Genomic DNA, 144,179 nt, shown 5'->3' on the forward strand with positions numbered 1-144,179 from the left:
TATATATACATGTATATATATAGCCCTCAAGTATGGCATGCACACAATCAACTAATATCACTTAATTTATGGTGTAAAATAATAATATAACTTAATTGCTTTCCCATCCATTACATCCATCACAACATCACCCACTTGTGAAATCAAATGAGGCACTGCCAAGTAGTGTCCCTACTGGTGAGATGAAGTATCTCATGTACCATTGCATATATGAGATTACTCATCCAAGAGAGTGAAACAAGCTCCAACATGAGCTCTATACAAGACCCTATAAAGGAGGTTATGAGCAAAAATTATCCACAATTATCACACTATGTTTCATTTATGAATTTCAAATGCATCCCATGCCCATCCACATACTTCTTCACAAGGTACTGGCCTCCATTGTGTTTTCTTTTGCTAGCGTCTGCCATTGTATTCAATTCAAAAGATGGATGCATAGCTCTATTGCAGAAAAAAATCTTGCAAAGAACAATCACAACCTCTAAGTTTGTAACACACACCATCCCTCCACGCCCCCGCCACCCCCTCCAAGCTTCTTTTCTCTCATCTCAGCCCTATGTGCTGTTGTGAAATTAACTCATGTCAGCCTTATATTGATGGTTCATGAAGCTGTTGTAGATTTAACTCAATGCCCATTGATGCAAGGAACTATTTGATCCAAGTACTAATGTAGCTTCTAATAAATGATCCAGATACTTTGCAAACAATTCACTGACAGCCTTTCGTGCTTGAGCACACGATGATATATGACGTGCGATGCAGCTTGGAAGATGCTTATCCATACTGCACATAAATGTGATAGCCAACAATTAGCCAGTCACACTCTGTTTTTGAACTAATACTCACCCTTTGCAAGCTGCAAAATGATTTGATTATATTATAGCCAAATGCCATGAGATGTCACAAAAGATGGTCAAAATCTTGAACTTGTAGTATGTGAGACATTTGGCAAAACTTACTCAGGCAACTGTAAAAGGATATACATGGTATGTTGGAACTCTTTAACACCACCTTTGTTTAACTAATGGCAGTTTGCATACATTTCCTGCAATAGAACCAAGCTTCCAATGACATACTGCTGTATGCCAACACTCTTTGACAGGGCAGGAGCTAGCATGAAATGATGCAAAGTCTTCCCAAGCTCAAAAGCAGGTAGCACAAGTCTCATGAGCAGAAAATGCAAGCTGCACAATTGGCCCAAATGGCTTTTATCAGTGGCGGCGCCTCAACATCACACACTACAAAAAACCTGCTCGCATGTTCCGGGGAGGGTGGCAATCACAAGGTTTTCATGCAAAAAAGCATCCCCTTGGAACATTCATGCAATGAGATACCATAAAAGATGGTTAAAGAGTAGAACGATCATCCACAAGCATATAAGGCTGGATGGGAGGGTATGCAAGCCTTGGAAAAAATGTTAGGCTTTGCGGTACGTGTTTCATATTTCCCTATTTAAAAGACATAGGGGTCTAACAGTGCAATGTGATGAACTGACGGCATGGTTGGGCGGTGCAGGACCAAAACAGGTGTTTTTTAGAGCCCTCATCCCAGTAGAGTCGTCTAGCCCGATACCACTTCCAAGTGATGCTACTGATATGCTTTCACCACTCCCAAACTCGGGGAATTCCATCATATCCAAAACTCATTGGTTCAGATTCAGACACTGAAGAGTTGATGCTTCTGTCTCATGTTCCAAACTGCATTCAAAGCTGCAGAATTGCGAATCTCAGCAGTTTCAGCCTGACTTTGCAAGCCCTCCACCTTGGGGGGGAGCTCTCCAAGTCATCCCCTGATGGTTCCCAAGACCATCCATGCTTGAGCTGCTACTAATGTTACCAAGGACCAAAGACGGCCTGAACTCGCTTTCTTCCTTTACACTACCATGTCCCCATAGATTCATCACTGATCCAACATTCCTATGGGACCCAGAGCCTAACCCTCCATCGCAGTACGCCCCAAGTCTGAAACCCATCTCTTCAACTGTCAGTAATTCTGTTCTACATACATTATGGAATTCATGCTCCGAAATGTTCCTGCTGATGCCACTCTGACCAGAGAAATGCTCACTCTTGCTAATGTTGCTTTGAATGGGAAGATCCATGCCTCCCTGCCCTTCATTCACTCGCTCGAAGAAATCCAAATCTCCTACACTGCAATCTATCAACCTAATTCCGACTTGCCCAGTTTTCTCCCTGGTATGGATCACCCCTTCCTTGCACACATCAAAGCTTACATCTCTCACTCTGGCTCTCTGCCCACTCTCATGGTCTGCAATGCCCAGTTCAGGCCTATGATACCTGCACTCATTTTTGCCACTGATATTTACAACATCCTTGACAATGGTAGAGGCCTGCACTCCATAGCTGGCCCCTATTGCATCACTACTGTCACACCTACCCATCTCTCCTATACTTCTATTCTCACCACTTTGCCCAGTAAATCCATGACCACTTAAAGCGACAAGGTTAGCACTTGGATTACTCCTTGACGCATGGCTAGCATGTGGGGTACTCTGTACTTTCTTGAGGCCCTGGATGCTTTTTATCTGTCGGAAGGGTATAGGAGGTGCAGGAGCTTCACACAACATGCCATGCATTTCTCGCCGCATCCATTGAAGCATGCAGGTGCATGCATCCTTCAATTCCCCCACCAAAGCCTCCCTGCAACTGCTCAGAGAGCTTAAAGTGGGCTCTGGAGCTACTTTCCCTTTCTTCTCATCATCCTCAACACTCTTTTTTCCATGGCTTGGATGCATGAAATCGCCGCCATCTTTGAGGATGCTGCCCACAGTGGCGCAAGGCTTGCCGCCGTCTATGCCTACACCATCTGTTGCGGCACTGCCCAAGATTGGACGGAATTGCAAATTGTCACTATCCCCGACCTCCTCACTACCTCTAATTCTGCCATCATACTGCAGCATCTTTTTCTTGGCCTTTGGGGGAGCGTCTGGTCTGAATACCCAATCTGAATCTACACTATCACTAGACTCTCCACTCTTTCTTTTCCTACCATAGCCAAGCTCCTCCATTGCAGACACTGATGAGGTTAATCTGAGACTCTTGGAAAGCAAGAGGCTGCGCCTATCATAGTGGTACTTGGGCTGCAAAAAAACAAAGAGCAGAAAACTAAGACCTTCTTGCCAATGAGCTAGCAAGAGGCAGTAGCAACAGGCAGGTGAAACAGTCCCAAGAAAGCCAGAGTGAAGCTGATAGAGAGATTAGGGGTAAGCTAGAACACGGACCAGGGCTGAGACAAAATACAGAAATGTTCCAAGAAGCGCAAGAAATAGCGAATTTCAAGAAGCACTTGTGTGTGTATGTGTGTGTGTGTGTGTGTGTGAGAGAGAGAGAGAGAGAGAGAGAGAGAGAGAGTACCCCGAATCCCTATGCACAGGGCGCAAAAGCCTGTCGTGGGCTGGAAACGTGTGAATTGGTTCATTGGGTTGCTATGACTTGAAGGCGCCGAAAGAGAGACGGCAGGGTGCGATAGCCAATGGGTATTGAAGCTTTTCTACCAAATGAATCTATGCAAGAAGGCAGCCATGGCCATGGAAAACTTTGAAGCTCTGCTCAACTGGGTCTGTGAAAGAAAGAAGCCTTGAACACAGCCATGGATTGAAGCTCCGTTCAGATGGGTCTATGAAAGAAAGAAGCTCAAGCCCAGAAAAGCCATAGCACAGCCACAAAAATCTTGAAGCTCTGTTAAAACGGGCAATTGGGTCTATGAAAGAAAGAAGCCATAGCCACGAAAGTTCCGTGGGTCGGAAGAAGGGAGAAAAAGCAATTGAAAGCTCATCAGATAGGGCCTGGGAGAGACTCCATAGCTATGAGACGCTCATCAGATAGGGCCGGAGAGAGACTCCATGGCTCTGAGAAGCTCATCAGATAGGGCCTGAGGAAGACGCCATAGCTATGAGATGATCATCAAATGAGCATGGAGCCTCTTTTGATCAATGTGTCTGTCTGTGTATGCCATGACAACCTTTCATCCAATCAGTTGTAATCACTCCACTCATTAATTGATCACTTGGAGCTGGCATCTTGCTACAAGTGGGATTCCTTCTAAAATAGTTTGTGCCATGTGCTCTTGAGTCTGATCATACACACACATGCCCTCCTTACATGCACCTTCAACCCCACCACCACCCAAGGATCTTTTATGTGCATTTACAATCCTTATCTTTCCTACATGGAATCAAGAACAAAGCATTTAATCTCCTCCACCCCCTTAAGGGTTTTAACTTTGTACTCATAGGAATGGTTTCCACACCATTCTAAATTGCCAAAAGAAGTCGCAACTTTGGGGATATTTAAATGCAAGAAGACAAAGTTCTCCGAGCTCGTCTGTGGTTGTGAAGTGGATAGACTGGATTTTGAAAGGTTGAACCCACAACTGGTTGTTGCCAGTTTCTCATAGCATGGAAGTCAGCCCAGTGAGTCATTTGCAATTTTGCATGCCACCTTGATGCTCCCTCCTTCAAATCTCCAAAGCCCACTAATGGTGGGCATGATGAGATACGGTATGTTTTTGGAACTGGCATTCCCAATTGAATGGAGGCAAAGCATATTCCATGTTTCAAGAGTGCTAGCCCAAAGGGCATTTCCTTTCATTGCACTGTTGACATTTGTAAAGGCATTTACACATCAAGCCTAGAACCGTAGATTACACTGAAAGGGTCATGAAATCCCAATTTTTGAGGAGTTCTCCCCTGGCCAAGCTTGTGGGGATAGAGAGTCTCCCCCTTCCACCTCCCTATCCACTTTAAAATGTCGTTGAGAGCTCGTGTTTTACCAGAGAAATGTGTAAAGGCCCTAAAATTGAACAATTCTTGAAGAGTTTTGCCTATCAATCATGTTCTCTTGTATAAAACATGCTTGATAGGGATTTTGAGGCCTTTTTTAAGAGCCACACATGTTGGGTTTTTAAGGATGAATTAAGAATGAACAAGCATGGGGGCACACGCATGTAGACACCATGTAGGCACTCATTCACCCATGCATGGATTTGCTTCTTAACATAACACAAATTTATCATTTGACTACTATTCTCCATCTCCTCCCTTACTACGATCTTGAGAAATTGAACTACAAGACCATCCAATAAGCTTAGGAACATATCCTCAAGCCAACATGATACTAATTTTGATAGTATCTTTTTTTAATTAGCCAATCTAGTTCTCTAAGGACTTTAATGAGTTCTATCATAAATCACTATTCTCATGGCACATAGAGCCCCCATTAAAACCAAATTTAAAGCACTTACACAAAGAGAAGTCGTACCACAACATACTTACATCCAGCATTAAAATCAAGTTTAAAGCACTTGCACAAAGAGAAGTCACTACCACAACATACTTACATCTAGCATTAAAATCAAATTTAAAGCACTTGCAAAAAGAGAAGTCACTACCACGCCTAGGTATGCCAAACATGACTACTTGCCATGCATAGGCGCGAGTATACCCTAGCTCAAAAGATAAACTTTTTGGCTAGAAGTGGCCACCGAGGAGCACCTATTATCAACACACATCTAGGAAGGTTTTCACTAATCCAAGTCTTAGATATTACAAAGAGCTTAACATTATTTGTATTGCTAATCAAAATCACATGCAACACACTTAATTAATCAACACACGTCTAGGAACGTTTTCACTTTGTTAACCTATTAACACACATCTAGGAAGGTTTTCACTATTCCAAGTCTTAAATTTTACAAAGAGCTTGACATTATTTGTGTTGCTAAATCAAAATCATGTGTAACTTACTCAATTTATGTGTATATGACCTCCACATAGAAGATGCTCCAATTTCTTTTCTTTGTACATGTCCTTTTAATCTTCAAGTCCTTCCATCTTTATACCTCTTCAAGATAGAAGCATAAATGCCTTCCAAGTTGAAGCATGTAAAGCTTTTAAAATGCCAACACATCATTAGTCAATTTAATAGCAGTAACTTTAGGGTTCCAAGGATGTTCTAAAAAAGTTTTTATCGATCCATTGTGTTCAAGTCTTCTACTTTACAAGGAGCTTGACATTTTAATCAAAATCATGTGCAACACAATATATGTCAATGTATATAACCTCTCCACAAAAGATGCTCCATTTTCTTATATTTGTGCATGTCCTTTTAGTCTTCAAGTCCTATCATCTTTACACCTCCTCAAGCTAGAATCATGATTACCTTTGAGATTCAAGCATGTAGAGCTTTCAAGTCACCAACATCATTAGTTAATTTAATGGCATTTATGTGTGAGATACATCATTAGTTAATTTAATGACATTTATGTGTGCGATTCCAAGCTGTTTGAAGAAATTATCCTCTCTCTTCTCTCTCTCTCTCTCTCTAACATGACTCATAAACACATGCATGCTATACATGATATGCAAGACAAAGTATAATTTCACCTTAAGTAAACACATGCATGCTATACATGACATGCAAGACAAAGTATAATTTCACCTTAAGTAAATGCTTTTGTTAAGCACATCATAACTTCTCCAAGTATCTTCTTCCATTAAATGATCTTTGCATATGTCTTCATAATATTCTTAATTTTGTGGATTAATTTCATGTTTTGATCATGCATTATGACTAAGAAGTTGTTAAAATGAATCATGAGTCTATAGAGAAAGCTTGTGGAAATTTCAATGACGTAATATTGAAAGACATTTTAGATATGCTATATTCAAAGAACATCATTTTGACCATATGGATGAGCATCCTATGCTTTACTAATGATAAGTTAGAATAGTAAAAAAGACAATACTATACTTAAATGAAACTTTCACAGCAAGCCTTATTATCACAAACATAAATAGGTGTGAATATACTTATTATGAGAGGTAATAAATTCCAAGCCTTTTTATCACAAAGATAAATAGGTGTGAATATATTTATTGTGAGAACTGATAAAATCCATAAAACTTATTTATCTTTGTTATCACAAAGATAAATAGCTGTGAATATATTTATTGTGAGAGTTGATAAATTCCATAAAACCTTAAGAGTGTGATTTAAATTAACCGTCGAACTAACATGAACGTTGGACCAACATGTGGCTTCTTTTTGGTTCAACATGGATGTTGAGCCAACATTCTTCTTCTTCTTCTTCTTCTTTTAAAAAGGTAAATATTGCATAGATGTTTAGAGATGAAGTTTTGGATATCATTGAGGAGCACTTAAATTACTTTGAGTCTACCTCACATAAATCAACAAAAATCATGAAATGATGAAAAGCAAGTGGCTCTTTAAAACTTGTACTAAGACTTTTGACACATGATACCTTATGTTAAAAAGTTTATATGAGAAGGTGGTATTGAAGCTTGCATTTAAAACTTGTAGTAAAACATTTGACACACTATACCTTATGTTTACAAATTTACATGAAAAGGTTATGTTGAAGAAATATGAGGTTTTTGATATTGTGGCTTTAGGAGTATGATTAAGTAGAGAAAATGTGGGCAACGATGCCATGAAGGTCACCTGGTAAACCTTCATAAACTCAAAAATTCTATTTTAGAAGCATATTTTTTAGTTACACACTCTTGATGCCTATTGCTTTATCATAATAGCTCTTAAACTTGATGTTAAACTAGGTTATCGTCCAATAGCTTCACATGGAGGATGTAACAGTCTAGTATCTTACTTTTAAAAAGTGATATCAAGAGGCCAAACACATGTATGTGTGGCTAGCATATTTAGAAAACTAGAGATATCAGTTAAGAAACAAAATAAAGATTAAAAATTTTAGCTTTATATTGTGCCATAAAAAAACTTATAATGGACATAAACATGAAGATTAGCCAAATCAAGGAGCCCTTTTGGGAGAAGAAAGAGAGCCATTAAGTGTGCAATACTTTGTACTTCAGTTCTGGGTCAGATTTTCGTTTCGGGCGCATTTTGTGGACCGTTCGCACGGTTTTTGGTTTTTTGTAGACAACTTCAGGGACCGGATTTGCATTGTTCTTCATCATATTTTGGAGTAGTTTTGTCAGATCTACTACAAATGGGTGTGCACATACACAAGAAAGCATCAATAGACTCTCACCACGTTGGATCTGGTCTTTAGCTACACTTTAGTGACATTGATCCTCTCCACATCTTACGAGTAAAATTTTTACTCACTTTACTCTAGATACACCTTGCAGGTCTACATTGTCAACAACCTTATTATTAGCAGCCACCTTGGTTACATCAAAGGAGCACTCAGCACTTTGCAAGTTACGTGATTACTTGCTTGGGTATTATGAAAAATGGCAAGACAGTGATGTATTTCGGATGTTATCTGCTGAGCATAAGCTTGCTACCCATTATAGTCCTATATGATGTGGCATGTATTGGTAGCCCAAAGGGCTATGGAATGTTATGGTTGGTATTGAGAAATGTCTTAGTTCCTCTCATGAACATGATACAGAAGGCACATCTGCAGACATGGACTTAGTTTCACATGGTGCATTACCACAACATAGCATACCTCCTACACAAGAACATACATAGTGGGATGGAAGAGATGCGCAAGCACATGCGTTGCTTGCTTTGTCAGTTAAGAGGAGTATCATTCCTCACATTTAGTCATGTAGGACTACTAACATGCTTGGGATGTACTTGCGTCATTGTACCAAGTACGTAATAAAGCATGTGTTGCCTATATACACAAGCAATTAGAGTCAAAGCATATGGATGAGGGAGACTCCATGGATAATTTCCTTACAAAAATCAAGGATTTTAAGGAGTAGTTGGCCAATGTTGATGAAATATATCCTGATAATTAATTGGTGCCTCTCCTGTCTTGAATCCATTACTAGACTCGTATATTAAGGTTTTGCTTCTACCATCAGACTCATGATGAAAGGCAATCCAAATGCCTTGACGTTGGAGGAGTTGGTTTTTGTGCTCTTGCAAGAAGAGCGATCCAGGCAAAATAGATCTGTTATGCATACAGGAGATCAGGCTTTTGCTACCAGCCAACAGAGGTAAAGGTAAATCCTTTCCTCACGGTAGTTACAAGCCAAAATTACCATCATCGGGCAAGCCTGTAGACAAGGAAGGTGATAAGCCAAAGAAAAAGGGCAAATGCAACTATTGCTGGAAACCTGGTCACACTACATTAATGAGTTTAGGAAATGGCTAGAGAAGGAGAAAAAGAAAGACTCAAGTATGGTTGTACCTGATACATTAGCATCCAATGCAAAAAATAAAAAATATGCAAACTATACAAATGATGATTGGGCTTTCATTGTGCAATGTAGTTATGACCCTTTGCATAAGGATTTATGCATGGTTTGTCAGATGTACATGTCTAGTATTTTGAGAGTGGTGCTAGTAAGCACATTACTTCTCATCGGAGTTTGTTCTCATCACTCACTTGAATCTACTCCACAGGGAAATAATGTAACATGTGCAAACAACTCCTCATATCTTGTAAAAAGAGTTGGTAAAATTTTTCTCATTGGTGCAAATGGTGGAACAATCATGCTTTTAGATGTATTATATGTACCAAGGATCAAGAAGAACTTGTTATCTATCTTTGCCACATCACTAAGACTGGCTTAGTGGTTTAGTTTGAGGATGACAGATGTATTGTTCATTATCGTAGTGATGCAAGACAATTGTTGCTTCTGATACTTTGTATCATGGCCTTTACAGACTAGATGCATATGAAAAACAAAGGCATGCTGTATGTACAGTTTTTGCCACAAAGGCAATGGGTGATGCTAAGCTGTGGTATGCATGCTTTGGTCACTTGAACTTTGGCAGTTTGTTGCGTTTGCATAAACATGACATTGTTTCTGAGTTGCCACATCTTGAAGCCCCTATCAAACATGTTTATGAGGGTTGTATTCTTGGAAAAATGCAACAGGCATCATTTCCCAAAGATGGGTAAGTTAGAGCTTTCCAAAAATTACAGCTTATACATAATGATATATGTGGTCCTATAAGGACACCATCTATTGGGGGCTACCTCTATTTTGTCACATTCATTAATGATTATTCTAGACATACCTAGGTATATACATTGAAATAAAAAAAAGAGGTTTTTATGTGCTTTAGACACTTTGTTGTTATGGTTTAAAATGCTTATGCATGTAAGATTGGTACCCTGTGTACTGATCGAAGGGGAGAGTATATGTCTAAGGAGTTTCATGCATACATGGTTGATCATGGGATAAAAAACCAATTTACTGTGCCCTATAAACCTCAACAAAACAATGTAGCTGAATGTAAAAATAGGTCTCTCGTGGAGATGGCACGTTATATGGTCAAAAATCAAGAGTTACCTCATGGTCATCAAGAGTTACCTCATGGTTTCTGGCTAGAAGTAGCCATGTGTGCAACATATGTTTTGAATAGGTGTCCTACAAAGGCTTTGCATACAATTATGCCTTTTGAAGCTTGGAATGGCAGAAATCCCTCTATGGCTCATTCACGCATTTTTTGATTGTCTTGCTTATGCACTTGTGCCTAAGCAACTTCGCAACAAGCTTGATGGATAAGGCTGTTAAATGTATTTTTGTGGGGTACAGCTCGAAAAGTAAGGGTCACCGTCTCTATCATCCTGCTACCAAGTGGATTCTTGTGAGTAGAGATGTTAATTCGTGGAAGATGCAATTCATCCCTTGCTTTCATGTAACAAATAGAAAAATGTATGTTCGCAAGACATATTCGACACTCTCCTTCCATTGTTCAATGCATGACACATTGATGTAGAGCATTTGGGTAATCAAAGAAATGCTAAAAATTAGCCGACACACAGGTTACAAATCAGCATATTTTTCACTCCACAAATCACCCTATTGATGAGGCAAATGTGGATAATGCAATTGATGAGGAAAGAAGGGAAATTGAGGAGTCTAAAAGTATGCCAAAATGGCTAGTGAAAACACTATATGATAGAAAATTGGTCACTCCTTTGCCTAGTAGAACACGTGCAGGCTCTCATCATGTATCTCTTGTTGATGCAGGCTATGCTCTTATTGTTAGTTTATGTTATATGAAGAGAAACCTGTCTCATTTGATGAAGAAAAGGAATTGAATGAGTGCTATTTAATCTGAGTATGATTCAATACTAAAAAATGATACATGGGATTTGGAAGACTTGCCTCTTTAGCAAGAAGGCGATTGGTACAAAATAGGTTTACAAGCCCAAATGTAGAGTTGATGGCAATGTTATACAAATCTAGGCTTGCAAAGGGTCATGCACAAGAGAAAGGCATTGACTATGGTGAAACCTTTGCACCCACATGTCTTATGACTACCATGCAAACTATCATTGCATTTGCAACACATAAAGGTTGGAATGTATGCCACTTGGATATCAAAGCTGCTTTCTTGAATGGAGATTTACATGAGGAGGTTATATGTATCTCAGCCTTGTGGTTTTGTTCAGAATAGTTAGGAATCAAAAGTATGCAGATTGAAGAAAGCTTTATATGGTCTTAAGAAGTAGGCTCCTAGAGCACGGTACAAAAACTGATTGTACCCTTTATATTAAGGGGACTAAGGATGTTTTATTGGTCATCGTGTTATACGTTGATGACATGTTGCTCACAGGCCCTAATAATGATCATATTTTAGCTTTATAGAGCTAAAATATGATGGTGTTATACTTTGATGACATGTTGCTCATGCACAGGCCCTAATAATGATCATATTTAAGCTTTATAGAGCTAATTTAGAGAAGTCTTTTTTGAGATGTCAGATCTTGGACCATTGCACTATTATTTGGGCATTAAGTTTTAGCAGTGTAATGATGGCATTGTTATGGTGGAGAGGAAATACATAGATGCATTGTTAAAGAGGTTCAATTTTGAAGACTATAAACTTGTGGCTATACTTATGGAGCCAGGTTTACAACTAAGTCTTGAAGATGCAGGTGACTCTTTCGATGTGCTGGCTTGTATCAAGAAGCTCTTGGATGCCTTATCTTTTTGTGTAACACCAGGCTTGACATTCAATATATGTGGTCTCAATATTGAGTAGATTTATGCATAGCCCAGGCATAAAGCATTGTCAATCTATCAAACGGGTGTTTTGTTACCTAAAGGACACTAAGCACTTTGGGTTATTTTATCCCAAGGTGGGTAAATCACAACAACTGCATGAATTTACAGACTCAAACTAGGCTCGATGTTATGACACACGAGTGTCCCCAAGAGTGATGGTGATTCATGTATATCATGGCTTAGCAAGAAGCAACCCACTATGGTCACTGCTAGCTATGAAGCTGAGTACAAGGCAACATTTACAGCTATAGTTGAGTGTGTTTGGCTCAAGCGCCTTAGGTAGATTTGGGTCTCATTTGGGTATTGGCGAGTCCTCAACCACTACCATCTTCATTGACAGTTAAAGCGCTATGGCAGTTGTGAGGAATCTAGTTTTCATGCTCACACAAAGAACATTGAGGTGCAGTATCATTATGTCAGGGAGAGATGCTCTGCAAGGGAAATCATCTTGGCTTATGTGCCAACACATGACAACTTGACATATTTGTTCACGAAGTCTCTTCACTCACGAGAGAAGTTTGAAGCTTTTCGCAAAGCTTTAAACTTACTTCCCTTTGGGGACTAATCTGGGCTCCCTATCACAATCCAAAGAGCTTGGCACATCTCTATACTTCTAATTCCAGCTCACCCCTTGCTCACATCATCACCCCGAGGGGGGATTTGTAGCCATATTTGGTAGTGATGTGTGTGAACACAGTAGGACTAGCCAGGACACTTTTTCCCTCTTTTTATAGGAGGTTTTTTTTCCCTGTGCTAGTATACACCCATCTTGGGGTATACTTATCTTATTTTTACAACACATTCATTATCTATCTATCATCTCATTGTGTGCTCTCTTGATCTTCTCCACTATGTATGTGTGTGTGTGCATGTGCGTGAGCGCATTCCTGCAACCATATTTCCAACAAACTAAACCATTATTTTATTTACAACATAAATATCTTTTGTAATATAGAAAGTAACCTTAATTTTTGCTTCATAATAAATATAGGGAAGTTTGTGACTTTGTTGTAGTTCAAGAGAGTGACCAGACTAATGGCCAAGGACTATTTTTAAAAGCCTTGGCTAGGAAAGTATATAAGTCAATTTTGCATTGTGAATCAAGTATAATGAGCTTTGCTAGATTTTATTCAGTGCTTGTTGATGATGTTGTGAGATGCCCAAATTAGAAAACAAAGTTTGCAGCTGAAGAAGACATTGTACAGGGACTGAAACAGGCCCCAAGGGCGGTGACTCATAATCATCAACCTACATTAATGAAACCACTTCATTATCATGCAACTTCCTTATTCTATCTTGGTGACTCACAATCATTAGCCTACATTAATTCCAAGGAAACACTTCATTATTATAAAACTTTACAACTAATAACCTTTCACCATTATTGGCAGATGATTACGTTTCTAGCAGTGCATGACTTCCCATTTATTCTATTAATTCTTTATTGGAAGAAGTCCAAAAACAATAAGTTGTGAGTCTACGGACATAATCTCGTGAGTCTACGGACATAATCTCATGAGTCTATGTTGTGAAGGACTCCTCACAACAATCTTCCTTGAAAAATTTGTACCTGTGAGTGTTTTAATGCCTATACTAACCCTTTTTACCTATGAATCAAAACTAAAACAACATACACAGCCAAATTTTAAATTTTGTGTGTTTTTTTGCTCTAAAGGAAGATCAACAAAAAAACTTAACCATTATAATGTATCAAATAGTCTCTATCTTGAAGATTTTCAACCATTCTAATGCATCAACTAGTCTCCATCTTTATGATTTTTAGGCTTAAAAAACATATATTTTAACCAAAACTTAAAAAAGCATCAACTAGTCTCCATCTTGATGATTTTTAGCCTTAAAAAGCATATATTTTAACCAAAACTTAAAAAAATAAAGTTAGGCTATAAACTACAATAGAAGATAAATAACCACATAAATTCAAGAAGGACATAAATTAACACTTCCAAACCATAATAAAACTATAATAGGACATATAAATAACCACATAAACTCAATAAGGACATAAATGAACATGTTCAACCCATAAGAAAACTTCAAAATCCATATGTTTTTAGAGGTGTGACCCTTTGATTAACATTGGGAGGATTTTGGGTATGTGCAATAGAAAGAAATGGACACAAACTTCAAAATCCATATGCTTTTTAAGGTGTGACCCTCCTTTGATTAATCTTGGGAAGATTTTGGGTATGCGCAATAGAAAGAAATGGACATAAATAAAATTAAGCCCTAGGAATTATCCTCAATAGTGGTTCCCAAAGATGTTTGGTTGATGAATGCTTACCTTACCAATACGTATGTCATAAGGCACCCGTTCACCCATGACCACCAATGCACATAATTTGTTTAAATATAGCAATTACAATTCATGACATTCTGGCCTCTATCTTGATTATTTTCAAGCTTATAAAGTATACACATACATTTCACACTTGTCAAAGTTTTTCTTGACCTAATTGACCATTATTTTAACCAAAACTTTAAAAAATAAAGTTAGGCTATAAACTATAATATACCATAAATAACCACATAAACTCAAGACGAACATAATTTAACAATTCCAACCCATAACCAAGCTTCAAAATCTGTATGTTTTTAAGGTGTGACCCTTGATTAAAATTGGGTAAATTTTGGATGTGTAATGGAAAGAAATGGACACATAAATAAAATTAAGTCCCAAGAGTTATCCCCAATAATGGTTCCAAAGATGTTTGATCGATGAATGCTTACCTTACTAATAAGTATGTCATAAGGCGTGTGTGTTCATCCATGACCACCAATACATAGAAATTGTATTCAAAATAGGCCTCCTCACTCTCATCTCACCATAATCATCATTCACATAAATAAACTTAAGCCCTAAGAATTATTCCCAATAGTGGTTCCAAAGAAGTTAGGTCGATGAATGCTTACCTTACCACCTTACCTTACCACCTTACCAATACGTATGTCATAAGAAACCCGTTCACCCATGACCACCGTTACACATAAATTATATTCAATGGGGCCTTCTCAGTATCATCACCATAATCATCATCCACATAATTTGAAATTATAAGAAAATCACGTCTTATCACAAATTATCCCCAATAGAAGTTAGGTCGATGAATGCTTACCTTACCACCTTACCAATACATATGTCATAAGAAGCCCGTTCACCCATGACCACCGTTACACATAAATTATATTCAATGGGGCCTTCTCAGTCTCATCACCATAATCATCATCCACATAATTTGAAATTGTAAGAAAATCACGTCTTATCACAAATTTCATAAAAAATAAATATTGTAGAAATTACACCATTTATCAACAATTGCACCTTGAATCCTTAATAGCTCCAAAGATTGCGAAATCACACCATATAGCAAAAATTACATCAAATCCTCGATAGCTCTAAAATTTAAGAAACCACACTCCATGTGGCAGAGCTTAAACCTCTTGACCACACTGAGCTTTCTCACTCTCATTCGCCCTTGCACTAGTCTCCTCTCCTCAGAGGTTTGACCCCAATTATAATAGCATGAAAATGAAAAGTAAAAGCACGGCCTCTAAATATGCAAAAGTACTCTAAATACAACCTGTTATCACCTAAATTTATAATGTCAGTTCAGGAGCTGTATTTTAATACATCTATTTATGCGAAACCTTACAAACTCTAATTCTGTTCTTCTAAACAAAATTGTGTCTTTCGTCTCATGTTTATGCAACCCATTTAAGAAATATATTGAAAAATAAGCCTCACATCTAAGAGTTTCCTTACTTCCACATGTGCATGCGTGCTAGCTATGTTCGATGTCATCTTACTATCTCACTAAGAAGCTTTTAAGCTATTAGGGAGGAAAGAGACTAATCTTTTACCTAGATGGAGGTAAGAGAAGGTCATCTCTCCTATGGTTATCTAGGTGCTCGAACAAGAAAAGAGAATGCCTCTTAGCATTAGAGGATAGACTCAACTCACTCTCCTACATGATGCAAGCCTAGTGGCTAAGCTACATATACCACCTCCTTGAGATGGCCATTCAAAAATGTTGATTTGACATCCATGTGAAAGACTGGCCACTTTTTGTGAGCAGCCAAGGCAAGTAACACCTTGATAATTGTCATACAAGCTGCGGTAGTCACACCACTTACACACCCAATATGAAATTACCTGTTTCACAGATTCAGTTGTTTTTAAAATAATCTTTTAATGAAACCATAGAATCACTGATCATAATCCTCCAAAATATTGGGTTGAATTCCAATTTCCATTCATTCCTTCATCGGTGTACCTATGGCACATTAGCAACCAGAACACTCACCACCTGTCCACTCAGGGGCCTTTTCAATAGTTCCTAGCTCATAGTACTCGGAAATATATTCACTTATAAAAATCCAGATGGACTCTCTATTGACGATCAGCAAGATCAACCAACAGATCCATATAAAAGATCCATGGACTCATCCGTTGAGGACCAGCAAGGTCAATCAACCAGATCCATGCCCGAATTCAGAAAACAACTCTTACTCCTTGTTCCAATATCTTCCTTGATGCACGCATGGGTATCTTCGGTGACCCAGAGCCCGAGCACCATATGGTCAGCACCCTCTAGGATCCTTTGCAGGTCACCTAGCACTTCACTCATAGGCCGCTTCCTTGGTCTCTCATCCATCGTACCGGAAGCTCACCATTTAAATCGAACCGAGGCTGGTCAAGACCTTGGCCGACCGTGCTATGCGAGACGTCCTCCGTTGACTCTCCGTCAGCTGTTGCAACTTTATCACTTAGGTCTCCACGACCTCATTCACAAGATGGTCAAAATGCTTCCCCAGCATTCTTGACATAAAACAATAATTTAAAAACAAGTCATAAATACGGTTTCTATGACGAACTCTCATCTTTCCACATTGTTCCACATCAATCCACATTACTTAATCCAAGTCCAATCATATGTATTCCCATCGTCCTTCATCTATTCTCATACAATCACATCATTTTCCATCTCATCACATCTTTCCACCTTTATACTCATCATATCTCATCCACTCGTCTACCCATATCCACATCTCATCACATCACATTCATTCACATCTCATCCATTCATATCTACCTCGATCCACATCACATCACATCTATTTCACCTCACATCTCATTCATTCACATCTATCCCGATTCACATCCCATTCACATCTCATCTCATCTCATCTCATCCCATTCACATCTCATCCCATTCACATCTCATCTCATCCATTCACATCTCATCCCATCACATCTCATCCATCCACATCCCATCACATCTCATCCATTCACATCACATCTCATTCATTCACATCTATCCCGATGCACATCACATCACATCACATCCATTCACATCATATATCATCCATTCACATCTATCCCAATTTACATCATATCACATCACATCCATTTCACATCACATCTCACCCATTCACACTTATCCCATCTCACATCACATCACATTCATTCACATTTATCACATTCATTGTATCCCCATTCCATCACATACATTCTATCCACATTACATCACGTCCACATCATATCTCATTCATTCCATCCACTTTACATCACATCCACATCATATCTCATTCATACACATCCCATCTCACATCCATCCAATCTTTCACATGCATAACTATCCACATCTATCCATTCATTCAAATCTATCACTTCACATCCACATATATTCACATCACATCACATTTCATCCACATCTCTTTACATCACATCACATCTCATCCACATCCACATCACATTCACATCCACATCTCTTTACATTTACATCACATCTCATCCACATCCACATCACTTTTCAGCACAGCACATCTCATCCACATCCACATCACTTTCACATCCACATCCATTTACATCACATTCTTTCACATACACATCCACATCCATTTACATCACATTCTTTCATATACACATACACATCCACATCCATTTACTTCCCATCTCACCCTTTCACATATCCTCTCATCTCATTCTCATCTCATCATTCACATCCACATCCATTTACTTCACATCTCATCCACATTCATTTTCATCACACCACATCCTGTCACATCCCATTCACATCCTATCACATCCATTCACATCCTATCTCATCCCATTTACATCTTATCACATCTATTCACATCCTATCACATCCCATTTACATCTTGTCACATCTATTCACATCCTATCACATCCCATTCACATATTATCGCATCCCATTTACATCTTATCACATCTATTCACATCCTATCACATCCCATTTACATCTTATCACATCCATTCACATCCTATCGCATCCCATCTTATTCCCATTTAGTATTTTTTCCTACTACCGATAATGGGACTTTTTCTAAATTTGTGCCAATTGTTTGGCTTAGATAAAGGTTCTTTTTCTCGCCGACTATTTCCATATTCTTTCTCAATTTCTCAAATGAATTATATTCAATATTCCTCTTTTGAATAAAAGAATTCATGGGATTTACAAAAATCAATTCTACCCATATTTTCATTTTTGATAAATATTCATAAATTGAATTATACTAAAAATTTCTCTTTTTTCCATTTAGTTTCTTGGATCTCAATTATCATGGGAATTCCTCTTTTTACATTTAATTGCTTGAATTCTAAATGTCATGGGAATTCCTCTTTTATCATCAAATAAATTTATCTAAAATTCCTCTTTTCTTTAATAAAAATATCCATTAATTCAATATGCCAAGATTTTCACTTTTACTATTTAAATGATTGAATTGCAAATGTCATGGGAATTCCTCTTTTATCATTTAAATATTTCTCATAAAATAAAATTTTCTAAAATAAAATATCCATTAACTCCAATATGCTAAGAATTTCACTTTTACTATTTAAATGATTGAATTCCAAATGTCATGGGAATTCCTCTTTTATCATTTAAATATTTCTCATGCATAAAATAAATTTATTTAAAATTTCTCTTTGAATTTAAATAAAATATCCATTAATTCCAATATGCTAAGAATTCCACTCTTCCTATTTAAATGATTGAATTCCAAATGTCATGGGAATTTCTCTTTTATCATTTAAATAAAATTACCATAATTTTCTCTTTTCTTAAGTATTTAATTATACATAAATCTTAAAAAATTAGTTTTCCATTGAATGTGATGAAAACCATTCTTTTAGCCTATGATATTCAATCCTAGAATATGGTAGGAAGTCCTCTTTTCACGTTATGCATAAGAATGAATTATGTATCAATTTCTTAAAAATTTTACTATAGCTCCACTGTTATTACTGATAATTTTTAATATTTTTAAAAAGAATAAGACTTAGTAATATAATTATGATAGTATAACTATCTTTTAACCTAAAATCCAATTTATGGATTTAACTCATAAGATTATCATAATTTACTAGCATATAAGTATAAAAAACCATTTTCTTAACCTCTAGCTTCACAAGCCTAGAGTTTGATTTGTGAATTTGAGAATTTCTCCATGAGAAGCATCAATTGAATAGAGAATTGGTCATAGGAATGACCATTCTTTGGGGGAGAGAGAGAGATAAACATAAAAAGCATCCTAATTAAGCATAAATGTAAACTTTTCTTAATTATTCATTACAACTCTAAGAAAAACTTGATTTGCATTATAAACACTTAATTTAGAAACTTCTCAAGCTTGAGAGGGGTTGAGAATTGAAAACATTGAGAATAATAGAGAAAAACCATAAAATTACACTTTACCTCTTGTTTTTGCTTGCTTCTCTATCTTAGAACCAATCAATTGGTTAGTGTGTTGAAAGGAAAGCTCCAAAGATGGTTGAAGAGAGAGAGAGAGACTCCACTCTCTCCAAAAGTAGAGGATTTTTAAGGGATAATAAAAAATATCATTATTTTAATGTAATACTAGCATGGTATAGTTCACAGATTTTTTTACAAAAGATTAAGGATCTATTTATAGGTGAGGAAGGCCTCTAACCCAGTCCAACTAGGTTCTAAAATTTTTGAGGTTTAGTTTGGCTAAATTTGGACAAGATTTGGACCTAGTTTGCCTCCCTTTTGATTTGGTTTGATCCAGGAGAGATAAAAATATCACAAATTTTTTAACTTAAAAACTCCACCACATGTGTGAAATAGGTGCCTCCTTGAAGTCTCCCCCCCTCCTTTTACCAAGGTGTCAAAAATGTATCATTATACCAAAGTATCTCATTTTTTTTGCAATATCTCATAGTTTTCAACTAATAAACCTTATACTGAGTCAACTCTTCATCTTATGTGGGCATTTACTCATTTTTGGGTATTTTCTTTTATTAATTGGATTTATCTCCTCCCCACACTTGGATTGATCCTATTGGCCCCCATAGGAACCTTAATTGGACCATAATCCAAAATTTTATGAAAATCTAGACCCTTAGGCTAAGGTCCTTTATACACATTTTTAATTAATTCCAATTGCACATTGGAAAGTTCTTTTTGAATTTTTGTTTCAGAGGAAACCATTTTAGACACTAGGAGGATTTTTATATCAAAAAATATCTCAATTTTGGATTACCTCTCTCTAGACATTTTCTCTCTCCAGACCAAAATAGGGTAAAACAAGATCTTTCTTCTATTTCAGAGAGGGGAATAATTACAAGATCAGAAGGGGAGGTTCTTACACCTGTACACCTCAAAAGCTAGAGGGAGGAATCTAACACATTAGGACTCAATATGATCGATGAAGATGAAGAAGAAGAATACCATGATGACTACTCAGACTCTTGAGGTAACATATTTATTGCATTTGATTATTTAACACTTTTTGGTAAACTCAAGGAGAGTTTTTATGCATCAAAAGTAGAACTCTTAAAGAAACTGGCCCTTCCATCTTGAATTATACTTTATGAATTTTTCACTATGTATTAGTCTTGTGGTATGGGACACGAGATTAATCCTGTGTGAAGGATTCCGATGCATACTTATGTCTACATCTGTGTGAGGGATAATTTGTAGTGGTATGGGATACTAGAATTTATAACACACAGAAGTCCTTGATATAATGTATTTTGTTAGGGAACATACTTGAATTTATATAGTATATGACAATTGATCTCCTTTTCTCGCATAAGCAAACAATCATTTGAGTTTAGTTGCTTATCCAAGCAGGAGGGATGTTACATAATTTCCACCCTTTAGTTGTACGAGGATGCCCGAATGCTAGTGTGCCATCCTAGTGAATTGGTATCGTGGGTGACTCCACATTCAATACTGATTACCTAGTGGTATTAACATAGCTTGAGACCATGCTTGACAGGCGTATGCTGTTAAAGTGTAAGTAGTGTCATGCTTGACAATTGTACTATGGTCAAGTGAAACAAGTGGACTATGCTTGAAAACTACACACGATCGAAGTGAAATAAGTGGTTTATGCAACTGATGTGCCATGCTCATTGGAGTGTAACAAGGTGCAACTTACACCATGCTAGATGATGTGTACATAATGATACTCTCATCATAGTGAAACACGTGGTTAATATATGCTGTGTTTGTGCCTATCAATGTATCATATTGGGATTAATTGTACACTAGGCAATTAATTGGGATATGTTTACAGAAATAGGTAGAAATATGTGTGTGTCTTATCTATATCATATTATTTTTTATTTGTGATTTGATGATGGTGCGAGGATCACCAATTTAGGTGTCGCATGAGATTTTTGTTGTTGTAGCATTTTCTTTTACATAACTAAGGACAATTGCTTCCTCAAATGGGACTATTATACATGTATATATTTTATCGTATTTTTGATGAATTAATAATCGAAGAAAAATATGCTTGATTTAATGTGTGCAGGAATCGGCTTAATGGAATGTGCAAATGTGCACAAAGTTATTTTATCTCCTTAAAAAACAAATAGTTCAACGTGCAATACAAAACAAACGTAGCAAATTTAACATTTGGTTTGAAACTAGTTTGTAGCTATAGATTCCTAGGTGTATGTAGCTGGTTCTCCAACTGGTATCTTATTGGTTTAACACCAGTATCATATTGTTTCAAAACTGGTGTTGTCTTAAGAAAAGATGATCTTTATCTTATATCTAGTGCATGTTGCATAGAACTAATGTTCCAAATGGTATCATATCAGTACAAAACACTGGTATCATATGGCCACCCTAAGTTCTCCTTCTTGTCTTTACCCGGTATCATACCAGTGTTCAACTGGTATGATACCGGTTATAAAATTTGCTAAATATAGAGTACATTAGAGGAGACCATGCTCTTAAGCCAGTATGATAGCAGTGTTTAACTGGCAGTTGGTCTTTTCCCTATTAGTAGTGTTAGTTGTATACATCTATCGTTACACAACCGGTATCATATTGGTTTGGGAGTAGTATGATACTGGTGAAAAGACAGTTAAGCTTGTTTTTGCTATAGCCTAAGTGTATATAGCTTGTTTTCGATCAGGTATCTTACTAGTTTAATACTAATCTCTTACTGGTTTTACACCGATATTCTTGGTTTTGTTTATTGTTGCTCCAAGTTGAAAACCTTTTAGAATGATGCCCTGCCTTGTGAGGGAGGATGGTTTCTTTTTATTTTCTAGATTTTATAGTCCTAAACTTTCCCAAGTAGTCTAAGAGCTATAGGTTGACTAACCAAAAATATGAGAGTAAGCATAATATACATAGACACATGATAAAAGAAGGAAATAACGCACATACAAGGATGATTTATATGTACAAACCATAGGGATTTTGATATGGTTATAAATATGTAAAATAATACCCCAAAAGTGGGAAAAGCAAGCCTAATTTGTACGCTCATCTATTCTTAGCTCCTTGGGCTATTTTTATGAATAAAATTCTCTAAATACTCAAGTCATGGAAGTGGAGCTACACACTTGAGGGAGGAGATTGCATCCAATCTAGTTTATTATGTGGTATTCTCTATCCTTTACTTTTGATGGTAATGTTATTATAATTCTTTTCCCTTGTGTTATGCTAAGTTATTTAAGTATCAATTTCAATTCAAGTCTTTGTTTCAATTATGATGTAATTTGTGAGATTTTTAATTAATTCTTCAAGAAGTACAAAAGGGTCTCGTGACAAACTACATGAATCAAACTCACAAATTTATAGAGCTATGTTATGAGAATAAGAATACTCTATCAAGGAAAAGCATGCATGCAAGTTCTTGGGTCTTGTAATTTTTAGATAGAAGTGTGCCAACTCTCTACTCAGATGAAAGCGTGGACATATTATATATATCTATATCTATATATATATATATATATATATATATATATATATATATATATATACTTATATATTTATACATATACATACATATATCAATTGTGTGGTTACAACAAAGTGAGTATAAATATATATATTTATACACATATATATCAGTTATGTGGAACAACAAAGTGAGTATGCACTTTTCTTGTCCGTGAATGGAATTCATATTACAAAGCTCTAAAGTTAATTTGTTGAAATTAAATTACAAAAATTGCACATTACAAAATCATAGATTAAACACCACTGATGAAGTCAATTCGTTGATTTTCATATACTCAGCGTATACTCTGGTTCCCAGCCAAGAAAGAAGAATCTTGCATCATTATTTTTTTAAATCAGCGTTCTTTGTAGCATTTCTAGAAGAACATTTGAAGTGAGCAGCATATGATTATTTACCATTGCTAGGCAACCTTAGATCATGGATCTCGCCCTTGAGTTTCCCTACTAGAGTGTTTTGTTGCTGGTGGTTGTGTTCTTTTGATGCTTTTCTCTTATTGATTGTAGAGTATAAAGATTCAAATTTCACTTTTCACACTACAACAAAATTGAGGTAAATCAATAAGTACATAGATTCAAATTTCACTTTTCACACTACAAAAAAATGGTGGTATAGCCATGCTAGTAGTTGAGCAACTTAGTATTAATTTTCATAGGCTCCAAAAATTACCGCTCAAATAGGGGGCTCCTTTTGCTTTGCACTATAGAAACTGTAGTTCATGCAAGGGGAGCCCGTATTTTTTTGCTTGTGTATATGCAAGTGTGCAAGTAAAGGTGAAGCTAACAAAGTGACGTACATTGCACAAAGTAAAGTGCACTGCACATGCAAGGGGACCCCCTGTTTTCTAACTTGTGTATATGCAAGTGAAGGGAAAGATAACAAATTTGCACAAGATTGAGGCTAAAGCATATAAAAATTAAACATAACTATTTTGCATAAGGTTGAGAACAAAATATATATTTTATTACTTAGCACATCTCGGATCCTCTTCCATCTCTACTTGAGGACCCTCCCCTACCTCTACTATACCTAGATTGATGTGAATCATAATGTGTAGGGGTTAGGGGTTTGAAAAGGAGTAGTGTAGCTGCTAGGGGACAATGGAGGAAAGAGGAGTGGGTGTTTGGGGCAATGATGGTGTTGCTCCAAAAATGATGGTGTTTGGGGCAATGATGGTGTTGCTCCCCTCCAAAAATGACCAGCAACATTTGGGCTATATTGGTTAGACAATCTTTGGCCCACTTTGTTGAACGTGGCCCTTGTATCAAAAGAACCAGTCTCCTCCACGAACAGACGCAACGTTTTAATAATATAGCCTTTCACATCTGCTTCGTGGGCGGGTGCCATCTTGGAGGAGCTGTTTACACACCATAAATAATAAATAGAGAATCCAAAATCCTTCCATGAGTAATAAATACGGGTACACAACTAGTAGAAAATGGTTATGTGCTAGATTAGTTGATTCTCGAACTGGGGGAGGGGGGATGGGGGGTCACTCACAAATATATAAGCATAGTATGTGGGCTCAACATAAGGGGTTTTTAAAATCCCTTTTTTACATATTTTTTTACATACAGAAGGTTATCATTTAAAGGGAGTATTTACAGATTGAATAGAAAAAGAGAGTGTTTTATTCATGAAAAATTTACAGATATAGAGAGTTTGCATATAGTGAACCCCGAGGTTGTTTTTGGTAACCTTTAAAATTAAGGTTTTTTAAAACCTTAATCAAGGTAATTGAAATGTCGTTATTCATGTGTGTACATGTGTTCGTTTTGTATGTAAAAATGGTAGAAAGTTATGACACGCCTGCCTCCCCTCCTACGCTCAGTGCATGCGTAACCTTCCTCTCTCTCTCTCGGATATAAGCACTACCAAAATTGTGTTCATACAAGTCCTACTATATGCTTTTTTAACGATACCTCAATTGAACTCGATGCTGATACAAAAGTGTTGATAGGTTATATGCACTTTTAAAAACACATGTCAATGCTTATATTAGTGCTAGGCTAAAAATATGCTTCTATGTGACGTGAATTAAGCCTATGTGACATGCTTTTTGCAAAAGAGAACAAAAGGGTAAAATGTATGAGCTACTCTACTCTTTGATCTCCTAAACTCCACTCTCCTTACTAATGTAAAGAATCATCCTATCAAGAAAGGTGTAACGATCTTTTGGTGAATCTTTGTTTATATGTTGATTCATTATGATGCTTGATTCCAAGCCAAAAATATTAATATTGCTCTATATCTCAAGACCAAATCTACCAATAAGGATCTTTGGATCCACTACAATAGGACGGAAGCATAACAAGGGTGGTTAGCGGGCTAGCAAATCCAGGTAGCTAGAAAGAAATTTGGAGCAAAACATAAAGCCTTACAATAACCCTTACAAAAAGAAAAGCTTCTTGTGCCATGGTACCTTGTTTTATCCTCGCAAATTAACCTTGTAATAAGCCTCACAATTCTTAGAATTTAATAATGAGGAATTTTCAAAGTTAATTTCTCGGCTAGAGAGATCATGTGTAGCTCAGACGCACATCCATCTTTTCAGACTTCACTTCTTATTGAGGTGGGAGGATATGCATGCATCCCCTATCTTTTCAAACTTTTTCTTCCTATTCTCCTCATTCTCGTGCTATGAGGTGGTATTTTCAATTTGAGAGAGCGGGATGATTAATAGAAGCCACATTTAGCAGTGCTAGAAAAGAACTCAGTTATAATCTAGTCAAGCACCTTTAAAAATTAAAAAATACCTTCAAATTTTGAGTCTACAAGTTTTTAAAAAATAGTCAATTTGAATAGGTACTAGAAATAAAACCTATAAATTTGTAAAAAAAAATAAAAAATACCTTCAAGTTTTGAGTTTGCAGGTTTTAAAAATTAGTCATTTTGAAGAGGTACTAGCAATAAAACTTATAAATTTGTAAAATAGACAAGTTCTACCTCGAGCAAAATGACATGGAGATTTTTTCACATACAATGAAAAGTTTTTTCTCAGCACTAGGCTTTATGTTTGCAAAAAACAAAATTCAATTAGTCTAGTTGATTGAATGAGGTTCCATGCAATGCCCTATTTTACTTCTCTAACTTAATAATTGAGGTTAATGGCTTATCTCCAACCACTAGTATTACCCACATGATGTAATTGCAACAAGAAGATAGATGTAGTTTGCATGAGTGTGCTCTCCCCACATCTCACTCATTACTACCTAAGGGTATTATTGCACCTAAATATGATAGTTGTATTACATATTTGAATGTTAGTGTTAGGCGGCCTACCCCTCTCACATTTGAGGAGTTCATATTATTACTTCAAGGTGAGAAAATAAGGATGTAGAGCCATAATGGTAGTAACCACGATTTCTCCATTGTTATGCTGTAGAAATAGAGTTGTTTATTGTCATTGAAGACGTATATGGCAAGATAGCTAATGTTACATCACATATTGATTCTAGGAGCATCGGAGAAGGCTGTCTTCAAGCAGACCCGAGAGATAATAGGTGGTTGTTTGTCATCCAAATTGATCCATGCAGTAAACAAATATTTGAAGATCTGGAAATTTGAGATGACGTAGAGGTTGAGGAAATCCACTTCGGAAGCATAAGAAGCAGATATTGATCCAATTAAAAAACTAGAAGAAGGATCAAATGAAGTTATAGTAATTGAATAACTAGAACTTGAACCAAAACCAAACACAATGGCTAATCCAAAATTCAAAGAAGAAATAATTTCAACACAACCACCTCTAATTCCAGAAATAGAAGAGAATGATACGGATGTACTACCTTTTTTCCTACAACAAATGAGGCTCCACCCATTAACGAAGATGTAGATGGATAGGTCTTTCTAGAAATAAATGTATTTGGAGCCATGGATCTAGCTGAGGATAAGAGAGTTGATGATGAGACATAACATCATATTTATTTTTTATTCGATAAGCAATATACGTTTTTGTCACAGTTTTCTTGTTTGGGACCATTAATGCAAGCTTTGATAGACAATTGTTATAATTTCTTGTAAATATTGCTACGTATGTCCTTGTATTTGGGACCATTAGTGCAAGATTTGGTAGACAAATATTGTCATATTAATTTCTTATAAATATTGCTACATGTATCTTTGTATTTGTTTGAAAAGTAACTAAAAACTAGGTTGATTAGGACTATGAAAACTAAAAACTTTTTTCAAAAACCACACAAAAAAAAACAAAAAGAATTTTCATTTTCAACGCTTTTATCAACCTTTATATAGACGTTGACATCGACGCTTATTCGATGCACTTTTTGACAACAATATGGAATGCTATTTGGGAAGTTATTGTGATGACGTGAGTTACCGTTGAAGGCTAGAGATCTTGTAGTAGTGAAGTAACCACCTTGCGAAGTTCTACTCACTATTCCAATAGCTCTCAACTCTTAAGTGTGATGAGGAAAAAGTCGCAATCCTCACAGACAGTATGCTGGATGTTACTATCCAAATTTAGCCATTCCTTAAAGTCATGCATATAGTGCATCAACATCATTTAAAGACATGGTAGCTTTACTAATTGAAAAGGACCAAAATGTGTAACATTGGCATTGGAGTTGTAGGTCATCACCTATGGTTAGTCTTTGCATTTGGTGCTTTTCGTGGCTGTTGAATTTAGGGTTGCAGGAAAGCACACAAAGCTTGGAGAAGAAGAAGCAAGAATGCACAACACAAAGTATATTAGATTGTGTCAATGTACAAAGATAAGTTAGCCCTAGAATGATGGGCGTATATACAAGCCGGGAGAAAAAACCTCCTAAAGAGGAAAAAAGTGCCCCGGCGGTCCTAAGTGTGTTCACACACATCACTGCCTATGTATATGGCAACAAATCTCCCCTGGGAGTGATGGTGTGAACGAGAGCTGGCACTCATGTATAGGGGAGTGCCATGCCCGAAGTAGATCAATCCACAAAGGGGAGTAAGCCCAAAGCTTTGCGGAAAGCTTCAAACTTCTCACGAGGAAGCGTCTTTGAGAAAAGATCGGCGAGGTTGTCCTGTGTTGGCACATAGGCCAAGCTGATCTCTCTTACTGAGAGTCTCTTCCTGACATAGTGATAATGCACCTCAATGTGCTTTGTGTGAGCATGAAAAACTCGGTTTCTCGCAATTGCCAATGCACTCTGACTGTCAGTGAAGATAGAGGTGGCAGACTCCTGTCCAACACCCAAGTGATAAGCCGTCTGAGCCACACACACTCAACCGTAGCTGTGAAAGCTGCCCTGTACTCAACTTCACAACTAGAAGTGGCCACAGTAGGTTGCTTCTTGTTCAACCAAGATATGCATGAGCTACCGAGCATGAAACAAAAACCACTTGTTGTGGACACTCTTGTGTCATAGCAACTAGCCCAATCTGAGTCCGAAAAAGCATGTAAATCTGGCGACAACGATCCCCCCTTGGGATAAAATAACCCAAGATGTATGGTGCCACTTAAGTAGCGAAAGATGCGTTTAACTGCCTTCTAATGCTGAGACCCTGGGCTATGCATAAACCTGCTCACCTGTGAGACTGCAAACTGAATGGCCGGCCTTGTAATGCATACATAAATGAGGCAACCAACAGCTGTCTGATAGAGTGTGACATCAAAGTGATCTCCAGCATCATGAAGACTCAACTTCAAACCTGTCTCCATTGGAGTAGCAATAGGCTTGCAGTCTTCAAGGCCAAATCTCCGCAACAATGTCTCAATATACTTTGTCTGACACAAAGCAATACCTCCATCACACTGCTTAAATTGTATCCCCAAATAATGATGCAAATGCCCCAAATCTGACATCTCAAAAGAGGCATTCAAATCAGCCTTAAAATCAGCAATATGATTCTCATTTGGTCCTGTGAGCAGCATGTCATCGACATAGAGAGCAATGATTAGATGTACATCATCCACATGTTTAACATACAAAGTGCTTTCTGTTGGACTATTCTGAAAACCATGTGCAGTCAAATATGCATGTATCTTTTCATACCAAGCTCGTGGAGCTTGCTTTAAACCATATAAAGCCTTTTTCAACTTGCACACTTTGTTTTCCTGCCCTCTTTGAACAAAACCACGAGGCTGCGATACATACACCTCCTCATGCAAATCTCCATTCAAGAACGCAGTCTTTATGTCCAACTAATGTACATTCCAACCATTATGAGCTGCCAATGCACAAATGCTACGAATGGTAGTCATACGGCAAGTGGGAGCAAAGGTCTCATCAAAATCAATGCCCTTTTCTTGAGCATAACCCTTTGCAACAAGTCTAGCCTTATAGCGATCAACACTGCCATCTGGCTTGCGTTTAAATTTAAAAACCCACTTACATCCAATGGCCTTTTTACCAATAGGCAAATCACACAAAGACCATGTACCATTCTTCATTATAGCATCATATTCACTTTGCATTGCAACCAACCAATTTTTTGAATTTTGTGCCTCATCAAATGAAAGAGGTTCTTCCTCTTCACACATACTAGACACAGCCAAAGCATAACAATCTGATGTATAAGAGGCATGCTGAAAACCTGAACGAGTACGACTAGTCATAGGTGCATCAATCTTACTATCACGCAAGGTTTGCACCAACCATTTAGGCATACCTCTAGCCTGCTCATTTTCAGCCCTATCCTCATGAATTACATCCTGTAAATCTGCATCAGAAATAGGCTGTTCTATGATGTCGTTTGAAATCTGCATGGGCTGAATATTTGCCTCATTAGGACTTACATTTGAATTCCCACCTGTAAAGAGAGGCAACAACGTATCAAATACATCCCGTGAGCTCACACCTGTCTCTTTGGTACATGATAACAAGGACTGCACAGCATCTTCCACAAAAACAACATCTCGACTAATCAAGATACGCTTTGACTGCGGATGATACAATCTGTAACCCTTGCTTTCAGCATTGTAACCAACAAAAATGCATTTGACAGCCTTATCATCCAATTTTCTGCGTTGTTGCACAGGCACTAAAGCATAGGCCAAGCAACCAAAGACACGCAAGTGACCAATAGAAGGTTTCCTGCCATGCCAAGCTTCATATGGAGTAATAGACTGCAAGGCCTTAGTGGGACACCTGTTGAGTACATATGCAGCACACATGACAGCCTCAAGCCAAAACGCATGTGGCAAAGCTTGGCTCTTGACCATACATCGTGCCATCTCCATAAGTGACCTGTTTTTTCTCTCAGCAACACCATTTTGCTGAGGGATATACGGCACTGTACATTGGTGTTTTATCCCACAACTAGCCAGAAATGCATCAAACTCTTTAGACATGTACTCCCCCCCTCGATCAGAACGGAGGGTGCCCACATTACAATTGGATACATTTTCAACCATAAGCAAAAACTGTTTGAAGCACAAAAACACTTCGGACTTTGCCTTTAGTGGATATACCCATGCATGCCTTGAGTAATCATCAATGAAAGTCACGAAGTACAAGTGTTTACCAAATGACGGAGTTTGCATAGGCCCACATACATCACTATGTACAAGTTGCAATTTGCAAGTGGCCCGCACAGAACCATCCTTTGGAAACACAGAACACTGAATTTTGCCCAAAATACAGCCTTCACAAACATGTTTTAATGGTGCCTCAATAGGGGGCAATGAAGCAACCATATCAAATTTCTGCAAACGCAGCAAACTAGCAAAGTTCAGATGACCAAAACAAGCATGCCATAGTTTTGCATCTGAAATTGCCTTTTCATCAGAAACTGCATTTGCTGAATCTTCCACACACTTGTCATAAGAATTGAGCCTATATAGCCCACGAAACAAGGTGCCAGATACAATAATCGTATCACCAGAAGTCAAATCATGAACAATACATCTGTCATCCATAAATTTGACTACAAGTCCAAGTCTAGCAAGCGCAGAGACAGACAATAGATTCTTCTTTATCCCTGGCACATACAAAGCATCTGAAAGTGTGAAAGCGCTGCCATTTGTAGCAGTAAGCATAATTTTACCAATGCCCTTCACTGGGTAAGAAGCATTATTGGCACATGTGACACTATTTCCATTAGGGACAGCCTCAAGAGAAGTGAACATTAGGGACAGCCTCAAGAGAAGTGAACATATCACGATGCGAGGTAATGTGCTTTGTAGCACCACTGTCAAAATACCAAACATGAGAGTCAACAGAAACTGCCAAACATGCATCATGTACAGATGGGTCATACTGGCAATACACGCTAAACGCCCATTCTATATCCTGCACAACATTTGCAGAATCTGCATTTGTAGAAGCATCCGCTATTGTGGCTACATTTGACTCTTTTCTTCTTTGACTCTTTAGCCTTTAGCTTAGGGCAATTCTTAATGACATGATCATTTGCCTTACTATGTCATGCAAAGTAAAGTTCCACCTTGGTAACCCACTACACCAACATCAATAAAATCTCAAGCAAGGTGGCTGTATATGCACTACCCTAGTTGCTCTTTGTATATACTTGTACACTGCATAAAAACATACAATGCCACCTCAGATAATCCACACTAATAGATACAAAGAGGAGGAAATAGAGACACCCTATGTAGTGTATAACTCACACCCTAAAATCCTAATTTAATGAATTATAAGCTCATTTTCATGCAATTGTAACCATGTGATTAGTAAAGAAGATTTGGACCATATGATTACAGAGGTGTGTGTGTGTGTGTGTGTGTGTGTGAGAGAGAGAGAGAGAGAGAGAGAGAGAGAGAGAGAGAGAGAATCAATTTGTATGTGAAACATGGTTTCATCCATCTACTCCCTATTGTTTGTAAGGCTCTTTGCCATCTTACCTATAAGCCTTGAAAGCTCAATTCTTATAAGATGGCAATGGAGTTTATAGTGGCCTTTCCTGAGATTAATATTTGCATATGTAATGAAAGCCTTAAAAGCTCAATTCTTATAAGACGACAATGGAGTTTATAAATTGCACTTACCTTGAGATTAATGCCAAATGGAGAATTGATAAACTTCATGTACATAGTTTCTTAGGACTAGAATCAATGCTAATGGAATTTTAAAGCTTTGTTTGGCCTTGTGTGAAATCTAGCCATTTGTATATAAGTCAATTTTGATATTAAGAAATACACATTCATTCCCTTTCAATATAATACTCATGAGCACCCTCTTGTTACTCTCCCTTGCCAGCTCTCACCCCCTCTGTCTCAACCCCTCGTTACTCTCCCTTGCTAGCCAACCCCCTCTCCACCCTCTGTCACACTCCCTTGCTAGCCAACCCCCTCTCCACCAACACCCTCACCACCCTCTCTCACACCCCCTTTCCAGCCAACCCTTTCACTACCCTCTATGCCACTCCCTTGCCAACCAAACCCCTCACCCTCTCCTTGACCCATACTCCATTAACCCCTTTAATTCCCTCGCTATCTCCCCAACCACCTCACTCATCCTCTCATTAACCTACACACTCCCACCCTTCTCTATCACTCCTAAGTCTTACCAAACACTGAGCAACATTTTCCAAACGAAGTAAAAATTAAAGCAAAACTTGGCAACAAACCCCAAAAATTTGGAATTAACTTGACAAACTTTTGAAACAAATCACGTCAATCACTAGATTTGCACATCATCAAAACACAATATTCACATGTTAACCATAGAAATTTAAAATACTACACGAACTACATTTTTGCAATTGCACGAAATATGACCCACTCTCAATGGGTTCCAAAAAATATAGAGCTCAATAATATCTGCATTAAATAAGACCGAAACAAAATCGCCAATCATGGCTTGCAAGCAAACACGAAAACCATGGCTTACTTAGTCATTAAAGTGAATGCTATGGCCTACTTAGCATAAGACCGAATTGCTAACAACTTGAAAAGTGTATTTTCCTCTAGTTCGGATTCTCTCTCTCTCTCTCTTCCTCCCTCCCTCCATGCCAAAATGTGCAAGTATTTTGATCTTGCCCTACAAGTATTTTAAGCCTCTAAATTAATATTGGGTCGCCTTTGGTGTAGCATTTGCCTGGTGAAACTCAAGCACATGGTTGGTGTAGCACTTGGATCTTAAGTGTGTATACAAAAAAATTATTTTTTTTAAAAAGGGCTAAGGAGGCCGTGCCGGCATGGCCTCCTTAGGAAATATTTTTTTAAAGGTTTCACGCACATTGTTGGTGTAGCACTTGGATCTTTAGTGTGAATACAAATTTTTTTTAAATATGGCCTAAGGAGGCCGCACATCGACGCGGCCTCCTCAGGCCATATTTCTTAAATATATATATATATATATATTGTATACACACTCCCCTTGCATGTTGCCTATGCACAACGATGGCTGTTGTCCATGCCTTGCTTGCTTCTGAAGGCCTTTTTCCCCAACGAGATAGAGGCAGGGAAGTGCACCCCCTTGCTATATATAGCCGTAATATGCCGCTTTTATTCTGAGGATGGAGAGTGTGTTCGATTTGGTGCCATAATTGTTTTTAGTGGTATACAAAAAAATTTATAGCCTTAGGAGGCCGCGTCGGTGTGGCCTCTCACGCTATAATTTTTTTTGTATAAACCCTCTCTCTTAGAGTGCACTAGGACCAAAAGTCCCTGACAGTGGAGAAGGTGTAGACAAGGCAGAGGGAGCTGTCCCATGTCTTCTTCTTGGATTTGGTGTTGTAGTTGTCGTACTAGAAGTTCCAAGAGCACTCCAGCCAGTGCTTTGGGGCTCTCGGAATCTCCCCTTCCTCAATCTCCACCTCGTTTGTGTTCGCCATAGCCTTGGATAGAAAGATCTGAGAGAGAGAAACTTTCGACACAACTAGCACAACATCGCTTGTAGTAGCCCTTATAGTAAAAGGGCGGCGCTGTCGAAGCATGCATGTAGCTCACGCCTTGTTGCTACAAGCCCATTTACACTACCAGCTTTTGGTTGATGAAAAACCTTTCCCCAAGAAGAGAGATGTTGGCTGGTGGCTTTCTATAAGGGAAAAACTCTCTCTTCCAACTACATCCACCCGCTGCACTATATTTGTAATAAAAGAGAACAGCATGCTGCAAGATCTACAAAAAGGTGCAAGCTGAGCACTAATCAGGGAAAGAGCTATACACACCATATTGCAAAGCCATTACTAATCCAATTCAAGCATTTATAGCAGTTGGAGCTATGTGTAGGAGGCTCTCTACAATAGTTATGTATTGGCAGTTCACCTCCAATTAATTCATTACCCTTCTTTCCACATGGCCTTTGACTTTATCGAAGAAATACATTTGATATTTTTCACGTGTTAAGTTCAATTTTCCTCCCCGTGGGTTTTGGGGCGAAGTGCAATTTACAAATACAATAAAATATTGATATATTTGTTCCGTATATTGGTTGGGTGGATCAGTACTTCCGTATATAAGATCTAGAGATATGGCAGCAGATTGTTGTCATACATCACTCTCCCTAGGGTTACTATGAGAGGGGGGCTTTCAGATAGATGTGGTGTTACCACTGTTGATTGGTTCTCTATGTCGAATGCAAACTTGCAACATTTTCTTAGATTTGATCATTTTTGGGCTTATATACTAGCAAGGTAAGAAGATAAGGGGTTGCATACATCAGTATAGTCTTCTTTGTTTGGACACATAGGAAGCCGGAGAGCCGTGGGGGCCTGCCAGATGCCTTATTGTAGGTGACACCTTGCAGCTCACAACAATCTTCCCATGTATTGAATTGTGTATTTCTCCTTCTTACGTGTTGTGCCACAACTCTCTTTAGATCTAGAACAACTTCTCTATCTTGCAGACTAAATGTATACCACTCTGCATCATATCTTATCAATAGACCCAATATTAATTTAGAGGCTTAAATACTTAAAGGGCAAGATCAAAATACTTGCACATTTTGGCATGGAGGGAGGGAGGAAGAGAGAGAGAGAATCAGAACTAGAGGAAAATATACTTTTCAAGTTGTTAGCAATTCTAAGTAGGCCATAGCATTCACTTTAATGACTAAGTAAGCCATGGTTTTCGTGTTTGCTTGCAAGCCATGATTGGCGATTTTGTTTCGGTCTTATTTAATGCAGATATTATTGAGCTCTACATTTTTTGGAGCCCATTGAGAGTGGGTCATATTCCGTGCAGTTGCAAAAATGTAGTTGGTGTAGTATTTCAAATTTCTATGGTTAACATGTGAATATTGTGTTTTGATGATGTGCAAATCTAGTGATTGACGTGATTTGTTTCAAAAGTTTGTCAAGTTAATTCCAAATTTTTGGGGTTTGTTGCCAAGTTTTGCTTTAATTTTTACTTCGTTTGGAAAATGTTGCTCAGTGTTTGGTAAGACTTGGGAGTGATAGAGAAGGGTGGGAGTGTGTAGGTTAATGAGAGGATGAGTGAGGTGGTTGGGGAGATAGCGAGGGAATGAAAGGGGTTAATGGAGTATGGGTCAAGGAGAGGGTGAGGGGTTTGGTTGGCAAGGGAGTGGCATAGAGGGTAGTGAAAGGGTTGGCTGGAAAGGGGGTGTGAGAGAGGGTGGTGAGGGTGTTGGTGGAGAGGGGGTTGGCTAGCAAGGGAGTGTGACAGAGGGTGGAGAGGGGGTTGGCTAGCAAGGGAGAGTAACGAGGGGTTGAGACAGAGGGGGTGAGAGCTGGCAAGGGAGAGTAACAAGGGGGTGCTCATGAGTATTATATTGAAAGGGAATGAATTTGTATTTCTTAATATCAAAATTGACTTATATACAAATGGCTAGATTTCACACAAGGCCATTTGTATATAATGTCAAAATTGACTTATATACAAATGGCTAGATTTCACACAAGGCCAAACAAAGTTTTAAAATTCCATTAGCATTGATTCTAGTCCGAAGAAATTATGTACGTGAAGTTTATCAATTCTCCATTTGGCATTAATCTCAAGGTAAGTGCAATTTATAAACTCCATTGTCGTCTTATAAGAATTGAGCTTTTTAAGGCTTTCATTACATATGTAAATATTAATCTCAGGGAAGGCCACTATAAACTCCATTGCCATCTTATAAGAATTGAGCTTTCAAGGCTTATAGGTGCAGCAGTAGGTGTCATTCATTTCCACCACCACCGTCGAAAATCAACCCAGATCTAAACCATTGAGCTTCATGACCATCATTGATTAGCTATGAGAGCCAAACCCAATCCCCACAGTTATAGGGTTGTTACAGAGAAAACAAAGGTGGGTATCATGTTACGCCAGAGAGGAGCAGAAAGATAACTCCAAAAAAGACGAGTTTACACCATTAAGTATTTTCACACTCAATAGACCAAAGCCCCAATATGAAAGCATTAAAAATTATTGTTTTTAGTCATAAGCCATCAGGAGAGGTAGTAAATTAAAAAATTTCTCTATCATTTTGAGAAAATAACAAGTGTGTGTGTGTGTGTGTGCCCACCCTTACCCAGGCACCATACTCTAGCTGAGGCAATAGGCCCCAAGAGTATGGGCCTACAGCCTCAAGAGAGAAATGAGAGTTGCCGAGCTGAATCTGAGCCCTGGCCAATCATTCAAAGCTACATATCCAAGGGGTAAATATCTTTCAAAAGATGGTCAAATTCAACACAGTTTACTCCCAAAATATCATCCATATATCTAAAAGGATGCTTAAGCTTTTCCAGTATATGCTTATGTTGCATAGAAGCATGCTTAACAAAAAAGTTATACTCAAAAAAGGCAAAATATAAATTGCGCATTACTGGAGAGCAGGAGAATCCCATGGGGATACCTTTCATTTGTCTGAAAGCTTGGTCTCCTAGATGAACAATGTTATAGTTAAACAACCAGGCACAAGACATCTTGAAACTCATAATTATCCATAGATTGAGGAAAAGATAAAATAGATTTTTTCACCCATTTTGCATTTCTAGACAGTGATTTTTGAAAAACCAAGGTTTTTTCTTCTTTCAAACACTAAATCACATACTCTATTTAAAATATTAACCAATCCTGAATCACCAGTTAGTGGTATATTTTCATAGCATTGAGTGATATATGCCGTGTATATTGAATAGATAGTTTGGCAAATTAAGCAATACCTCAGTTAAGTTTTGAACCACCCAGAAGGTATTGGTGTGTTGATCCCAAGGAAAGTAAACAGATCCTTTTGTTTCTGTGCACAAATCAGGTTATGGAAATCTAGCATGATGAGATTTAGTATCTGAGTGATAGTGGCAGTGATGTTAGTGAATACACAAGAAGATGCATTTGAAATCCATCTAAATTTATTTTTATGTATTTTGAAAGTAGGAAAGAGTACAGGCAGCTTGGAGTTAGGATAACTAAAACCCTTCTCTGTCAATTTCTCCTGGAGGAGTATAGAAGTATCATAAGGATTTTGGGAGAGAGTATAAAACTCTACTCCCTCTAGTCTTTTTTTAGCCGCTAAAAAGGAAAACTATTTACAGATAAAAGAAACATTATTTGGGGCTTTATCCAGCCCAATTATCATAAACTTGTCAACAATCAAGTAAAAATCTTCTAAATACTTGAAGTTATCCATGATTTATCATTAGATAACCATTTTTTAGGGATTTTATCAATGAAGCCCATGAAAATACCAAGAATAGAAGATGAGATTGCAAGTTGAATCTCTGGCTCCGGTTGGAGCTTGTCGGCAATGTTAGCCGCACAGTCCAGTAGGGCAAGTCCAGTAGGGCAGCAATGGCCAAATGTGGGTTCAAAGGCTCAGAAGGTATATGATTGAGCCCTTGTTTTAACAATTTCCTAAAATCAATATTTTCAACAAGGTTCAAGTCTGTAGTACATACATGCATACCAAAATCCTTAAAAGGAGTAGTAAATTTTGAAAATTCTTTACAAAAACAAGGAGGGACTTTACCCATAGAAGGAAGTCCGTTATGCAAAATAAACGCTTAAGCGGAGTAGTGTATTTCCAACCAATTCTAATCCTCTCCAAGCAGTCATGGTCCCCTAGAATCATATCAAAGGCACATGAAAAAATCTTCATTGGAGAGACAAATTCAAGGAGTTTATTAGCAAAAAGGCAATGCACAAAACATGAATCAGTTGGATTATCTTCAAGAGTACAGAGAGTCCATCTTCCAGTGGGTCCCTTATGGACCTGAAATAAACAAATATAAAATAGAGGATTACAGATCTTGAAGATTACGGATAGGGAATCCACGTCCCCTTCCTTTAAAAGTATATGATTTAGATTTTCCTCTAGAAGAGCTATTAGTGATAGCAGGAGATAAGAAAGAAGTAAAAGCACTAGGGGTGCTACTAGAAATAGCAGAAATCCTCTCCAAGCAATCATGGTTCCCTAGAATCATATCAAAGGCACATGAAAAAATCTTCATTGGAGAGACAAATTTAAGGAGTTTATTAGCAAAAAGGCAATGCACAAAACATGAATCAGTTGGATTATCTTCAGGAGTACAGAGAGTCCATCTTCCAGTGGGTCCCTTTTACGGACCTGAAATAAACAAATATAAAATAGAGGATTACAGATCTTGAAGATTACGGACAGGGAATCCACGTCCCCTTCCTTTAAAAGTATATGATTTAGATTTTCCTCTAGAAGAGCTATTAGTGATAGCAGGAGATAAGAAAGAAGTAAAAGCACTAGGGGTGCTACTAGAAATAGCAAAAATCTTTTTGGGAGGGGAAGTAGAGGAGGAATTAGTGTCAATGAATGGGGAAAGTAACCCATGGATCAAACTGACCCCTTTAAACTGGCCATAGTTAGTAAGTAAGTTGCCAGGTTTTGAACTGTGCAATTCCTTAAGAATCTCCAGCATTGCATCACGGAAGCGAATGAAGGCAATCTGTGCAATCACAAGATTCTTTGCCTGCCCTCCAAGCCAAGAATAGAGAAGAGATAGGTGAAAAACAACATCTTTGTCACTCAAGAAATAAGTCTTCTAGATGGTTGAGTACGAACCAAATTGCATGATCAAACCATATGATACTGGATTCACAAGGGGCTTGTGGATCCAAAAATTTACAGGCACACTTGAGATAGGGCCTGTGTACATTCCAGACAGTCTCTGAGTAGTAATCTACACCTTTTTTTGTGAAGTTCATAGGTCCCTTGTCCTCCCATAGATCATAGGTCCCTTGTCCTCCCATAGATCCCCATCGGAGAGGAGCACTTGAGGGATCCAGGAAGTGCATGGAGAAGGGAGATTTTATGAGTTCTCCCCGATCCAAAAATTGCTTACCCTTAAGAGCTTGATTTTTGCAGTCCTCCAGAGTGGATGCAGGTAGATTAGCCAAAAACATCCAAGTTTCAGCTTTGATAGGGGCCAGAAAACCTTTGTTAGTGAGTGTCCATAAGCGATATGCAACACCAGTAGACTCTACCTCAATCTGCCTAGGTGGTAGAAAGGGATAGACTTTAGAGACTTTTGGTACTAGTTCCAAAAGCCGACATGATAATATCATGTGCTTCTTCGGTCTTGATGCATTCCAAAACATGCTAGCAAGCCTTTGACGGTGAATGGTCAAAGGGGTAAAATCTATGAGACATAAAACAGAGTATTAGTCAAACGAAAGGTACTATTGAAGCTAGACTTCCTAAAACCAGCTAACCTAAGGGCACCACAGTTGTGAGCCAAGCTCCAACCGCAATTAGAATATATAATTCAATCTTTAAGACTATCGGCTAAAAGCACAATGATAGCGAGAATTGTATACGGCTGAGGAATAAAGAGTTTGCATGCCCATCTACTCAGTACTAGTAGGTAAGCTATGATACTATTGTTAGGAATATCTACCAAGGGTGTAAATAGGAACTAGCATCCAGCAAACTTGTATAGAATTTAAGGGATGCCAGAACCAAAACAATATAGAGGTGAAAGCTGTCCATCTGTAACATGCCAAAAATTAGCCAACATATTTTCCATACATGTACAGGAGTATTAAGAGTAACTGAATCAAAAGGAAACTAAGAGAGAGCTCCAAGAGGTCTAGACAAATCTCTATCAAAGTACAGGCCATCATGAGATGCCAAGTAAAGGTAGGAAAACATACCTCTAACTTATTTATACATAATACCTGACTTGTCCAAAGAGAAACAGAATCAACTCAACATCTATTGGTTGAAGAGCACCAATTCCAACACACAAGCTAGTGTAATCATTATAAAGAGATATTGCAATCTCTAAAAAACTCAACCTGTATGAGCAAGGAAGAGCAAAAAACAGAATAGGAAATTAGTTGGCATAAGAATTTTCCAATTATACCAACCCAAAGAGAAATATTGTACCACTCTAAGATATATGAAGGGTACTCATTATAAAACCTCATATGGCCTATCTGTGTGAGCAAAGAAATTCAGGAAAATATCAGAAACAATGACTAGTTAAAAAACCTCCAGGCTTTATGCCATACAGAAAGCCTGCATATACCAAAATGAAATGCAGAGCCTGAGATGTACCAGTAAAAAGAGCAATCATCATTATGTGGAGGTTGGTGAGTGTAGTACTCTCAGTCTCTTAAAAGAAGAAACCACATGCAGATAAGCATGCTAAGACAAGCAGCGAATCCAAAGTTAGAGTACCCTTGTACTATGTGATGTTAGTTGCAATATTGCCTCATACTAGAGATTGCCATTACCCAGACCAATTAGTGAGCTTGATATTAGGCAAAATCATGTGCCCAGCAAAGTATGAGCATGTGAATACTCTGCCAAGTATCTCCATGTCCCAGAACAGTAATTGTATGCCATAAGAAGCAAACAGTATTACCAGCCCACAGCAGAAGCAAAAAGCATGTGAGTTTAGAAATATTGGTTGTAAGGTATACCAGATACCCCCAAAAAAATCTTTAAGCAATTAAAGCTCATTGAACAAGCAGTATTTTCAGCCAAAAGCAAATATGTATCAACATTAAGATCATTGTATAATTTAAAAAAAAACATCAGATATAGTGGGGAGCTAGACCTAAAATTAGATTAAGATTTTGAGGTAGAAAAAAAACATCAGATATAGTAGTAGAGAAATATGGAGGAACTGTCCCCATCCCTATCTCAGTAGACCAAGGATCCACAACAGTAAGGCTATTAGATCAGATTCAAGTGATGCTAGAGAATGTCAGAGAATGTTCCAAAAGATTAGTAGAAGAACTCCTGGAGCCTTCCAAACCAATTCACTTCAAACCCCCAAAAGTAATTAGATGCCACTCAGAAAATAATTCTCCAGAGTAATATTTTTATATTATGTTTTAGAATGAGACATATGAAGCAGAATGCATTGTCAAGCATTATTTACTGCTTCCAAAAGGTTAACAAATTAGAGTGTTCATAAACTAACACAGAAGGTCAAGTGAATCCTTCATGAGGGTAGGTCACATGTGGAGACGCATGAGAGACATCATAAACCCAGACATATATGAGCCTAGGATAGATATAAAAAACCATTGCAAAGCTTACAGTACAAGACACCTGAATATGTCCCAGGTTAATCATCTCATAAGGGCAAACTCTATATCTAGGTCCTAATGTAACCTCAATGGTAGTCAGGACTAAGCCAGTGCATGCTAACCACATCCAAGGATGCCCAATGTAATAGTCAAATCAATGCATATCTGAGTATCAAATATACCTCATACCTTAATGGAATAATATATCATATGTAGCTACGGCTATTGAAAGCTTATCAAATAGTAAAGGCTACAGTGTACTTTTGTTTGATTAAATGCATCATCTGTAGAAATCAATAAATTCCCCTTCCAATAGTGGACTCTAGAAATAATCTATGCATGATATGTCAATAAAAGATGAGTGCAATCTAAAATTTGCATATAGCAGAATAAGGCATAATATACTCAAAGCATCAATATGTCCAAGGCTATATAGCAAATGGACGAACTCTGTATTCAAGAACATCAGTACCTACATCCACCAAGGCATATAGTAGCCAGGTATATAAAAAGAAGATTCCAGCATTTGTTTAGCAGAAGGCAATACCATAACAAGTCCATCAATCATTTCAGATTAAGTATTCCTAAAGAAGGGCAGATTGTATTTCATGAGAATGGGATTTTAATGAAATCATTCATTCAGTTCTTATTGCAGAAAGTAACTTTAGCCAAAGAATTGGAAAAAAACGTGGTTTGAAGGTCTCCCTTCACATGGCAGGCAAGAAACACACAAACTAAGTGAGTGAGGTTTATCACTCACTAGGAGTTGAGGTGGTTGAGAGGTTCATCCCACATAGTAGAGCAGTAGTAGGTGCCATTCATTTCCACCGCCACCGTCGAAAATCAACCCAGATCTAAACCACTGAGCTTCATTACGATCATTGATTATGAGCCAACCCCAATCCCCACAATTATAGGGTTGTTAAAGAGAAAACAAAGGCGGGTATCATGTTACGCCAGAAAGAGAAGAGCAAAAAGATAACTCCAAAAAAGACCAGTTTACACCATAAAGTATTTTCACACTCAATAGACCAAAGCCCCAATATGAAAGCATTAAGAATTGTTGTTTTTAGTCATAAGCCATCAGGAGAGGTAGTAAATTAAAAAATTTCTCTATTATTTTGAGAAAATAACAAGTGTGTGTGTGCACACACACACGCATGTGTGTGTATATATGCATGTGTGTATGCGTGTGTGTATATATGCATGTGTGTATGTATACATACAATGCAGATGATTACAAGAGGTACTTGAATTGAATTGAATATTGTGTGAGAAAAAACACTCGGACAATTTTGAAGTCTTGCATTGCTCTTTGTTTATCTTCCACAATTAGCTTCTCAGCATCAACTTTCTCAATAGATAGGCTTGCATCAATGTCCATCTTGCCCATTTGATCGACTTCAATTTCAGCAATATCTGCAAAACAGCTTGGCTCTTGTGGCTTTGAGGGCTACATTGAAAAGCATCTCTAGTCCAAGCACTGGATCACTCTGCTTGTGCTAAAAAAACACACATTCCTATTTATCCAAATACCCCACAAGATTGCAGCTCTGGATGAATTCCAAAGCCCTGTTGAGTAGCCTTTAGCCTCTCCTAGAAGGATTTCCTTCCATTGTAAGCTTGTAGGATGCACTGATACTTGGGTATGTTATGAAAAGGTGGGGGATAGATTCCACATCAGACTTGCACAAAGGACACAAACCATCTATGCCTTTTTTAAAGACCTCTCATTGGTCCAAAGGGGCTTATGAAGTATCAGCCAGAGGAGATAAGACATTTTTTTTTGGGGGGGGGGGGGGGGGGGGATTTCTTTTGTAGGTGTATCTCCTTTACCAACACCACTTCTTGAGAAATAACTCAACATGCATATTTTCAATTGTTTCTTCCCTTACCCGAGTTTATATTTGGTTTGGCTAAAGAGGTGTTGCATCTTTATGTCCCCCTCATTCAATTCTATCAGCAAGTTTAATTTTTCTTTCCTTCTTTTGGATCTGTACTGATCAATCTTGGCTTTAACTTGTTTCAAATTCTTTGGGCTTCCTTTACAACCTTGGTTTAAACATGTGCTGGAGAGGAGTTGTCAAACTCTCTTTGAAAGATACCCTCCAATTCTGATCCGACTATAGGCAGCTTGAAGAGGTTGGGATCTGCATGGAACCAACCAGCTCTGACTTGGTACCAGCAAGGCTGTCCCAAACACCCGAAAACAGGGTATTCAACAGAAGTATTTCCAGACGTTTCTTGGCCCTGCATGGCCAATAGAGTGCCATGCCTACCATGCTCCAATGAGACCCGAAGATGCGTTTGTAGGGCGGTGGCGAAACAAGGGGGCACATGCCCTCCGTGAGCAAACAAAGACGGCATCCCCTATCATGGATAGGTCTTCAACCTTGCACCAGATTAGCGAGGCCGACTATACTTGGTTATGGAGAGGCCTTCGACCCTTGCGCTCGATTAGCGAGGTCAACTGATGCCGCAAGAGGGGGAGCGCCTTAGAGCCTCTCCCAATGGAAACCTCGGCCAACTGATGCAGCAAGAGGGGGAGCGCCTTATAACCTCCCCCCCAATGGAAACCTCAATCGACCTTAACGAACAAGGGTGCATGGCTCGCTCACCGTTGGGGTTTTCTCCATCTCCCGTCTTCTCCAATACCCACTTTCCAGCCATGGACTGATCCACTACATTCTAGAGTTAGTGGAAATGCAAGCCAATGTTTAGTTAAGAAGGGTTCATGGTTTTCTACGTCATGTCTCATGTTTAAAGTTAAGTTTCTTGACAAAAGTTTTTTGAAATTACTGTCCTACTTTTAATACAATTTTTACAATCTTCTTTTTTTTTAAATCCTTGCATTGCTGTGATTTGACTTTATTTACAAGAGGATGCTTGCACAATAATGCAAGGCAACCAACCCTATCAAGTATGATATTTTTGGCAAAACAAGGAAAAAGTACTTCATGAACAAGCTCTGTATTCAAAGAGACACATTCCACAATGGTGTCAAAGGACGAAGCTTTTTGAGACATCCAACCCTATGAACTGCAGCTGCCACTTTCGCCAACTCCACAAGGGTTATATTTCCATTCAGGAGAGTGATATAAAAATCTTATCATTAGTCTTAACCAAGTCCCATTGCTGACCAATCATCCGAAGATGATCTTTGTTAGAGCACATAAATGAAGACATTCATCAGAGGTTTAAACTTTCACGAAGAAAACTGTTGTGTTTGCCATTTGTCCTTAGGATGTGCTCTACAAGTAAAATCAGCATGAGATCGAATAACATTTACTTAGATAGGTGGCATCAAATCATTTCATAGGCAATACTCATATTTGAGACCTATGAAGATCTAGTAGCCGTGTTTTGATCACCGTACGCTTTTTTCACACAGCATATGAACAGAAAAAAATTAGGCATTCTTGTAGTATGTTCAAAAATGCAATCTAACGTAAGCCAGGTCTCAAATTCGCTCGTACCACAAGCGATGCACAAATTTGCATTGATATTGATGGACACAACTCCTTGTGGAAGCTTGGAAACAACATGAGGAGTGTATCACAATGCCTCAGGTCCATCCTACTTTGCAACACACACAATAGACCTAGCACTTATAACATTGCAGAAAGACACCTTTATAATTTTGTATATAGAATCATTGTCACAAATATGTCACAAAAAAATGTACTAGAAGTTTGCCACTGACTGTCAACAAGCATGTTTACACAAACATCACGCATGTGTCGACGGACTGCTTTACCATCAAAAACTTGGGCATCAATGAAGTGGTTTCAGACCCTGCATTTTTTTCAGCACCCCAAAAAAAAAACGTCAAAATGCTGGAATATTTTAACAATACTTAAGCACACAAAAAATGATTTCTGAGCTTTTGGCCTGCCTTTCTGAAAGCACGCATGCATGCATGCAACCATCCATCCATATGTGCACATGCAAAAATGTGTACATGCATGCCCACCACCCTACCTACCCACCTACCACCATATATATGTAAGTGCATGGATTGTCATGTGCACCAGGTAATGGAGTGCCACATGGATACGGATTCAGCATAAGAAGGCTAGGGGCAACTCTCAGGGCCGGATTGGAATGCCCAAGAAGCCACACAGCACCCAAGTGTGGAGCCAATCAGAGATACCCTTATGGAGATTTGTGACATACTTTTATTGGGATAAGTGCTGCCCCACACCCCTAGATTGGGCAACCAGCAGTTACGCATCTAAATTAAGGATGGGCTAGAGTTAGTCTCAAGCATTCAGTGTCAGATTTGCTAAATGCAGACAGTCAGCAGCAATGAGCAGCAAAGGGCGTGCCTGGCACAACCCCAATGTGCAGTTCACTGTCGCACAAAGCCTTGCAACAGCAGTACAACCTATTGGTCATGAATTGTAGCTCAAGATACAATGACTATGAGTCCGGATCTCAGGCCAGATCTGAATGAACAATCAAATACATGGTAGATTTGGTGAATATATCCTCTTCACAGTATTGTATTCAATTTATGCAATCGGCTCTCTCTTGCAACAACTTGGTGCATTAAATGCACATCTCGATGAGGATGAGGACACTCGAAGTGAAGAAAGCGTTTCCTTGTACTTCTTGGTTTCTTCCAAGCTGGAGAACAGCACAGCTTTCTTGCGCGAAATGCCATACGAAAGTATGGAAGCTATCCTCATCGACGAAGACAAGAGACTTCAGGAAGAAGTGGTTGTGCTTGATTTACAGAAATCTTACCTCTCTAAAACCGCTCTTCTAAATAGCAAGATCAAAGGCAAGGCCATAAAATGCACATTTTGCAAAAAGCTTGGTCACACGGACGACAAATGTTTTAAGAAGAGGGCACAGCAGCAAGAAAAGGGCCATGCCAACCTGGTTGCAAAGCAATATGAAGATCCTGAAGACGTTCAAGAAGCTTCCACACCCGCAACACAAAATGCTTTAGTTGCTACAATCAAAGGACTCAACCATGATAATGAGGATGAGTATGCCTTGTAATTTCCCCTTCATCTATGTTTTTCTATTCAGGTCAACGATGGGTCCTCTGCCCTGGTAGTCCACCCAAAATGTGTATTTCTTTGTTAGCCTGTGTGTGTTTCCATTAAGATGTCAAACTACTCTGTATAGAATGAGGAGGGGCTAGTTCTGGGAGCTGAGGGATTTCATGTGTGGTCAAGCTCCTATCAGGCCTGACATGAAAGTATAGGTATTGGCGCATTGTGATTTTTTGTATCACATGTACAGTTGTGGACCCAAATCGCTATGACTATGAAGGCTACTCACATAACACCCTACCGAGTCCGAGGGGAGTTTGTTAGATATTCGTAGTCTACTGTGTGTGAACCCTTCTTAAATAAAGCCTCGTATAGCTCTACTCTTATGAGTAAGCGTATACATGTGGGAACCTTCTCTTAACTCTAGACTCTCCACTTAGCTAAGCTGTGATGTCATTCATCTTTTAGGTAGATCTGATTCCCCTTTTCTAGGATCTGACTCCCTTTGATTTAGCCAAAGACAAGGGGAACATGTACTTTCACTTGTGAATCAATCAAGGAAGCACATTTCCCAATTCACGTGTACTTTCACTTTTTTTCTCAACCTCTCACACACACTCACACATAATGTCTATGCACCTTCACCCACCATAGCCATAGCTCACTGAGCTGCTCTCTCATCCATCATTTATTACATATATATGCACCTTCACCCACCATAACCATAGCTCACTGAGCTGCTCTCTCATCCATCATTTATTACGACCATTGCTAATTCCCAATGGCCTTTTCCAGGATATCTCTATGGATTTTGCAAAAAAAATTGCCTCCCAGTCCAAGTAACTGTAACGCAGTGTTTGACAGTTGTTCATTGTTTTAGCAAGTTCGTTATGCTTACAAGGCTAATGTTATTGCCTAAGATGTTACCAAACTGTTTATCCGGCACTAGTACCCAATTGGTGGCAAACCTATGACCATTGTATTAGACCACGATGCCAGTCATTTTTGGAGGGCGTTGTTTGATAATTTTGGTAATGAGTTAAATTTTTTCAAAGCATTACACCCACACACGGACGGCCAGACAAAGATTTACAATCAATTGGCGTACGACGTACTAAAGTGTTATGTCCATGACCAACAAGGTAAGTGGGAACAACTTCTGCCTTTGGTTCAAGCTATTTTGAATGACTCTTTTTCTTCGGCTATTGTCACCAATTGGCCGACCATTTGGTCCATTCCTAGTTTTTGCGTCTCGTTCACTTGAGGCCAGGCCGGTGTCTCATGTGAAGAGGCCAGTATTTTGCTGACATGGACGGGAGCCAGACTGGTGCCACCCGTGTGTTAGCAGGATGGTGTCGTATGGACGGGAGCCAGATCAGTGCCACCCGTGTATGACCTGGACTGTGTTCGATCCATGGGACTGTCACGCCATGGAAGAGCCAGTATTCGTGCCGTGTTTTACCTATGGGACTGTCACACCTAGGGAAACTCGTGCCTGGAACTGTGTCTTACCTATGGGACTGTCACTCCATAGGAAGACCAGGATTTTTATGTTTTTATGTCGTGCCAGTTTTGTGCCGACAGATATTTTGTACATGTTCCATGAACGGGAGATATGTCCATGTTACTTTTTGCACATGCACACATATTTTGCATGTTTGAAACTGTTTTCGCATGACATGTATTTGTGTGTTTGCCTGCCTGACGTGTTACTTACTGAGCGGGGACGCCTGCCAGTGAGTCGTGAAGTCTGCTCTGTATTCTGACGAGTTTCAGTGCATGTGAACAGGTGGTAAGTATATGGTACATGTTGTTAAATGTTATTTAATTCTAACCCCTTTGTTTTATAAGGTTAGGGGTTCACAATCATTTAAAAGTGGGCACCCCCTTTGGGCACCCACTTAGGGGCCAAGGTGGGGAGCCTCACTTTTAAGTGAGTGTGGGGGTGGGCATGGTCACCTACCCCCACTAATCCCCCACATGCAAGCGTGGACAACACTAAGGTTATCTTCACTTTCAATTTTATTAAAAAGGTTTACCCCTTCAAGCGTGGAAATCAATCGCTTCCTTCTGGCGTTGATTTTTCACCAACCTGCGCTTCCTTTCTTGCAAGCGATTGTGGCCCCTGCACTACTGGCTGCAACCAAACCTACTCCCAGGCGGCTGCTGCTGAATCTATATGTGCCCCTGCTCCTACAGCAACCAGGCTGCGGGCTGTCACTGAATTTTGCTGTTGGCGCTGCCATCTTCCCCTTGTACTCTGGCGCATGCTCTTTATGGAGGCGACCCTCTGCTGCTGGTGGTCGAGTGCTGTTGCAAGTGGCTGTTAACTCCACGCATGCTGCTGCTCTTCACAGACGGCTGACTACCTTAAGGCGACTGCACTTCTATATCCCCTGCTGCTGGCGGTTATAAACTATATTGGTGGCTGCGCTGCATATCCTGTGGGCTGCTCACTACACCACAAGTGGATACTCCTACAGCCAGGTGTTGCACCTAATCAGCAGGTGATTACTACTACGAGCTGTGCTGCTGTCTACAAGGGCGGCGTATACCAGTACTAGCAGGCTGCGCTGCCACCTGCAGGCACCTGTGTACTTTCCTATCTATCAAGCGGTTGGTACCTTTACTAGCAGACGACGCTGCCCCTTGCAGGCGCTTGTGGTGTTTATCTACAGCCGGGTGACTACATCCCTGATATCCTCCACTGGTAGCTACACACAGACAGATACCTCGGGTATACCATCTACAAGTAAGTGATTTTCAGATTTGAGTAAAGTATTATATGTTTAAATCTGGTAAAAGATTCGTCCCGCTCGGCCTACACCCGTTCGGTGCCGGGTTGTCCAAGCTATATGGGCGAACCTCGGTCCAAAGGTGCTGAGATCGGGAGAGCCAGGCGTTAGTACGAGAGCGCCTGTCTGTGCGTGGTCTCGGAACACCAGTGTGGCGCTCTCCGCGGAGTCCAGTGAAAGCACAGGACCGTAGTGATTGGACCACACTAGTGGTCGTTCTGCTCCGAGTATTCTTCATCGAAATCCGAGCCTATTTGTTTGGTACTGTTTTCATATGTACATGGACATTGTCTGGTTCTCAGAACCCATGGAGCATTGTATTCATTAAATACTCCCAATAAATATATCATATATTGAGGGGGGGGGTCGGCCCGTTCCGGCCCCAGTGCTGGTGTCCATCTTTCCATTTCTGTTCATTTAAAGTTCAAGTTATTTTAAGTTGTCCATTTCATATTTGTGGTTTTAAAGTTGTGCTATCAAGCGTGTGGGTGTCCAACTGAGTCTTTCCCACTTGACGGGATCGGTTTCATTGGTATCAGAGCACGGTTGTTTCCCTCTTCCTAGTGGGGAAACGAACCTGTGTACTGGACATCCCGCTTTTAGCAAACTTTGAACACAATGGACAGCCAAGGCAACCCTTTGGAAGTGCCAAATTCGAGGGGTCCCTCTAGTGCTTCTCGTGGGTCTGATGCCCTGCGAGGTAGACACAAGCCCCTTGAAAGGGTTATGGATAGTGAATCCAAAGGTCAACTGTCTCCAGGAAAGACAGTTATGCTTGAACAAGACCTTGATGCTATGAGGGCTGAAATGGAACATATGAGAAAACTTTTGCAGGCTCAAGAGCAAGAAGTGAAGTTTTTGCATGAAGATCCACATCTGCAAAGTGCTATTGAAGCCAGGAAGGCTGATGCTATGGTTGATGTAACCTTTGAATCAATGGCTCGTGAAGTGGGCAAGAAACCAAGGGAGTTGGCACTTGCCTATCTCCTTCGCAAAGGTGATATCAAAGAGGGGGATGACGGAGAGCTAAAATTCAGAAATCCACCTCGTTTAAAGCATGGAGATCCCGCATCCCAGAGGCTGAAATCTTATATGCAAAAGGAAGAGGTGACTGTCACCTCTCGTCATGCATCCTCTCCCCAAGGCACTAAGCCTGATAGATTTATGTATGCCAGTGCTCATGGAGGGCACGAAAGTCACATGCATGCAAGATATGTATCTCATGGTGACAGGTCTGCTTCCAGAAAAATTTTGCCTTCTGAGTTGTCTCATGGAGAGACTATGCCATATGCAGGTAAGTCACATGCATCTGAGCTTCGAGTTCGTGGAGCACATGCCACCGTGCCCCATGAAGCTTCTATGACGGCCCATGGAGCCCATGCAGACAGGGCTACCCCGTTGGATAAGGGGAAAAGAAAAAGAGAGGACCATGAGCCTCATGCCAGGAAGCTCAAGGAGTTCAAAGCAGGTGATAAATCTGTCAAATTTGATGTCTTTCATGGTGAACATGATGCCTCTAAGGTGTTAGCGTTTGTGGCACAGTTCGACATTGCTTTTAGCGATGAGGACTTTACAGAAAAGTCGAAGGTGCGCCATGCTAGCATGTTTCTGAAAGGCACTGCTGCCCATTGGTGGATCACCGAAAAGATCACCAAGGATCCCATCTCTACTTGGAAGGAATTCAAAGATAGATTTTATGCTCAGTTCTTGCCACCCAATGCAGAGCAAACTCTCACTCAAAAGTGGGATAGGTTGGAGCAAAAAGATAATGAGAGTGTGCAACAGTATGTTAACAAATTTTGGAAAGTGTTGCTGGAAGTGACTCCCTTCATGCTAATCTCAGAAGATGAAAGAAAGAGGAAGTTTCGTTCTGGATTGCAACCAGCATATAGATCGGGTATTGAATTGCACCCAAAACATACGTTGCAACAACTCACAGCTTCTGCCCTTGCTACAGAGCAATTGGTGCTCAAGATCAAGCAGGATCAAGGAGGTTCCAAGGGGAAGGACAAGGCTGTCCCAAATCAGCAAAAGGGTGGACAGCCACCTAAAAAGAACTTCCGGGAGCCCTACAAGGGTGGTAAAGCTGAAAATAACTCATCCAAAGAACAGGGCCCAAGAAAGAACAAATTTGGATTAACCCCGGAGCAAAGAGAGCAATATGCTAAGGATGGAAAATGCTTTTCTTGTGGTAGCAAAGACCACATGTTTCGGCAATGCCCAGATCGCAAACCAAAGCAAATGTTCATGCAGTTCCTGATGTGCAAGGTAATACAGGTCATGATGCAAAAGAGCGTATGGTTTGCAAGGCTTGGGGGCAAATCAAGGATCAGCCCGCACTCTTTATGTTTGATGACTGTGCAACTGACAATTTCATCTCTATGCAAATGGCAGCTGCATTGGGTATTGAGGTTGAAAACATGGGACCTCAGATTGAAGCTGAAGCTGCATTTATTGGCAAAGAGGTGCAGGTTACCCCTTTGATTGGGAAGTTGCGTATCCATATCCAGGGCTACCTTGACAATGAGCATTTCTTAGTTGCTCCACTGAATGGATGTGATGTATTGTTGGGCAAGCCGTGGCACCATAGGCTTGAGCCCCGCAAAGACTACAAATCCAATATGATTTCTTTTATGCATAAAGGACGCATGCATTTTATTGATGCTGGCAAAGAAGGGGATTCTATCCCAGTTGTATCACACATCCAAATTAATAAAGCAATGAAAAAGAGTCTTTCAGCGTACTTGGTTTTTGTGCGTGATAGTCTTGTGCCAAATCATCAAAATGTGGATGCTATGTCTAATGATAGGCTGAATTTTCTTAATGCATTCGACGATTGTTTTGCTGACTCATTGCCAGGTGAATTACCTCCCCAAAGGCCCGAAGATCACCGCATAGATCTTGTGCCAGGTAGTTCTCCTCCTAACAAACCCGCATACCGAGTGAGTGCTGCACAACAAGAAGAAATTATGAAGCAGGTAAACGAGCTTTTAGAGAAAGGTTTGGTTCAGCCCAGTTCCTCACCTTACTGCTCTCCTGTGCTTCTTGTTCAAAAGAAGGACGCATCATTCCGTATGTGTGTAGACTATAGAGCTTTGAACAAGCTCACCATCAAGAACAGATTTCCTATTCCACGTATTGATGATATCCTGGATAAGCTTGATGGTTCAGCTTGCTTTAGCAGACTAGATTTGAAGAGTGGTTATCACCAGATCCGAGTGGTGCCACAAGATGTCCATAAGACTGCATTCAGGACAGCATTCGGATTATATGAATTCTTGGTAATGCCTTTTGGTCTCACCAATGCTCCTGCTACTTTTAATCGTATGATGGATAGGATATTCCGATCCCATCGCAAGCTTACAGGAGTCTTCTTTGATGATATCTTGGTTTTCTCCAAGAATGAGCAGGAACACAGAACTCATTTGGTCACAGTGTTCGAAGAGTTGCGGAAGCATAAACTTTTCGTCAATGCCAAGAAAAGTGAGTTTTTCCTTTCAGAGATTCATTATCTGGGACATATTGTATCCAAGGATGGAGTTACAATGGATCCTGCAAAGATAGAGACTATTCGGAATTGGCCCGAATTGCAAAACGTACATCAAGTACGTAGTTTTCTGGGATTATGTTCGTACTACAGGCGTTTCATAAGGCATTTTGCTATGATTGCCACTCCTCTACATGATCTCACGAAGAAGAAAACTGTTTTCAAATGGACTTCAAAGGAACAGGATGCTTTCTTGCAGCTCAAGCATGCGATCATATGTGGTCCAGTATTGATTGTTCCTGACTTGCACAAGTCATTCGTGGTTGAATGTGATGCTTGTGGTGATTGCATAGGAGCTGTCCTAAATCAAGAAGGGCATGCAGTTGCATACGAGAGCCGTCGTTTGCATGATGCTGAGCTTCATATGGATATCTATGAGAAAGAGCTCTTGGCTGTAATTCACGCCTTAAAGATTTGGAAACATTACCTTCTTGGGGCTGAATTTGTGGTCAAGACAGATCATCAAAGCTTGAGATACTTTCTATCTCAAACCAAGCTTTCAGAGAAGCAAATGAGAATGGCGAATTTTCTTTCTATGTTTCATTTTCAGATTGTGCATACTCCAGGAAAGAAAAATGTAGTGGCCGATGCACTATCTAGGAGGCCTTATATTGCTGAAGTCTCAGTGGCCTCTCATGGAGATCTATCTGCTATGAGAGATTTGTATCATTTGGATGCTGATTTTTGCCATATATGGACTGATTTGATGGCTGGTCATTCACATGCCTCTTATGTTATCAATGAGGGTTATCTCATGAAGGATAATTGCCTATGTGTGGTGAAGGATTTGCGTCCAAAGATTATGGACGAATGTCACGCTCCACCTTATGCTGGTCATAGAGGTATTATGCCTACTACTCGCATGATTCAGAGGTATTTCTTTTGGCCAAGCATGCGTAAAGACATTGAGGCTTATGTGCGTGCATGTATTACTTGCCAAAAGGTGAAATTTGACAGGCAAAAGCCTCCAGGTTTGCTTCAGCCATTGCCTATTCCCTCGCAACCTTGGGAAAGTATCACGATGGATTTTATTATGGATTTGCCTAGATCCCAGCATGGGAATGATGCTATTTGGACTATTGTGGACAGGTTTAGCAAGCAAGCTTACTTCTTGCCCGTCAAGAAAACCATCAAAGCTGATCATATGGTAAAGCTTTTTCTTGCTAATATTTTCAAGCATCATGGTATGCCTAAATCCATTGTTGGGGATAGAGATCCCAGGACTACAAGCCTATTTTGGAGGGCTTTGTTTGATAATATGGGTACTAAGCTTGAGTTTTCATCAGCTTATCATCCCCAAACGGATGGCCAAAGTGAAGCTGCAAATTCAGCTGTGTTGGATTTATTGAAGTGTTATGTGGCAGATCAAAAGAGTGCATGGAAGAAGTATCTTCCACTTGTTGAGTTTGCCTACAACAATACAATCCATGCTTCCACAGGAAAGGCTCCGTTTGAGATTATTTATGGCAGAGTGGTCTTGCCAACCATCCTTCGAACAAAGGATGAGATTTTTGCAGCTGATGAATATGTTCGTGACTTGGATGTTGCCTTTGGTCAGGTGCGGACAGCCATTGCAAGATCTCAGGATAAGCATAAAATGGCTGCTGACAAGCATAGAAGGGACATGGAAGTCAAAGAAGGTGATTGGGTATTGCTGAAATTTGAGAAGGCTAGGCTTCGGAAGAGGCCAGGACGAGAAGGATCATATCCTAAGCTTTCTCCTCGCTATTATGGACCTTTCAAGGTGATTCACAAAATCCATGAAGTGTCCTACAGGCTTGCTTTACCTAGTCATTGGAAGATTCACAATGCTTTTCATGTGAGTCTATTTCGGAAATATGTGGGGCTAGATCCTGATGAGCCTGTCACAGAAGATCCGCCAGAAATTGAAGAGCTTGAGGAGATCCTCCAGCCAGAACAGATTGTTTTTCACAAGGAGAGAAAGCTACCTGCAGGAAAGCTTTCCAGGAGATACCTTGTGAAGTTTAAGAATTATTTGCCTATTGATGCCAAATGGGTAAATGAGGATTATTTTGCAGATTATCCGCAGTTGTTGCAGGCATATCTTGAGGCTTTTAAGTTGAGGTCAACTCTTTAGAAGCCCGGGGGGATGTCACCAATTGGCCGACCATTTGGTCCATTCCTAGTTTTTGCGTCTCGTTCACTTGAGGCCAGGCCGGTGTCTCATGTGAAGAGGCCAGTATTTTGCTGACATGGACGGGAGCCAGACTGGTGCCACCCGTGTGTTAGCAGGATAGTGTCGTATGGACGGGAGCCAGATCAGTGCCACCCGTGTATGACCTGGACTGTGTTCGATCCATGGGACTGTCACGCCATGGAAGAGCCAGTATTCGTGCCGTGTTTTACCTATGGGACTGTCACACCTAGGGAAACTCGTGCCTGGAACTGTGTCTTACCTATGGGACTGTCACTCCATAGGAAGACCAGGATTTTTATGTTTTTATGTCGTGCCAGTTTTGTGCCGACAGATATTTTGTACATGTTCCATGAACGGGAGATATGTCCATGTTACTTTTTGCACATGCACACATATTTTGCATGTTTGAAACTGTTTTCGCATGACATGTATTTGTGTGTTTGCCTGCCTGACGTGTTACTTACTGAGCGGGGACGCCTGCCAGTGAGTCGTGAAGTCTGCTCTGTATTCTGACGAGTTTCAGTGCATGTGAACAGGTGGTAAGTATATGGTACATGTTGTTAAATGTTATTTAATTCTAACCCCTTTGTTTTATAAGGTTAGGGGTTCACACTCATTTAAAAGTGGGCACCCCCTTTGGGCACCCACTTAGGGGCCAAGGTGGGGAGCCTCACTTTTAAGTGAGTGTGGGGGTGGGCATGGTCACCTACCCCCACTAATCCCCCACATGCAAGCGTGGACAACACTAAGGTTATCTTCACTTTCAATTTTATTAAAAAGGTTTACCCCTTCAAGCGTGGAAATCAATCGCTTCCTTCTGGCATTGATTTTTCACCAACCTGCGCTTCCTTTCTTGCAAGCGATTGTGGCCCCTGCACTACTGGCTGCAACCAAACCTACTCCCAGGCGGCTGCTGCTGAATCTATATGTGCCCCTGCTCCTACAGCAACCACGCTGCGGGCTGTCACTGAATTTTGCTGCTGCTGGCGCTGCCATCTTCCCCTTGTACTCTGGCGCATGCTCTTTATGGAGGCGACCCTCTGCTGCTGGTGGTCGAGTGCTGTTGCAAGTGGCTGTTAACTCCACGCATGCTGCTGCTCTTCACAGACGGCTGACTACCTTAAGGCGACTGCACTTCTATATCCCCTGCTGCTGGCGGTTATAAACTATATTGGTGGCTGCGCTGCATATCCTGTGGGCTGCTCACTACACCACAGGTGGATACTCCTACAGCCAGGTGTTGCACCTAATCAGCAGGTGATTACTACTACGAGCTGTGCTGCTGTCTACAAGGGCGGCGTATACCAGTACTAGCAGGCTGCGCTGCCACCTGCAGGCACCTGTGTACTTTCCTATCTATCAGGCGGTTGGTACCTTTACTAGCAGACGACGCTGCCCCTTGCAGGCACTTGTAGTGTTTATCTACAGCCGGGTGACTACATCCCTGATATCCTCCACTGGTAGCTACACACAGACAGATACCTCGGGTATACCATCTACAAGTAAGTGATTTTCAGATTTGAGTAAAGTATTATATGTTTAAATCTGGTAAAAGATTCGTCCCGCTCGGCCTACACCCGTTCGGTGCCGGGTTGTCCAAGCTATATGGGCGAACCTCGGTCCAAAGGTGCTGAGATCGGGAGAGCCAAGCGTTAGTACGAGAGCGCCTGTCTGTGCGTGGTCTCGGAACACCAGTGTGGCGCTCTCCGCGGAGTCCAGTGAAAGCACAGGACCGTAGTGATTGGACCACACTAGTGGTCGTTCTGCTCCGAGTATTCTTCATCGAAATCCGAGCCTATTTGTTTGGTACTGTTTTCATATGTACATGGACATTGTCTGGTTCTCAGAACCCATGGAGCATTGTATTCATTAAATACTCCCAATAAATATATCATATATTGAGGGGGGGTCGGCCCGTTCTGGCCCCAGTGCTGGTGTCCATCTTTCCATTTCTGTTCATTTAAAGTTCAAGTTATTTTAAGTTGTCCATTTCATATTTGTGGTTTTAAAGTTGTGCTATCAAGCGTGTGGGTGTCCAACTGAGTCTTTCCCACTTGACGGGATCGGTTTCAGCTATTGACAAGACTCCATATGAGATGGCGTTTGGAAGACCGTTCTAGTCATTATTGACTACAGCATCGTCTTGTGCCCCACGCTAACCAAGTGACGGAGACTTATAAGGAGATTTTGGAGTTTGTGAAGGACAAGCTGGCCAAAGCACAAGAGGCCTATTCTCGGCAGTCCAACAAGGACATAAGGGATGTGGTTTTTTCGTAAGGGGATTGGGTATATCCCATGATTATAAAAGAAAGGTTAAAACAAGTGGACAAGTGATACTTCAAGTTATTGTTTCGGAGTTTCAGACATTTTCTCATTCTGAAGAAGATCAACGAGATGTCCATAAAGTTAAAGTACCTCACAACTCGGTGGAGCAAAGGTGAATCTTGTTCCCTTGTGATCCAAGTTAAGGAGGAGGGGATGTCATGTGCACCAATTAAAATGAAATGCCACAAGGACATGGATCTCAGCATTAGCAAGCTTAGGGGCAAGTTTAGGAACCCGATTGGAATAGGATCACATGCCCACGAAGCCATCCAGAAGAACCAAGACTAGACACTCAAGTATGCAGCCAATTAGACGTATTTTTATGGAGATGCATTGTATCTTTAAAGAGATGTGTCCTGCCCACAACCCTGGATGGGCCAACCAACAGTTATGCATATATTTAAGGATGGGCCAAGGTCAGTCTCATGCATGTCTGCTAAGTAGCGCCAATGGAGGTGCTTGGGTAGGGAGTCACGCAGCCCCACCGTACAATTCACAGTCACAAGTCTAGGAAAACCTTTTGATCATGCATTGTAGCTTAATGCAAAATAGGAGTCTATATCTTATTGTAAATATTCATTAGCAATATACATAATGAATTTAGTGGATATCTCCTCTTCTCTATGTGTATTCAGTTTATGCATGTTAATTAGCATTTATTTAGAGCTAATCAATGCATAAATAGTTCTGCATGCCATATGTAGCACACATACAAATTTACATTCCTTCCCCTTCCTATTTGAACACATGCCTAGCGAGAACCCTTACTTGTTTACTGTTCCAACTAAGTGAAAATTTTGATTGCATATATTGATGAGATAAACAAAATGATTGTTTAACCTACACCACTCCTCCTGTTACCTTGGATGCTCGGAGCTCATTAGCTGGTAAGAGAATACTTTTGTCTGACGTGATCACTTTTGATAGTGCCCCTGTGCTGATCCTGAAACAAAAGTTGAAGACAGGTTATTACACCTAAATATGATCAAACTATTTTTTAACATTATGTTGCTATTGGTAGAACGCATACATCATAAAGACCACATGCAGTTTCCAGTAGGGGAGATACGGAGGAAAAAAGATCATCTCTCTCAACCAAGTGTTAAGCTAATCAAAAAGTAGTATTTTCAAAAGCCATCAGTTGCAAACCATCATTTGATACATTACACTTTATTATTGAAATGTTGCCAAGCTGATCAACTCTATGAGTTAGACGTCACAAAGAGAATGTTGATGTTAATGCATCATCCAAGTATCATACGAGCTTCTTTTAGAAAAACAAAGCTTTCAAGAAATACGTAGAGCGGAGAGAAAAAACGAGTATGTCCAAGTTATGTGGTCAACAACTAGCCGACATAATTATAATAACAGTGATAGAACATCCCTACTTGAGTCTTGACTCTTGACTCATCAACCGGACGAAAATTGTAAACATACAATACAGACAAGGTGTCTCCGAAAGGAAATGCAGAGGACATGTTCCTAGAGCTCAAGTGAGCTAGTCTTTGAAAGCTATGTCCAAATGGTCCATGTGTTGGACCAAGAAGGTCAGGATGACATGAAAAGCGTGCACGTGTAAGTCAAGAAGACTTTGGTAGGTTAAGCAGACCTAAGATAAATTTTAGAAGGTCAACTAACCTGTGATGTTTGTGTGAAATGATAGACCGAGAGAGATCACAAGCTTATACTTGGTAGTGGCAGTATTGCAAGGCCAAGATCGATCTTACTTCATTCCTTTATTGGCGAAGTGGATTGCCTAAGGCATGTCAACATGAGTCACGAGCAACAACAAGGTTTTATCTTGAAGGATTTTTTTTGCACTAGAATGTTTCTTTGACAGAGTTAAACTCACACTTCAGTCCTATTTGGAGGAGAAGTGACTTAGACATGTTTAAAGATGAAAATTAATAGTGACAAGTTACCTTCGTTAGTTGTACGAGCGTGTGTGACAAGATTCCCAAGTAGGCAAAAACGGTCAACGTACACTTCATTCCTATAATGGAGTACATGAGTTGCTAGATGTGTGACACCCCTACGAGTATTCAGCGCAAAGCTAGACATCAGATAGCAACCGTTAGACAGAGTTAGACAACATAGAGGACACGTGGCACTACCACATAGCAACGATGACATGGTGGCGATGACATGGCAATTAGGTACAAGTGGCCGACAACTACTAGTAGCCGACTAGGAGCATTGGTGTTTATATATACGTGGGTCACTAAATCATCATATTCATCTGCTTTCCTCAGCATTGTACTTCACAAAGCGTTTCTCTGTAGGCGAAGGGTTGGCCAGGAGTGAGCAGTAGGTCACAAGGCTCTGATTTGACGTCTTCATTCTCAGCCAGTTGTATTACTTATGCTTGTACATAATACAAAGTAGTTAAGGACTGGTGTGTGTGTTGTATGTGTGATTCCGCCGTACTCTTCTTTCTATCTCTGGAAAAGGTGCAAGTGTTCTACAATTGGTATCAGCCTAGGGAACCATAGTTGCCAAGAAATGCATTTCTTCCATGAAAGATTTTGGGGAAACGATTCTGAAATGTTTCATGTTTGAAACTTGCATTTTTTTTTCAAGGCTTTTTTTTAACTCTTTTTTTTAAACGTTGGTGGGTTTCTTGAAGTATTAAGGTTTCAGTTCTTTTATTTTTAAAAGTGACGGGTTTTTGAAGATAAGGTGCATGTGTGTGTGTTCGTGTTTGCTTCAGCCTTCAATTGTTGAGAAAAGCTCGTCACTACAAGTTTCTCTCTCTCTCTCTCTCTCTCTCTCTCTCTCTCTCTCTCTCTCTCTCTCTATACCCCCAGTATGGTACAGGATGGAGCTAGCTAGGTTGCATATCATGATTGTATACTCCATGCATATAGCTTTGCATTCTTCTAGTAGTAGAGCTCCATCCCCTCCCCCCCACTCATTGTACTTATTGCACACCCAGATTCAGCTTTTTTTTTTAGTTCAGTACTTTTTCATTTTGTTGGGATGACAGAGGATACCTCACACAGGTACACTGGTTTGTCTCATAGGCCGAGTTCGGTCTTTTGGAAGACGTTAAAAAATCTTTCTTTCTTTCTTCTTCTCTCTCTCTCTCTCTCTCTCTCTCTCTCTCTCTCTCTAAAACGCTTCCTCTCTCTCTCTGATTCATTTTTCGCTTTTAATTTGAAAAAAAAACAGCATTCTTTCTCTCTCTAAAATTCGTTTTCTCTCAAATGTTCTCTCTCTCTCTCTCTATAGCATGGCTCATAGGGAGCATAGCTCTACATTGCATGAAAGAGATAGCATAGCTCATAGGGAGCATAGCTCTAAAACTGAAAAAACATAAACATGAAAACATGTCTCTCCAATACTCCATATCCATGAACATTGTGCCTCATGTGCACCATCATGTGTTGAGCATGGAAACCCAACTCCCATCAATCCCCCCTTGTGGGCTACATGGCCAACGTAGGAGAACTGTGAGCATACATCATATCACATGACCTACATCATCGGTGGTCAGAGGTGAACATACATCTTGAGTAAAGGAGTGCATCATCATGGCTTTAGAAAGCCCATTCATCATCAGGTACCTCTTCATCATCATAAGAGGTGGATATATGATTACATTGTTCGGTGGTAGTAGTGTTGGCTGCATTGGTTGAAGTGCTAGCAATGTTTGCATCCACTTTGTTGTAGCATTTGTCTGCTAGATGTCCTGGCTTTCATGAATTGGTGCATTGACGCTTTGGTTTGTCTTTGTGGTAGCAGTTCTTTATGGTGTGTCCCATTCTTCCACAGTGTGAGCATTGAAGAGCTTTACCATTTTGTTTTTGAACAAGATATGCAGGAGTCATAAATTCTGTGGTGGCCCTTCCTTTAAGTTTCTTTTCTTCTTGTAGAAGGACACTTTCAATGCCTGCTAAAGTGGGATCATGCATATACTTCAAAGTGGGCATTATGGTGTCATATTCAGGAGGCATAGATTTGAGAAGTATAGCAATGGCATCACTTTCTTTGACTGTTTCATTTATGGCTTCTAGTTGAGCCATTATGCTCTTCATTTTGTTGATATGAGACGCAAGTGTCTCTTCCATTTTTAGCTCCAAGCTGTAAAAGTCAACCTTTAAACTGATTTTACTGTGTAGACCTTGTGCTCCAAAAGATTTGTCAAGTGTGTTCCAAGCTATTTGTGACGAGTTACCATTACCAATGTAATGAATGTAACTATCTTCCAATCCAAGAGCAATGAGAGCAAGAGCTTTCTCATCCTTGGTTTGCCATGAGATTTCCCCTTCTCTAGTGTTGGGCTTAGGTATAGATCCATTGACGATGCCCCAAACACCATCTTTCATCAACAAAAACTTCATTTTGACTTGCCATGTGTGGAAGTCATGGCCATTGAATTTTTTAATGAGGATTTGAGATGACATCTCCATGAGAAGGTCTTACCAAACAATGGCAGTGTCTAGTCTCATGAGAAATAAGAGAGTTCAAAAACTAGAAGGCACCATCACCATACAAGTGCATGTTGTTACTTAGAAATTCCCCAAACCCTAAAGCTCTAGCATGATGATAGTAGTAGGTTCTAGTTTTTACCCGCATCCTTGGCTTTCTGAATTCTCTTGTGCTTTTGAGGGATTTTCTCAGATATGATTCATTTGAGGATTCTGCATCACTTTCCGTCATGATAATGTTGAAGAGGATTTTAAATTGTGATGTTTATTATTACATCATCACAATACCATATGATAGTGAAGTACAAAATCATATTGGATTAGCTCAAACCTTATCCATTCATATGAAGGCTGTCCCTCAAACAGAGTTGACTTTGAGTGTTTCATTGAAGGTCTTCCCAAATGATTCACTTAAAATGCTTTGAACACAATGAATAGCAGTGATTTGCTAAGCTATTGAGCTCAACACCATCCAAAACAAGTGAGTAAATCACTGATATGAGCCTCAACACTCCAGACACTTTGAAAACTGATGAATGACTTGAAGCAGCAGCTACAGTGCATCAATGCTCATGAAATTCAATATGTATAAGCTTCATATCATTACTAAAGTGCTCACCAAAGGAATTAGTAAACCATGGACCATGATAGAATACTAAATGTATGAATGAGCTTGATCTCATACTCAATGGATAAGCTATGGTGGATGGAAATGAGCCATATCATAAAGCTAGTAATTAAGCACTAGTTAAGCATGATTAGGGAGACTTAATCACAGCATAATAACAACATGAATGGGGCAATAGAATTCGTGTTTCTTCATTAGGAATAGCCTCTTAAATAGGCATGATACAACCTTTACAAAGAGCCAAAAGGCATCTCCTAAAATCTCTCCATCTCCCCAAAGGTCATTGTCCTTTCACACACACAAGAGGTACTACATACATCATCAGTTATGTCATGACAGAATCTACCTCGTTTACTTGATCCTCTAGCTTTTACATTGCCTTTAACCTTAGGCCATGAAGTACCCTTCAACCTTAGTTCATTTGACATGACTTTGGATCATTCCTTCTAACACCCTTCCTTGATCAAGGCATGTCATAGTGTAATACCCTTCCTTGACCAATACATTGCATAAAAGAAAATAGCATGGCTCATAGGGAGCATAGCTCTACATTGCATGAAAGAGATAGCATAGCTCATAGGGAGCATAGCTCTAAAACTGAAAAAACATAAACATGAAAACATGTCTCTCCAATACTCCATATCCATGAACATTGTGCCTCATGTGCACCATCATGTGTTGAGCATGGAAACCCAACTCCCATCAATCCCCCCTTGTGGGCTACATGGCCAACGTAGGAGAACTGTGAGCATACATCATATCACATGACCTACATCATCGGTGGTCAGAGGTGAACATACATCTTGAGTAAAGGAGTGCATCATCATGGCTTTAGAAAGCCCATTCATCATCAGGTACCTCTTCATCATCATAAGAGGTGGATATATGATTACATTGTTCGGTGGTAGTAGTGTTGGCTACATTGGTTGAAGTGCTAGCAATGTTTGCTTCCACTTTGTTGTAGCATTTGTCTGCTAGATGTCCTGGCTTTCCACAAATGGTGCATTGACGCTTTGGTTTGTCTTTGTGGTAGCAGTTCTTTATGGTGTGTCCCATTCTTCCACAGTGTGAGCATTGAAGAGCTTTACCATTTTGTTTTTGAACAAGATATGCAGGAGTCATAAATTCTGTGGTGGCCCTTCCTTTAAGTTTCTTTTCTTCTTGTAGAAGGACACTTTCAATGCCTTCTAAAGTGGGATCATGCATATACTTCAAAGTGGGCATTATGGTGTCATATTCAGGAGGCATAGATTTGAGAAGTATAGCAATGGCATCACTTTCTTTGACTGTTTCATTTATGGCTTCTAGTTGAGCCATTATGCTCTTCATTTTGTTGATATGAGACGCAAGTGTCTCTTCCATTTTTAGCTCCAACCTGTAAAAGTCAACCTTTAAACTGATTTTACTGTGTAGACCTTGTGCTCCAAAAGATTTGTCAAGTGTGTTCCAAGCTATTTGTGACGAGTTACCATTACCAATGTAATGAATGTAACTATCTTCCAATCCAAGAGCAATGAGAGCAAGAGCTTTCTCATCCTTGGTTTGCCATGAGATTTCCCCTTCTCTAGTGTTGGGCTTAGGTATAGATCCATTGACGATGCCACAAACACCATCTTTCATCAACAAAAACTTCATTTTGACTTGCCATGTGTGGAAGTCATGGCCATTGAATTTTTTAATGAGGATTTGAGATGACATCTCCATGAGAAGGTCTTACCAAACAATGGCAGTGTCTAGTCTCATGAGAAATAAGAGAGTTCAAAAACTAGAAGGCACCATCACCATACAAGTGCATGTTGTTACTTAGAAATTCCCCAAACCCTAAAGCTCTAGCATGATGATAGTAGTAGGTTCTAGTTTTTACCCGCATCCTTGGCTTTCTGAATTTTCTTGTGCTTTTGAGGGATTTTCTCACATATGATTCATTTGAGAATTCTGCATCACTTTCCGTCATGATAATGTTGAAGAGGATTTTAAATTGTGATGTTTATTATTACATCATCACAATACCATATGATAGTGAAGTACAAAATCATATTGGATTAGCTCAAACCTTATCCATTCATATGAAGGCTGTCCCTCAAACAGAGTTGACTTTGAGTGTTTCATTGAAGGTCTTCCCAAATGATTCACTTAAAATGCTTTGAACACAATGAATAGCAGTGATTTGCTAAGCTATTGAGCTCAACACCATCCAAAACAAGTGAGTAAATCACTGATATGAGCCTCAACACTCCAAACACTTTGAAAACTGATGAATGACCTGAAGCAGCAGCTACAGTGCATCAATGCTCATGAAATTCAATATGTATAAGCTTCATATCATTGCTAAAGTGCTCACCAAAGGAATTAGTAAACCATGGACCATGTCTCGTGCTGTAGCCGTTTTTTTTGCAAAAAAAAAGGTGCCGATTTGCAGGCGTAATGGCGACGCGATGCTGGCGATTGAACTCTCGGGCAGCTACACGCTGAAAGCGCCGCCTCTTAGCTTTCTTTTGCACCAAAAAGTTTGTGAAATGGTTGAGTATTCAGCCCGCAATCAGCAAAAGACCAGGGTTATGTAGTTGAAGCTTCAATGGAAAGCTTCATTTTGATGAAAATGAAGATCATGGTTTAATGCCTTGTAGATGATGATGATAACTAGGCCTAGGGATGAAACCTGGCTCTGATACCACCGATGATGTAGGTCATGTGATATGATGTATGCTCACAGTTCTCCTACGTTGGCCATGTAGCCCACAAGGGGGGATTGATGGGAGTTGGGTTTCCATGCTCAACACATGATGGTGCACATGAGGCACAATGTTCATGGATATGGAGTATTGGAGAGACATGTTTTCATGTTTATGTTTTTTCAGTTTTAGAGCTATGCTCCCTATGAGCTATGCTATCTCTTTCATGCAATGTAGAGCTATGCTCCCTATGAGCCATGCTATTTTCTTTTATGCAATGTATTGGTCAAGGAAGGGTATTACACTATGACATGCCTTGATCAAGGAAGGGTGTTAGAAGGAATGATCCAAAGTCATGTCAAATGAACTAAGGTTGAAGGGTACTTCATGGCCTAAGGTTAAAGGCAATGTAAAAGATAGAGGATCAAGTAAACGAGGTAGATTCTGTCATGACATAACTGATGATGTATGCAGTACCTCTTGTGTGTGTGAAAGGACAATAATGACCTTTGGGGAGATGGAGAGATTTTAGGAGATGCCTTTTGGCTCTTTGTAAAGGTTGTATCATGCCTATTTAAGAGGCTATTCCTAATGAAGAAACACGAATTCTATTGCCCCATTCATGTTGTTATTATGCTGTGATTAAGTCTCCCTAATCATGCTTAACTAGTGCTTAATTACTAGCTTTATGATATGGCTCATTTCCATCCACCATAGCTCATCCATTGAGTATGAGATCAAGCTCATTCATACATTTAGTATTCTATCATGTAGGTAGATTCTGTCATGACATAACTGATGATGTATGTAGTACCTCTTGTGTGTGTGAAAGGACAATGACCTTTGGGGAGATGGAGAGATTTTAGGAGATGCCTTTTGGCTCTTTGTAAAGGTTGTATCATGCCTATTTAAGAGGCTATTCCTAATGAAGAAACACGAATTCTATTGCCCCATTCATGTTGTTATTATGCTGTGATTAAGTCTCCCTAATCATGCTTAACTAGTGCTTAATTACTAGCTTTATGATATGGCTCATTTTCATCCACCATAGCTCATCCATTGAGTATGAGATCAAGCTCATTCATACATTTAGTATTCTATCATGGTATCACAGCCAGGTTTCATCCCTAGGCCTAGTTATCATCATCATCTACAAGGCATTAAACCATGATCTTCATTTTCATCAAAATGAAGCTTTCCATTGAAGCTTCAACTACATAACCCTGGTCTTTTGCTGATTGCGGGCTGAATACTCAACCATTTCACAAACTTTTTGGTGCAAAAGAAAGCTAAGAGGCGGCGCTTTCAGCGTGTAGCTGCCCGAGAGTTCAATCGCCAGCATCGCGTCGCCATTACGCCTGCAAATCGGCGCCTTTTTTTTGCCAAAAAAAAAACGGCTACAGCAGGAGACATGGTCCATGGTTTACTAATTCCTTTGGTGAGCACTTTAGCAATGATATGAAGCTTATACATATTGAATTTCATGAGCATTGATGCACTGTAGCTGCTGCTTCAAGTCATTCATCAGTTTTCAAAGTGTCTGGAGTGTTGAGGCTCATATCAGTGATTTACTCACTTGTTTTGGATGGTGTTGAGCTCAATAGCTTAGCAAATCACTGCTATTCATTGTGTTCAAAGCATTTTAAGTGAATCATTTGGGAAGACCTTCAATGAAACACTCAAAGTCAACTCTGTTTGAGGGACAGCCTTCATATGAATGGATAAGGTTTGAGCTAATCCAATATGATTTTGTACTTCACTATCATATGGTATTGTGATGATGTAATAATAAACATCACAATTTAAAATCCTCTTCAACATTATCATGACGGAAAGTGATGCAGAATCCTCAAATGAATCATATGTGAGAAAATCCCTCAAAAGCACAAGAAAATTCAGAAAGCCAAGGATGCGGGTAAAAACTAGAACCTACTACTATCATCATGCTAGAGCTTTAGGGTTTGGGGAATTTCTAAGTAACAACATGCACTTGTATGGTGATGGTGCCTTCTAGTTTTTGAACTCTCTTATTTCTCATGAGACTAGACACTGCCATTGTTTGGTAAGACCTTCTCATGGAGATGTCATCTCAAATCCTCATTAAAAAATTCAATGGCCATGACTTCCACACATGGCAAGTCAAAATGAAGTTTTTGTTGATGAAAGATGGTGTTTGGGGCATCGTCAATGGATCTATACCTAAGCCCAACACTAGAGAAGGGGAAATCTCATGGCAAACCAAGGATGAGAAAGCTCTTGCTCTCATTGCTCTTGGATTGGAAGATAGTTACATTCATTACATTGGTAATGGTAACTCGTCACAAATAGCTTGGAACACACTTGACAAATCTTTTGGAGCACAAGGTCTACACAGTAAAATCAGTTTAAAGGTTGACTTTTACAGGTTGGAGCTAAAAATGGAAGAGACACTTGCGTCTCATATCAACAAAATGAAGAGCATAATGGCTCAACTAGAAGCCATAAATGAAACAGTCAAAGAAAGTGATGCCATTGCTATACTTCTCAAATCTATGCCTCCTGAATATGACACCATAATGCCCACTTTGAAGTATATGCATGATCCCACTTTAGCAGGCATTGAAAGTGTCCTTCTACAAGAAGAAAAGAAACTTAAAGGAAGGGCCACCACAGAATTTATGACTCCTGCATATCTTGTTCAAAAACAAAATGGTAAAGCTCTTCAATGCTCACACTGTGGAAGAATGGGACACACCATAAAGAACTGCTACCACAAAGACAAACCAAAGCGTCAATGCACCAATTCATGAAAGCCAGGACATCTAGCAGACAAATGCTACAACAAAGTGGAAGCAAACATTGCTAGCACTTCAACCAATGCAGCCAACACTACTACCACCGAACAATGTAATCATATATCCACCTCTTATGATGATGAAGAGGTACCTGATGATGAATGGGCTTTCTAAAGCCATGATATTGCACTCCTTTACTCAAGATGTATGTTCACCTCTGACCACCGATGATGTAGGTCATGTGATATGATGTATGCTCACAGTTCTCCTACGTTGGCCATGTAGCCCACAAGGGGGGATTGATGGGAGTTGGGTTTCCATGCTCAACACATGATGGTGCACATGAGGCACAATGTTCATGGATATGGAGTATTGGAGAGACATGTTTTCATGTTTATGTTTTTTCAGTTTTAGAGCTATGCTCCCTATGAGCTATGCTATCTCTTTCATGCAATGTAGAGCTATGCTCCCTATGAGCCATGCTATTTTCTTTTATGCAATGTATTGGTCAAGGAAGGGTATTACACTATGACATGCCTTGATCAAGGAAGGGTGTTAGAAGGAATGATCCAAAGTCATGTCAAATGAACTAAGGTTGAAGGGTACTTCATGGCCTAAGGTTAAAGGCAATGTAAAAGCTAGAGGATCAAGTAAACGAGGTAGATTCTGTCATGACATAACTGATGATGTATGTAGTACCTCGTGTGTGTGAAAGGACAATGACCTTTGGGGAGATGGAGAGATTTTAGGAGATGCCTTTTGGCTCTTTGTAAAGGTTGTATCATGCCTATTTAAGAGGCTATTCCTAATGAAGAAACACGAATTCTATTGCCCCATTCATGTTGTTATTATGCTGTGATTAAGTCTCCCTAATCATGCTTAACTAGTGCTTAATTACTAGCTTTATGATATGGCTCATTTCCATCCACCATAGCTCATCCATTGAGTATGAGATCAAGCTCATTCATACATTTAGTATTCTATCATGGTATCATGTCCTAATACCCTTTAAGTTTAAGGGGTATCATGTCTCTCTCTCTCTCTCTCTCTCTCTCTCTCTCTCTCTCTCTCTCATACACACCCTCTCTGTCCCTCTCATACACACCCTCTCTCTCTCTCTCTCTCTCTCTCTCTCTCTCTCGCTTCCGCCGCCCTTCCCTGTCCGCCGCCTCCCCTGCTCGCCGCCTGCTCGCCGCCGCCACCCTCATCGCTTCCGCCGCCCTGTTAGCGCCGCCTGCTGTTCGCACTGCTCGCTTCCGCCTGCTGCCCTGTCCGCCGCCTCCCCTGCTCGCCGCCGCCACCTGTTTCGCTTCCGCCGCCTTCCCTCCCGCCTGCTGCCCTGTTCGCTGCACGCTGCACAGGGCTGCTGCCTTGTTAGCGCCGCCTGCTGTTCGCCCTGCTCGCTTCCACCGCCTTCCCTCCCGCCTGCTGCCCTGTTCGCTGTACGCCGCACAGGTCTGCTGGCAATGGCCAGCCTATCTATCCGTTAGGCTGGTCGCCGCGCTTTTCCCACCCACCCTTGCTCAGGCCCCCAAGGCAGCAGCATAACTCTCTCTCTCTCGCTTCTTCCATGGCTTCCCCTTTGCGCAACCCGACGAAGGCGACCTTTATGGTCACAAACAAGAGGATAACAAATGTGGAAAAGGAAATGAAGGAATGGAAGGCAGAGATGGAGGGATGGTGGAAGGAGAAAGCAAACTTTCTCCAAATGGTATTCAATGAGGGTAAGCGGTGGAAAGAGGAGAAGGAGGACCTCATAGCGGAAGTCAAAGACCTTCACGGGGAAGTCAACACGCTCAAAGGCGTAATTTCAGCTCTTCAGAGGGAGCTTGCAGAGGCCAAGGCAAATGGTGGACTTGAAGAAGGTGAAATTCAGCCATCCATGATAGAAGAGCTCAAGGTTATCAAGGAACAAGTACGGGCAATTAAGGAAGAAGAGAAGCAACAAGAAGCAAAGACTTCCTCATGGGTGGAAGTCATCACCAAGACGCAAAAGAAGATGGATGAAGCGGAGAAGTGGATAGAGGTCGCCAAGAAGGGTAAAGGTAAGGAGATAACAACCCCTACACCTACAATCATTAACATGACTTTGGAAGAGGAACAACGAAGACGTACACGTGCTTTGCATGTGAGGATTACCGGCCTTAAAGACGGGGATAAAGTTGAAGAGGAGGTGAAAGAGCTTATGGTGTTGATGGGGATTGACAGTCCGACACACGCAAAAGCCTGGAGAGTGGGCAAAAAAAGCGGAGGCAACGGGGAAACATCAAAGGAAAGAGCTCTCATACTTCGCTTCCCTTCTATTGAGGCGAAGAAGGAGTTCTTGAAGAGACGACCCACTTTAAAGAATACAGGCATTTTTCTTGGTGATGATCTTACTCTTTCACAGCTTGCACATATGAAGGAAGTCATGCCAGAGATTAGAGCGGCAAGAGAAAAGGGTAAGATAGCATTTTATAGAGAAGGGAGGGTGGTCATCGTGGAGCGACGCTCTACATGACGGTGCGAGACCTATGGGACCAAATTAAAGCTGGCAGCCTGGAACTGCAATGGATCCCTCAGACTTGATGTAGGTGCCTTTGAGGACAGCTTTAGAGATAGAGATATAGTCTTCTACTCGGAGACTCACCAGGCCCCTGGTCAGATGATGCCACAGGTGACAGGATACAGATGGGAGACAGCTTGCAGAGTAGGGACGAGATCGGTACACAGTAGTAGAGGATCAGGAGGGGTGGCAGTTCTTTTCAGGGAGGAGCTGCAACCGCTTCTACACATAGTTCGGAGAGATGATCAGGCCAGATATATGTGGGTGAGACTGAGGGCCGACACAGGCAGATTCCTGTATATTGCCATATGCTATTTTGCTCCTAGTACATCGACATATGCAGCACCTAGAGGGCAGTCTCCTTTCTCTGTGCTAGATGATGACATATGGGAGTTCTCTAGGGATGGAGACATCATCCTGTTAGTTTAATGCCCGGACGGGCAACCGCCAGACAGCCTTTTATGATACCTCGGAGGAGATGCTCAGAGAGTTGGACACTCTGGATATGGGATTAGACAGACGCTCACAGGATGTGGAGTGCACAGAGTATGGGAGATATTTGGTAGATATGGGGACTGCGCATGGGTTGGCCATACTTAATGGCTTGCATAGGTTTCCGTCAGCAGCTGGATTTACTTGCTTTCCACATAGACATGGTGCTAGCACAGTGGATTATGTTATGGCTATGCCCAGCTTTGTTTCATGCATTGAGGACTTCACAGTTGGATCTCGGCCCATTGGGGTAGTAGTGGATCATGCATTGTTGACATTGACTATCTCTTTTCACTTTACCACAGCTCAGAGGACACGAGGGGCAGATCACACTCGATATACTTTTACCTCAGAGACTGATGCTGTCTACACAGATGGGATTTATAGACGTCTGTACACAGAGGAGCCAAGGAGACCTTTGGAGGAGTTGACCCATATACTGACACAGACTTTACATGATGCAGCGAGAGAGGCATAACCACATACTCAGCCTGGACAGAGACAGCATTCTAGATGTATGCCCCAGAACAGCTGGTATGATGAGGAGTGCAGAGAGACCAGAGCCCGACTGCAGCGGGAGGTTGCTTTGGGAGTCACTACTCACCGACAGTCACGTATTGCCTTCCGACGCCTTGTGCAAGGAAGAAGCGGGCCTTCCTTGCTCAGCTAGAGCAGGAATTATACCAGCTGTTCTTGAGCCAGGATTCGAGGGAGGCTTGGCGTCTGTTTCATGAGTCCTCCCCTGCTTTGGCCATCACTTCTACAGAGGTCTGGGGTATACAGTTCCTGGACAGACACCTTTTCCTGACCCGCCAGCACCATGCCCACAGACATGTACTTTCTTTACCGCAGAGATGGTAAGGAAGGCCATTGATAGGATGAAGACTGGGAGAGCATATGATCACGATGGATTGGTTGCTGAGCACTTTATTCATGCGAGAGACATGCTGGCAGAGCTTCTAGCAGTGATATTCAATCGTGCTATGTGCGAGGGCTTACCCGAGACTTGGAGTAGGTCCACCATCGTGCCTATCTTCAAGTCAGGGGACCCTATGCAGCCAGGGAATTATCGCACTATTATGATTGGTCACACACTAGCACGATTGTATGCATCCATTCTTGAGCAGCAGTTGAGTAGATGGGCAGAGAGAGTTGGCATTCGAGCAGAGGGACAGGCAGGGTTCAGGAGAGGTTTCTCTACTCTTGACCACATCTTGACTTTGCGGGCCATTATTGAGGAGGGCAGGTCGCATGGGCGACGGATTTATTGTAGCCTTGTGGACTTCCGCAAAGCATTTGATACAGTGCCCAGAGCCAGATTGATGAGGCGATTACAGGAGATGGGGGTACCCACAGAGCTCATATGGGGAATTATGGCTTTATACAGATCAGTTGCAGGACAGGTACGCACCCCAGAAGGGGTCTCTACTTTGGTTCACTCCACTATAGGAGTGAAGCAAGGTTGCCCGTTATCTCCTTCACTGTTTGGTATGTATGTGGATGAGGCTTCTGACTACATTGAGAGATTGGGGGACAGAGGAGCCCAGCTAGCAGGTACATGGATCCCACTATTGTTATATGCTGATGATATTGTGTTAATCTCTGACTCCCCTGAGGGTATGCAGCGTCATCTGGATGCTTTACATGAGTTTGCACATGATAGTGGATTGTCTGTCAACCTTGGCAAAACCAAGGTTATGGTGTTTAACACCACGCCACAGTGGGTTAGGCGATCAGCTTCCACATTTACATATGGGCAGGAGATTGTGGAGTATACAGATGCATATACATATCTTGGGGTAGTATTCAGTGGGCCAGTGTTTTCGATGAGGAGAGCAGCAGAGACTAGATTGACTAGAGCACATGCAGCCCTGGGTGGTTTGGAGAGGATGTGTTCGCAGGTTCAGTTTCAGGAACCTCGAACGAAACTCTGGCTTTTTGATACTCTAGTGACATCAGCTATGCTTTATGGAGTGCAGATATGGGGACCTTCAGTGGGCCATCACAGCGCAGGCGGGTGGAGAGGTATGGAGAGGCCTGTGGTATCTATGATTGCTAGGCTTATTAGAGCCAAGGCTGTGGTACCTCATGAGATTATTCGAGCAGAGCTGGCGGCTGCCCCTCTGGTGATTGAGGCTCTTACGAGATCAGTCTCCTACATACATGGCTTGTGGGATCTCCCCCGAGACAGATATGCACGCCTCGCCCTGGAGTCCTCCCGACAGTTAGCTTTACAGGGAGACACGGCTTGTTGGTATGGACAGATGACATCTTGGTTCCAGGCACATGGTTTTAGCATGGACAGATTGCCTCCCTTACAGTATTCTCTGGAGGCACCCTCTCTCACTCTTACACGGACAGAGATTACCAGACTCATCCGTCAGGATTTAGTTCAGCTGGACATTAGGAGGACATGGATACAGCCGACTGAGGAGCTGGGCACGAAGATGGCTTTCTACAGAGAGCATTTTCTTCAGCTCACAGCAGATGGTTTTGTGATCAGACCCAGTTACATGGATGTACACCTGTCTCATGCAGTACGATGTGCTATTGGTCAGATTCGCACATCCTCACACCAGCTTGAGATTGAGATTGGCCGATATAGAGGTATACCAGCTGAGGCCAGGATATGCCGAGTATGCCATAGGGAGCCAGAGACAGAGCTGCATTATATATGCCATTGTACTGCATACTATGAGATACGTGGTCGTTTCCACTGTTTATTCAGAGAGGGTTTTGGACCACTTTCCAGAGTCATGGGGTACCAGGACCAGAGGTGTTTGGGATTGTTCTTGCTTGAGCTGCGGAGACATAGAGATAGCCTGCTTAGGCGCACAGAGAGCCAGACTCAGAGGCACATTACAGACTTCTTTAGTCCAGCCATCACTGCGCCAGATGGACCACAGCAACAGCAGGACATGGATACCGCCCACACCAGGGGTACACTGATTGATCGTGCGATTGAGCTTGGGTGGTCCAGACGCCCACGACTACGGAGGAGGGCATCCCAGCATAGACGGAGGTTGCAGCGGCAGATTCGGATTATTCTTGCGAGGCATGCGGGACACCCAGTCAGGGTGCTGACCACAGAGGATATTGAGGAGATCCGCCAGTGTCCGATGCGGCACATATTATGAGATGGAGGTACCTCCATAGTGTACCTTCCAGTTCCAGTTTCATTTTCTAGGTGCCAGTAGTATCATCTTTATTTTTCATTTTCTGGGCTTTTTTATCCAGACATTGTATCAGATCCACCATGATGTAACTTTTGGTCTCATAGGTCATTATGGCCTTTTGAAGACGTTAATATAACATTTCATTTCATTTCATTTCTCTCTCTCTCTCTCTCTCTCTCTCTCTCTCTCTCTCTCTCTCTCTCTCTCTCTCTATATATATATATATATATATATATATATATTAGTACTTTCTTTTCATTAATTTAAAAAATCCACTCTCTCTCTCTCTCTCTCTCTCTCTCTCTCTCTCATTTGTTCTCTCTCTCTCTAACGTTTTTTCTTTTGAAATGTTCTCTCTCTATATATATAATATATGAATACTCTCTTTACAGCATTTCTTGAAACAACATATTAAAACTTGTCTTTCTCATTTCCTTTAAAAAACCTGAAATTCAGCTGAAACAATTTAAAAAATTCAGCCCCTCATAAATTATCAATTCTAGCTGTAAAATGTTAGACATAAAAAATCAATTTATCTTTAAAAAATAAAATAAAATTCGAGCTAAGCATGAGAGATTTCACTTCAATACGTGCCTTTTACATATACGATGGTTTGGCGCATCTATATGGTTATCATTCCCTCAGTGAGTCTTGGGCTTTATACACATCTCTATCACTTCCTTTACTGGGATGGAGTATGTTTTTCTCGCTCCCTTTTCTATGGGATGTAGTGGATTTCTGGAATTTATGGATATCTTATGGATCAAGGATTTTTCTATGGATTTTTATTATCGGCCGAAATGCTTGTAAAACTATCGATCACAGACATATTTATGGAGAACCAGGATCTCTATGCCTATGATTCATTCTTATCTTATTTGAACTCATGGAAGAGTTGGTGACTTTGTCCAGTGAGTAGTGACTCTAATGAGTTAGAAGAGTTGGTGACTCTGTTAGTGAGAGGAGTTTGTGATTACTTACTATCTGAACTCATGAATATTGGGGACAAAGTTGGCTCTTGTGCTTGTGCATGGTTATTATCAGAGTTGTTGACTCAAGATATAGCTAAAGTATGTTTCTTGACACGATAGGCTTTTGTGCCCATATCTGACTTCGGTTACAGTGGATCTGGACTTATGGCTTTAATGCCTTTTGTGCCCGTATCTGACTTCGGTTACAATGGATCTGGACTTATGGCTTTAATGCCTGGATGATGAATTATTACATGTTGGTAGTGGATGTGCTATACTTGTTCAGTGGTATCAGGCTGGCTTATACAGTTGAGGACAACTGTTTTATAAGACGGAGGGGACGTCACCATTTGGTCCCTTCACGAGTCTTGATCAGTGTTTTGGAGCAAGCTCATACATAGAACAAAACCAAGGTGAGAACGGGGATTTTACACAAAAGAAAGCTGAAGCATTCACTGGCAAAGTTTGGCCTGAAAGATTTCTTCAGAGCATGAGCAACATGGGATTTTGTTCATCAAAGTGGCAGGTCGGCCAGTCATGCGCATCGTGCGCTTGGATGCCACATGGACATATCTGAACAGGAAGGTGGAGGACCTGGAGTGGAAATTGGTCCCATGCGAGCCCAATCCGGGACGAGTCAGCCTGTAGGTGCATTTAGGTTATATACCTGTACACCATCATCTGGGACTGAATCAGTGTTTAGCTTTGCTGAGCCTGATGCTCTGATACCAATGTAACACGCGGAAGCTCTGGGGAGTCTTCTTTCTTGGAATCGAGTCTGGCACTCTCACATCACCCTTGGAGGATCAACCTCCCTTCGGACCGTTCCCTTAGAACCTATCTGGCTCACGGAACTGCCATCCCCATCTGGCACTGTGGAACACCACCAACAAACCTCCTGGGAGTTCTTCCCGATCTGTGTTCCCGCCTTGGGCTTCGAATCCGTGTACTTTCCTGTACCTTGGACCTGTACACCATCATCTGGGACTGAATCAGTGTTTAGCTTTGCTGAGCCTGATGCTCTGATACCAATGTAACATGCGGAAGCTCTGGGGTCAGCCCTAAACACTCTTGAAAACCTTCTGATGCAAAACACACCATCTGATGCAAAAACGCAGGTAGAGAGAGAGTAGAGAGAGAGAGTGAGAAGTGCTAGAAATTCAGTATATACTATGGTACAAAAAGGTACATATCTTTGCAGCCCTTGGCTGCCCTCTTGAAAAGGTGATAACACACCAAAACTGCCCTAGACTAGGACTCCTAATGACTCATACCCCTAGTGGGTTGAATGACTAAAACAAGGAGCAAGGGGGCCTTTTTATATGGGTCTTGGACCCCTTTTTGTGCTGGCCGACTGCTGGTCGGCCAGTTCCATGTCCACACATACTAGCAAACGCTGCCCGACGGGAGGATCTACTTGTCCTTGATGCGCCTGATACTGCCCATGTCCTCTGATTGAGCCGACTGGTTCTGGGAGCAGCCGACAGCATCCCTTTGGTTTTTCTCCAAGCCTTGCTTCAGTCTACACTGCCAAGAGTGCTCTATGTTTTGCTCCAAGTCCTGCTCCATGTCCATCTTCTACTGGTTCATGTTCTTTATCTGCTTGCCCCTTCTGGATTTAGTCTTGAGAAGGTCCATGGCATTGCTGATGCACATGACATGTAGCCACCAAGAGGTGCTCTTTGCACTTGCAAGGAGGGTGGGCCGGATAGAAAGAGAGTGGAGAGGAGAAAAAAAGAACGCAAAAATGCAGATCTGCCCCTCTAGAGAAGAAAACACAGGTTTGAAACACTATGGACAGCCACCAAGTTCGCATGGAAATCAGCACCAATCAGCATTTCCAGGTCTAGACGCCTCTCTGATACCATGTCATAGGGCAGCAGAAAGATGTAGATGAATGACAAAAACGCTGAAGCTTCAAGAGAGATGAGAGAAAACAACAAAACCCTGACGCACTAATCCTCAAGAAAAGAGTGGATACAACCAGCTTGTAGGCGAGGAGTGGACTTCGTAGGTAGAGGGCTGAAGGTGCTCACCAAAGTGATCAAGAAAGAATTAGGAAGAGGGCAATATATATATACACCACATATGAGCTGGCCGACTGTCTCCTAGGCTCCTACATGACATGAAAATAGGCATAATAGCCATAAAAAGGGTGGACAACCCACATCAAAGGCCCATAAAATAGGGAAAAAATATGGGAGAAATGGGGGAAATATGGGGAATGCGTGAGCATGGAAATGGCCCCCCATAGACACCAGAATAGCCACCAATAGGAGATGATGTATGCTAACACAAACGAATCAACTTTGTTGTTGGCTTCACAAACAATTCAGTTCTGTAGTCGACCTTCTAGTTGGCGCTTCACCTACTGTCAGCAATCTTTGAAGTTAGCAGTTGAAATCAGATCCGCCGTCAATTCCGTCCATTAATTGACATCCGGAATTTGTCTGGCATTGGAGCTCACAGAATGTTGATGAGGTGAGCCGCATTCGTTTCTTGAAAGTGTAAATAATTCTCAACTTTGTGCTTCAAAATTTTGATTTTGTTTTTTTTTTGGATCATTAATTCCAGCCTTTATGTAGGTTCATGGTGTGATGATAGAGAAATTTTCCAGCTTTCTTGTTTAGCTCTAATTTTGACCTCTATGCAAGCTCTAGTTGTTGAAAAGGAGAAAGCTAATATTGCTAGATTTGCTCCGTACTGGAATGAAATTATAACATCTTTGAGGGAGGAAGATTACATTAACATCGGGTAAGCAGCCGATCGGACGTCAATGACGACTCCTGGCGATTGGACCACGAATTGTGACGATTGCAGAACTAGGAATCACACAATTGACCCTCCGATCAAAAGATTGGGCTTGAACAAGAATCGAGTGATCCAACGTCCGATCGAACGATTGTACTGTTGATTGACAATTGCAACTATAAACCACCGATTGCACAGAAAAAGTTGTTGATTGGAGAATCGGGCGATTGCAACAGACGATTGCACGACCAATCGAGCAATTGAAGAAATGGATCGGGCGAAACGTGTATACTGTATCCTATCCGACATGTGGCGCAATGTGGTTGTTTTCTTCAAGTACATCTTTGGCAAGAACATAATATGGAGTTACGACAGATGTCAGAGAGCTCTTTGATTTCTTGGGTGAAAGCATGGTCCACCAACATAAGAGCATAATGTCACATATAAGATAGAGGGGAATGAGAAGATTATCCAACAGTAACACAGTTGGAGAGCAAGTTGGCAGCTTGCCGACAAGAGATCCAAGCAAGAAAGGTAGCACATACAATGGTAAGTTAATCCATATATGAAGCTCAACAAGCGGGAGTGTTCGAGGATGCCGAAAAGCTTTCAAGAGAGGAAGTGGTACTTAGTAAGGAGAAAATTCTTGAGGATGAGTTGAGGGAGCAGACGACACGACGAGGATTGGAGGTAATCTAGACAGATGGAGAGCCACCCATCCCAGAGTCCATTCCAATATTTGAGGACAAAGAGAAGTCATCAAGTGAATTTTAGATTTTTTTTTTCCAAATCCATTAAAGAGGAGGATGAGATGAGTGATTCCACATTGGTGTCTACCATGCTAGTTGAGCATCCAGAGGCACACGAGCTAGTTTTAGTGTCCGTAGTCCCCAAGAAGGAAGTGGCGGAGACATCATTGGAGACAGTATGTAACCGCTCTCTATAGGAGGCCTACAAATCGGAAGATAAAATACACATTTTTAGATCACTTTACTAATATAAACAATGGACAATGCTTGCAACATTAAAACTGAAAAATGACAAAGAACACTTCACACCATCACTGGGGCCGGAAAGGCCTCCCCCCCTCCCCCCCCAAATACAATTTGTATTTCTTGGAGTATTTATATGTACAAGTGTTCATCTGCCTCTAGGCCAGATTTCTCCATGACATGGAGTGAGTACAACTAAAAAAACATTAAGATTTTGTCGATGAAGAATCAGTTGTCGGAGTAGATCAAATCACAGGCAGTCTTCCACCTTCACTGGGTGAACACCTGCCCTCACTGGTGTTCCAGGACTGTGCACCAACAGGCACGCCCGTACTAACCGCGGAGAGAGTAATACATGGTGCTCCCCAGTCAGCTTTGCTTCCAGTTTTCCTCATACCCACATGACCTTCACTGGCTCCTCTAAATATCAGGGCGCGATCAGGGTAATCATGGGAAAAGTCACTATCCCGGTGGCCGGCCTTAGTGAAGGCAACTGGGCATGATGCTTTCCCCTGACAAGACTTGTAAAAAACAACATTTAATTTTAATAATATTTGAATCTGAAAATATAGAAATAAGTACCGGACAAAGATTTAATTTGGGGTTGTCAAGTGAAGAGACTGTTCCCCCTTTTTAATGTGATCCCGGTCGATGCAAATAGCAGGTACAAGTATGGTAATTAATAGCTACTGATGTGACAGCCCACAGGTACTATAATCAGGTATAAGACAGTAGCCACAAAATCAATAGGCGGGTACAATAGCAAACGGCAAGTACAAATCTGCAGCACACAGGTGGGTACAACATGCAGCAGGTACAAATCTGCAAGCGGATACTATACTGCAGGTACTGAGCAACAAGCAGGTACAATTCTACAGCAGTTGGTACAGGGCAGCAGGCGGGTACAATTCTGCAACAGTTGGTACAAGGCAACAGGCGGGTACAATTCTGCAGCAAGATACAGTAGCAAGTACAATGGGGTACACCAGCAGCAACCAGGTGCAAGGACAGTAACAGAACAGCAGCTGTAAGGCAGTGGTTTTGGAGGCGTGTCTAGGGGCAGCAACTACCTTCTTTTCCATCAACCCCCCTCCCCCCCCCCACTTACCATCCACGTGTGGGGAAGAAAATGTTTCCCATGGAGTCCTTAATTTAAATATTATTAAACCTAAATTAAGTTAGGCACCCACATTAAAACAAGTGTCCGGTCAATATTTTAAATGTGTGTAAACATCCAACCTTATAAACATTAAGGTTTACATTACTTCATGGATTTTACATTTGAAAAGGCCAAAAAGGGCAATACTTACCACCTGTTTACACACCACACCAGCTCGTCAATAGACAGCACACCCATTGTACACTGGGGGCGTCCTCGTCCAGTGTACTAGCACGTCATAGCAGGCAAACACACGAAAACAAACCATGCGAAAACAAGTTCGTGCATGCAAACATGAATGCATGTGCACATGTAATGGACGAAATCTCCCTTTCATGAAACTTGTACAAGGATTTCTTGTCGGGCACAAAACTGGCGCGACAGAAATGTAAAGTCCTGGTTTTCCTATGGAGTGACAGTCCCATAGGCAAAACACACATCTTGGCACAGGCCTTCCTATGGAGTGACAGTCCCGTAGACAAAGCCCGACACAAATATCAATCCTACCATGGAGTGACAATCCCATGGATAAGAGGAGATCCTGGTCATACACGGGTGGCAGCAAACATGCTCCCGTCCATATGGCACAATACTGGTTCCCCGCCATGTGACACCAGATAACTGACCCTTTCACATGGGGCACTGGCCTGGCCATATGTGAACATGGTACAATTCTGGCCGCTCTATGGAGTGACAGTCCCATAGATGTGGCTCCAGAAATGGAGATGGACCAAATGGTCACATTCCCCCCCGGCTTCTAAACAATTGACCTCAACTGAAAAGCCTCAAGATATGCGTGCAAAAGCTGTGGGTAGTCAACGAAATAATCCTCATCTACCCACTTTGCATTAATTTAAATATTATTAAACCTAAATTAAGTTAGGCACCCACATTAAAACAAGTGTCCGGTCAATATTTTAAATGTGTGTAAACATCCAACCTTATAAACATTAAGGTTTACATTACTTCATGGATTTTACATTTGAGAAGGCCAAAAAGGGCAATACTTACCACCTGTTTACACACCACACCAGCTCGTCAATAGACAGCACACCCATTGTACACTGGGGGCGTCCTCGTCCAGTGTACTAGCACGTCATAGCAGGCAAACACACGAAAACAAACCATGCGAAAACAAGTTCGTGCATGCAAACATGAATGCATGTGCACATGTAATGGACGAAATCTCCCTTTCATGAAACTTGTACAAGGATTTCTTGTCGGGCACAAAAATGGCGTGACAGAAATGTAAAGTCCTGGTTTTCCTATGGAGTGACAGTCCCATAGGCAAAACACACATCTTGGCACAGGCCTTCCTATGGAGTGACAGTCCCGTAGACAAAGCCCGACACAAATATCAATCCTACCATGGAGTGACAATCCCATGGATAAGAGGAGATCCTGGTCATACACGGGTGGCAGCAAACATACTCCTGTCCATATGGCACAATACTGGTTCCCCGCCATGTGACACCAGATAACTGACCCTTTCACATGGGGCACTGGCCTGGCCATATGTGAACATGGTACAATTCTGGCCGCTCTATGGAGTGACAGTCCCATAGATGTGGCTCCAGAAATGGAGATGGACCAAATGGTCACATCCCCCCCCGGCTTCTAAACAATTGACCTCAACTGAAAAGCCTCAAGATATGCGTGCAAAAGCTGTGGGTAGTCAACGAAATAATCCTCATCTACCCACTTTGCATCAATGGGTAAATAGTTCTTAAATTTCACAAGGTATCTCCTGGAAAGCTTCCCATGTGGTAGCTTTGTTTGAGATACAAAATATCTCAAGCTTTGGTGATCTGTCTTGACTACAAATTCAGTCCCAAGAAGATAATGTTTCCATATTTTTAACGCATGAATTACAGCCAAGAGCTCTTTTTCATAAATGCCTAGATGGATCTCGGCATCATGCAATCGATGGCTTTCATAAGCAACTGCATGACCCTCTTGATTTAAGACAGCTCCTATACAATTCCCATAAGCATCACATTCTACTGTGAATGGCTTTTGCAAGTCGGGAACAATCAAAACGGGTCCACAAATGATAGCATTTTTGAGTTGTAAGAAAGCATCTTGCTCATTCGAAGTCCATCGGAAAGTGGCTTTCTTCTTTGTAAGATCATGCAATGGCGAGGCAATCTTGGCGAAATGCCTTATGAATCGCCTATAGTATGAACACAACCCAAGAAAGCTACGCACTTGATGTACGTTTTGCAACTCTAGCCGATTCCGACTGGTTTCAATTTTAGCAGGATCCATTCTTACTCCCTCTTTGGAGACGATGTGTCCCAAATAGTGTATCTCTGAGAGGAAGAACTCACTTTTCTTAGCATTTATGTAACACGCGGAAGCTCTGAGAGTCTTCTTTGAGTCCTAAACACCACTGAAAACATGCTGATGCATAACGCAGATAGAAGGGAGAGTCGAGAGAGAGAGAGATATGGCTGGAAATTCAGTATATTTCATATAGTACAAAAAGGTACTTTTCTACAGCCCTAGGCTGCCTCATACAAAAGGTGATAGACACCAAAATCTGTCCCTACTTGGACCCTAAGGACCCATTCCATAAAGGAATGAATGATTACATTGAGGAGCGCCTTTGCCCTTTTATAGGCCTTCTTGAAGACTTGGCAAACTGGCCGACTGCTGGTCGGCCAGCCTACAATGCATAAAATACTTTTAAACGCTGTCTGACTGGTTTGTCCTGATGCGCCTGCAGCCCGACACTGATCTGGTACAGCCGACAACTTCTGGTCTCAGTCGACTATCCTTCCATCTCTTCCATGCCTTGTTCCTAGTCTCACACTGCCAAATAGCACTTTGTGCTCCATGTCCTAGCTTTAATATGTTTTTCTTGGCTGTCCCTTCTGGATTAGCCCTGAGAATGTACATGGGCAAGCATGCACATGACATCCCCCTCTTCTAAGCTTGATGACGGGATTCCAACCTTTTCCTTGGATGACTATCATCATCCCAATCTTTTCCCGAAGTCCCTCTATCATCCATCCATCCCTGGCAACCCTTTTCTTTGAAAGCCCAGCCCGGTCTCCAAAACCACTCTGACTCTGAATAAGATCTATGCATCTGTTCCATCTAGTCCCCAATCCGTTCTTGCCCTGACTCTGAACACTGTCTTGGTCTTCATTCCTGAGAAATGAGTCTGGCACTCTCACATCACCCCTTGGAGGATAATTGGCAAGACCTTTCCAATCATTGTTGACCAGGACCTCGTCTTCAGTACCTGAAACGAGCAGAGTGACGGAGTCTTACTAGGAGATTTTAGAGTTAGTAAAAGACAGATTGGCTAAAGCGCAAGAGGCCTACACTCGACAGGCCAATAAAGACCGAAGGGATATGAAGTTTTCGGAAGGGGATTGGGTTTATCTTCGGATTATGAAGCAAAGGTTGAAGCAGGTGGGCAAGCGATGCCCAAAGTTGTCTTTCAGGAGCTTCGGACCTTTTCCCATCCAAAAGAAGATTAATGAGGTGTCTATGCAGTTAAAGCTACCTCCATGTTAGACTATGCACGATGTGTTTCACGTCAGTTGGTTAAAGCCATATGAAGGTCCAATCCCTTCAAAAGTCAAAGATGAGGCGGAACCAGATATTGTTGATGATGCAGAAGTTATGGTTCCAAAACAGATCCTTCTGCACCGTTTCAAGCATGGCTCAGGCCAAAGACAAAGACAGTTCCTCACGAAGTTTCAGGACCAAGGGACCCACGAAGCGGTATGGCTTGACAAAGAGTTTTTCGAAGACTATCCGACGTTATTGACGGATTATTTGGAGGCTATGCAATTCTGTCAAGTTAAGCAGAAGGGGATGTCGCATCCCGCACTTGGATGCCACGTAGACATATCTATACAGAAGGTGCAGGACCTGGGATGGTAAACTGGTCCCATGTGAGCCTAGTCCAGGACGAGTCAGCCAAGGATCCATCCCAGTCGTCCGAGGTCAGGTGTGCATTGTCCTGCACAGGAGTCCAAGGTCAGGTGTGCACTGTCTTGCACATGAAACAGTGCCAGTCCGTGCTGTGAGTCTCCCTCAGGAGAAATGATGACAGTGATTCTGTGTATCTGGTATGGTACCGGATGCCATAGGGCTTGCTTTTAGGAATAGGGGCCAGCCCATAGGGCTACCCCAAGTCTTAGTGTGGGCATGGGGATAGTGTGAAACCACCCCCATGAGGGCCAGGAAGGCCCTGGCTGAACCCACCAGCCATGGAGGGGCTGTAGGACAGCCCCAGGGGCATGCCAAGGGCAGCCGACAGTACATGAAGCATTTATATGGCTGTAGGGCAAGTATGGGGCAGCCCATACAGGCTGCCCAGCCCCCAATGTGCTTGTAAATTCAGTGCTCAGCCCTAGAGATTCAAGCGCATGATGCCCAGCCTGCCATGAAGTGATGCACAGCATTTTCTATGATTTATTCAGCATTTAATACTGATTTTCAGTCGTGGACAGAAATCAGTGCTGGCCGCCTGGATATGATGCTTGCCGACTCCTGTTGGGAAGTAGTATAAATAGGAGAGCCACAATTCATTTGTGTCATCTCATATTTCACCAAGTGCCCAAGCAATCCAAGGGACCAAGACAGCCAAGGGCTTGCAAACGCAAAGGGGTGAAGGACTGAAGGTCAAGGGCAGGGATTTCTCAGCCAAGAAAGGTCAAGTTTCTGTATTTTCTTTTCAGATTTACATCATTCTAATAAAGCAAATACACCATCCGTGGTGGGGGGCCTACAGAGGGTATTTGGGACCCAATACTGTGTCCTCTCCATCTCTCCCTCTCTCTCTCTCTATTTTCTACACATCTTCATTCAGTTTGTGCGTTAATTCCGTCGCGAAAATTGTGCTGATTTTTGAGCATTGAAGTTACTGATCTTCTCCGAAGCTTCCGCATGTAACAATGTGTCTCTCCAAGTTGGATCTCCCAATTGTCTCCACAAAAGAACCTACATGGATAATGCAATACTAAAGGTCTCCCAGTGTAGCGTTTATGACTAAGGGACCGTCCTCGCACAAATACGAGCAGTGCATCTAGGGTGATAGGTTTAGGGACTCCTCTCTAGATAAAAATGGCCATGTCCAAATCTTCTCCCTCGTACATAACTTGAGGATACGAGTGTCTAACCTACCTATACCAGGGAACTCCAAGTGATGTAGCAAGATTCTCTCATCCTACCAGATAGTCCAGATAGTCCAGATACACAATGTACACTATCAGTCTACCTTGCCAGATTTTTTAGGTCTCTCGGCAACCCCATAGGGTCCTATGGAATACTGAGTGGACATGAAAGTTGCTAAGTATTGCAGGCATTTGGGATCTTCGTTAAGCAAGATTTCTATATTTTTTTAGCATTTGGAATTTTTTTAAGGTTGGGAGGGGGGGGGGAACTCGTACCACACGAAACCGTATGATATCGTATGGTATGGTACCATACGGTACGAATGGGTTCGTACCGGTACGAGAAACAACTTTGTGCGGCACTCACACGATATGCGGGTTTGTTAGGTGGGGAACTACCTGGCACAAGATCTATGCGATAATCCTCGGGCCTCTCAAGTGGTAGTTCTCCTGGCAATGCATCGGCAAAACTATGTTTATATGCATTAAGAAAATTCAGCCTATCTTGAGTCAATACATCCACATTGACATTACTTTGCAAAAAGACTCTTTTTCATTGCCTTATTAATTTGGATGTGAGAGACAACTGGGATAGAATCCCCTTCCTTGCTAGCATCAATGACATGCATGCGGCCTCTATGCATAAAGGTGATCCTGTTGGTTTTATATTCTTTGCGGTGCTCAAGCCTATGATGCCAAGGCTTTCCAAGTAACACATCACATCCATTGAGTGGGGCAATCAAGAAATGCTCATGATCCAAATAACCCTGTACATGAATGCGTAACTCTCCAATAAGAGGAGTACTTCACCTTCCGCTGGAGCAGGTGCAAGAGGACGCTCCTCAGTGCAATCCACATATAGCCATACATTCTTGGCAACCAATACATGACACATCATATAAGCCCACATAGGGTAGTTGTCCCCATTGAGCTTGTCCTCTTGTGATAGCATGCCAAAGAGGTCATTATTACTGTTGGCATGACAACACAGCAAATCTTTCACAAGTCACCACGAGTAGGCAATGCCCAACAAAACCGTAAGAAGGCAGGAGATAAATAGTAGGATAATCAATGAATTGAAAGGGAACTCCTTCACAATAAGAAATACGTATGCATGTCCCAAATCTGCAAGTGTACTGCACGATGATGCAAATCTGTCAAAGTGTCCACAATGGCATACATATATTGCGGCAAACCACAAATGTATACATGTGCCGTGAAAAACACGATCAGCTGACACCTGTAAGAGCTGCAAGTGCTCAAATCCTCGTAAAATCAATGGTAAATGGATCAAATGCTACAAAAATAGGCTCAATGTAGAAAAGCCCCAATTTTTAGAAAGCCGATTAGATCAAATCTGAACCGGATCCGCACCTGTGAATCTGCTAAAGCAATTGTCACCTATACCAAATGCTGTAATGCCCAAAAAATTGGGGGAAATGCCCCAATGCCAAGTAAATGTGCTTGTAACCTAAAATGCTTGCAAATAGTGCCAATTTCTGCAAAATCTCCAAATTTCTAGTGCAATTACGCACCAAATCTACTGAAATCAATGCCAATGTGTGCCAATGTTGCAATTGCAGGCTCAATGGTGAAAAGCCCCAAAATTAATGCTATCAATTTGCTAATTTTTTAGTAATTTTTGCAATATTTGACAGAGATTAAAAATAATAGCAAAACAACTTTACTGATTACTGATGGCATTGGTTTCGAGAAGAAGATGTCGATGCAGATCTATACGGCAGCTGACTATAGCAGGTACCAAGCAGTCAAACTGTTGCAAATCTGGAGATGGCACGTTGCAGTCGAGCTACAGAGTGGAGCGACGAGTGTACGGGCAACGCAGGGGCGGAGCAGGGCGGCGCAGATATGGCGCAAGTGGCACAGATCTGAACGGGCGACTGTAGATCTGAGGCAGGCGCCGTTGATATGAGGCAGGCGGCGCAAATATGAGGCAGGCGGCGTAGAGCCAAATGGACGGCTGCAGATTTGAGCTCGATCAGCACCGTACAAGCGGCGCCAGGCAGAGAACAGGCGTACAGATGGCGGCACAGGTACAGTCGGGCGGCAACGGTGCAGGTACAGTCGACAGCAGCGCTTGTACGGCACAGCTGGTACAGTGTACGGCATTGGTAAAGTCGTGCAATACAATTCGCCAACAGCAAGGGTGATTGTGGCGTGTATGCACAATAGACTGAAGCTGAGCAATAAGGACAAACCCTAGCTCTGATGTGTAACCCTAACCCTAACCAAGCTCTGATACCAATGTTGGGTAGGAGGGAAGGTAGCCTACACACACACACACACACACACACACACAACCTCTAGCGTAGAGAAACGTGAGAGTCACTGGCACACAAAACACTTCATCACCCATGGGAACCTGGAAAAAGAAACAAACAGGGGGACCTAGAGTGCTCTTGCAAATAGTACAAGGACACCAATTAGCCCCAAAATGCAGCGGCGCCCCTTGCAGTATTTCTTTACTTGATCAAAATTTGCATACAAAGTACAACTTGTATCCTCTACCAATAGGATCCCTCGAAGCTTTCACCCAGGACTTCCAAATAAGAACTCTCGTTATTACAGCAGAGCATTCCATAGAGAAGGCACACTTGTACAACACCTCCCTCCTTGAAAAGGTTTTCTCCATCGCTACCATGGATCTCTCAAACCCTTTCCCAAAGGGCAGTAGGGATGAACCAAACCATATGTCCTTCCCTATAGTCACAGCTTGCATGTAACCTCGAGAAAACTAGAACCTGTTCGCATGAATCCAGAGACATGTTCTCCATATGGAACCAAAGACCTATATCCATAAACCATAGGCCTGTTTCCTCGAAACCATAGTCTTGTTTCCTCTCGAAAACCATAGTCCTGTTTCCATGACAGATAAACCCACATATGCACCATCCAATCACGGTGCCAAAAACCTAGAGAGAGAAAGATAGAGGACGTGTCAAGCAAACCCTGAATACACATAAGTCCAAGATGAAGAGCAACACACGTCTCTTCCAAGAACATCATCCTGTGCATGTGTAGCTTGATCCTCTACATCCTATTCTCGTAAACAAAACCTGCTTGCGAAGAGAGAGAGAGAGACCCCTTGGCTGTTACCCCTCGGCGCCTCCTTCAGCTCACCTCCTTCCAAGAGCAAGATAGAGTCAAGCGTGCTGTTCAGCCCTTGCGTCTCTGTGGCCACCTGTAGTCCCTCTGGCTGCCCGACTAGTTGTAGAGAGTCTCCCGCCTTGCGCCCGTTGCTGGCTGAAGCCCATACATGCAACTACCTGGCGAGGAGAGCCTCCACCTGATACCCGCCTGACTGCCCTGACTGGCTGTAGCCCACCTGGCGTCCATTAGCTGACTGTAGCCCATATGCGCAGCAGCACCCTGAAGTCATGTGCGCAGCAGCGCCCTGTAGCCACGTGCGCAGCACTTGCCTGGCCTCCCTGTGTGAAACAGCCTGCAGCCCATGCGCAGCAACAGCACCCTGTAGTCTATGGGCAGCAGCCTGTAGTCCATGTGCAGAAGCCTCAGTTGTGGCCCATGTGCGCAGCAGAGCCCTGGTCACCCGCCTAGTAGCCGCCTGGTAGTATTCCACGCGTAGCGGCGCTATCCCACACGGCGACCTCCTCCACGATTCCGCCAACCTTCGCCTTTCATAAACATGCGATTCAAATCGCTTTTCTCAAAAAACCAAAAGCAAGGATTAAAAACGCATGCCTCTAAAAATAATATTTTAATCATCAAAGGTTATTTAACCTTATAAATTTTAAAGTCCCTTTTGTCCCCTTTCACACTTGGGCTGGCCACCATATATGGGTTTCCTTTTCATATCCAACTTGATGCCGTTCACACTGTCCATCCCGTGCCCGTACCCGTGCCCACCTGCTTCTTGTCCAGAGGGAAAAACACAAGGTCGTAACACACAAAGTGTGTTCACACACGGGGAAAAAACCTGTGTCCAGTCTCACAGAGAAAAAATTGTCCGTGAGTAAGTTGGGTTCACACCTGAACTAGCCAGGAGTGGACATGACCAACACCAAGGACATTGGACCACAGAAGAACAAGTTTGGCTTGGCCCCCAAGCAAAGGGAGCAATATGCCAAAGAGGGGAAATGCTTTTCTTGTGGTAGTAAAGAGCACATGTTTACACAATGCCCTACCCGCAAGCAAAAGCATGACAACAAACCACCAAAGGCAAATGTGCATGCCATACCCGATGTGCAAGGTAACACTAAGCATGATGGCAAAGAGAGAGTGGTATGCAAAGCTTGGGGACAAATCAAGGATCAATCCGCCTTATTCATGTTTGATGATTGTGCAACAGATAACTTCATCTCTACACAGATAACTTCATCTCTACACAGATGGCAGCCGCCTTGGGCATAGAGATTGGGGACATGGGACCCCAAATTGAAGCAGAGGCAGCTTTTGTTGGCAAAGAGGTGCAGGTCGATTTGCACTCGCCCTCCTGCAGGTCCACCTCCTTGTCCTCCTCCTACCCAACAACAGCGTACTTGGAATGCTAGGGATGCTCAAGCCCATGCATTGATTGCTCTCTTGTGCCGCAGGCATATCATTCCGCACATTCGTTCCTACACCACTGAAAAGGGTGCTTGGGATACCTTGGCAACATTGTATTTAGGTCGCAATGAGGCTCGTGTAGCTTACCTTTGGGGCAAGCTTGAGACTGACCGCATGCTTGAAGGTGACTCTATCGATTAGTACCTTACGGATGTGAAAGACCTACGAGAGCAACTCATTAACATTGGTGAGGTCTTGACAGATGGCTATCTTTTTATCAGACATTTGGCACCACTCTACGGTTGTTGGCTGGCAATGCACCTAATGCGGTCACTTTTGACAACCTTGTGACTCTCTTGCTCGGTGAAGAGCAATGTCGTGTTCCAACACGAACAACATGATGTTTGCTGAGTCAGCAATGGCTGCTCCCTTTCGTGGGAATCGATCTGGGCCTAAACCTAGCCCATCGGATCTTCGCAAGACAGAGGACAAGCCTGAAAAGAAAAAGTATTGTAATTATTGCAGGAAAATAGGGCACACCATAAAGGAATGCAGGAAGCGTATTGAGAGTGAAAAAAAGAAGAAGCTGGCATCTTCTCCCACAGGTGCAAATCAAGCCAATTTGGCTACACACATAGTTGTCACGGTACGAAAATACGATACCGTACGGTACGATACCGTACGGGAATATTCGGTACGATATGAAATTTTGGGATACGGTACGATAAAATACGGTTTTTATTTTTTACACTTACAAGCTATGGAGCTTCAAGCTTGAATGTGAGGGAAGGTTGGGAGGGGAGGAGTCTACAGTGCTTGAGAAACCAATACATGGATATGTGTCTCTCCCGGTTGGATCTCCCGATTGTCTCCAAAAAAGAACCTGGATGGGTAATGCAATACCAAAGGTCTCCCAGTGTAGCGTTTATGACTAAGGGACCGTCCTTGCACAAATACGAGGAGTGCATCTAGGGTGATAAGTTTAGGGACTCCTCTCTAGATCAAAATGGCCATGTCCAAATGTTCTTCCTTGTGCATAACTTGAGAATCTAATTGTCTAGCCTACCTATACCAGGGATCCCCAAGTGATGTAGCAAGATTCTCTCATCCCACCAATCAAGTGTACACTACTAGTCTACCTCGCCAGATTTTTTAGGTCTCTCCACAACCCCATATGGAATACTGAGTGGACACGAAAGTTGCGAAGTATTGCGAGCATTTGGGATCTTCGTAAAGCAGGGTTTCTATTTTTAGCATTTGGAATTTTTTTTTCAAGGAAAAAAAAAATTCGGGGGGGGGGGGGGGGGGGGATAACTCATACCGTACGATATCGTACGAATTCGTACGGTGTCGTACCGTACGACTCGTACGTACGAACAAGTTCGTACGCGTACGAGAAACAACTATGGCTACACATGTATCAGCCTTGACTCTTACATCTTCATCACATGTAGAGATGTCTTCTGATGCTGTTGCTTTTGATGACTATGCTCTATAGTTAGTACTTCTTGGTATGCATTGTCTAGCAAATGCATTTCAGGGGAGGATTTTACTTGCCCACATGCAGTTGGTGATGCCTCATGGTCACTTATGCTTGTTGACCCTTATGCTTGTCTATGCTAGACTCTTTCTCTTATGTGATGTCTACTGGAGATGCCTTTTATGCTGTTTTCCCTTGCAGCGGGATTGTTTCTACAGTGTTGACATTGTCACTTTCTCACATGTGATGTTTCTTGGGAGTGCCTTTTACACACTTGGCCAGTGTTGGCTTGCCCTCATGGTTTTGACATGTCACATGTATATTATTCATTGTGGGATTATGCATCTTTACACTTGCCATACATGCCACTGATCATGGCATCGCGGAGAGTTTACCATCCTCTCATAGCATTGGCTGATGCCCGCCGCGAGCCCCGGCTTTTTCTCCCGATTTTCAGCTTTTCCCATTGCTGAATTTTTACTTTTATTAGCCCTACCATTGCTGATTTTTCCTCATCGGGTCCTCCATTGATGAGTTTCCCTCTTGCAGCTTACATTGCATGTCTCACAGGCATGACTTTTGGATCCTGTTGCCTTTACACATGCGTATGTCTGCTACCACTTCTTATGCTTATCACTGGTGCAGTTACAGAGCTATGCTTTGCTCTCTTGTTGTCATTGATATGGATTACATGCAGTTCAGCTTGGCATTTGGATGCTTGCCTTCAAGGTGGTATTATGCGATGCCTCTTGATTTGATGCAGTTGATGTCCACATGATCTTTGACATGCATTTAGGTGATGCATTTATGTACTACTGTGCTCTAGTATTAGCACTGTCACATTGGGAATTCTCCTTTTCCCCATCATATAGTGCTTACTTTTCCCATTGGCACTGCAGTTCATCTTTGCCATCGTGATCTCTCTTGATCACTCTTACTGTGGAGCATAGTGCAGGGCATCATTCACAGCTTTTATCACCCTGCTACCCGTTCATACCGTTCACTTGAGGGGGGTTTGTTGGTCATGTCTACTCTCGGCTAAATCAGGTGTGAACCCAGCTTACTCACGGGCATTTTTTCCCTGTGACTGGACACATGTTTTTCCCCGTGTGAACACAATTTGTGTGTTGGGCACTTAGCCCTAGTCTTTTTAGTACTCACTTGTACTTCATTTCATATCATTATTGAGTACATCTTTTCTAGCACTCACGTTTCTCTATGCTTGAGGTTGTGTGTGTGTGTGTGTGTGGAGGCTAGCTGCCCTCCTACCCAACACTTGGATGGGGTATTTTTAAGTCAAACCTTGCAGGTCTGGAATTTGAAGTTGCTTTGGGCAGTGCAGAGCAGATACAGTTTACAGGTGCAGGTACGGTCGTACGGCGATGCAAGTACGGTTGTACGACGGTACAAGGCGGAGATACAAGACATGGTACAAGGCGACGCAAGCGGCGGCTGCCCGTGAGGGCGACGGCAGAGGCGGTGTCGCACAGGGCGGAAGGCGCAGGCGGCGGCACACAAGGCGGAAGGCGTAGGCGGCGACGCACAAGGCGTCGAACATAGACAGGCGCAGGCGGCTACTGTTGCAAGCGGCTACTGTTGCAAGGCGGCGCCAGATCTGGAGCGGCACACGCGACGCGAAGCAAATCAGGGCAGGGCGAAGCAGATCTGGGCCGACAGCGGCGGCAGCGGACAGCGGAGGGCGGATCTGGCGGCGGCGGACAGCGGAGGGCGGATCTAGCGGCGCACAAGGGCGGCGACGGCGGCAACGTGCAGCTGAGGGCGACGGCAGGGCGTCTGAGGACAAAACCCTAACCCTAACCTATTGCAACAAAACCCTAATGCCCTGATGTGTGCAATAGGCTCAAGCTCTGAAGGGCAGCAGGGGGCAAACCCTAATGCTAACCCTAACCAAGCTCTGATACCAATGTTGGGTAGGAGGAAAGCTAGCCTGCACACACACACACACACACACAACCTCAAGCACAGAAAAACGTGAGTGCTAGAAAAGATGTACTCAATAATGATATGAAATGAAAGTACAAGTGAGTACTAAAAGGGCTAGGGCAAAGTGCCCAACACACATAAGTGTGTTCACACGGAGAAAAAACCTGTGTCCGGTCACAGGGAAAAAGTGCCCGTGAGTAAGCTGGGTTCACACCTGAACTAGCCGGGAGTGGATATGACCAACAAGAAGAACATGAATCACATCCCAAAAAGCTCAAGGAGTTCAAGGCAGGGGACAAGTCCGTGAAATTTGATGCCTTTCATGGAGAGTATGATGCCTCCAAGGTGCTTGCTTTTGTGGCACAGTTTGACATTGCTTTTAGTGATGAGGACTTCACTGAGAAGTCTGAAATTCGTCATGCCAACATGTTTTTGAAGGGGACAGCTGTGGGATAGACTTGAGCAAAAAGACAATGAAAGCGTGCAGCAGTATGTCAACAAGTTTTCGAAAGTGTTGCTTGAGGTAACTCCCTTTATGCAACTCTTCGAAGATGAAAGGAAGAGAAAGTTTCGCTCCAGATTGCAACCAGCTTATCGTTCGGGCATCGAATTGCACCCAAAATACACTCTTCAGCAGCTCATAGCATCTGCTCTTGTTACAGAGCAATTGGTGCTTAAAATTAAGCAAGATCAAGGAAGTTCTAAGGCAAAGAGAGGGCTGTCCCAACCTACAAAAAGGTGGACAGCCACCTAAAAAGAGCTTTTGGAAAGCCCAAAAGGGAGGTAAAGCTGAAAATACCCCATCCAAGGACATTGAACCAAAGAAGAATAAGTTTGGCTTGACCCCCGAGCAAAGGGAGCAATATGCCAAAGAGGGGAAATGCTTTTCTTGTGGTAGTAAAGAGGACATGTTTAGGCAATGCCCTACCCGCAAGCAAAAGCATGAAGACAAGCCACCAAAGGAAAATGTGCTTGCCATACCCGATGTGCAAGGTACCACTGAGCATGATGACAAAGAGAGAGTGGTATGCAAAGCTTGGGGACAAATCAGGGATCAGCCCACCTTATTCATGTTTGATGATTGTGCAAGAGATAACTTCATCTCTACACAGATGGCAGCCGCCTTGGACATAGAGATTGGGGACATGGAATCCCAAATCGAAGCAGAGGCAGCTTTTGTTGACAGAGGTGCAGGTCACTCCTCTTATTGGAAAGTTACGCATGGATCATGAGCATTTCTTGATTGCCCCACTAAATGGATGTGATGTATTACTTGGCAAGCCTTGGCATCATAGGCTTGAGCCCCACAAAGAATATAAAACCAACAGGATCACCTTTATGCATAGAAGCCGCATGCATGTCATTGATGTTGGCAAGGAAGGGGATTCCATCCCAGTTGTCTCTTGTATCCAAATTAATAAGGCAATGAAAAAGAGTCTTTCCGCGTACTTGGACCCATGGCTGCAGGGAAATAGGCAATGGCTGAAGCAAACTGGGAGGCTTTTGCCTATCAAATTTCACCTTTTGGCAAGTAATACATGCGCGTACATATGCCTCAATGTCTTTACGCATGCTTGGCCAAAAGAAATATCTTTCTGTCATGCGTGTCCTAGGAGAGTACCAACTTCTTTGGCTTCTTGTCCACTTCACGAGCCATGGACTCAAAGGTCATATCCACCATAGCATCAGCTTTCCTTGCTTCGATGACACTTTGTACATGGGGATCTTCATGCAAAAATTGTTCCTTTGCCTGCAAAAGCTTCTTCATGTGCTCCAATTCAGCCCTCAATGCATTGGGCTCATCCTCATGCATAGGTTCTTTTCCACAGGATGGTTGTCTCATCAAAGCACTGTCATAGACTCTCTCAAGAGGCTTGTGCCTTCCATGCAATGCATCAGAATCGCGACAGGCACTTGATTGACCTCTTGAATTTGGCACTTCCAAAGGGTTGCCTTGGCTGTCCATTGAGTCAAGTGTCTGTGTTTGCTTCCGATCTCAAAACACCGTATCTCCTCTTGAGAAAGAGAGACGATACCAATGTAACCGCTCCCTAAAGGAGGCCTACAAATCGAAAGATAAAATACACATTTTTAGATCACTTTAACAAATACACACAATGGACAATACTTGCAACATTAAAACTGAAAATGACAAAGAACACTTGATACCATCATTGGGGCCGGAAAGAGCCGGCTCCCCCCTCAATATAGTTTGTATTTCTTGGAGTATTTATATGTACAAGTGTTCACGGGACTCAAGGCCAGATTTCTCCATGACATGGAGTGAGTACAACTGAAAAAACAATAAGATTTTGTCAATGAAGAATCAATTGTCGGAGTAGACTAAATCACAGGCAGTCTCCCACCTTCACTGGGTGAATACCTGCCCTCACTGGTCATCTGGGACCATGCACCAACAGGCACGCCCGTACTAACGCCTAGCACGGTGAAACACCGCGGAGGGAGTGATACATGGTGCTCCACAATAAGCTTTGCTCCTAGTTTTCCTCATACCCCAATGACCTTCACTGGCTCCTCTAAATGTGAGGGCGCAGTCAAGGTGATCACAGGAAAATCACCATCTCGGTGGCCTTCCATGGTGAAGAAAACTAGGAGTGATGCTAGCCTACACAAAACTTATAAAAACAACATTTAATTTTAATTTTATCTGAATTTGAAAAAATATAGAAACAAGTACCTGACAAAGATTTCAATTCAGATCTCAGGAGAGAAGATCATCCCCTTTTAATGTACTCCTAATTGGTGCAAACAGCAAGTGCAAGCGGGGCAATCAGTCGGTACAAATGTGGCAAGTACAGATAGCAATAGGCAAGTGCTGTAGGTAGGTACTGAGAGCAGTAGCAACCAGGTTGATGGCCAATGCAGGAGTAGCAACCGGGACTATAGGCGTGGTAATCAACAGGCGGGTACAGGTGTTGCAACAACCAGCAAGTACTGTAGACAGGTTCAGTGGTAGGAGCAGTAGCCGGGTGCAAGGGTAGCAGGGCTAGAGCTGAACGCAGGTACAGAACAGCAGCTGCAAGGCGGTGGTTTGGAGGCGTGTCCAAGGACAGCAACACAGGCCAGTTGGAGGCGGGTCCAGGGTTATAGCAGCCGCCTTCTTTTCCATCAACCACCCCCCCCCACTTACCATCCACGTGTGGGGAAGGAAATGTTTCACATGCAGTTAATTTAAATATTATTAAACCTTAATTAAGTTGGACACCCACATTAAAACAAGTGTCCGATCAATATTTTAAATGTGTGAACATCCAACCTTATAACATTAAGGTTTACATTACTTCATGGATTTTACGTTTGAAAAGGCCAAAAAGGGCAATACTTACCACCTGTTCACATGCCATACCAACTCGTCAGCAAACAACGCACCCACGGTACACTGGGAGCGTCCCGTCCAGTGTACTGGCACGTCATAGTAGCAGACAAACACACGAAAACAAACCATGCGAAAACAAGTTTGTGCATGCAAACATGAATGCATGTGCACATGTAATGGACGAAATCTCCCTTTCATGAAACTTGTACAAGGATTTCTTGTCGTGACACGACAGAAATGTGAAGTCCTGGTTTTCCTATGGAGTGACAGTCTCATAGGCAAAACACACATCCTGGCACAGGCCTTCCTATGGAGCAACAGTCCCATAGACAAAGCCCGTTACAAATATCAATCCTACCATGCAGTGACAGTCCCATGGATAAGACGAGATGGTGGTCATACACGAGTGGCAACAAACATGCTTCCGTCCATATGGCACAATATTGGTTACACACGGGTGGCACAAAACTGGTTCCCGTCCATGTGACACCAGATAACTAGATTACTGACCCTTTCACATGGGGCACTGGCCTGGCCACATGTGAACATGGTACAAATATGGCCGCTCTATGGAGTAATTGTCCCATAGAAGTGGCTCCAGAAAAATGGAGATAGACCAAATGGTGACAGAACAAGATTAAGGACCAAATTTTAGAGCTTGTGCTACTGATTTGGATAGGAACACTTTGTGGAGGACACACGAGGCTTTCGGCCAGCTTATGAAGAAGTATGTCTCCGTCAGTTGTAGCATTTAATGGGATATTTATCCAAGAACTGACCGACATCAGGTTGACCAGTCCATAAAGGGATTCCAACCCTATAAAAGGGCTCACTTGCTCAAGGCTTAGATCACTCACTCCTCTTGTCGTGCATGATCAATGCCATGTACTTCCTCAGGGCTAATCCAGAAGGGGGCAGCCAGTAAAAGACTATGAACCAAATAAGAACCAGAATTTAGGAGCCTCAGGTGCAGAATCTGTGGTGGACTTGGAGCAAGGCATGGGGATCATGGAGGAGGATAGTGTCGGCTGGTTCCAGAGGGCTGTCGGCGGCTGATTCCAGAGAGCCAAGGGAAAGGGGCTTGCAATTTTTGTATTTATGCCAAGGCTGCTGGCTGACTGCTGGTCGGCCAGCTCTCCAAGGGATCCAAGGCCTATAAATAGGCACTCATGTTCATTGTTCTAGCCATTGAATCCTCTAGGGATTGGGTCTTAGGGGTCCAAGTAGGGACCAGATTTAGGGTGTTTACCACCTTTTATGAAGGCAGCCTAGGGCTGTAGCAAAGTTTCCTTTTTGTACTATATGAATACTGAATTTCCAGCACATCTCTCTCTCTCTACTCTCTCTCTATATCTGTGTTTTGCATCAGATGGTTTCCCACGAGTGTTTAGGGCTGAAAGAAGACTCCCAGAGCTTCCGCGTGTTACATTGGTATCAGAGCATCAGACTCAGCAAAGCTAAACACTGAATCAGTCCCATATGATGGTGTACAGGTCCAAGGTACAGGAAAGTACACGGATACGAAGCCCAAGGCAAGGAACACAGAATCGAGAAGAGTTCCCAGGACGTTTGTTGGTGGTGTTCCACAAAGCCAGAGGGGATGGCAGTCCTGTGAGCCAAATAGGTTCTCGGGCAACGGTCCCAAGGGAGGATTATCCTCCAAGGGTGATGTGAGAGTGCCAGACTCATTTCTCAGGAATGAAGACCGAGACGGTGTTCAGAGTCAGGGCAGGAATGGATTGTGGACTAGATGGAACAGATGCATAGATCTTCGTTTGAGACAGAGTGGTTTGGAGAACAAGCCGGGCTTTCAGAGAAAAAGGTTGCCGAGGATGGATGGATGACAAGGGGACTTCGGGAAAAGGATTGGGATGATGACAGTCATCCAAGAGCAGGTTGGATTCCCGTCATCAAGTTTAGTAGCGGGGGATGTCATGTGCATGATCAATGCCATGTACTTCCTCAGGGCTAATCTAGAAGGGGGCAACCAATAAAAGACTGAACCAGATAAGAACCAGAATTTAGGAGCCTCAGGTGCAGAATCTGTGGTGGACTTGGAGCAAGGCATGGGGATCATGGAGGAGGATGCTGTCGGTTGGTTCCAGAGGACTGTCGGCTGATTCCAGAGAGCCAGGCTGGAGCGCATCAAGAAAAACAAGGTGGCTGATAAAGGGGCTTGCGTTTTTGTATTTATGCCAAGACTGCTGGTCGGCCAACTCTCCAAGGGATCCAAGGCCTATAAATAGGCACTCATGTTCATTGTTCTAGCCATTCAATCCTCTAGGGATTGGGTCTTAGGGGTCCAAGTAAGGACCAGATTTAGGGTGTTTACCACCTTTTATGAAGGCACCCTAGGACTGTAGCAAAGTACCCTTTTTGTACTATATGAATATACTGAATTTCCAGCACATCTCTCTCTCTACTCTCTCTCTATATCTGTGTTTTGCATCAGATGGTTTCACAGGAGTGTTTAGGGCTGAAAGAAGACTCCCAGAGCTTCCGCGTGTTACAGCTCTAGGAAGTAGGGTCATAGATTAGACTCTAGACTAGGTGTTTTCACCTTTTTGATGGAACAACCAATGGCTAGCCATGATATACTTCTTTTTTGTACTATAGAATATATTGAATACTCAGCTCTCTCTCTCTCTCTCTCTTCTCTTCTTTTGTATGCATTTTGCATAAGCATGTTCCAGGATGGTGTTTAGGGCTAAAAGAAGACTCCCGGAGCTTCCATAAGTAGCATTGCTCAAACAAAGGTTGCCGTCAGTCAAGAATTTGAGATGATAGATCTTGGGTTGCTTCACTTCTTTCTTGGATTGGAGATTTTTCAGCGCTTAAATGGCATAATCATTTCTGGGCAGCAGCAGTATGCTACAAAGCTGCTAGAGGCTTTCAAGATGTCAGATTGTAAGCCCATCACTTCTCCCCTGGATCCGAGCATCAAACTCTCCTCTTTTGGATCCGATCCAACGGCAGAGGCAAATACACTTCTGTACAGGAAACCGATTGGTTCCTTGATTTGGTTGCTCAACACAAAGCCTGATTGTGCATTTGTCATAGAAACTCTCAGTGCTTTCATGCAGGCACCTTTGGACACTCATTGGCAGGCAGCACTCCGTGTGTCACGATACTTGAAAGATACCAAGGATTTTGGTATTTTCTATGGAGAGGGGGCCACTTTACGTGGCTGGAGCGACTCCGACTAGGCATTCCCCAATGATCTACTACAAGGTATTGCTTTCTCTTGGATCTGGAGCAATTTCATGGACGAGTAAAAAGCAGCCTATGGTGGCACTTTCATCGACAAAGGCAGAGTATGGAGTGGCCTGTTCAGCCGTTTGTGAGGTGATTTGGTTGCGGGCGGCTACTTGACGAGATCGATTTTTGACAACAGCAGCCTCTCCTTATCTCATGCAACAACCAACGTTGCTTGGCTATTGCTAAGAATCCGGTATTTCATGTGTGGACCAAGCATATAGAGATCCAATACCACTTTGTTCAGGCGCAGATCTTGGAAAGTGACATTATCCTTGAATATTGTCCTAGCCAGGACAACAGTGCAGACTTATTCACCAAAGGATTATCTCAGTCAACTACCAGCATTCATGGCAGCTCCTTGGGTCTTTGACCACCCCAGGACCTGAGAGGGGGTGTTAGAATATATCGGTGTCTACCAGGGCCATTGCCATGCTCAAGCATTCCCCATATATATCCCCCCCTTTTTCCATATGTTTTCCCTATTTTATGGGCCTTTGATGTGGGTTGCCCACCCTTTTTATGGCTATTATGCCTATTTTCAGGCCGTGTAGGAGCCTAGGAGGCAGTCGGCCAGCTCATATGTGGTGTATATATATGATGCCTTCTTCCTCACTTTTCATCATACTTTCTTGATCACTTTGGTGAGCACCTTCAGCCCTCTGCCTACGGAGTCCACTCCTCGCCTACGGGCTGGTTGTATCCACTCTTTTCTTGAGGATTAGTGCATCAGCATTTTGATGTTCTCTCTCATCTCTCTCTCTCAGTGTTTTTGTCATTCGTCTACATCTTTCCGTTTGCTGTCCAACTGTGTATGAGTCTTGCTGCTCTGACTGCAACACTCTGCCAACTGTGTAGCTTGTTGAAGCCGACTGTGTGGAGCTTGTGGCCACTGCCACCTGCAAAGCTGTGAAAGCTGCAAGCTTCAATGGAGAGCTTGGAAATGAAAAACACCAGCTGCAAGCCACAACGATAAGCAAATGTGAGAAGTGATAGTACAGTTCTCTAGGGTACTCTCAAGTACCACTACCTAAGTGGGCAGTCACACAGAGGGAAAAAAAAAAAAGCCTTCTCAGCAAGAAGGTAAAAAGTGCCCATGTACAAGAGTCCATTCACACCAGAATGACCACGAAAGTATACACAACACGTGTAACACAAGTCTCTTGCCTCTTCTCTATGGTGTGAAACAAGCAAGGGTAGTGAAAGCCAAAGGCTTTTTCCTGCTCACTACCTGCACACAAAAAACATTAAAAGCATACCCTATTTTTCAAGTTTTAGTTACTAAAATCCATTGAAAGCATTATCTATGATGAGAAACCATGTTGCTGCTAAGGGCATTAAAAGGAATGGTCCCTCATCTCAGTGGCTGAAGCACACTTAATCATTTTGCACCACTGTGCTCAACTCAAGCTACATAAGGACGGGCTGACTGCACATACAGTTTTTATCTTGTAACATAAGATAGGGAACTTCTCTAATCCTTCCCAGTTTGTTAGGCTGTTAGGACTTACCCTAGTACTGCTGCTGAAGCTGAAATCGAACCCTCTGTTGCCAAGAGCAGATCCAGCAAGCATTGGACACCCTGCAATGGCATTTCAAATCCTTTATTGTATGCATGGTGGCGCCTCCAAATCAATGTAAACCCAGAATTAACCAAAATAATGCACGGTCATGGCACAACCTTGCAGAAATCTGGGTGGTTAGGTCCTATTTTTTGGCCAACACTTTTTTGTCCTTTTGCTGCGGGAAGTATGCGACTAAGCTCTGGCGGTGGCTTGTACCCATCAAGCTCCACAGGTCGCCTAACTAATTTGCATTTGCCAATGGCAGGACATAGAGTTACTGGAAATGATGCTTGATGATCCAACTCAAGAAGGGAGCAGGGGAGGACCAAACCTTACCTTTGGCTGCGATGAGAGTGCGAAGGCGATCAAGAGCATAAGCCCGATTTTTATGCTGTGACCGATCGTCTGAAGCCTACAAAACCCCTCACAGAGATCAACCAAACTATATAATAAGAAAAAGCATAACACTTGTTGCAAAAACAAGTCTCAACAGTCCTCAAACCCTAACTCGAGTCATGGCCACCTGCAAACCATTATCCCAGACTGCAGATGGTAAAAAGCACACATATCAGACCCTAAACCAACCATACAGTATGCAATCCAGATTTGGCCCTGCCAATCCTCAAGGCCTAATCCAAGATGCGAATAAAGGCATGGGATCCTCAAAACCTGATGGAGGAAGATGCAATGAAGACATTGGGGCCATGACCATCCTGAAATCCTCATCCAACCATGCAGAACACACCTTGGAGCCATCACCATCCACAAGTCCTCATCCAACGATGCAAAATGAGCCCTGGGATCATGGCCATTTTGATACAGCCCTCATCCAATCATGCCAAGTGCAAATTGGGCCGATTAAGCCCTCCTCGAGCTGTTGTCCAACTATATAGAATGCATGTTACACCATGGCCATAATCACGCTTCATCCCACCATGCCCATCCTCAAGACAAAATACAACATGCAGGTTGGCCCATGGCCATCCTAAAGCCCTGTCCAATCATGCAGAATTTGGCCCTCGAGCCCGTACTCAACCGTGTTGTGCCAATTGAACCCTGGCCATCCTCAAGCCCTCATGCAACAGTGCCCTCGAGCCATCATTGACTTAGGTGTGGTGTGCATATTGGACCATCGGCATGCTCAGGCCCTAATCCAATTGCATGATGGAGCCTCTACGTGCTCGGGTCTTCCCCGAGCCCAGATTGAGAAGTGGATATTATGCAGATTCAGTCACCTGAGAAACAAGGCCAGTTGGGAGATGCGTAAGGCGGACGGCACTCTCGGTCTTGTTGCGGTGTTGGCCGCCCGGGCCTGAAGCGCGAAACGTATCCATGGTGCACTGCGAGAAGAGGTCTTTGTCGGACAAAGAAAGATAGTCCGCCGGGCAAGCAAAGGCTGGGGTAGAAGGAGATGGTGATGATGATGACGGAGGGTGAACATGAGCGGGAGAGGGGGTAGAGCATGCTTTTGCGCACAGGCGGAAATGGGCTGCAGGAGGGTGCCATAACCATGGCCTGGTGTGGCAGTTAGTGGCGGCAATGGTGGAGGAGGTGAGACAGTACTGTACCTTAGCTGCAGAGCAGAAAGGTATTCTCCTCACCAGCATTTCCATGACATGAAGGTTGGTTTTTTTTTATACCAATAGACATATATATATATATATTACCAAAAGGAGCTTTACATCTTTACATCAATTTCACATCATTACATTCAGACCTTGTTCAACAAATTACAAACCAAAGACCATCTACATCTTCTAAAAGTAATATGCGAGGAGGTTTTTAAGGATCGAGGTGGCGTGGCCACAACACCGTTCAAGCAAACTTGGAACTAGAAGTAAACTTGGACCAAATATTTCGGGTTGTGGCAAACCACTGCAACCTTCTCACATTTAGTTTGGTCGGGCACAGAGTAAACTCAACCCAACATAAAAGTGACAAGATTTGACAGTGCAAGCAAATCTTCTCTAAAATAAATAGTGTCAGGACTTTTAAGATTTTCGTAAAAGCATGGACTTGTGTGTTACACAAGAAGAAAGGGTTGGTGAGAGTGGATAAAAACAACAAAGTAAACTTAGACCAAAGCTAAACTTGGGACGACACGTTGGGTGAATGTTAGCATTTTTCTATCGTCCCAAGTGGATAAAAACAACAAAGTAAACTTGGACCAAAACTAAACTTGGGACGACACACAGGGTGAATTCACTCCATCACTCTTAGCCATTGTTATTACCATTTTATGAGCTCTCTCTCTCTCTCTCTCTCTCTCTCTCTCTCTCTCTCTCTCTCTCTCTCTCTCTCTCGTGCAATAAGCACTTACGTTTTGAAGAGGAAGACGGACTATTGAAGATAAATTTGATTGTGATCATTTTAAGTTTGAGGTTGAACGAGCTAAAAGGATAGAATTGGAAGAACTAATCTCTAACAAGAAACGATCTATAAGTGTTTAGTCTGGCTTTGACATTAGATGTACCATTAAAGAAACTTTGATTGAGTAAGAGCAACAAAAAGGAAAGAAAATAGGTTCAAATTTTTTATGGTAAAAAGAATGCAAAAACAATGTTATCATGGATTAGTCAACTTGATGATTATTTTTCTAGGGAAGAATTTTTCAAGAAAGATAAGGTCAAGTGTGCTGCAAATGTCATGCCTCCATGCAAGCTGTCATAGCCCTTTGATTCTAGCCTCATGCAAAAAACGTGAGAGAGAAGAAGAAGAACTCAAAAAATAGCAAAAACAAACCTAGCTTGGTATACCATGTTTAACCTCCCAACCAATATATATACTAGTGACCTCGGGCATCTAGTGTGTACCTTATTGGCCACACATCACTCATGTGCCCCCTGTGTTCCCGCCGTTGGTACCCCCATGCTACACATAACTGGGTCTTTACCCCAGCACGAGCATTACCTGTTCACACAGCGATGATGTGCAATAGTATGCCGCCATTGGTTTTCCCACGCAACGCCCGCATGTCCCACACATTACTAGGGTGTAAATCCCGAGTATCAATGTGTATGTGTCCCCCATATTGCCATGTGTAAGGGTCATAACATTCTTTCCCCCTTTTAGGAATCATCGTCCTCCATGACAAACTAAGGATAACGTTTACGAAGCTGAAACTTCGTTTCCCAAGTTACATTTTTAAAGAGATGTCCTTTCCATTTCATAAGAAACTCCCAAAGAATGCAATTTTGCAATCGACTTTCTCTTCGTTCTAGGATATCTAGTCCATGATCTTCTTGATCAGGTTCCTACAAAGCAATCATACCATCAACTAAAGATAACGCTTCAAGCGACTCACATGAAATACTGGGTAGACATGACAGTCTTGTGGTAACTCTAACTTATAAGCCACATCTCCGACTCGTTTCAAAATCATCCATGGCCCACAATATCTAGGCATTTACTTGCACGAAGCATCTCAGTTCTCCAAGAAACAAGTAGAAACACTTTCTCTCCCTCTTTAAAAGAACGAGCTATCCACTTGGGATTAGCATACTTAACCGCTCAATCCGTAGTAACCGGACGGATAGAATCTCGAGCTCTAGCTAAATTTAACTACATCTAAGACAGAAATTTAGCTACATTGGGTGTCTTCTAAGGTAATCCAATTGTACCTGGCATCAATGGATTATAGCCATAATTTAATTCAAATGCAAAAAAGTTTGTAGAGGAATGCTTGAGCGAATTATACACAAACTCTAGTTAAGGTAAATACTTTTTCCAATCGGTCTGTCGTTCTCTGACATAAGCTCTCAACATATCCTCTAAGACTTGATTAACTCTCTCCTTCGTCTGACCATTAATTTGTGGATGATCATAGCTACTCATGCAGAGTTGCATGCCAAGTTTAGTTATCCTCTAAGACTTGATTAACTCTCTCGATTGTCTGACCATTAATTTGTGGATGATCATCGCTACTCATGCAGAGTTGCATGCCAAGTTTAGTTAAAATTACTTGTAAACTGTGGATCTCTATCTGACACACAATGGATTCTGGCAAGCCGTGAAATCTAAACACATTGACGATAAATAATTCTACTTTGTTTGTAGGAGGAAAAAAATGTGTCATCTTAGAGAATCTATCCATGATGACAAAGATAGCATTATAACCTTTCCTGGTTCTAGGTAAAGCCATAATGAAATCCATTGAAATACTTTGGCATTTCCTCTCTGGAATAGGCAATGGATGTAATAATCCCGGCGATTTCACACACTCAAATTTAGTAACCTAACATTATAAATGCTGTGTCACATAATGATTAATATGTTTCTTTAATTATGGCCACAAGTAGAAATGTTTTATGAGCTCAATTGTTTCCTTAATTCCACGGTCTCTAGCACATGGACTATAGTGACATTCTCATGTTACTAATACCCTCAAATTATTTGAGTCCAGAACGCATACCTTACCTTTCCTCTTGAGAATTCCATTCTCAATGGTAAATCTATGTTTCCCAGACAATAAATCAAACGGGGCTGATTCCTCATCTACTTGGTTAGTCTTATTCCATAACGATTGAACATACAGATCTACCTTTTGAGATTCATGTGTTCTATGAATGATCTCATTCTTGACTATACTGAAACTTATCTGATACATTATGCGAGAACTCTTCCACCATCAATTCAGCTCATCTTGCTTGACAGCCTCTTAAATTCGGGTAGTTACAAAAATACTTTAGTGTATCATGATCCGTATATACCTTAAACTCGGCTCCATACACATAATGCCTCCACACCTTGAGTGCATGTATAACTGCATACAATTCAAGCTTATGTGTGGGCCACTTACATTGCGAATTACTGCGTTTCTTACACTCAAATCCATTGGTCGGCCTTCTTGGCTTAACACAGCTCCTACGACAATGCTACTAGCATCTATCTCAACAAAAGGTAATGATGAACCCACGATCTTCAACATAGGTGCACGGCTGTAACCGCCTGCTTTAATTTATCAAAACTTTGCTTTGAATGTCATTCCAGACATAAACAACAGTAACTTGCAACAAGATAGACAATGGCACTGCTATTTTAGAATAAAAAATAATAAACTTTCTATAAAAACCAAAATAGTCCTAAGAAATATCTGAGTGTAGTAATGTCATATGGAATAGTCCAAGCCAATATTACTGCTACTTTCTTCGTATCCATCTTTACACCCAGCATCGATATAATGTGTCCCAAATATTTAAAGTCCTCTTAACATAGGAAAGTCTTGTGTCTATTTGCATATAACACAATTTCCCTAAGCATGCTAAATACTGTAAACAAGTGTGGTTCGTGCTCTAATAAAGATTTATTATAAACCAAAATATCATTAATAAGTCCACCATAATATACCCATGAATGTCCTAAAGACATCATTCATCAATATCATAAATGTGGTTGGTGCATTAGTAAGCCCAACTGGCATTACAAGGTACTCATAAGTGAACAAAACGAGTACAAAAAGAATTCTTAGTTATGTCTTCATCTTTAATACGAATCTGATGATATCCACTTTTTAAATCTATCTTATTGAAGACTTTAGCTCCACCTAGAGTCAAATCATCAATCCTTGGCATTGGACGTTTTACAGTAAGTTTATTTAAGGCTCTTTAATTGTCTTATTCGATAAGAACCATCTTTCTTCTTCACTAGCAAAACTAGAGAAGTGAATAATGAAAAGCTGGGGCAAATGAGTCCTTTGCTCGGTAGTTCTCCTCAATCACCTTTGACACCTCATTCTCCTCAACCAAACTCAACCGGTATGGATGTCTACTGACCATAGTTGCACCAGTCACATAAGCTCTATTTGATACTCCACATTTATGCATGGAGGCAAAGAAGAGTGTAGGTTAGATTTGAAAACATCAAAAAATTCATTTAGAATTTTCTCTTGCAAAGATTTTGCGTTATTATAAGTTGGAGTTTCACTTTCATGTGTGTCTATAGCACTTGGAATTTTTTGAACCCAACCTAAAAAGAGAGACTTACAAGATATTTAAAGGATTTGTGTAGCAGTAATTAATGCATTATTGGGTAGATCTGGCTCACCTTTAATGTGATACGTCCTCCCATCATGCATGAATTGATAGACATGCATTGCAAAGTCAATGAGAGGTGTCTTCCATGCATGCCATTCTTTCCCTAGTACAACATCAAAATGAGAGGTGTCTTCCATGCATGCCATTCTTTCCCTAGTACAACATCAAAATGTGCTAGTCGAGTAATATCAAAGTTGAGGTCCTCAAAGTAGGATTGAATGGTGAGACCGAGGCCTACAACATGTTGGTCCTAACCTCTGTTCCTTTGCCATGTGCTAGCTCAACTGTGTATTGATATGGTGATGGTTGAGTCTTCAACTTTAACTTCTTGACAAGTTGAGAACTAACCACATTCTGGATAGAGCCTATATCGAAGAATACCTTCACTAGTTTTCCTTTAATCGAACCCTACATGACAATTAGCTCCGTAATTGGAAACTAGTAACCATGCGACTAGTCTCTAAAGATAAAATTGTATTTGTAGAGCAGCCGTGGGTACACCCGTTTATAAATTGACATTGAGAGTATCCTAGTAGAATACTAGGGCATTTGCTCTTGAGTATTATCCAATAAATCTTCCTCTAGATCATACTCGTAATCTAAATCAGTTTATAGCTATACAAATATGAGCACTAAAGCTTCTTTAATGGACAATCACGTCTTTGATGCTTTTCCATATAAGCATAGCAGAAGCCTTCACTTTTTCCATTTGAAGAAGCGCAGCGCTGCTTCTTCAATGGAAAATCACATCTTTAATGCTTGCCCATACAAGCATAGCACAAGCTTTTAATTTGTGCTTTCTTAAAATGTTCTGGATCGAGAGAATATCTGCACTCATCCTTCATTGACACCTTTCTCTTAACTTCTACAAGAGTCTTTGTCGAGGAATGTACACTAGACATAGATGCCCTTCCCTTTTGCCCACTAGTGTACCTTAAAGCTTCATAAGTAGGTCGCATAAAATGAGACTTGGAAACTTGACCCACTACCTGATTTTGACCCTTTCAACCATCTTCATAAACTAAAGCCATTTCTACAGCTTTGGATAAAGTTTGATACTTCTCACGGTGCACTACTGGTCGAAGTTTATCATTTAACTGCACGACAAATTTATGAACATGTAAGAAATCTGGTAAAATTTACAAAATTTTCATAATCACCTCTCGATACTTATCAGTATGCTCCTAAACCGTAAGATTCTTTTGAGAGATAAAAAACCAAGTATTAAGGGCTCTACTCTGCTTATCTGGTGACACAAAATTTTGAATAAACATATCCTTAAATTCCTCCCAAATATTTGGGATTGTGTTGTCCTTTGAAATTTTCTCCACCAACGATGAGCCATATCCTGTAAATTATATGCAGCATGTTGGATTCTAATGTGCTCATCTATGATGCCACATAGAGTAAAGCATTGTTCCCACTTAAAAACCCATTGATCTACTACGTCAGCTATGCGAGAAGGTAAAGTGTCAATGTACGTTGGCGGTTTCAAATCCTTTAATGCAAGTTTTGGTTTTAAATCCCTTTTTCAGTGTACCCTCATGACTACCAAAGTGATTGGTATCCGAAGTAAGCCAAGGGGTTATCATATTGCGGATATTATTCATAAATAAATTCATTTACTCTCGCAAATAATATATTTGTTGGCAAAGAGGGGAAGATTATAGTGATTGTGGGGCAGAGTGATTGGATTCCGTTTTTAACCAATAATATGCAAGAAGCACCAAACGATGGAAAATAAAATAAAAAGGGACAAGTGAGGCCCTTGGTCATAAGGTTGTCAAAGCCAATGTAGGTTGAAGCCGTGTAGAGCTACAACTTTGTGTATCATGCGAAGTGCTACAAGTAACAAACCATTGGAAGGAGTTGAGATGCACCGCGCATGAATCACCTCTTAGAACCTTTGAAATAGAGAACGTTAGAGCTTTGATTTTTTTTAAAAAAGTTACTAATGCTTTGGCTACATTTAGTCGCATGATGAACCGTATATTCTTAAGCACCAAAAATTTATAGTTATTTTCTTTGATGACATCTTGGTCTTTATAGCAAAGACGAAGATGAGCATGAGAAACATCTAGAGATAATATTCAATCTTATCTATGCTCCTTGTCAGACCCCTTCAAGCCAAAGCATGCCTCCATCTCTTGTTGGGGTAATGTCTGTGGCACCCTCTAATGGCAACATGAAGACTTACGGATCAATGACCTGCACACCATGAGTGGTGCAAACTTCTTATTCTTATACATTTGTTTGAGTTGGGCTGCTACATCAGGGCTGTTCATGGCTTCTGTCCACAGAAGGGATCCAAACCGCAACAAGCTGACCTTTTCCAACTAGGCTATGTTGGTATTGACATCTAATTAAACATGTAACTTCTCAAACTCCACCATCTTTATTGGAAACATGGCCAAGTCGAGGAGGGCATTGCAGTGGAAGGAGAGGTGGAAAGGGAGAAGCTCACAAAAATCTAGAGGATCAAGAAGACAAAAGCTTAAAGACTCTTGAACAAAGGTTGAATGGTTTATGGTAACTTTGTGGACCATTGGATGAATTAATGTCACCTTTTCTTCAAAACTACCTCTGTTTAAACCAAAACCCCCCTTCTTCTTGTTGCAAAATCACTTTCCTCAAACGTCAACTTTTCAAAGATCAAGTAGTATGGATGTAGTCAACAAGTCAAGAGGTTCAGCACCCTAATCTCTGAATTGCTAAGTCTATAAGCTTAAGGATTTACATATTCAAGGGCTCATATTTTTTATTTTCTTTTCTTTTCCATCTCTTTAGTGTTGCACCCGAATTTCTATTTTCCTTTTCTTCACTTGAATTTTTACCGATTGTTGCTGGTTGATTCCTCTTTTTCCTCTCCCTTTCCATAATTTTTTAAATCTCCCTTTGCGTTGCTGGCCACCACCGTCCGTACTCTTTCCCTCTCTTCGCTTTGTTGCACCTAGCACTACTGCCCACCTTCTTCTCTCACAGTCATGCCATCGCCAATGTTTTTTTCTATAGCTGTGAATATTTTTTTAAAGCTTAACTACTAAGATGTGAAGATTATTTTAAAGCTTAATTACTAAGCTTTCTAAGCTTTAAAAGCTTATAAGTATTATTTATGTGCGCTTGTGTGTGGTGTTGCTATTTTACTAGCATGTGTGCTACATGAATTTTAGTTATTTTACACTTAGTGTGTGAATAAACTTTAGTGCTTGAGTTATTTTTGTAAAAGTGGAACAGAAAAGCCCTATTTTGTATACACAATTATTATTAGCTCCTTGGGCTATATTTTGAATAGAATTCTCAAAATACTCATGTTGGGAAAGTGGAGCTACACGCATGAGGAGGGAGATTGCACCCAACAGTGTGTCGATGGTGATGTTTACTCTATCTAATGCTTTTATGTTATGATTTAATCTTGCCAATTTAATTCAATTCTATGCTTTGTTCCTTGATGTGTATGTGAGTTTGATTAATTCTTCACAAGAAGTACATGAGGTCCCATGACACCGGCTCCTAACTGTGATAAGGATACATCTTTACCTTTTATAGCATCAAAGCATTACAACAACCCCAAAAAGACATCAAAAATTTTAGATTTTGGAAGACAACCCACGTAGAGAACCCTTGACTTATATAAAAAAAGGAAAATAGATAATTATGGAGAGATTAAAATCCCCCCTTGAACATATGTCAGTGAGATGAAGAGTAGGAATCCTCTTTTGGCATCATTTCCAGGTAATGGATGCTTGGGTTATCCTTTTTGGCTCATGGCTTACTAGGCCTTGGGTGGCCAATATCTCATAATGTACAACTTTTATAGTGCCGTTTCATGACACTTATTAATGTCCTCAATTGGAGGATCTTGTTTGTTAATCCAAAACGGGATTAATAGCATCATATGATAAGTGGCTTGATTCATCAAGAAAATGCATCCAAGTAGGTCGACATGTAAGGCAACAGATCATGGAAAAAAATGCATGTAGTGCAGAGGTTTTATGGCGACTATATGCAGCATAATGGGCAACTTGATTTAGAATGACATGGAGGCTATATGCAAAAGAAGCCCACCAATAGTAGAGGCACAAAACACAGCATGTTAAAAAAGCTTCTACATGGTGGTGACTGTTAAGTAAAAATGCACTGATGATGATGAACGGCAAGATTATGGAAATGCACATGGGCTATGTGTAAGAGAGGCCCGCCTATAATAGATGGAGAAAAAACATGGCCCATGAAGTTGATATCAAAGGTGTAGAACATAGCAATTGCTTGATGGCATCTTCAAAGGTATAAAATGCGCTTAACACACAACAGCTTAGATCAGCAACACATGATGGCGACTACAATAGGAGAGGCATATTTGAAAAAAAACGTATATGAGAGGGCAAATCTGGATCAAAAAACATAAGTGTGTGTTAGGCATGATATTAGCGATGAACATGGTGTTATCCTTGCTTTAATACCATGTTGGAAACATGGCTAGGTTTGGGAGGGAGTGGAAGGAGAGGTGGAGAGATTAAGCCATGGTGTGTGGAAGCATAGATGAAGATATGGAAGAGAGAGAGAGAGAGAGATTGCACATGAACACAATGATTGAATACTCACACCAATGTACAACGTGCATGTAAAAGAATTTATTGTCCATGCATAATAATGATGACATAAGTAAATATGCACATTATTTAAGACAACAAGGCAACAAACGAAATCATGAAAATCCTATCCTTATGGTAATAATAGATTGCGAATATTCCTTCCCAAGGCTTAACGCATGTGTGACAGGTGGAATATCATCATGCAAATAAGCATGAACTAATTCTAGTATTTTATCGAAGTTGGGTTTTAATCAAAAACCATTTATTAACTTTAAAAATCTGACACCATCAATCATTGTGAGCTTGAATGTTTCGGATCTAATCCTTTCGGATATCCGGTATGGTCTTATCCAGCGAAGGCTCAGCTTTTTAGGGTGTGGACCTAGCCTCGAATTAAACAATAAGACTGGGTCACCAATATCAATGATCCAATATTTAGAATTCCGATCGACCCAAAGCTTTCTTTGATGTTGGGTGACATCGAACATCCAAATACTTTGCAACCTAGAGCAAGTAATTGTTGTTCAGTCTATTTACTTTTGGACTCTTTTGAGGATAATCTGGTAGTAATTGCCAATTGTAAACTTGGCACCACAAATTCCATGGGAACTACTGCCTTGAACCCATACACTATGAAAAATGGCATCTGGCTTGTTGTTTGTTGACTTATAAGCATTTCAAAATGCCCATAAAGTAGAATGCAGCTTCCAATCACAATCTTTCCAGTTCTCATTCACTACTTTCTCTTCATAATTCTTTGTAAGATCTTGTTGGAAGATTCTGCCTACCATTGGCCTGTGGATAGTACACTGTAGATTTCTTATGAATTATCATGTGTTGTTGGGTCAACTTTTGTATTATTGCATTAAGAAAATGGTCGCCTTGGTCACTGACCAATTCTATCCAAACCTTGTCATATCATCTCATATAGAAAATTTACCCACTGAATCGGCGTTATTATCCCTTAGAGCTATGGCTTCTACCCATTTTGGTACAATAATCCGTGGCCACTAAAATATACTTTTTGTTGGTTTGGTGTGAGTAGGAGGTTTAAATAGCCTAACAAAATCCAGACCCCATTTTAGAAAGGGTTCCAAAGTAATACTAGAGTGGGAGGCATCTGATTTGCTACATTTGGTTCACCTAGTCTTTGATAAACATCACACTCACAAGAAAACTTCTAAGCATCATTTAATAGATGGGCCACCATAATCGTGCTTGAAAGATCTTCCAGCCTATAACTTCTCTGGAAAATTGGTTGTCAATTATACCTTGATGTCCTCCATCAATAATGCTTGTTGCTACTTATGTGACTGCACACATCGACGAACAATGTGATCGATGCCCATTTGGTACAATTATCCAACAATCACCAAAAATGTTTTATTGTGGAGTGCTAATCTCTTCTAGTGATCCTAGTTCATTCCTTCTGGAAAACTACCTTCTATTAGAAAAACAAGCATCTCATCATACCAATCCACTAGGGAACATATATTTGAAATAAATTCACTTCTGGCAACTAATTCGGTGTCCCATCTGGTGGCTCCCTAGTCTCAATTCTGGATAAGAAATCTACCACACTACATGCTGGTTACCCAATGTGTGGCAAATCCTGAAATCAAATTTCTACAATATCAGCATCCATCTTACTAGTTTTCCAACTAAATTGGGCTTATTCTCACTAAGAAAAACAAGGCTTGGTGATCTATATAAAAAGTGAATTTGTTTGCCTAAAAGATATTGCCAAAATTTCTTAACAGAATAAATCATCCCAAGAGCTCCCCTTTTTGTAGTAAAATAATTTCTTTCCACTCTGGCTAATAGCATTCGGGCTGGTATAATACACTAGGCAAAACCATCCATCTGTTGCCATATATATAGGCAGTGATGTGTGTGAACACACTTAGGACCGTCGGGACACTTTTTCCCTCTTTAGGAGGTTTTTTTCCTCGGCTTGTATATACGCCCATTATTCTAGGGCTAAAAAATCTTTGTACATTGACACAATCTAATACACTAGTGTTGTGTGCATTCTTGCTTCTTCTTCTCCAAGCTTTGTGTGCTTTCCTGCAACCCTAATTCCAACGTATTTGCTCCATTACAGGTAGCTTTTGCATCAGTTTCAGTCAGTGGTGGCCATGGCTGATAAACAGCAATGATGTATTTCGCATGTTGTCTCTGCTGATGACAAACTGGATGGAGACAGCAACTACCCACTTTGGGCATACATGATGCAGCATGTTTTGGTTGCAAAAGGAGTGTGGAACATTGTCCAGGGTATGGATGTACATCCAGGTTCTGTGGATGTAGGATCTATTGAGGATGTTGCAGGTTCTAGCAGCTCTACTGTTGCTGTTGTTTTACCCACTGCTGAACAAGCTCATTGGGATGGTAAAGATGCGCAGGCTCATGCCTTGATTGCACTTTCTATCAAACGTAACATCACTCCACATATTCGTTTGGCTAAAACAGTAAAACAGGCTTGGGATATTCTAGATGGTTTGTATACAGGTCGTAACGAGGCAAAAATCTCTTACATGCGTAAAGAGCTAGAATCGAAGATTATGCAGGAAGATGATGACATGAATGTTTTTCTTGCTGAGATTAAAGATCTCAAGGAACAGTTGATTTCTGCAGGTGAGATTATTCCTGATAATTCTCTTGTGCAGACTGTTCTTGATGCTTTACTTGAGTCATATCAGACTTTTGCTTTACTTGAGTCATATCAGACGTTTGCTTCCACATGGAGACTTGTTTTACTGAGGACAGACCTGATGTTGTCAAGTATGATACTTTAGTCAATAAGCTCTTATAAGAAGCGCAGTCCAGGCAAAACAGGGCTAGGCAGCGTGCAGTTGATTAGGCATTTGTTTGCTTCCTAGCAGAGAAGAAGTGGTAAGGCAACTCCTTCCACTGTTTCTTCTCCTATTAGTAGGTCTGCAACTTCTTCTCCTTCCACAGGTAGCAACAATAGGTCTGAGAAGGCTCTTGATAAAGGCAAGAAAAAGATCAGGTGCAACTATTGTAAGGCAACTGATCAAGTCATTAAGAATTGCCCTAAGCTAAAGACTAAAGAGGCAAAGAAGAAAGAGTCAAATGCAGCCACAATAGCGGATGCTTCTACAAATGCAGATTCTGCAAATATTGTGCAGGATACAGAATGGGCGTTTAGCGTGTATTGCTAGTATGACCCATCTATACATGATGTATGTTTGACAGTTTTTGTTGACTCTGATGTATGGTATCTTAACAGTGGTGCTACAAAGCACATTACCTCGCATCGTGATATGTTCACTTGTCTTGAGGCTGTCCCTAATGGGAATACTGTCACATGTGCCAATAATGCTTCTTACCCAGTGAAGGGCATTGGTAAAATTATGCTTACTGCTGCAAATGGCAGCAGTATTCCCTAATGGGAATGCTGTCACATGTGCCAATAATGCTTCTTACCCAGTGAAGGGCATTGGTAAAATTATGCTTATTGCTTTAAATGGCAGCAGTATTCCCTAATGGGAATACTGTCACATGTGCCAATAATGCTTCTTACCCAGTGAAGGGCATTGGTAAAATTATGCTTACTGCTGTAAATGGTAGCAGTATTCCCTAATGGGAATACTGTCACATGTGCCAATAATGCTTCTTACCCAGTGAGAAGGGCATTGGTAAAATTATGCTTACTGCTACAAATGGCAGCGCTTTCACACTTTCAGATGCTTTGTATGTGCCAGGGATAAAGAAGAATCTATTGTTTGTCTCTGTGCTTGCTAGACTTGGACTTGTAGTCAAATTTGTGGATGATAGATATACTGTTCATGATTTGACTTCTGGTGATACGATTATTGCATCTGGCACCTTGTTTTGTGGGCTGTATAGGCTCAACTCTTATGTGACAAGTGTGTGGAAGATTCAGCAAATGCAGTTTCTGATGAAAAGGCAATTTCAGATGAAAAGGCAGTTTCAGATGCAAAACTATGGCATGCTCGTTTTGGTCATCTGAACTTTGCTAGTTTGCTGCGTTTGCAGAAATTTGATATGGTTGCTTCATCGCCCCCCTCTTGAGGCACCATTGAAACATGTTTGTGAAGGCTGTATTTTGGGCAAAATGCAGCGTTTTGCGTTTCCAAAGGATGGTTCTGTGCAGGCCACTCGCAAATTGCAACTTGTACATAGTGATGTATATGGGCCTATGCAAACTCCATCATTTGGTAAACACTTGTACATAGTGATGTATGTGGGCCTATGCAAACTCTGTCATTTGGTAAACACTTGTACTTCGTGACTTTCATTGATGATTACTCAAGGCATGCATGGGTATATCCACTGAAGGCAAAGTCCGAAGTGTTTTTGTGCTTCAAACAGTTTTTGCTTATGGTTGAAAATGTATCCAATTGTACTGTGGGTACCCTCCGTTCTGATCGAGGGGGGGAGTACATGTCTAAAGAGTTTGATGCATTTCTGGCTAGTCATGGGATAAAACACCAATCTACAGTGCCGTATACCCCTAAGCAAAATGGTGTTGCTGAGAGGAAAAACAGGTCACTTATGGAGATGGCATGATGTATGGTCAAGAGCCAAGCTTTGCCACATGCGTTTTGGCTTGAGGCTGTCATGTGTGCTGCATATGTACTCAACAGGTGTCCCACTAAGGCCTTGCAATCTGTTACTCCATACGAAGCTTAGCATGGCAGGAAGCCTTTTGTTGGTCACTTGCGTGTCTTTGGCTGCTTGGCCTATGCTTTAGTGCCTGTGCAACAACGTAGAAAATTGGATGATAAGGCTGTCAAGTGCATTTTTGTTGGTTACAGTGCATGCTGAGAGCAAGGGTTACAGATTGTATCATCCGCAACAGTCAAAGTGTATCTTGATTAGTCGAGATGTTGTTTTTGTGGAAGATACTGTGCAGCCTTTGTTACATTAGGAAATTTTTGAGGTCATTTTGGGGCCCTGTAAGGAAGTTTGACCGGAATATTCCCTCCAAAAAGGGGCACCGGATAAATTTTTTGCAAACGAACTCCAAATTTGTCGGACCTCACATATTTAGATTCTACTCTTCAAAAGCTATCCATTGATATATAACACGATAGGGTTCGGAGAAGGGACAAGATAGATACCTAGAAGATTCCTTTTTGCCTGGGAAAGATTCACGTAACGTGAATCTTTCCCAGGCAAAAAAAGAATCTTTCCTTTTTCCCATGGGAAAGATTCACGTAACGTGAATCTTTCCCAGGCAAAAAAAGAATCTTTCCTTTTTCCCAGGCAAAAAGGAATCTTCTAGGTATCTATCTTGTCCCTTCTCCGAACCCTATCGTGTTATATATCAATGGATAGCTTTTGAAGAGTAGAATCTAAATATGTGAGGTCCGACAAATTTGGAGTTCGTTTGCAAAATTTTTACCCGGTGCCCCTTTTTGGAGGGAATATTCCGGTCAAACTTCCTTACAGGGCCCCAAAATGACCTCAAAAATTTCCTAATGTCATGTACCAAAGAGACAGGTGTGAGCTCACGGGATGTATTTGATACGTTGTTGTCTCTATTTACAGGTGGGAATTCAAATGTAAGTCCTAATGAGGCAAATATTCAGCCTATGCAGATTTCAAACAATATCATAGATCAGCCTATTTTTGATGCAGATTTACACGATGTAATTTATAAGGATAGGGCTGAAAATGAGCAGGCTAGAGGTATGCCTAAATGGCTGGTGCAAACCTTGCGTGATAGTAAAATTGATGCACCTATGTCTAGTCATACTCGTTCAGGTTTTCAGCATGCCTCTTATGCATCAAATTGTTATGCTTTGGCTGTGTCTAGTATGTGTGAAGAGGAAGAACCTCTTTCATTTGATGGGCACAAAAATCAAAAAATTGGTTGGCTGCAATGCAAAGTGAATATGATGCTATAATGAAGAATGGTACATGGTCTTTGTGTGTGATTTGCCTATTGGTAAAAAGGTCATTGGATGTAAGTGGGTTTTTAAGTTGAAATGAAAGCCAGATGGCAGTGTTGATCGCTATAAGACTAGACTTGTTGCAAAGGGTTATGCTCAAGAAAAGGGCATTGATTTTGATGAGACCTTTGCTCCCACTTGTCGTATGACTACCATTCGTAGCATTTGTGCATTGGCAGCTCATAATGGTTAGAATGTACATCAGTTGGACATAAAGACTACGTTCTTGAATGGAGATTTGCATGAGGAGGTGTATGTATCACAGCCTCGTGGTTTTGTTCAAAGAGGGCAGGAAAACAAAGTGTGCAGGTTGAAAAAGGCATTATATGGTTTAAAGCAAGCTCCACGAGCTTGGTATGAAAAGATACATGCATATTTGACTGCACATGGTTTTCAGAATAGTCCAACAGAAAGCACTTTGTATATTAAACGTGTGGATGATGTACATCTAATCATTGCTCTCTATGTCGATGACATGCTGCTCACAGGACCAAATGAGAGTCATATTGCTGATTTTAAGGTTGGTTTGAATGCCTCTTTTGAGATATCAGATTTGGGGCATTTGCATCATTATTTGGGGATACAATTTAAGTAGTGTGATGGAGGTATTGCTTTGTGTCAGACAAAGTATATTGAGACATTGTTGCGGCGGAGGTTTGGCCTTGAAGACTGCAAGCCTATTGCTACTCCAATGGAGACAGGTTTGAAGTTGAGTCTTCACATGATGCTGGAGATCACTTTGATGTCATACTCTATCAGACAACTGTTGGTTGCCTCATTTATGTATGCATTACGAGGCCGGACATTCAGTTTGCAGTCTCACAGGTGAGCAGATTGATGCATAGCCCAGGGTCTCAGCATTGAAAGGCAGTTAAACGCATCTTTCGCTACTTGAGTGGCACCATACATCTTGGGTTGTTTTATCCCAAGGGGGGATCGTTGCCACCAGATTTACATGCTTTTTCGGACTCAGATTGGGCTGGTTGCTATGACACAAGAGTGTCCACAAGTGGTTTTTGTTTCATGCTCGATAGCTCATGCATATCTTGGTTGAGCAAGAAGCAACCTACTGTGGCCACTTCTAGTTGTGAAGCTGAGTACAGGGCACCTTTCACAGCTACGGTTGAGTGTGTGTAGATGGCTTATGGCTACTGACTTGGGTATTGGACAGGAGTCTGCCACCTCTATCTACACTGACAATCAAAGCGCATTGGCAGTTGCGAGAAACCCAGTTTTTCATGCTCGCACAAAGCACATTGAGGTACATTATCACTATGTTAGGGAGAGACTCTCAGCAGGAGAGATCAGCTTGGCCTATTGCCAACACATGACAACCTCGCCGATCTTTTCACAAAGGCGCTTCCTCGTGAGAAGTTCGAAGCTTTCCGCAAAGCTTGGGCTTGCTCCCCTTTGTGGACTGATCTACTTTGGGCATGGCACCTCCCTATACATGAGTGCTAGCTCTCGTTCACACCATCACTCTCAGGGGGGATTTGTTGCCATATATATAGGCAGAGATGTGTGTGAACACACTTAGGACTGCCGAGGCACTTTTTTCCTCTTTAGGAGGTTTTTTCCCCTGGCTTGTATATACATCCATTATTCTAGGGCTAAAAAATCTTTGTATATTGACACAATCTAATACACTAGTGTTGTGTGCATTCTTGCTTCTTCTCCTCCAAGTTTTGTGTGCTTTCCTACAACCCTAATTCCAACACCATCATCATTTTCTTGCATGAGCACACTCCCAACTTCCACGTTAGATGCATCAACAAACATATGAATGGTCTAGAGAACCAATCTGGCAGTTAAACAATTGGGGCAACATAATATGTAAATATCTGAAAGATTGCTGATACTGTGTTATCCAATCATACGGTTCCTCTTTATTTGTAAAGGAGATACATGGGATATGCCACATCTGCTACTATGTATCTTAGAAATCGATTATGCCATTTGATCTATCTCAAGAATTACCCTAATTCTTTGATATTGCGATGTGCCCTTAAAGCTTTGATTACTTTCAATTTTTTAGAATCCACTATAATGTTGGCTACAATTCTGTATGTGGACACATCATGTCCCAGAAGGACTCCATTGGCCCCATCATAAGGATGTATTATTTAGCCGAATTTAGGCTTAAGTAGGCAGAATCACATTTTTTTAGACATAGAAGATGCTTTGCCATTTGTTGAAAACATTGAAATCATCCAAGAATACTCGCATAAAAGAGACCAAATTTTCATAAAGATTTCTTGGACCATTCTTTGAAATGTGATTGGAGCATTCTTGAGGACAAAAGTCATGACATTGGAAAAGCTCCCCATTCTATCACAAAGGTCATCTTCTCCTCCCGATCCTCTAAGGCTATCAGAACTCAATTATATCCGCTAAAGCCATCTAGGAAAGAATACATTTCATGACTTGCTATAGCATCCATCATTGAATCTGTAAATGAAAGTGAGAAAAGGTCCGGTCTAAGTTGCTGCATTCAATTTTCTATAATCCACACATACACGTAACTTCCCATTTTTCTTTAGAACAATTACTATCGGTGACAACCAAGTCATCTATCATTATCGGATAAATAAATCCCACTTTTAAGAGTTTATCAATATCTTCTGCTTCTCTTGTATCTCTACTATTGGGACATCATCTTCCTTAAGATTGATCTAATGCTGATAAAACTAAGGATCTACCCCCTTTATAGCTTTGTAACTCCAGACAAACACGTCCACATATGATTTTATTAACTCATGGAATTTTTTTGTAATAACTCATGGAGATTATGGATCCACTTGACTACTGACCCATACCATCTTTGAATCTACCCCCTTCATATCTTTGTAACTCCAGGTAAACACATTCAAACAATTTTAATAACTTATGGAGTTTCTTTTAAAATCTTGGATCCAGTTGACTATTGACCTATACCATCTCTTAATCCTTCTCATCTCCCAAAGTCATGTCTTTAAGATCATCTTCCTTAATGGGTGTGCTTCGTTTCCCTCTCATGTGCTTCTTCTGTTGCCACTTCATTGCCCAGTAGAGCCTTGATTTCTTTCAATACACCCGCTTCATCTAAGAGGTCAGCTTGGAGTACTCGCGTGATGTATGTAGATTGCCAGTTCGGGTATTCTGAGACATAATTTGGTCCACATCCACCTCAAACAATGAGACCAAATCGGAATTATGAGAGAGAATCTCCTCCTCAATATCTCTAACCAAACTGTCAGAATCCTCCTTAGTGAAGGTGTTAATTGTAACTCTTTGGGAATGCCCATTAATTTGTTTCGGGATATTTTATTTTTGGATGTACCTTTTTATATCATCTACCAAGATTAATGTGTTTAATCAAGCTGCGTGCATTGGTATGATGTCTAGTAGGATTAATGTGCTAAGCTGTTGTGTGCATTGGTATGACATGGTCATGATTAATGTGCTTAATCAGCTGTGTGCACTAACTAATATTATTTTGGATGTAGGTGAAGAATGCATGGCGAATTACATGTTAATAAAATGGGATAGGCTTCGTCAACTTGACAAAGAGATTGTATAACTTTATGTGGACAAATTTTGGTAAGCTCTCATTCAACTCCAAGCCGTTTTGAATGAGTGAGAACAAAAGAGAAAAGATGCAAATTCATTGCTGGATTAAAGCCTACTCTTCGAGAGGAGATTGACATGTTCTAGCCTCATTCTCTTTCCCACAGTGATCTCTTTGGCTTATAATTGTGAGCAAAATAATGGAGTACTAAAGGACTACAAACTACCATAGGATTCTCATGCTAAATTTTTTAGAAAGTTTGTTCCTTTTCGTAAGTTTGACATGTACACTAATGATACCTAGGGTGATGCTTTAAACAACAATAAAAATCATGGTGCTAACAATAACAACAACAAGAACGATGATGCGAAGAAGAAAGAAGACTTTATGCCTCAAGTGGTGACATGCTACAATTGTCAACAAAAAGGACACATTGCATCCAATTGCCTAGAGAAGAAGAAGAAGTCATATGTCAACATGATCCATGGTGAAGAACGTGTGACTTCTCTCTCGAGCAAGAGAGTAACTTCGAATATTTATGATGATCCATGTATGCCTAAACATATTGAACATAAAGTTTCACCTCGTATGATTCAAATAATAATAATGATAATAATAAAATAATAATAAAAATAAAAGAACAAATTTAGCACAAGAAAATATCATCTACTAAAATTACAAGAATATATTATACCTGACTCTATCATTGACTATGAAACCATCACTACACGCACATACAACACATGTCAAATATCTTATTGAAGATGCTAAATAGATGCCATAAAAGTTTTTCCATTCTTACCAAAATCTCATCCACTCATATCATCCATGCAATTGAGGTCAATTGCAATCTGAGCAAGAGGGAATGTTAGTCATAACCTCTTTGGGGACACCCATTAATTTATTTTAAGCTATTTTATTTTTGGATATGCCTTTTTATGTCATCTACCAGGATTAATGTGTTTAGTCAAGCTGTGTGCTCTAGTATGACATGGTTAGGATTAATGTGTTTAATCAGTTGTGTGCACTGACTAATATTATTTTGGATATAGGCGAAGAGTGAGTGGCAGATTACGTGTTAATCGTAGCAGGTGGAACATGTGTTGGACCACTATGAGATATTTTGGAAGACATGTGAACACCTTTTATGGTTTCATATTTAGGCATCTATATTTTTGTAAGGCTAAGGCCTCATACCTTTGTACATACAAAATAGTATTTTATACTTTTGGTAGGCCCAAGACTTTATATTAATGCTTGCTATATTTTTGTAGAGCTTGCATGCTCATCAACTCAAAAGCACTTGCTTGTGCTTTGTTTTTGGAATTACTTTTTTGTAAAGTAAGCACTTTTTCTAATACATATAAATATGGGAGAGTGGTACAAGGGACACACTCTACCCAAGGGAGATTCAACCCACTCTTGTGTCAATGGTGACTTCTACTCTATTCTCCATCTCTCTCTTATTTATTTTATTTTATTTATTAAGGTTTATGCTTTAATTTGTGCAAGTATATGTTATGCTCTAACTTTTGTGTTGAGAAATTAGAATTCCTTCTCCAAGTGTCTTGACAAAAGGTCTACTCCCACATGTCCTCATCCCTAGGTGATCGTCAATCTCCCTTGGACAGTCTTCATCAGCGAGCTTAATGAATCGGACAAGGTTCATAATGGTGCCCATAGTCTGTCATGCGCTCCACCTTCTGTTAACATGTTAATACATTATAATCAATCAAGCGATAACATAAACAGATATCAGTATATACCAGATATTTATAAGATAAACAGTGACGATATAACATATCTCTATATTACTGTAAAAGCTCTCTTTGATTGTTGATGATCATTCATTACATTGTGAGCTTGCGCTTTATGCTATATGATAATCGAAAAAGATACAAAGCGATACATACTGTTTTAGTATGCCGATTAATATCATCTAAGTGTGAGAATAATGACTAAGGTTTTAATACTATATGGGTAATACTATCGATTAACAAAGTGACACAAGAGAATGATTATGCATTGGAAGTGCTTAGGGTTGGCGAAGAAATGAGTGTTCTAGTTTGTTTCATTTTTAGGAAAATAATATTTGATTTCATACTATAAAAAGAACTTTTTATCCGAGCTTTTGAACTTAATTCCATCAATTCTTTCTGCGCGTTTTCACCTTAGATCATCAAAACCAACATAACCTTCAATTGATTAATTAATCAGATATCATTTCAGTGTCTTATTGGTGGTGCTTGTTGAGACCCACACCACTTCATCGAGCCTTGAGACTTTGCTTTTCCTAGATAGATGGAGTGGTTCTATATGGTCCTTATGGAGTGGGGAATGGATGTTGAGGAGACCCTTGCTGTTGGTTTGCCCTTTTAAGAAAGGGCAATTGCAAGTCTCACGGACAGAGATGACCATGCCATGTGGCGAAAAGCATGATTTTGCGATTTGTGGTGTGGTTTTGGTATATCATCAATGGGAAAATCAGGATGTCGGTATTGTGTTCAAATTAGACCGATCGACATGCAAGAGGGTCCTTGAGAGAGGGACATGGGGAGGCGCTAATGTGAACCCAACCGGCCGACCATGTAAGTGTGTGTGGGCGTGCGGCGGGCGCCCGTGGTGTGCAACCACAAGGAGACGTCGGAAGAGGCGCGACGTTGGGAAGGGGCGTTGGCCTTCTTGGGTGGTGCGGCTGCGCAGTAGCGAGTAGCAGGCGGCGGCGGCGGCGTTTCTCAAACCCACTCCACAAGGATGGACGAAGAAATCGACTATACGCTGTTAGACGGCGCGATAGAGTGGCTGGATCCGAGCGAGCCTCGGTGTCCGGAGGTTACATGGCAGCCTGAGGGCGAGAGAGATCTGCCGTCCCAAATGAAGCCCAACAAGCTGCCGCCTGCTTCGAGGTCGCTCTTCCAGCACGCGCTGTCGCACACGCGCTCCTTGCCCGTGCGCGTCGACCTCCTCACCAGCGCGCTCCGCCGCCTCCACGAAGACCCCGTCCTCAAGGAGTTTCACGTGGGCCGGCAATCCGTCAACTACTACCATAACTTCCTGCGCCACCTCCACAGATACCACACGTCCGCCCCCGTCAAGTGGGCGGAATTCATCGACTGCCTCCTTCAGTCCGGCCCTTTCCCCGAGCTAGAGGGCCGTTACTACCAACTGCTCAAATTGTGCAGTGATCTTAGCCAAGCCATCCTCGACGTCTACGCCGTGCTTGAGCTGCATAAGTCGCATCTGCAATTCCCTGAGCGTCAGGCCTTCTACCACCTCGAAGAAGCTTGCAAGGTCCCTGTCCATGCCCAAAGCCTTGATTACTCTCTTAGCCTAAATGCATGTGATCCTGAAGGCAACAACTCCCTCTTTCATGATCACCTTATCTAACACACTTGTCTCCAACAATGTATGATCCAAGCCTAGGGCATACTTGCACTTTTCCTCTTGATTTGTGCCAGAGTATTAGCACTAAGGCTCCTTACATAAGGGCTCACAAGTCCCCATGCACATTGACTATGGAACATTGCACTTGCCTCTTGATTTATCTTGTATTAGCACTAAGCCTCTTTACATACTTAGTTTAGGGTTCACTAGCTCGTGCCTATGCACATTGGATTAGGCATTATAATAGTACGATTGTATTTTGAGAGTGCAAAGTTCAAGACTTCCTATGAAAGCTAGCCAAATTTGGAGCAAAAATGTGAGGCCTTGCAAAATCCTTTATAGCAATATGTCCCTCTCAAGCGATATTTTTGCAACTCTAGGGCCTAGCAACACTTTTTTGACATAGTGAAAATAAGAGGTTTCAATAGTGAAAACTATAACAATTTAAGAGGTTTCGATATATTTGGGTTTTATTTTGCCTACAAATGACAATTAAATTACTTTAGTTTTAGTTTTGGACTTCTCTCTCTCTCTCTCTCTCTCTCTCTCTCTCTCTCTCTCTCGGATATGTTACTTGCTATCTATTGGTAAGTTGTTCCCTTGTATATGTGTGTGTGTGTGTGTGTGTGTGTGTGTATAGCACATTTATTTTCTATCTTTGAAGTGGAGCCTCACAATTGACAATGACACTCGCATACACATATATATTGAAAACACACACACACACACACATATACATATACATGTGTGTGTGTGTGCGCGCATGTGTGTGTGTATAGTATGTTATATATGAATCTATGATTAGAAGGAAAAGAAAAAGATTGAGACCAAAATCAATATTGTGTGTGTGTGTGTGAAATCCAATAACACTCCAGTAATAATGTGTGTGTGTGTGAAATCCAATAACACTCCAGTAATAATGTGTGTGTATGTCTGCATGGGTATCACATCCAAAAATATATGAGGGATCCATCCTAAGTAAGATAAAAAATAATCCATAGGAGCTAAAATAACATGTGTGTGTGTGTGTGTGTGTGTGTGTGACATCTAAAAATATATAATATTTAATGAGGGATCCATCCCAAGTAAGACAAAAAATAATCCATAAGATCTAAAACTATACAATATATGAGGGATCCATCCTAAGATAGAAAATATGAGGGATCCATCCTAAGTAAGATAAAAAATATGAGGGATCCATCCTAAGTAAGATAAAAAATAATTAATCTAAAACTATCCATGATGAATCCATCCCAAGTAAGACAAAAAGATCTAAAACTCTACAATTTATGAGGGATCCCTCTTAGAATATACTTATGAAGGTTATCAAGATAGATAATCAATCACATTACATGATTCGGACTCAATGTGTAAGGAAACACAATAGCAAAAGCAGGATCTTCACAATATAAAACACGGAATTACATAAAGAAGTAGAGTAACGCTTGCAAACTTCCGAGTAAGGAGCTTTGATGACAATTTAGAAAAAATCTGGATGAGGAATGTCTTGCTTATAAGGAGTGCTTGAACACAATGAACTCGATGATGAACAAAGATTGCCAAACTAGTCTATATATAGTGCCTAGGGTCGGCATGCCATGTTGATCATAGGGACTTAGCGTGCAACTCCTACTTAGTCATAGGGACTTAGCGTGCAGCTCCTATCGGCCCTAACCCTCTTATGACTAAGTGCCAAAGGGCCTTAGTGTAGCTCCCACAGCCATTTGAGACCGTTTGGATCCTCAAACGAGTCTTGCAATCCAAGAATAATATGTCCTCGGTGTCTAGCCTCACTAATGTGGTCACATAGCCCACATAAGCATGCATCCTTGGCAAAGTGCCAAGTAGTATGCATGCTACTTAGTAGAGCTCTAAGTCTACATAAGTAGTCTCCTAACCATTTTGCCACATTCGGACACTATCCAATGTCTAAACTGGGAAACTATTGGGTGCCTAGGTGTTCACAACAATGAGCTACTCCTCATATGAGGGGCCTTACAAAAAAGAGCACATTGGTCATTCATAGTCATAACACTCTCCTAACCATTTGGCCATATGTGGCCACATTTGGCCATATGTGGCCATATGTGGCCATTGACATCACCTTGACTGATAATTATATTCTTTACCTTTGAGTCATATAGTTGTAACCCTTTGGCTCTATAATGTACCCCAAGAAGATACACTTCCTACTCTTGGAGTTGGATAAGTCTAGAACATGTAAAAAATAGTCATAACAAACCAATCACAACCAAATGTCTTGAAATATGCAACTAAAGATTTCTTAGAATAAGCTTGTTGAGGTGTCATACCCTTTATGTGACATATTAAAAGGACATGCACTGCGGTGTTAATTACCTCAGCGCCTAAAAAGAATTTCCCTTTGAGCATACTTTGTGCCATCTGCATAATTGTTATGCTCTTTAATACCATTTTATTGCAGAGTATAAGCAAGTGTCAAATCTCTCTTGTCCCCGTGCTCCTTGCTGTAGGCATTGAATTCACCTGATGTGAAGTCTCCTCCTTGATTTGTTCAAGACTTCTTCAGCCTTTGATTTGTCTCATTCTCTACCAGGCTATGCCATATTTTGAATTTTCCAAAAGCTTCAGCCTTATCTTGAAGAAAATACACCTATATCTACCTAGTGAAGTCATTGGTAAATAATACAAAATAGGAAGAACTGTCCAATGCTGTGGTTGGCATTTTACCCACAAAGATCTACATGGATAAGCTCTAGAGGGGACTTTGTACAGTTCTAGATTTCTTGGGAAAATGGATGTCGATATTGCTTGCCCATGATATAAGCTTCATCTAACATCTTAGAAAATGCTGGTAGATGTATCATAATCCCAATCTTTCGCATATCTTTTAAGACTACAAAACTTCGATGCCCAAATCTTTTATGCCATAGCTTGCTTATCTTGACATTGGCTTGGTCTATAAAAACTGATAGCTTATATAAGTTGTTACGCTCAATTCCTCTCCCTACTACTACGACATTACTTAGACTCCTTCTTCAAAGGCTTCAAAGTGACATTCTTCTCATCTGCTTCCTTTACTCTATATGATTTCATCACATGACACTTTACCTTTTATTTCTTCTTCTTTCAGAAACATTGGGGTTACAAGCAAAGCCCTTCCCCTTATATTTCTTTGCATTTGGAGAGAATGCAGCATCATTACCAACTATGGCTTTAAAATGTATCTCCTTATTCACTAGCATTGCACTATTGAACTCCTCAAAAGTAAGAGATGTGTTGCGCACCTATGTGTAATGAGGTCAACAAACTCTCATACTTTGGGAGCAAAACTATGATGAGTTCACTAGTCTTGGTGATCCCCATTGTCGCCATCTGATCTTGTAGATTCTTTATCTGTGATATGACTTCCTCTGCTGCTATGCTGCTTCTCCTTTAGAATGCTTTTCTACTGCAAGTTGATTCTCAAGGTTTTGTATCCTTGTCTAATTCTTCATCTCATACTAGTTCTTAAGAACTTGCCATGCTTTTTTACTGCAAGTCAATTCTCAAGGTTTTGTATCCTTGTATGATTCCTCATCTCATACTGGTTCTTAAGAACTTGCCATGCTTCAGAAGCTGTGGTAGTATGATGAATCAGGGTCATCATTGAATTAGTGATGTTGGTGACAATGGCACATAATATATATACCTTCCTTTGCCTCTATACAAAAACAAGAGTAGGATATGGCAATATGGTCTGTAACGTATCTACTACTAGATTCAGAGTAGAACCTAGCTTTGTATTAACCCCTTTTATGGTTTGGCACAACTCATATGAATCAATTAAACTTCTAGGGAGTGTAATTTGTCCCATCCAACTTTTTATCACCAAATAGTGGAGGATGGGCACGAGCGGTTGCATTATTTGCAGGTTGGGCCATCTCTCTAAATTTTCCTTACAATAGAAAACTACTAAAACAAGCTTTGCCTAGAGTCTAATACCATGTAAGAAAACATAATAGAGCGAAAGTAGGATCTTAAAGATTATCGAAAGAAGTGAAGAATAAACAATATTACTGCTTTATAAACTTTGATTACAAAATGATAGCTCAGTGATGGCTGCTGTCTACCCACCCACGGGCTCTGGGTAAGGAGCTTTAATGGCAATATAGATAGAATCTAGATGGAGAATGTCTTGCTTACAAGAGTGCTTGAACACAATGAACTTGATGATGAACAAAGGCTAGTCTATATATGTAGCATTTATATGGTTACAGTGATGTGTAAGTATTTGCTAATAATGAGTCAGGGCACTTTTTCCCCTTAGAAGGTTTTTTTTTTCAAAGCATGTGTATTTACTCTTACGAGTGTGTACGTGGCCTTATCATGTCCTTTCACTTGTACTTCACTCATTCTCATTAATCTACTTTGAGTGTTGTGCTTCCATCTATCTGTCCTTGCTTGTTGCATCCATGTGTATGTTGCTACATTGATCTCCATTCCAACAATTGGTATCAAAGCAAGTTCTCTTCACTCTCACCCCCTTGTCATTTTCTGCTCAAGTTTCTCTTTTGATTATCTCAGATTGAGCTATCCTCTTAGGTGAAGAAGGCATACCATATAGTTTATTGTTAACTATGGTAATACAAATTTTTACATGTTTTGGGTGCGTCTTCATATGTTGTAAGGTTTTCCTAGGCATTTTGGGAGAGTGTCATTTTGAATTGTTTTTGTTCGATTTTGGGTTTTCTGCATAATAGTAGCAGCAATTGTGTGTAGATAGTGCCATCGCATCTTCAAGTTCATCTTCAACAACATCATGGCATTACCATTGATTTTTACATTCCTGATAAGTATCATTTCCACACTACACTGCAATTTTTTACACACTTCACCAAAGGGCTTTGGAATGTTGTTATTAGCATTGAGGCACACCCTATCTCACCATCACAATAGCATATACGTTCTAATGTAACTGTGATATCTGCCTCCGCACCTCTCCCCATAGTAGAAAAAGCTAGGAGGGATGGTGGAGATGTACAGGCACTTGCATTAGTGGCACTTTTAGTGAAAAGGAGAATTATTCCTCATATTTTCTCATGTAAAACTGTGAAACATGCTTGGGGCGTGCTTGTTGCACTTTACTAGGTGCGTAATGCCGGTGTGACTAATGTGTCAAATAGCCACCCCTTCGTCCGGGGCTCCTGAAAATGCGCCTGGTGGCACTGTCTCTCTAGCATAGCCAATGTTGCATATCCTCGTGTCAATCTAGCTTTGGCTGCTGAACCCATGGTGAAGCGTGTGGCTGCTGAAGGTAACCCCTAAGTACATGTATGATGTCACCACCTCCACCTGGCATCCTGCGAGAGTGAATGTCAGCTGACTCCTACCCTGTCTCGATGTATGAAAGACCATAACCTTGGTTTTCCCAAGGTTCACAGTAAGATCCCTCTGTGTGCAGAAATCATCGAGTGCATGTAGATGTTGCTGTAGACCACCTGGAGACTCAGACACTAATACAATATCATCAACATAAAGCATAATATGTAGTACTGAGGTACCTGCTAAATCAACTCCATGTCTGCCTCCCCGTGTAATGAAGTCAGCCACCTCATCAATGTATAACCCAAATAGCGTGGGGGAAAGTGGACATCCTTGCTTCACACGCTTAGATCGTCGTGCTAACGATACTTGTTGCTCGTTTGATGTGCTCTCCACTCTCTCTTTCTCTCACGAGTTATCCTTTTCTTCTTCTCCTCTTGAGCTTGGTGGACGAGGGGAAGTCTAGTCCTATCACGTTTTCGATTCCTATGACTTTGAGAACCCATTCTCAAGGAAGCTAAGAGAGAAACTTTTATGAAGGCTCAATGATGGGATAGTACTAGAGACAGTGGAGAGCACGCCAAGGAGCAACACATATCGTCACCAGCGATATGTGTTGCTCTTTGACGTGCTCTCCACTCTCTCTTTCTCTCAAGAGCTATCCTTTTCCTCTTCTCCTCTTGAGCTTGGTGGACGAGGGAAGCCTAGTCCTATTATGTTTTCGAATCCTATGACTTTGAGAACCCATTTTAGGAAGCTAAGAGAGAAAATTTCATGTGAGGACTCAATGATGCGATATTATTAGAAATGTGTGCTTATATAAAAAAATTAGCTTATCCACTTCACATTTCATTAGATTTCATATCTAAACAATACATGATTGATTTGATAATTAAGATAAACATATAGATAAAAAGAAATCTATTATTAAATTAAATATTTATAAATCTATATATTTATCAAATCAAAGTCTAATGTTTAAAAATAAAAATGTTATCTTTTCTTTCATAACTACATTTTCTTTTATAAGGTATTTTTCAAGTTTCATTCAAAGTTTTTCCTTATAAAAAATAATATTTTCATAAAATATTAAGTTAAAAAAATTTAACTTTTCAAAATAAAATAACATGAACTTTTTAAAAATTTTACTATTTTTATAATATTCATATTTTTTCTTTCTATGTATATTTCTCATGTATAATGTTACCTTCAATATATATATATATATATATATATATATAATTTTAAAAATAAATTTTAATATTTTTAAAAATTAATGGGAAGGGCCTAGGGAAGTGCCATGTGGTAGGTGTCCATACTTACTCCATGGTTTGCTATGTGGAGGGATGATGTGGAAGGGTGCATGACATGGCGTTCCATGATGTGGCATGCCATGTCATCAAGTGTGAGGTGGCATGCAAAGGTGGCATTTATGTTGACATGGAGGATGGAGGTGGCATGGTACTTATGTGGATCCTCCCCAAGCTGATGTGGACACAAAGTGGCATGTACATGTAGGATTTGTGCCCACATAAGGCTCACATATGGCATGATCTCTAGACTTCGTAAATTACTAAGCCTAGATTTCCAAACCTCATTAGGAATTCAACCGTTTGTAAAAATAAAAATTCATGGTAACAAGTATAGTAATTCCAAGAGTTTTTAGATAAAAAGATTCAATATTTGATTTTCTAGAATTAAATTAGAATTGATTTATTAGATCTCTGATAATTAGAATAAATTATATAAATTATATCTATAAAAATCCAACCGTTACATTTGTAATTTTACATCAAATCCACATTCTAGTAATATTCTCCAATCCAATGATCACTAGATCCATACAAATTAAGCATTTTAAATGGTAGATGTGGTGGGAGGACAAAGTAGTGCATTTTTAACAATTCTAATGTCTTTTACATAATATAGAAAATAGAAAAATACATCAAAAAATGCTTGACAAATCAAGTTAAGCTCTATGTTATATGAATTTGTGATATGCAAAGTGGGAATATCACATGAGTTTTGATATAAAAGTTATAGGCAATTTGCTCTCATTTAGTCTACCTGCAAACTTGGAACAAGGCTTGCACACAGATTTTGTACCCAAACAAAAGGGGCTTTGCAATTATTGGATATTCAATCGGATTATAGTTTTAGGTGTCTAACTTTGTATGTGATACTTCATTAGAAGACTTTGATATGAAATTCCTTGGCTAACTAGGAGAGATTGACCATTCTTTATGAAAAACTATCTGTTTAAGGCTAAATCTAAAGTTTTAGGTGTCTAACTTTGTATGTGATACTTCATTAGAAGACTTTGATATGAAATTCCTTGGCTAACTAGGAGAGATTGACCATTCTTTATGAAAAACTATCTGTTTAAGGCTAAATCTAAAGTCGCCCTTACTAAACAAAACTAGATAACCTCGTCTTATAACCACCCCACCATTAAATTGGTATTATAGAGCACAAGAATTGTGCCATTATGAAAATGCCAAGAGTATGATCTCTTTATTTTTAGGAGAGAGAGAGAGAGATAAAGGAGTTTGACAAAAAGAGCGATATCATAATTTGCGTGTGTGAGTGCACGCGTGCGTGCGTGCGTGTGTGTGTGTGTGAGAGAGAGAGAGAGTTTTTAAACCAAAAAAGAAGAAGGTAGATCTGGCTAACTTAGAAATAAGGCCCATTGTGGAGGTCGTAGATTGGACTTCAGGTTCACTGCACTTGAGCATTGAAGTGAATTGAGGAGCGAAATAACTTGTGGTGAATTTGAGCCTTTGGAGGAGAGAGAGAGAGAAGAAGAAGAAGAAGAAGAAGAAGAAGAAGAAGAAGTTCTTTTAACGTCGTAGGAACAATCCCAAGAGACCAAATATGATCTATCCGACGGGAGTGAGATTCGAACACAAGACGTGTTGAATAACAACTCCATGAGCTAACCAATCTACCACACATTGGGTGATAGAAAGGTTAACCCATTTTGTTTATTTACCCACACACCCGTTTGAAGAAGCTCTTTTAACGTTGTAGGAACAATCCCAAGAGACCAAATATGATCTATCCGATGGGAGTGAGATTCAAACACAAGACGTGTTGATTAACAACTCCATGAGCTAACCAATCTACCACACATTGGGTGATAGAAAGATTAGCCCATTTTGTTTATTTACCCACACCCCCGTTTGAAGAAGCTCTTTTAACGTCGTAGGAACAATCCCAAAAGACCAAATACGATCTATCCGACGGGAGTGAGATTCGAACACAAGACTTGTTGGGAGAGAGAGAGAGAGAGAGAGAGAGAGAGAGAGAGAGAAGGAGAAGAGGAGAGAGAGTCAACAAAATATAATTTTATAATTATAATTATAAAATTATATGAGAGAGAGAGAGAGAGAGAGAGAGAGAGAGGGAGAGGGGAGTAAACCAAGAATTTTAGCAAAGCATTTCCTTGAAGCTGTCTAAAACAGAAAGGCAGCCGTCTAATGCGAGAAAGCTTGAACACCGTCTTTGCTAGATTTGATCTAAAAAAGCCATGGCGGAAGCTTGAAGGGCATGCAATTTCGAGATCAGTAAAAAGCCACCGATCGCCGTTTGAACTCAAGCCTTGACAGAACACAGGGAAAAAGTCCATGGCTTCGCCCAAGGAGAAGCGGTTAGGGTTTTCCGCAGCCCCTGTAAAGCTCGAAACCATCTCTACTGCTTTGCCAGATGTAGTAGACATAAGCAGCAGCTCGGAGAAGAGCTCCACAGGCCAAGCAGATGAAGCAGGGGAGGAAGCCACTTCTTCTGTAAAGAGATCTGCTTTCAATGAACAACCTGCAGAGAGCCTGCACAAAAAGCCCAGGCTGCAAACAAGTTCTGAAGACCTCCATCGGGTTCAAGGTAAGTTTGGAGACAGACTCTCTGTTGAAACTGAACAGTTTGAAGCTACTCCAGATAATCTTGCAGCTAGAATTTTTTATGATGGTGAGATTGAAGGTCTTAATAATGATGCTGTTGTTGATGACGATGACTTGCCTGATGATTTCCTAGAGCCCCTTGATTCCCCCATAGCTTCTAGCCCTCCCCTTGGCATGCACACAGCTCCTATCCATGGCCATCTTTCATCCAAAGACATGGTGGGACACATGTTAAGACAGTTCTGGAAAGCGGGCGATTATGATAGCCTCCAGTCGACTCATGATTATGATGTTTCCAGTGGCATGGAGCATGTCAGAGTGCACCCCAAGTTCTTGCATTCCAATGCAACCAGCCACAAGTGGGCCCTGGGTGCGATTGCCGAGCTTCTCGACAATGTGCTTGATGAGGCTGTTAATGGTGCTACCCTGGCCAACATGGACATGATTCGGAACCCACGGGATGGGTGTCCTATGCTGATGATTGAAGATAATGGAGGTGGAATGGATCCAGAACGCATGAGACAGTGCATGTCACTTGGCTACTCTGCTAAGAGCAAGATTGCTAACACAATTGGGCAGTATGGGAATGGTTTCAAGACCAGCACAATGCGGCTGGGAGCCGATGTTGTAGTTTTCTCACGCTACAGGGGAAAAAATGGCTCTTTGCCCACTCAAAGCATAGGTTTGCTGTCTTACACATTCTTGACTGCAACTGGACAGGAGGATATTATTGTGCCTATGGTAGACTATGAAGTGCAACCATTTGGTTTGCGGAAGCTTGTAAGGGGTACTTTGGATGATTGGAACAGAAACTTAGAGACGATCCTGCAATGGTGTCCATATAACACCGAGCAGGGGCTCTTTGACCAGCTTCAACAGATCAAGGGACAAGGAACAATTGTCATTGTGTACAATCTATGGGAAGATGATCAAGGAGATCTTGAGCTTGACTTTGATGCAGATCCTCATGATATTCAGCTCAGAGGCACAAATCGAGATGAAAAGAACATCTTAATGGCTTCCCGATATCCAAACTGCAAGCATTACTTCACATACAAGTACTCCTTGAGGAGCTATGCATCCATTCTCTACCTGAAACTTCCAAAAAAATTTAGAATAGTCTTAAGAGGCAAACAAGTTGTGCACCATAAGCTGGTGAATGACTTGATGCTCATTCAGCAGGTGACATATAGGCCTCAGAAGAGACCAGAGTTTGCCCAAAAAGATGCAGTGGCAGTCGTGACTTTGGGCTTCGTGAAAGATGCCAAAGAACATATCGATGTGCAAGGTTTTAATGTATATCACAAAAACCGGCTTATTAAACCATTCTGGAGGGTGTGGAATTACCCAGGTATTCAAGGAAGAGGCATCATTGCTGTTCTTGAGGCCAATTTTGTGGAGCCAGCTCATGATAAGCAGGGCTTTGAACGGACAACAATATTTGCACGGTTGGAGGCCCGTCTGATTGAAATCCAAAAGAGTTACTGGTCAAAGAACTGTGAGGAGATTGGGTATGCCGGCAGCACTTCAAGGAAAAAATCCACATCCAAGGCAGAGGGTATGAGAGATGATCCAGTCGCTGAGAGGTCCTCTCATCCTGCTACAAAAGCACAGACACCTTCCTTTCCACCAGTTGTTACAAGCGCCTTGGGTTCTCCCAGTACTACAGCTCAGAAAGACATGCACACAGGGTCAATCAATCGGGATGAGGTCCGAATGAAAGTAGTGCCAATTGCTCCAGCACCATTGGTTCCATCAGTGTGCCCAAAAGCTTTGCCTTCTCAGAAAATGTTACAGGCCCATAGGGTTCACGCTGTCTCACATGCCTCACCATCATCTCAGAACATAGGTGAGGCAGCACTGACACATTTGCATGCAGAATCAAGCAGAAAATGTGATGCTACGATCATTACAGTCTCGAATGTCTCTGCATTATCTGTGCCTTTGACTGGCAAAGAAGCATCTTATGACACAGCTCATGCACATCCTTCTACTCGAACTAGCATGCAGCCTGAAGTAACAAGGGAAGTGCAGATGCTTCCGACAACTCTTGTTGTAAGTAAAATTAGACCTCAGCCAACAGATGGAGGAAGCATTCAAGCAGTGCCAAACTCTTCAACACCGATCCAGAACACAGCTCAAGCACTCTCTGCTGCAGCTTCTTCAGGAAACAGCACTGATCTTGAAGTAGAAGCAGCACCTGTTTCAATGGAAAGGCTGGAACCAGCTCAAAATTGGGTCTCAAGTTTACTTGCTGATGCTGGGGTCAACACTCATCAATCTGCTGAACCAGCATGTGCAGCTCCTGAGCCTGATCCAACAAGATTGCTGCCAATCACATCGATACCAGCAGATAAGGATCCTCTAGTCTCCTCAAATGTTTTAAGGGCATCAGAGTGTGATGTTCCAAACCAGCTAGATTGTAATCAGACAGCAGCAATGGCCGGACAACCGGCAGGTTTTCAGACCTCATCAATGAGAGATCAGCTACCCCTTGATGCTTCTCAGCCCTCTCTTCATGTATCCTTGGGGTCAGAATCACTTCAAGACAGCAGTGAGGCAGTCAAATCTCCATCATCACAATGCGAGGCACCAGAATCATCTCAATATGCAAATGCACATGCACTGAACTTGTCACCAACCAGTACACAAACACAGCAAACAAGACCTCGCATGCAAACAAGGTCCATGCTGCAGCTGCGTCAAAGCCATGCCAAGGCAGCGTTGCTTACAAATGGTAATGTACAGCAGTCTGGCAGTAATGTACAACATTTGGTAACAAATGGTGCTTCAGATGTGAACAGTCTTGCAAGAACAACACCGGATGAAGGCGATGCATCAGTTTCAACTTTGATTACACCTGATGCTGAGCTTCCCATCTCTCTTGAGAGCAATAACATGCTTGAAACTAAGCTTGATGTTATGAAGCAGAGAGTCCAGAGCCTTCAAAAGAACTTGAAACAAATCTTCAATGAGAGGGATTTTCTCAAAGCGGAGTTGGAGGAGGAAAGGAGACGGCAGTTTCTTGTGGAAGAGGAGCTGAAGGAGAAATTACAGGCAATGCTCTCACGAGCTAGAGAACTTGAAGCTGCAAACAAATTGATGCAGGCATGTCAGCAGTAAGGACTCTGAAGTTGCAAATGGGGCCCCTTCAATGCACTTCAGTGGGTTTTCCAGCTGGAAAGCAGCAGGGTGTGCCATGTGGGCAGTGGGTGTGCCAACTGGAAAGGGAAGACTGGCTGTTCTCTTTCTTATACAATGGTCTTGAGGCTCATTTGTATTCTATTATTGGGTGTAAGATTGCAAGGGATGTTCTTACCTTTGAGCTTAGCACTGTGTGGCATCTGGACCCTACATGTGTATCAGGCTGCTTTACCCATGAGCTAAGTTACAGGTATATAGCACTACTTGTCATTGGGATCCATGAACTTCACCTTTGGTGTACTACAGCCAGTGTTCTGGCCTACCAACCATCAATTATCTTCAATTAACTGTTTCTTAGTTAAGGCCAAGCCTGATTATGTAGCCATAGCCTTGACAATTTTTGTTTTTTCTTTCTACAAGTATATAGCTTGACCTTATGCTGATTTGGCTTTACTCGTACGGAAAGAAGATTTGAGCTTTTTTTTAATAGAAATAATTTTGGATATTAATGTCTTGGTCATGTTTACCCTGGGGCTTAGTGCTGCCTCCTGTCTAAGCTCTTCAATTTTTTATGAATTTAAGGTTGGCTATGTAAGGGCTTGTTGACACATGACCAAAGCAAAGCCATCATGTTGCGAGGACTGCTGCCTATGGGTGCACGTACCTTGGGGTGATGGGTACAACATGAACAGACGTGTCAAGGACATGTTTTGTGTATTCCGATTTGGGGGTTGGTCTGGATACTTGAAGGTCAGACAGCAATGAGCCCTTTACTTCCTGCTCATTTTGCGGAAGGCCAGATATTTCTGGCTCCTGGCCAGTTTGTGACGAGATATGCCTGCCTGATCGTTGTTGCACCTTTACTCAGCCACTTGTGCATTTCTAGAAAAAGCTGGCTTTGGGTGTCTTGGTATGGCCACACTCTTGCACCTTAAGCTCCCATTTCGTTACTTGGCTCGGTTAAGAACAATTGTCTTTTTCTTCACTGTTTGGTCTCCTTGGGCTGAGAGGCTCTTTGACTGTCTCACTTAGACATGCTAGTGCCTTGCCTGCATTATTGAAATGTTTGATATGGCCCTGTCTATGTGCATTGTTGATTAGTTGAGGGACAAGGTCAATCAGTGATCGGCGAGTCAGGGAGGCCCCAAGGTAGGATAGATGCATGCCTATACTGGGAGATATGGATGCCTGGAGTCAGTAGGCATAATCATGGTAATGTCATGCTGAGAACAAAAGAGAAGACTTGGGACAGCCATTTTCGGGCAAGGATCAGCCTTGAGCTGATTGGGGGCAATTTTAACAGGCTTTGGGCAGCCCTAGACACCCGTGCACCAACATTGAGAGGCCAGGTGCCCATTGCATGGTAAAACATTGAGACACTGAGAGGTCAACCTTTCATCAGTTTTCAGCCAGTAATGCAAATGCTCTCGTGTGTGTGTGCATGTGTGTGTACAACTAAAAAGAGACTCTAGGAAGTAAATTTAATTGAATTAATTATTAATGTAGCAAATTTTTTTGACATGGAAAGTCTATCTCTAATCTCTTAAATACTATGTAAGATTTCGGAGATATTATAATGAGTCGAGATCATTTTTTTCTTACATGTAGGAGCCAACTTTGTAAATTTGTAACCTGTTTGGATTATAACTATGTTGGATATACCTCTACTTATGGTGATTTATCAATTATATTTAAGGTTATTCTTATCATTTTATTAATTTTCTAAGATTTTCCACATTCAGAGAAATGCTAAAATACCGCTCCCATTCACAAGATAGGTTTTTTTTTTTTTTTTTGCAAACCCCTAAAAAGACATATTTATGTCATGTTAACCTACCAAACTAGTGTTAACACAGTTTTGGAAGTAAAACAAAGAAGCTACCTCCTTAGCTCTGAGTAAACAGACACATAGTCGTACCTTCTTTTCTAAAACCTAAGAGTAAATACACTTAAAGCTTCAGGAACTCCCTTAAGAAGTAGAAAACCACTACCACAAGAAGTTGAAGCTTGAAAGCTTGAATGAAGAAGCGGATCTACACCCACAAATAAAGCTCCAAATGGTGAAGGAGAAATCCAGATCTGATACCACTGTTGGATCTTACAAGATCAAAGAACACACACACACACACACACACACACACACACAAAGTGGAGAAAAGGTGTAGAAGTATGTAGCATGGCTAGCTCATTTAGGAGAGAGACATGTGAGGCAAAGAACACACACACAGTGGAGCAAAGGGGTAGAAGTATGTAGGATGGCTAGCTCAAGAGGAGAGAGTGAAGCTCTCCACTAGTACAAATGAGAAAGTACAAACAAGAGCAGTAACCTTGAATAAGGTGAGAGGTTACTTATATACTAGCTGACCCTAAGGTGTCCGTTCACACCTAGATGTCCGTGGGGGGGGGAGGGGGGGAAGCCTAGTGGGAAAAAGTTCCCAGGTGCAGGACATCGGTGGCCTCACATGTAGTGCTCCTATAAAAAGCTTACGCATGTACTCAAGAATACAACCATTGCATACACATATGCAATCGGTGGCCTCACATGTAGTGCTACTGTAAATAGCTTGCGCATGTACTCAAGAATACAACCATTGCATACACATATGCATGTGGTCATATGCTTGTGGTTAAGTCCATGAGTGTAACACAAACAAGAGACTTCAGAAAATTTGTAAAAAAGAAAAACACATGAGCCATAAAGAAGACATAGGATTGGGTTCCAATTTCCCCCCAAGTCTGTGCCAAAAGCATCCCCACTCAAGTATTTTATAGGTTTATAAATTCCAAAAATAGGTACAAGGCTATTTTTGCCCGAGTTTCCTCTACAAGCTTTCTTTTACAAAAATATTGGGTAGTAAAATATCAAAAATTTCACTCCCATGATAGTCCTCCCAGTTGAGAAAACAACTATCCTCGGTTGTAAATATCATTTCACATGGGTCATTAAACACATTAATCGTTCCCATGTGTAAGTAATGATTGCAAAGGCGTCTCTATTTGACCAAAGAGGTTATGACTAACATTCCCTCTTGTAAATGTCAGCGCACACATTCAATTAACACACAATTAATCTTGACACTATTATACCAGTGCACACAGCTCGTTAACACACACTTAACCCAAGTTTAGATTAAAATATGTCAGTGTAGCACACATAGCTGGTTAACACACAGTTAACCCCAATTTAGAGAAAAATTGGCATGGTTTTCAAAGTAAACTCTAAGGTCTGAACATGCCTCAAAGGTTGATCAAGCATGGCTCAGAGGTTCTCATAGATATGGAATACCTCGGACAGACTCGAAGAAGAATGAGTAAATCGAATAAATCCTAGATTCACCTTGTTTCTACAAAATAAATTACAACACTAAATCAAGATGTTAGTAAGTTAGTTCAAACTTATGTAAAATTCATCATGAATTACAGATTTGGAATATAAACTTTGTTTTCCCAAGGTTCTGACAAAAATAAATTAAGACTAGAAAAACAAGCATAAATCTAAAATTGATGAATTGTTGGCTACAAAATGGAATGGTTAAGAAAAATAGAAATTTTAAAACAATTCAAAAATAACTAAACATGTAATCATTAGGTAAAGATTAGGACTTATCGTGGGTAAGTTGAGCTAATAATTGTCATAATATAATGATGGTCTTAAACAATTGCTCAATATAATGATGGTTTTAAACAACTGCTCACAGTAGCATCCTTAGCAAAAGCTCAACGCAGCTCCATGGAAGAAATCATCAATATAACCTGAGTCTCGAATCCCTGTAGAGCTAAGAGTACATCTAAAACCATTGTATCCCAAACGATTTGGTCATAACCATTTGCTTAGCTATGATCTCAAAAAGCTTAATTATTTTAAAGATGAGGACTTACCATGGGTAAGTTAAGCTGATAATTGTCAAAATATAATGATGGTCTTAAACAACTGCTCAATAGCATCCCCAGCAAAAGCTCAATGCAACTCCATGGAAGAAATCATCAGTATAAGATTTCTGAGTCTCGAATCCCTACATAGATAGCTAAGGGTACATCTAAAACGAGCGTATCCCTATAGCACACCTCTTTGCCCGGGCACGCCTAAGATAGTGTACACCACCACAGTGAACACAAGGTCCCCTCTAGGACATTATGCCCTCAGGAGTCGTCTCACAAGCTATTAGAGATGTGAGCTAAGGGGTGCACGCATAGCTCACTAGCACAGAGAACACACACACACATGAGAAATAACACAAATGAATAAGAACATAGATGAGCAAGAGAAGTGAGAGTGGCGAGAACCCCAAAAAAACACGAAAATAGATAAGACTAGTATTGCTAGAATGATCCCCATCATACAATCCCATATCCCTGTGTACAATGCTACTTGGCCTTTGGATTGGTCCTCCAAGGGTGACCATCAAGTGGCCCTACCGTCTCACTACTGACGAGCATGGTGTTCAGTAAGTGAGCACAAGAGACAATTGGTGCATTATTGTGTAGTGTTAGTGCAAGTGGTGCGCTAGCCCACATGTCAATGCAATGAGCTAGGCCAGTCCAATATAGCTGGCATTTTTGTCTGGTCCAAAAGTGAAGGACCAAGGTGGCCTCAGGAGTCGACAGCCAAGGTGGCTACAGATCACCCACCACTAATTGATTCACCATCCTCAGGGAATGGTAGAGAAAAGCTGAGGCGAGGATGGAGAGGAAGATGGTGGGTGTGCAGCAAGGCCTAGAGAGGTATTCACCTCAATGGGTGCAAGAGAAGCATCAGTGACCTGCAGGTTCAACTATGGGGTGTGCTCCAAGTCAAGAGGGAAAAGAAGAGGAAAAGAGTCCTGTGTTGAAATGATGGGTGCAGGACTAACACGTGGGGAGAGTAGTGAGGTAATCAGACCGGCAAAAGACAGTGTAGTGAGATTGTCAAGTTGACGAGCTGCATTCCCCTTATGAGTGAGGGAAACCATTGGTGTGGTCACGTAAGAAGCATAGATTGTGGGTGAAGCTATGTCACCATTGCAGTTGTCACCCATGCTCAATCTGAGGCCATGGGGGGCATAGAACCATTAGTCAAAGAGCAAGAAGAAAACTCTTCGCCTATTCATCATAACTTGGTGGATGATGCATTTTTTAATGCCTTAAAAGAGTTACAAGAGGATTCCCCAATGGTCGATACACTTGCGCCAAGAGTTCCACTTCTGCCTGCTGACGCCACTACCTTAGCTTTCTCCATGAGGACTCTCCTTCAAGGAACCTAGGCTAGGGTGTCCATGTTGGATATGATAACTAAGCTATGAAGATTGATCAAAACATACTCAAGGTGGATCAAAGATTGTACAAAACATCATGAATATGAGGGACAAAAATTGGTATATGCAGAAAATTGATATGAGATTAACACAAGAAGACACTAATTATGATTAGACATGAACCAAACTTACATAATCACTTGATCACGACTTGTACCTTATTTAGAGACTCCTCTACCCTATTTTTAGTTGCATGAGTTGCATGAACAACATGCACCAACCATTTGTAGGCTTTACACACCAACCACCCACTGACCACTAGCCTAACAACCACATATTAAATTGGACTAAGGAGTTGGGATTACATTTATCCAACAGTCCATGTACTAATTCCTGGGCATCAGCCATATTTCTAGAAAGCAATTGGGATCCCTTCTCCACCAAATGGACAAAGAAGCCTCAGAGGAATCTTATAGTGGTGGGCAAAGGCAAGACAAGGGTAAGTAGATCGCAAAGTGCATGGGAGTTGGTTCATCTAGTGCCTCTCTCATAGATTACCGGAGTCCTCGTCTCACTGTACAAATTAATGACACCCCTCTGCCTAGTGCAATAGTAGATGGTGGATCTAGTGTCAACTTGATGCTTGAATCTACACTCCATGGAGTGGGACTTTAGATCTCTCATCTGGCCAACTTCTGTGTCCGCATGGCCGACCATCATGAAGTGCAACCCCTTGGGTTGGTGGAAGGACTCACAGTATAAATTCAAGATACTACCTTCTTACTTGATTTTGTGGTTATCAGGCTTCCAACTGTTAAAGGTTCTTACTCATTGGTGGCAAACCTTGGTTAGTAGGTGTAGGTGTGCTCCATGATTGGGGGAGAGATAAGTTTCCTCAACAGCAGGGCTCCACAGAATTCAAGTTGCAGGAGGAACCATATCAAGGCATGCAAGGGGCCACATTTACATCCACATTATCCATCCCAACCCTCATTGACCCCAAAGAAGGTATATTACCATATGGTGAGGAGTCTGAGTTATTGGACTGATTGAAAGCTACCCAGGAGCTCACATGATGCTACATGGTGAAAATCTCAAAAGTTCCTCCTTCCCTAGAACCATCATAACAATTTTAATTGGTTTGGGAGAGCCCATTATAGACTGGCACCAGGGCAAGAAGTTTACTAATCAACCACCTGCCACCCAACCCACCAAGGCCGATAGTGCTACTCTCCATCCTACTCGCCCACGCCGACAACAAACTAATGATTCCCTCACAGAGCCTATCATCCATCCAGAGGAGCTCCCAACTTCCTAGAAAAAGGAGCACTATGAGGATTTTCCACTTTGATCCACACACTGCTCATGACCAACTGCCCTCTACAAAGGAGCCGATACAGGTGAACCTCTCCCCATTCCACTGTTCCAAGATCCAATCAAGGAATATAATCTTGGTACTTCAGAAGATACTCGTCCCATCTTGCTAGCATCATGGTTGTGGGATCACCCCACCCTCTTGGACCAAAGCCATCTCTTTCTTTCATTCCTTCGTTCACCTAGATCTACAAAGATCTAGATGGTGTGTCAATAGACATTGGGGCTCACACCATTCCCCTCCAAGAAGTACCAAGCCAGTTAGGGGACGTGCTTACAAAGCGAAATCCAAAATATGAATAGGCAGTCAAAGTGGAGTTGGAAAAGATGGAATCTGCCCAAATAATCTCTCCAATGGAATGCTCAGAGTGGCTCTCCCCAATGGTCATCACACCCAAAAAGAAAACAAATAAGATTCGAGTGTGTGTTGATTTCCGTTCTCTCAATA

The 144,179-nt window shown here is 41.3% G+C and overlaps 3 protein-coding genes across 6 annotated transcripts; 1 reads left to right on the forward strand and 2 right to left on the reverse strand.

The window, feature by feature from the left end:
- Window positions 1-851: 851 nt before the first annotated feature.
- Window positions 852-4,131, reverse strand: LOC147606370 (uncharacterized). Its single transcript, XM_086792298.1, has 2 exons — window positions 3,378-4,131; window positions 852-3,103 (listed from the first exon to the last, which is right to left on the reverse strand). The coding sequence occupies exon 2, from the start codon at window positions 3,029-3,031 to the stop codon at window positions 1,739-1,741; it is 1,293 nt and encodes a 430-aa protein (XP_086648424.1). The 5' UTR covers window positions 3,032-3,103; window positions 3,378-4,131; the 3' UTR covers window positions 852-1,738.
- A 41,142-nt stretch (window positions 4,132-45,273) lies between these two features.
- Window positions 45,274-102,932, reverse strand: LOC147606371 (uncharacterized). Of its 4 annotated transcripts, none has more exons than XM_086792003.1 (6): window positions 102,539-102,932; window positions 101,640-101,715; window positions 101,420-101,544; window positions 101,250-101,320; window positions 58,332-58,413; window positions 45,274-45,434 (listed from the first exon to the last, which is right to left on the reverse strand). In XM_086792003.1, exons 1-6 carry the CDS (start codon window positions 102,914-102,916, stop codon window positions 45,414-45,416), a joined length of 753 nt encoding a protein of 250 aa, XP_086648129.1. In that variant the 5' UTR covers window positions 102,917-102,932; the 3' UTR covers window positions 45,274-45,413. The 4 variants fall into 4 exon arrangements, with proteins under 4 accessions (XP_086648129.1, XP_086648132.1, XP_086648133.1 ...); XM_086792006.1 differs by having other exon boundaries at window positions 102,872-102,913; XM_086792007.1 differs by lacking the exon at window positions 102,539-102,932 and adding an exon at window positions 101,973-102,034.
- Window positions 102,933-133,478: 30,546 nt separating this feature from the next.
- LOC147606372 (uncharacterized) lies at window positions 133,479-137,631 on the forward strand. The gene has a single exon (XM_086792210.1). The coding sequence runs from the start codon at window positions 133,713-133,715 to the stop codon at window positions 137,103-137,105; it is 3,393 nt and encodes a 1,130-aa protein (XP_086648336.1). The 5' UTR covers window positions 133,479-133,712; the 3' UTR covers window positions 137,106-137,631.
- Window positions 137,632-144,179: the final 6,548 nt, after the last annotated feature.

This window comes from Cibotium barometz, chromosome 57 (genome assembly GCF_041138505.1).
Source record: "Cibotium barometz isolate CiBa-2024 chromosome 57, ASM4113850v1, whole genome shotgun sequence".
NCBI lineage: Eukaryota > Viridiplantae > Streptophyta > Polypodiopsida > Cyatheales > Cibotiaceae > Cibotium > Cibotium barometz.

What these genes read in the sequence shown, in the direction of transcription:
- LOC147606370 (XM_086792298.1), bottom strand. Translation starts at nt 3,031, where the DNA reads ATGGAGGAGCTTGGCTATGGTAGGAAAAGAAAGAGTGGAGAGTCTAGT.
- LOC147606371 (XM_086792003.1), bottom strand. Translation starts at nt 102,916, where the DNA reads ATGGAAATGCTGGTGAGGAGAATACCTTTCTGCTCTGCAGCTAAGGTA. An exon ending in CAACTGGCCTTGTTTCTCAG is followed by an intron (nt 101,716 to 102,538) that starts GTGACTGAATCT and finishes GGGGTTTTGTAG; the next exon opens with GCTTCAGACGATCGGTCACA. An exon ending in GCTTCAGCAGCAGTACTAGG is followed by an intron (nt 58,414 to 101,249) that starts GTAAGTCCTAAC and finishes CTTTTGTTTCAG; the next exon opens with GATCAGCACAGGGGCACTAT.
- LOC147606372 (XM_086792210.1), top strand. Translation starts at nt 133,713, where the DNA reads ATGGCTTCGCCCAAGGAGAAGCGGTTAGGGTTTTCCGCAGCCCCTGTA.